General features: G+C 43.5%; 2 protein-coding genes, 1 long non-coding RNA gene and 1 pseudogene across 3 annotated transcripts; 2 read left to right on the top strand and 2 right to left on the bottom strand.

Annotated features, from left to right (window-relative positions):
• Nucleotides 1–28,481: 28,481 nt before the first annotated feature.
• Nucleotides 28,482–45,044, bottom strand: exo1 (exonuclease 1). The gene is made up of 13 exons (XM_063491849.1): nucleotides 44,884–45,044; nucleotides 44,578–44,697; nucleotides 40,876–40,999; nucleotides 37,555–37,692; nucleotides 37,187–37,399; nucleotides 36,569–36,756; nucleotides 36,341–36,443; nucleotides 36,038–36,251; nucleotides 35,214–35,400; nucleotides 33,717–34,236; nucleotides 33,470–33,559; nucleotides 29,450–29,646; nucleotides 28,482–28,631 (listed from the first exon to the last, which is right to left on the bottom strand). The coding sequence occupies exons 1-13, from the start codon at nucleotides 45,042–45,044 to the stop codon at nucleotides 28,556–28,558; spliced, it is 2,331 nt and encodes a 776-aa protein (XP_063347919.1). The 3' UTR covers nucleotides 28,482–28,555.
• Nucleotides 45,045–48,699: 3,655 nt separating this feature from the next.
• On the top strand, nucleotides 48,700–57,096 carry yipf4 (Yip1 domain family, member 4). The gene is made up of 6 exons (XM_063491382.1): nucleotides 48,700–48,914; nucleotides 50,488–50,641; nucleotides 51,250–51,421; nucleotides 54,063–54,140; nucleotides 54,227–54,340; nucleotides 56,754–57,096. Exons 1-6 carry the CDS (start codon nucleotides 48,857–48,859, stop codon nucleotides 56,889–56,891), a joined length of 714 nt encoding a protein of 237 aa, XP_063347452.1. The 5' UTR covers nucleotides 48,700–48,856; the 3' UTR covers nucleotides 56,892–57,096.
• A 7,261-nt stretch (nucleotides 57,097–64,357) lies between these two features.
• LOC134640027 (uncharacterized) lies at nucleotides 64,358–68,587 on the top strand. Its single transcript, XR_010095395.1, has 4 exons — nucleotides 64,358–64,505; nucleotides 65,625–66,358; nucleotides 66,458–66,583; nucleotides 67,118–68,587. It is a non-coding gene; the product is annotated as an uncharacterized LOC134640027 (long non-coding RNA).
• Nucleotides 68,588–69,529: 942 nt separating this feature from the next.
• LOC134640026 (NACHT, LRR and PYD domains-containing protein 12-like) lies at nucleotides 69,530–140,498 on the bottom strand (annotated as a pseudogene).
• Between the last annotated feature and the right edge of the window lie 3,681 nt (nucleotides 140,499–144,179).

The following is a 144,179-nucleotide window of genomic DNA, read 5'->3' as shown; positions in this document are numbered from 1 at the left end:
ACTATCATGCAGGCAAACAGGTTAGGCAGCATCAGGACCGCCTCCTTTGGAGCCCCCTTGCAACAAATCCGCACACACAGACACACCCCCCCCACACACACACACCTTAACTTCAGACTAGGCCTTTAGGCGGCCGAAACCTGACTAGAAAGCACAAGAGAAAGATGTATGAGTGAGAAACACACCACTCCTTATCAACAGGACTAACCAGGTTGACAAAGGTACAAACAAGCAGCAACACTTGCTTACACTTCATTTTGCCTCAGTGTCTGTTTTTTTTTTTTTAACAGCTGTTGTTTGGTAGTTAAAGACTCCTGATTATCTACATTCCTTAAAAACTGCCATATTTAATGCTGCACTCATTTTTATTCATTTTGGTATATTTGTACATATTTAGTACACTAAAATTTAACAAGAATAATAAGTAAACGTGATTATGCTTCAAGCTTGTAATCCAATTTTCATAGCACAATGATCTGACGAGGTGCTAGGACAGCAGGATTAAAAGCCTGTAAAAACTGAAACAGTTATAAATATTCTTGTGTTTAAAAACATTCTTTTTGTACCAACCTCTCAAAGTGCTTTAGTCTTTGACCACATTTGACCTTACCTTCATAAAGAGCTTTATTTTGTGTACTTCCAAGCACTTTGTCTACTCCACATCCATGGTCAATTTAGAATCAAAAACCTAGCATGTATGTGTTTGGCGTGTAGGAAGAAGGCCCAGCGCCCAGAGAAAACCCCCACAGGTACAGGGAAAGCATGCCAGCTCCACAAAGAAACACTTGCTAGTTTCACGGGCTTAAAAGTCACACAACTGGCATTTTGCTTTACAGCTAATGATTGTCAAATGGGCTACAAGTAAACTTCTAACAGCAAGAGTGCACACGCTTCAGTGTCAGTGAACTCAACAGTAAAAACTAAGCAAACCGTGAGTCCAAATATTTCCAGTCTTTGTGCTTATTTAGGAAGCTAACTGATAGCTAACTGATAGCTAGCTTCCTAAATAGTTTGTGAGTGGTCTGTAAGGCTAAAAGCTGCACACTCAGTTTGTAGCATCCAAAGAATTATGTCTGACACAGTTTCTTAAACATGAAATTAGGTTCAGCGCAGGATTTTTCATATTCATAATTTAAACATTCTGAGAGCATGTAGACATCATAAACCTCCAACAAACACAACATTGAAATAATGTTTAGTCTCGACCATCACTACTTTATAATGAGAATGTCATTTTTGCATTACAACATAACACAATGGACAAACATAATATTAATTATTTGCAATCTAATTTAACAAAAGTCTGCAACAACAACCTTCAGCAAAGAGCACCTGGGACCAGTATGACTGCTCCTTTTAATCGCCCTCTTGGAGCTCAGTTACAGATACTTTCTCTGAAACCTAGTGCTGTGCAACACCCCCACACTTCCACTGCTGATTTTACTGCCTCAATAACTTGTCAGCTGACCGACTGAGTCTGCCTTGTGTGTCATGGGTCTGCCATACTAATAAGGTGCCACTTTGTTTAGGTGTTAAAATAATTCTGTCAGACATTTTCAGAGAACAACTTATAACGATGACGAACTGGAGTGGCATTTTCCCATAAAGCATTTTAGCTATTCTGCAGAGAATGTCACCTGAAAAGCCGTACTTGACTGTGCAACAAGTCGCTACCCAACCCATGTGACCAATTAATACAATGTGATGACTGTGTAGAACAGACACTCAGAAGGGTGTTGTCAATGTAAAATGATAGCAACACACAGATCAACAGAAACTTGAATTCCCAAGAAAGAGGAGGAGTCACTTCATGTATTACAATTTTACTGTGTCTATTTCTTTAAGTGAGAGAGATCATTGATCACACAGCTCCCGTCATTCTGATCTGTCCTTTTCTTCAGCTCCATCTGAGAGAAACACCTCTGGAATATTTCTGAAGTTGATAAACCAACCTTACGTTTCTAACAGTGAAATAAAGACAACCAGAAGTGAGGGACAATTCCTGAGTATAAAAAGTATAGATTGCAATTTTCTGCTAAACCTTACAGATTGTTTCTCTATGCTGAGGATCACCCCCAACTTAGACAGGCTTCAGCAGTGTGACAACGTCCACAGAGCATTATTGGAGCATTAAAATCTCTAGTGGCTGCCACTGTAGCTGGTGGATATCTAGATAATGGATGTAAATTTCCTTCAGGGTAAATAAAGAGTCTATGTATACCAAAACTTGCTGTTTCAGGTGCAGTCATCAATATGTTTCTCTTGCTGTCCACAAAGACCGTTTAGAGTCATTCAGACATTACTGATCAGCAAAACTTTTACTACAAATGCACAACGAAACAGGAAGCAAGAAGCATCTGGTACCTAATTCCAGCCTCCTGCTGACAAATTCTAATGCAGAGACCCATTAATACAGATTACAGTTGATTCAGTGCAGACATTCAGAAGATCTGTCCTTTCTCCTGGTTTATAATAATTGCTATAGGGCTCACTGGCCAAACAGCATCTCAAATACTGTGAAACAGTATGCCAAACTGAGGCACTCGCACAAGGGGCAAACTTCAAAACAGCAGTTGTTGTGGTAAATGTGGCTGTGGCACCCTCGCTGAACACATTACTCAAGCAGCAGAATGTGTTACAAAAATCATCCTCCACTTACATCTGTGTGGGCATGTACGTCTGTGAGAGTCCTATTTTCATTTGTATGACCACACCAACCTTAAATGGAAACAAATGTGTAGGTTCAGTTTTCGTCATCACAGCCCTAGAGGCTCCTGACTCTGAGGTGAGATGAATCACTTCATCGCTACTCTGTATTTATGTTTTGAGGAACTAAATCCACACTGTATACAACAGGGGAAGGCAACTCAAGGCCTTGAGTGCTGTGTCCTGAACCGCTGATTTAAATGGCTAAATGACCTGAAGTTCTCTAGAGGCCTGCTAATGAACTAATCATGATTCAGGTGTGCTGACCCAGGGCGAGATCTAAAACCTGCAGGACACCGGCCCTCGAGACCTGGAGTTGGACACCCCTGATATACAGTCACTAATCAAAAATCTCTGGGCTAGTTTCCAGGACTTAAGATATGTTTTATGACTTTCCATTTGTGGTTGTTGATATCTAAAATATCCTGTTACAGAGCATGACGAGTCTGAAATAACTTTAAATGTTTGCCATATGCACAAGAAAGGATACATGGCCAGGACTGTCACCAAAAGGTTTGGGTATGCACCTCATAATGTACATATTATTTTTATATCCATCAGTCATTGTAATGGTCTACCTTTTAATTACACATTTACTCATGTAGACCTTGTTAATACTGGGTTGGAACCCCTTTTTCCTTTAGAAATCTCTACATTCTTTGCTTGCCATTCTCATGGCATAGATCTGACAAAGTACTAGAAATATTCCTTTGAGATTTTGGTTCATACTGCCACCATAGCAGCACAGTTGCAGCTGCACGTCCACTGTCAAGTTCAGTAAGCCAATTTGAGATGATTCGAGTTTTGTGACATGGCGTGTTATGCTTCTGGAAGACTGTGGCCTCACAGGGATAAATGTGGTCAGCAACAATAACCATGTAGGCTGTGACATCTAAACAATGTTCAGTTGGTATTCAGAGGCCACAATGTGCCAAGTAAACATCCCCTACACCGTGACAGCACCAGTCTGAACCACTCCTACAGGACAGGACGGATCCTTTCATGTTGTTTTCGCTAAATTCTGATCCAAAAATCAAAACTCACCAGACCAGGCAACGTTTTCCTAATGTTCCACTGTCCAGCGTTGGTGAGCCAGCGCCAACTGGAGCCTCGGTTTACTGTCGTTAACTGCTGCAACAGTCCATCTACTTCAAGTGTCAATGTTTTGGACATTCAGAGATGCTCTTCTGCATACCTTTGTTGTAACGAGGGGTTATTGAGTTACTGTAGCTCAAAGCAGTCTGCACATTCTCCCAGACATCAACAACATATTATTGCTCGCCACTGCCACAGACTATATATGGTTTTTTGACAATTCCCTGAAAAACCTGGAGATGGCTGTTTTGAGTTGATCCGAGTTCGAAAATTATACAGATCAGCTCATCCGACCTACTTCAGGAAAGGATGGTCATTTGGACTAACAAAACCTGTCTGTTACATCAAAGCATCACTTGTAAAAGACAATCTTAGCATCCTATGTATTTCAAAAGAAAGGTGGCCACTGACTACTGACTCAAAATATGTTTGTTTGGTTTGTTTTTTAAGAGGAGTTCAGAATAAGGCACCAGGCTGTAAGCCATATGTGTTCAAACTTGTATTTTCATCTGTTTTGGCTTTGAATATATAATTAAAATCTTAAAGGAGAAAATTACTGACAGCTAAATCGACACGAGTTTGATAAACAGAGAAAAACCTATTTTGACTTACAATTGCAACCTGCGCTGTGCAGCACAAGAAGGAAACTCCAACACCATCAAACAATGATTTGGAACAGGTGAATTCAGTCAGACTAATGGGCATGGGAAGTAAAAACAAAGGAAACAACACCGGGAATCAAAATGTCAAAATAAAACAGGAAGTACACAAAAAAGGGTCAAAGAAAAAAAGGAAAAAGAGTAAATCATTTACCAGAACAGGAACTGAGGAATGTATAAAAGACAAAATTCAAAACTTCAAATAGCCATTTTTCAATATTGGACCACTCGATTGTAACAAATCAGTAACATTCACACCCATTTCAAGAGACAGCTGTGAGAAAATTCTCCCTTTTTATTTGTTCTGCAGCTATTTCTACATATGTTATCTGCATAATGTCTGATTCATGAATGTAAATGTACTACATTCACCTTATCACAACTGTGCCCGTGTCAAGTCAGCCCTGTGCCAAGATAATGTTATTGCTACTTCCTGTAGCAGGAGTTAGCAATAAGCGGATTAAGGTGACCTCTTACTTATGGCTTTTCTTCATAATAAGGCCAACCTGCTACTAACCTGGCCCTTTCTTGCAAATAGCATATTATTTACAGATCATTTTATGTCTTTTGTATGTTTATTTCATAAATTTGTACTTTAATCAGAATTAATTTATTTTTTCCTTTCTGTTTTTGGCATTAAAACGTCTATATGTAACAGTGTTTATGTGGCATTATTCCACTTGCCACAAATGTTAGTGCAATGGGGAAACAGCGCCCCCTCTCGCTGTGGCTGGTTAGGTGAGGCTGGCTGCAGTAATCGCTGCCAGTCTGCCGTAGCCATGCGAGAGGTGAGTTGTGTTGTTCCGCACACAATGTAGCTAAGTAGTACAGACACATAAAACATGTTTGATCAACTGACGGGCACCGAGTGTAATCAGTGCTTAGTGGACACATGTCCAACACCAGTTTATGTACTTTTCATTTGTTTATTATTGTGTACAACTGTATGCTAAAGTGGAATGCTAATGGGATGTTCTGCCGTAGTGTGCTGTGCGGAGTGGTGTGTGGCGAGCCCTTTGCACTGATAAAACACCGTTGTTTCCATCCAGGAAATAAAGTGGCAACGATCGATCAGAGACTCGTTGCCTTCTTAAAAACACAACACAGAGTCGAGGAGTCTGATTGGGCCAAACTGTTGCAGCGGGGTGATGCACAAACCGGTTACATATATGTTGTGCAAAGCTCAGAGTAGAGCAAAAACTATGGGGGTGTCCAAATTCATGGGCTGCATCCTCCTGAGGCCGCATTTGTAGGCCGATTACGTCACAGCAACACGACGAAGGCTGTCAGAATTCGTAGACTCCTCCGAATGCAGCCGACAAATGCGTCCTCCTTTTCCCTGAATTTGAAGGATGGGTCGGGTGTGTCCTTCGTGGCCCACCATATCCCAGAATTCATAGCGCAGCCCAGCCAATTCCAGTTTTCAACAATGGTGGCAGCTACTAAGTTTTTAATAATACTCTTATTACTCTTTCTGGGTCACAAAATAAACTTTTAACATATTTTCAGGCGAGAAAGTAGCTGTGTAAACTTCAAATATCTGCTCGGTTTATCAAGATATCGCATATTTGCAAAAGTGCTTCGACATTTTCGGAGACGTCTGTTACCCACCAGCTCGATAGCGAGCCGGGAGCTCGAGGGTCACTGAAGCCGCAGAGAACGGCACAACTCCCGGCACATCATTTTCAGATCACCACGGACTTTCGCTACTCAGGTTAAACGTAATATATAAGTCACTTAGACAACCTAAAAGTTTTATTTGGCTTTTTTCAGTGTTATATGTGTTTGCGAGTAAATCAGTTTGGCTGACATTAAAGTTATTAGATTAAATAAAACTTAAATCCATCGGGTGGGTTCCTCCGGGATTTTCACACAGCTGAATAAACGTTAAACAGAAAACTGATTAAACAGAAGTGTGAGACGGTTGAGAATTTACGCCAGCGTCCTGTTATATTTTAGATAGCAAGGAGCAGACGGCAGAGTTTATTAAACTCCACCGAGACAGCGGTGACGCAGATCTGAAGGTTAGACCGTCCCATTTCACAGCCGTTTACTTCCGGCCTACCCGACCTTCTGAGGACCCGGCCCACGTAAACCGCGAAGGCCGGGTCCTCGGGAGGATGCAGCCCATGAATCTGGATACGACTTATGTGTATGTTGCCTAAATTATAAAGGCAGCATATAATTGGTGAAGCATGTAGACAAGGCCATGTAGACAAGGCCATGTAGACAAGGCCATTACATTTTATTGACTCCATTCTACTGATAGAAAACTGTAAGGTTTAAGGAGTCACAGTTTAGCAAAGGTCGGTTATTGGGGTTAAAATAGACAGGTGCTTACAGTAATAACATGGCAGAACACCTGACTTTGTTCCCATCCTTATTATTACCACCAGACGAGTAAAACTGAATTTCTAGGTTGTAATAAGCTTGTTGAGCATGTCTAACCGCACATATGGAGACATTGTTTTCTTACATCAGTTAATACCACTACTTCTACCAACAATAATAATAACAATTATTACTATTATCATCAACATGAGAGCTGAAACCAAGGTAATGAACACAAATGAGAGTGGTGAGAGAGATAGGGTGGGACCATCCCAATATTGAGCAGCTGCAGAGGTATCGTGGCAGAAATACTGGCTCTGGTGACTAGAAGATCCTGTCCTCCTCAGAGGACCAAGAAACCAGAGCAGGCTGCTGGCTACAAAAAATTCACAAATTAGATTTTTTAGATTTTTCAATTAACCTATCCCCACTAACTGCATGTCTTTGGACGGTGGGAGGAAGCCGGAGTACCCGGGGAGAACCCACGCAAACACGGGGAGAACATGCAAACTCCACACAGAAAGACCCCGGCCTGACCCAGAACTGACCCAGGACCTTCTTTCTGTGAGGCAACAGTGCTAACCACCATGCTGCCCCATCATTTTCATTCAAGTTTATTTAATCACAAAGAAAGTTTAAAGATAAGGTTCAGAGAAGAATATAAAGGAATTAAAATGTCATTAAATCATCTTTACTTCAGTCTCTAAAATCTTTTACACAATGTGTCACAATGATTGCTCTCAGTTGGACAGCTCCATATGAAGCACTGATGTACCAGTCCCATATCTGCCACTGCCATTAATATCCGTCCATATGCATGATGGAGGCTTCTGAAGGAGCAGCGGTTTTGTGGTTTTCAGAAATAAAAGAAATACATAGTCAGTACTGGATTTCCCAAAAAACAAGACCATATTTGTTGGGATTTACAGTCAAATGAGCAAAAGGTGACAGTATATAGCAAGTATGCAGGTGTTGAGGGTGCAGGTGCGCAGATGAGGGGGGTGTTGTTTATACATGTCTGTAAGCTGGGGGATGATTTTTCTAGAATCTGGGAAATGGAGGAAGAACACACACTGGTCTTCGATTCATGTTACATTCACTGCCTTTACTTCAGGTTGGAACTTGTGCCGTTTAATGAATACCTGTGGAGCGTTGTTGAGCAGGATGGGCTATGTTTGTGCATGTGCGCGTGTACACACACACACACCTCCTGCACTGTTATGGCAGTACTGGTATTACGTCGGGTGATGTATTGTAGGTTTTGCAGCACAGGATTGCTTTGTGCATGTGGATAGGTACATAGACATTGTCATTCTGGTTACTGCCTAGCTATGTTATCTGCTAAGTTGTAGCCATAGTGAGGAAGGCATGTGGAGTATGTGGAAGAAACTGAGCATTAGACACTGAGGTAGTACTGAAAGGAACACAAACATAGCCTCATTCATTCAAATTGCAAAAATGTGTCAAGGGTTACATATTTCATGTTAAGCAGAGCCCAACCTCATCGAAGCCTACGTAAACTATGCTGTTGTACTTGAATATAGAACAAATCTAGAGGATTGTTCAGGTTTTCTACTTAACTGGGAGTCAAAGTACTAGTCTGGGTTTAGTATTATCCAAAAGATCTCAAGTTAAATCACACAGAAATATACCATTAGAATACGGTATGCTGAAATAACTGTTACAGGAGTCAGACTAAACTGACAGCCACAGGGAAACACCTCTGAAAAACCTGGGCAGTTATTAGTAAAGATATGTGTGCAACCCCCCCCCCCCCCCCCCCCCAAACGCTATGCATCAGAATTCCACTATAGACACTACAAAACTGTAGCTACATGAACGCCTCACAACACGAGGACCTTGGCAAAACTACACACACGCAGGAGGAAAACTGAAGTACATCATTCACAGTTATACGCTCAAACAAACACAGGAGCAGAAAGAAAAGGTGAGGAGTGGTTTTTGGAAATGGCACGACCCCTGTGCATTTCTAATTTATCATACGTCCGATTTGAATGTACACAGTGGAAATATAACACCAGGTGAAATTAAAGTGACTGATAAAGGACCCCCCCCTCCCCCGGCTGTGAGGATGTGGTGACTCGGTGGTGAGAAGACTTCCTTCCAGACTAAGTGTCACTACAAGTTGGAAACAGTGTTGCATCTTTAACTCTTACATTAGAAGCACGCTTTTCAGAATTTCCCAGTCAGTTGTAAGAATGGCAATAAAGCTCTCCACCAAGGCTACATCTGCTCCAGGACCAAGACTCCAGTATGGCATGACCAAAATATGCTAGGTATGTCTAATAGAGGCCTAAACACCAAGAGCTTTATGTGGTTATTACTAGATATACAAGCACATCCATGATACACAGTAGAAGTCATGTATTGGAAAATATGCAGCATCACCAATAAATGGAACATGTGACTGGAAGGCACCTAAAAGAAGCATTAAAGTGGGCTATATAGTAGCCTGTATCATTGTTAGTGTGTGCCATTACCAGTGTGGGATTCACAGATTTGCATGATAGTGATCAAAGTGTAGGTGTGCAGAGAGGAGCTGTGAAATGTTCCATTAGGCTCATATGGTATGATATGAATGCTGTATACTAATAATATAGAGTATATACAAGGTGTAAACGTGGTCAATGTAACTGTCTTTTCTTGTAAATCAATTCTAGCTTTTTGTGACTGTTGGTAATGAGTCCACATTTGATCTGCTCTGTGCTTTTTGCCTGTGTTTGCCAAACAGCTGAAACTTCACAACATGCCCAGGACACGTGTATATAGCATGTAAACAGTAAAGATAATATAATGGTGCATTTATTCTTCTGTGATTGATCAGGAATCGACTTTGTAGTGCTGATAGTTTCTGCACATGTCATGTGTTTGAAGGGGAATGTGGTGACACTGCATTCTCAGCATACTGTTGTTCAGAGCGGACACATTTTACTTCTTACTGTTTCAGATTTACACGTGTGACACACAGGAAACACAAAATGTCTTCAAAAAAGCTACAGTGGATACTTTTATGCAATGCAAGAGCCAGTGACATCAGTTATAATGAATGTTAAAAAGGACAAAAACATTCCATATCCTTTACTCAGCAGGCTTTACTGTCACAACACAACTAGCTAAATGTCTTGAATGCAACAGCATACCCAGAAAAGGTCATGTTAGAGGTTTCCAAATGTTTCAATATGGACATTAATTCAGAAAGATCTCTGGACTGTAAATGTTTCCTCAGGTTTGACCATCAAACATTTCGATGTTGGCAGTAAGCTTCACAGCTTTGCACATTCACGTTAGAACGTGTTCTAGGATCAGAGGTCAAATAATGTTGCATTTCACTGCAGCAGGGGTGGGCAACTCCAGGCCTCGAGGGCCGGTGTCCAGCAGGTTTTAGACATGTCCTTGATCCAACTCAGCTGATTCAAATGGTTAAATGACCTCCTGAACATGTCGTGAAGTTCTCCAGAGGCCTGGGAATGAACTTCATGATTCAGGTGTGTTGACCCAGGGTGAGATTAGGGGTGGGAGGTATAAACGGTATACGGTGGAATATGGAGAAAGCCAAAAACTGTGCTTCCTCCACTTCTGTACCATTGATTCATTAATGCTGTATTCTCTCACAGCTGCTCTATTCCCATGTTGTTGCAGTATATTAATGACTAACCTGGTATTGTGGATGGATTATCTCAGTTGTTCTCCTGACTGAAGTTTGGTCCGTTTACAGCATCCTGCCATGCGATTGCATTTCTCTAACCATCAGGAACCCTCACGTTAACTTTTATCCAGTGGAAAAGTGTTAGCGTTCATCCTCCAGCTTCACCGTGTTTATCCCTCATAATGTCCTCCCGATTTCCATACACCTGTGGTCCTCAGGGGTCAAAAATGTCCCCACTTCATTTGAGTGTTTTTTAACGTATAAAGTATAAATTGTCAATTAATTCAGTGTTACACCTTAGTTTTACTTAAGACCAACACATTAACACAAAATTTACCCAACATTTTACATTTTAGGGCCACCAGACCTTGTTTACATAAAGTACACTGTGTTTTTGAGCAAAAACAAAATGAGACAATAAAATATTTAATTGTTTAGATAATTTTGACTATTTGACTAACTACAGAGTGCTGTATGTTGAACTTTAGTGAGAAAGTTTTTTTGAAGTGTTTATAAATTTTAAATGGCAGCACATAATCACACCTGTGGTCCTCAGGGGTCAAAAATGTCCCCACTTCATTTGAGTGTTTATAAATTTTAAATGGCAGCACATAATGGCAGCACATAATCACACCTGTGGTCCTCAGGGGTCAAAAATGTCCCCACTTCATTTGAGTGTTTTTTAACGTATAAAGTATAAATTGTCAATCAATTCAGTGTTACACCTTAGTTTTACTTAAGACCAACACATTAACACATAATTTACCCAACATTTTACATTTTAGGGCCACCAGACCTTGTTTACATAAAGTACACTCAGTTTTTGAGCGAAAATAAAACAAGAAAATGAAATATTTAAATGTTCAGATAATTTTGACTATCTGACTAACTACAGAGTGCTGTATGTTGAACTTTAGTGAGAAAGGGTTTTTTGAACCATTTACAAATTTTAAATGGCAGCACATAATCACACCTGTGGTCCTCAGGGGTCAAAAATGTCCCCATCTGGTTTGATTGATACTTAATTACTATGAAGTGGATTTTTCCCCCACTTTTAATTAAACCTTAATTCAAACATTTTGACACATTTTTTTAATTCCATTTCAAATTTAAGTCTGATAAATCCTAATAAAAATGAATTTTTTCTTTGTTTTCGGGTAAAAAATAAATCAAATCATCAGTTATTGTGATTATCGTTTCACAACCAGAGTCGGTTGCTTTAACAGATTATCACAGACGGGTTTATGTCAAAGTTAATTTAGAAAGCTGTTTTTAAACTACTTCAAGTTTTTTACTGGCAGCAAATAATCACATCTGTTGTCCTCTGGGCTCAAAAATGACCCCGTCTGCTTTGACTGTTTATAAAGCAATAAGTATAAAATATCATCCATCTCTGTGTTTCAAGGTTTTATTCAACTTTATTCCAACTCATTACCTGACATGTTTCTATATTTTGGCATGGTAGGACACCAGGGCATGGGTCTGAGTGAAGGCAAACTTTCATGAGGACAAAGGTGTGTCCATATTTGACACAAGTGCAGGAGGAAGCTCAGGTTCATTCCTCTGTACTGGTCCCATCATGGACAGCTTTCTTTTCTCCAGTTGCAGGTCAAGGGTCATATACAGTAAACAAGTTGTCACAGGTGATTGTTTTCTTTTGGAAACCTGCAATGTTAGGGACAACTTGCGTGTCCTGACTGCAGGACAGACGGTTTTCCATCGTGGATCTTACATCAACAGCAGGAAAAACACACACTTGTTCCATACACCTCAAATGGGAGCACGTTTGTGTCATGAACGATGATCATCTATTGTGTCTTTATCAAGAAATTATATCCTTTTTGTGCTTCTATGATTAATCTTGTGTCACCTTTAAAACTTCTCTACCAGACTCAGGATGTCATAAACTGGCCGTAGCGACTCTACTGGATGCACGGCAGTAAGAATCAACATACCCACATGTGCCTACAGCTGCATTCAATCCATTTTTCTTCCTCTCTCGTTGTCCCTCCTCGTTTGTCATTGAGTTGGCTGTAGAGCAGGTCATCTGCTAATTGGATGGTTGTTGGTTCAATCTCTGTGTGCTCTAGTCTGGAGTTCTTACCAAGGTGTCCTTGGACAAGTTACTGAACCCCAACTTGGTCTCTGATGCATCCATCGGCATTTGAACGTTAAAAAGCAGAATACAAGCAGAATACACTGTGTATAATGCTTTCAGTACTCGAGTAGAAAAGCCACTGAAGGAGTATGGGACCTGGCATCTGTGCTTGGACCGTGGTAGATTGTCTTTCTCTGTGGCACATGAGAGAGTCATGCATCGTCTGACACTGGGGAGGATAGAAGACCAGATCAATGTTTCCTCACATTGCTGCAGATATTCCTCTGTCTCAGCTGACTCCTCTTTCCTGCTTGATTCTTTGTCTTCATCATAATTGAAATGGAAGATGTGTAGTCCTCTGACACATCTTCTATTTCAGTTTCACATTCTGAAAATTCAAGAAACTTCAAGAAGCCCAGTCACTTTCTTTCCAAGCTCCTCAGACTACCATGTCCTGGATGCCTGAGAACCTACTTGAACATAGTTCAGATTCTTCATCACTTTTCTTCACTTCATAACCTTCTTCCACTTCTGCAGGTGGGTGATGTGCTTTTTCAGAGAAAGGGTAGCATGTGCTCTAAATATTGACAATATTTTCTATATCTTCTAACCCTGGATCTTCCTGAACATTGATTCTCCCTCCTCATTATACTAGAGGACAATATATGCTTTGTCCTACTGGTCATTGCTTTGCACAACATGGTAAAAAAAAAGTATGCTCATCAAAGTATGCAAATCTCTAGTGCAATGGAGGCTTGTGAGCATACTTTCTGTGTATGTATTATTGTAGGGTCTACCTTACAATACGAAGCACTTTGATGTGACTGTTGTTGTGATTTGGCGCAGTATAAATAAAATTTCATTGAATATAGAGCACCTGCCTTCTCATTGTGCTGCCTGTTGTTGTTGTTGTTGTTGTTGTTGTTGTTGTTGTTATGACCAGTGCTTGACCCCACACATCAGTGATCCAAGATCAAAGATGTTTGAAAGCAGTATGTTGTGAAAATATGGCCCTTTGCAACACTTTGTACTTTGGGGTCATTTTTGTCCACGAGGACCACAGGTGTTATAAAATCCAATAAAAACCCCATAAATAAATCAAATTACTTAAAACTTATTCCAATCATGCATAGTATAGTAATGAATAACTTCTGTTATTTTCAGACCATTTGATGAATAAAAAACACATTTTTGATAGCAAAAGATTTCTTTAGAGGACAAAAATGACCCAAGGACAACACAAGGGTTATGCTAACATAGCTGTGTAGCTAGCCATCACGTAGCACATCATTATATACCAGCTAGCCCAACTTCAGTAACCCTACAAACGTCACTGCTGTTTCATTTTCTGTCTTCATTTATGTTGGAAGTGATAGCAGAGCTGTACGTTTGAATTTTTTCAGAAATCTCTCAGTCAGAACATGCTATATCATGTTTAGGTGGAAACTAGCGAGCTAACTTTCTGCTAACTTCTAACTCTGTTAAATGTAATAACAAATGAGCGACTTTGGTCTTTGCGATGCATGGCGCTCCCTTCACCCCAACAGTAAGGAATATACTTTCTTCTCACATGTTCATCACTCCTACTCTCGTCTGGATTATTTTTTGGTGAGCAGCTCACTGCTGAGTGATATTTCAGACACTGAGATTCACCCTATAGCTGTCAGCGATCATGCTCCTGTATCTTTAACACTGATACATAAGAAGAACATTACGCAAAGTAAAAACTGGAGATTTAATACATCGCTGCTTAAACTTTATTAGATATTTAAAAAAAGAATGGACTCGATATTTAAACTTCAGTGACACTCCCGGAACATCAGCTTCTGTTCTATGGGAAGCAGGGAAAGCTGTAATGAGAGGTAAAATAATTTCTTTCTCATCACATAAAAAGAAAGAAGAAAAGAAAAATATTCAGGAATCAAATCCCTAGAAGAAGCCTACGTGTCCCACCAAGATCAGGAAACACTGAACAAAATACGCAAAACAAAACTAGAATTAAATGAGATAATTGATAAAAAAAAAAAAAAAAATTCTTAGTACAAAGACTACGCTTACAAAATTATGAACATGGTGATAAATTTCTTGCAAACCAGCTAAAAATTTCTAGCAAACCAGCTAAAAATAAAGAAAGAAAAAACAACTATATGTGCTGTTCAAGATTCATCTGGGAACACAGTACATGACCCGAAACAAATAAACAACATTTTCAGGGATTTCTATAAAACTTTGTATTCACCACAAATAAACCCATCTAAAAAGGAAATTGATCAGTTTTTAGACAACATAACTCTTCCAAAATTATTAGACACTCAAGCAATGGCACTGGATTCGCCACTGACGCCAGGTGAACTCCAGGAAGCCCTGATAAGTATGCCCAATAATAAGGCTCCAGGTCCAGACGGCTTTCCTGCAGAATTCTACAAAGAATTCTGGACGATTCTAGCACCAGTTTTTTACAGAACGTTGTTGGAAATCAAAGAAAAGACTTCCATCAAATATGAATTCTGCAAACATTAATCTCCTGCTAAAACCAGGCAAAGACCCTGTATATCCCTCAAGCTATCGTCCAATATCCCTTAAATGGTAAATGGCCTGTTACTTAGTCCCTAAGGACCCCAAAGTGCTTTACACTACATTCAGTCATTCAAACACAGGTGATGGCAAGCTACATTGTAGCCACAGTCACCCTGGGGCGCACTGACAGAGGCGAGGCTGCCGGACACTGGCGCCACCAGGCCCTCTGACCACCACCAGTAGGCAATGGGTGAAGTGTCTTGCCCAAGGACACAACGACCGAGACTGTCCGAGCCGGGGCTCGAACTGGCAACCTTTCGATTACAAGACGAACTGCCAACTCTTGAGCCACGATCGCCCCATTAATATAGACCTTAAAATAATCTGCAAAGCTCTCTCAAAGAGATTAGAGAAAATAACCCCCCTCTTAATTCATCCTGACCAAACTGGTTTCATAAAAGGTTGGCACTCATCAACAAATACACATAGATTACTTAATTTGATAGACTACTCATACAGTAAAAACATCGAAACTACAATATTTTCTTTAGATGCAGAAAAAGCGTTTGACAGAGTTAACTGGAAATTTCTATTTGCAACTTTACACAAATTTGGTTTTGGAACCTCTTTTATTAACTGGTTAAAAATATTATATAATTCCCCAACAGCTTGTGTCAAAACAAATGACATCCTCCAGCTTCTGTCTCCTGAGGGGCACCAGACAGGGATGCCCACTCTCCCCTTCACTGTTTGCAATTTTTATTGAACCACTAGCAGCAGCAATTAGACAGAATACAGTAATTAAGGGCATAAAATGCAAGAACGTGGAACATAAAATCAGCCTTTATGCGGATGATGTGTTACTTTTTCTCCAAAACTCACAAACCAGTCTCTCTGGGGTAATTGCATTGATAAACTCTTTTGCAAGAATATCAGATTACTCAATTAACTGGTCAAAATCTACAGTCCTTCCGATTAATTGCTCCTTCCATAATTCTTCTTCTACACCACTGCAATCGGGAAATATAGTGCGCATGCGCCAACCAGCGTGCAGCCTGTTACATTTGCTCCTGCTTTTTCTCTTAGTTTAGCTCTGTTTTCTTACGTATTCTTTTTTTTTCTGACTTGTATTTTCATCCGTTTATTATCCTTCCCCCAATCATGTGGATTGAGAGAGTTTTTGTTCTTTTGGTGGCCGTGGAACTGTTACTTTTATCAAGGAACAGGACTGCGGCACATCTCCTACACGCATGGACTGTTTACTCCGGAGATCAGCTGATCGCCCTGATGCCGGCCGGCTCGCTGGCCAGACCCGCAGAAGTACCAGCTGAAATTTGGAGAAAAACACATCGGGGATGCAGAGGTCAAGGACAGAAGAGAAGGAAGAAGGAAACGGTGAGACAGCGGAGGCTCGAAGCGAGGAGGAGGTATAAACCGTGTCTGCCGTCTATCGTAATGGGAAATGTGCGATCGTTATCGAATAAAATCGACGAGCTCTCAGCACTGGTACGGAGTCAGAGGGAATACCGAGAGTGTAGCCTGATGTGTTTCACCGAATCATGGATGCACCAGGACATTCCCGATGAGAATGCTTCCGTGGAAGGCTTCCACACTGTAGTGTTCTGTTGCAGAGTGTAGCAACTCTGGTTAAACACCAAGCTAAACCTCTGTCAATGAATACAGGAGTCCGAGTAGAGTTGATTTTTTACTCAGAATCTTCATTTGACAAGCGGTGAAAACTGTAGTTGAAAAGAAATACAGAATAGAAAAAATGATCGTGTTTACATAAATATTGCATCACAAAATAACTCAAAATGTGACCTTACATCTTCGTATTAGCTTGAGTAACAGTAATGATCATCAAAACCGCCTTTTTTAACATGTACATATCAACCCTCATGAACGACAAATAAAATATAGTTTTTAACAAATACCGCTATTTATGCCTTAACACCTTCATCATGAAATATATACACTTACGGCGTTGCCTGAACAATGTTCCCAAGTGGATGGCTGTGGATAAGCCTCAGAGCATGACCGCATGTCACTCTCCCTCTTAGAGCAACCAGGAAGAGGAAGTAAACAGGAAATGAACTGTAACCCACCAGGAAGTGAGGTTATTAGCAAGCTCACCTTCAAAATTAAATCTTCTTAACATTTTTAACTCTTTTTACTGTTCTTTTTAACTTAAATACATACAAATGAATATTTTTAAAGCAAACATTAAAGATAAATGGCATAAATGCCTTTGAGGCATCACACACACTGTTCGGGCGGACAGGGACACCATTGCTAGCGGTAAGCGGAAAGGAGGTGGGCTTGCTGTTTTAGTTAACAACAACCGGTGGTGTAACCCTGCCAACATAACAATCAAAGAAAGGATTTGTTGCCCGGACATTGAACTGTGTGCTGTAGGACTCAGGCCGTATTATTTACCCAGGGAATTCTCTCACGTCATCTTGGTGGCTGTTTATGTTCCTCCCTCTGCTAACCCCACAGCTGCATGTGACACTATCCACTCTGCCATAGCCCGGTTACAGACTCAGCACTCAAATCAAATCACTTTTATTGTCACAATAAAGGCACTCAAGTGCCTTTATTGTGATCTCGGGTGACTTCAACCATGTATCACTGGACAATACACTTCCAACATTCAGACAATATGTGGACTGTCCCACCAGGGGAGAGAAAATTTTAGACCTACTGTATGCTAATGTCAAGGATGCATACAGCTCCTCCTCCCTCCCCCCACTTGGTAGGTCAGATCATAACCTGATTCACCTCACCCCACGCTATGTGCCAATTGTGAGGAGGGAACTTGTGACCACGAGGAGCATTAGGAGGTGGTCAGAGGAGGCCTTAGCGGAACTACAGGGCTGTTTTGAGGTGACCAACTGGGAAACACTCTGTGAGCCTCACGCCGAGGACATCAATCGGCTTACTGAGTGTATCACAGACTAGATAACTTTCTGCACCGACTCCATTGTTCCAGCTCAAACTGTTCATTGTTACCCAAATAACAGGCCGTGGGTGACTAAGGACATCAAAGCCCTCCTCAACAACAAGAAGAGGGCTTTCAGAGGGGGCAATAAAGAGGAGGTGAGGAAGGTCCAGGTGTTACTAAAGGACAAGATCAGAGAGGCTAAGGACAATAGAGATTGACAGACCACGTGACTTTCGCGCATTGAATGCCGGTATCCCGTGGCAAAATAATCAAAGTACCGCATCAAATGCAAGCATTTGCAGCACCGCAAAACGTTCATTTGCCGGTTTCAATGCCTTCTTGCTTTTTCTTTGCCCCCAAAAAAAGGAATGTACAAAACGAAGGAGAACAATGCCGGACCGTACAAAGACAGACTCGACGAAAAGGCAAAGAAAATGTACGAGGAAAAAATCAAAGGAGTGAAAGGTTTAGACCCTTACGAGCACACAGAGTGGACAAAAAACGTCAGCGTCCTGCCCACTTTCACCACGATCATAATTATATGGTTCTTGGAGTGAGTGCATACACTCATGAAGTTTAACTTCAGGTCACTGCAACAAGCCCAGGTACAGTTTACTGACAGATGGGTACAGGACCTTGAAATGCACCGTGTAGAACGAAAGACCATCGTACGTATCATAAGTTTACCAGTCTCACAAATCGTCTTCATAAATACACATTCGTTAACCGTTTATTAATAGGACCTTTGAGCTCAACGGTAATTCATTAGTGGAAATAATTTCTGGTAGGCATCACAGAAATGTAGCAGTGACAATAATATGGTACGATGCAATCGTACTGGGCTATTAGTGATACAAAACAACTGTTTTATCCTGTGAATAAATGTATATGTTTTTGTCAATGTACCGTGGTAATAACAGAAGCGAAACGCAATATTCTGTCAGGACAATTCACTATTTATTCAAAGCTGAATATTTACTGTCCAGGCCATCCGTTGCCTCTTCGTGACTTCGGAGACATGGCTTGGACATTTTCTCTTCCACGCCGGAATCTGATAAAAACCATTTGCTTTACCCGTCGTCTTCACGCGGCTGTCGTTCGCCCGGCTTGTGCAGTTAATAATACAACAGCTTCTCGGCATTTTTTGTTTCTTTTTATCGCTGTGTAACTGATTTCAATTGAAAGCCTGCTTGCGCTATTACCTCTTGCCACGGATACCCACAATGCTTTGCGGTTTTACCCCTCAATGACGTCACATTTTCAATCTCTATTACAGGAGGAAGCTGGAGTGGAAACTCCAGCAGAACAGCATGAGAGAGATGTGGAGGGGCATGAAGACCATCACTGGATTCAGGCCAACCAACAGCAGGGGAGCTGAGGGAGGTGAGAATAGAACTAACGAGTTGAATCTGTTTTTCAATAGATTCGACACCACAGTGTCTGCTCACACCCCCACAACCTCACCTGTAGTCAGCCTGGAATCCAGAGCCACACCACTGTGCCAGCCTCTCTCTTCACATGGCGCTGTTGCCTCCTGTGAGATTCCTGACACCCCTCCCCCACCCATCACCTTCACTCAATACCAGGTTGAGATGCAAATGAGGAGACTTCACTCAGGCAAGTCTGCTGGACCAGACGGAGTGAGTCCCCACGTCCTCAAAGCCTGTGCCCCCCAGCTGTGTGGAGTCTTTCATAAACTGTTTATGCTGAGTTTGAGTCTGCAGAGGGTACCAGTGATGTGGAAGACATCATGCCTCGTCCCTGTACCAAAGACGCCACGTCCCAGTGGCCCCCAGGATTACAGGCCCGTGGCACTGACCTCCCACATCATGAAGACCCTGGAAAGACTCATAGGCCAGCTGCGACCCATTGTCAGACCACATCTGGATCCCCTTCAATTTGCCTATCAGCCTCGTCTCGGAACAGAGGACGCCATCATCTACCTGCTCAATCGTGTCTACACCCATCTGGACCAGCCGGCGAGCACTGTGAGGGTCATGTTTTTTGACTTTTCTAGTGCTTTCAACACCATCAGGCCGACCCTCCTGGGTGATAAGTTAACAGCGATGCAGGTGGATGCTTCTCTGGTGTCCTGGATTGTTGATTACCTGACAGGAAGACCACAATATGTACATCTCCCACAGTGTGTGTCTGACAAGGTAATCAGCAACACAGGGGCACCACAGGGGACTGTCCTCTCCCCCTTCCTCTTCACCCTCTACACCACAGACTTCAGCCACTGCACAGAGACCTGCCATCTTCAGAAGTTTTCTGATGACTCTGCAGTGGTTGGATGCATCAGCAGGGATGATGAGACGGAGTACCGGGCTGTGGTCGACTCCTTTGTCACGTGGTGTGAGCAGAATCATCTGCAGCTCAACGTGGCAAAGACCAAGGAACTGATCGTGGACTTCAGGAAGACCAGGAAACACTTGACCCCTGTTTCAATCCAGGGGGTCAGTGTTGACATTGTGGAGGACTATAAATACCTTGGAGTATACATTGACAATAAACTGAACTGGGCTAAAAACACCACAGCACTTTACAGAAAGGGCCAGAGTCGTCTCTATTTTTTGAGGCGACTGAGGTCCTTCAACATCTGCCAGAAAATGCTCAGGATTTTCTATGAGTCTGTTGTGGCCAGTGCGATCCTCTATGCTGTGGCATGCTGGGGGAGCAGGCTGATGGTCGCAGATGCCAACAGACTCAATAAACTGATCCGTAAGGCCAGTAATGTTGTGGGGATGGAGCTGGACTCCCTTAAGGTGGTGTCGGAGAGGCGGATGTTGTCCAAAATAAAGACAATGTTGGATAACACCTCCCACCCACTCCATGACATGCTGGTCAGTCACAGGAGCACGTTCAGTGAGAGACAGAGTACCGAAAAGCACCACTGAACGTCACAGGAAATCTTTCCTGCCTGTGGCCATCTCCCTGTACAACTTATCCACTTAACACACTGTTTACTGCAACAGCTACACATGTTTCTTTTCCAGCTATTTATTAATAAGTGATTTTATGTATATATATATGCCTGTATATATTGTGCTATTCTTAGTTAGTTTACTGTCTGTCTTTGTTAATGTTTGTTTGTAATGGAGCACTGTAACAAAAAAAATAATTTCCCCTAGGGATCAATAAAGTATTCTGATTCTGATTAAAATATTTAGGTATTAATGTCTCTCCTAAGCTTTCAGAATTAACTAAATTAAACCATATCCCACTTTTAAAGAAAGTAGAAGGTGATCTGGCTAGATGGAGATGTCTACCCATATCACTCATGGGAAGGGTTGCCGCTATAAAAATGATGGTCTTACCAAAAATAAATTATTTATTCTCAATGATCCCAACTAAACCGCCACAAGATTGGTTCAGATCTCTAGATTCATACATGTCCAAATTCCTTTGGAAAGATAAACCCCCACATATAAGCTTAAAAACACTACAAAAGACCAAGGATAAATGAGGATTAGAACTACCTAACTTTCAGCACTACTTCTTAGCCAACAGGCTTCAGTTTATCTCAGGATGGCAAAAACATACCTTCTTAGATGAACCTTGGCTAGATGTAGAACAAGCACTTTGCAATAATCTAGAGATTTCAGATCTACCATTTATCAGCTCAAACATTCAACGACATGAATGCTTCAAAAGCATCAGCATCAGCTCCTCTCTGACAGCATGGTGGGAGTTTCTGAAGTTGACAGAGTCTTCATTAATCCCATGCAAACGTACACCTATCTGGAACAACCCTGACATATTACAAAACAATAATATGATAAACTTTTCAGATTGGAGTGGTAAAGGAATCAAATACTTAGAACATATATTAGAAGGAACAGAATTTATTTCATTTGACAGACTAGTTACACAATATGGGATCAACAAGAAAAGATTTTTAGAATATCAACAAATTAAATCCGCAGTAAAAAAGAAATTTAAACCCGGTCAAGCTGAACTACAAACACCACCAAGTGTGGTTCAATTTCTTACTCTTAAAACCCCCAAATTACTATCCAAAATATACAGAATGCTTTCTAAAACAGATGAATCAATATCACTTCCTATTGCAAAATGGGAAGCGGATTTATCAGTTAACTTAGACCAAAACTTCTGGTCTCAGATTTGCTTAAAAACCTTTCATTTAATTAGAAATCCCAGTCTTCAATTAATTCAGTACAAAATACTACATAGAGTGCACTATACAGGTCATCGGATGTTCAAGATGGGCTTTACATCTACCAACAACTGCTCACACTGCCGAACCAATTCACCGGACAATTCTATCCACGCTCTTTGGTTCTGTCCACCAGTTCAGAAGTTTTGGCGTGAGATATGTGAAGACTTATCGAAGTGTCTGAAATGTAACATTCCAACTTCTCCTTTAGTGTGTTTGTTGGGCAGCTTAGATAATGTCACTTCAGAAAAGAATATAGCCCACATGGTTTCCACTGCGTGGATGATGAGTGGATAACGGGGTGGGTGCAGTTTTCTCTGTGGTGGGGTCGGGTGGGCTGTCCCGGGCTCTGTGGGGCTAGGCAGCGCTGCTGAACTGGGCCCCGGTCCGGATGGGCTTGGGCCCCCTTGCCCTGGTGGGTTGCAGAGTATTGGGGTGCCTACTGGGGTCAGCGGGGGAGCTGGCCCCAGGGAGGGGCCACTTGCCCCTCCCCTTCCTTCCCTCCCCATCTCCAGCTGCCTCCCTCTTCCCGCTCCACCACAATCACCCACACATGCAGGGCCTTGGGGTAAAGGTGTGTCACCAGGGTGCAGGGCAGGCATCCCCCCCCTCTGTCCCCTTCTGGCTGCCTGTGCCTCAATTTTATCCCACAACTTAGACATTCACATTACTCACACTCTCATAACACATACATACAGTGGCTTGCAAAAGTATTCGGCCCCCTTGAACTTTCCCACATTTTGTCACATTACAGCCACAAACATGAATCAATTTCATTGGAATTCCACGTGAAAGACCAATACAAAGTGGTGTACACGTGAGAAGTGGAACGAAGATCATACATGATACCAAACATTTTCTACAAATAAATAACTGCAAAGTGGGGTGTGCGTAATTATTCAGCCCCCTGAGTCAATACTTTGTAGAACCACCTTTTGCTGCAATTCCAGCTGCCAGTCTTTTAGGGTATGTCTCTACCAGCTTTGCACATCTAGAGACTGAAATCCTTGCCCATTCTTCTTTGCAAAACAGCTCCAGCTCAGTCAGATTAGATGGACAGCGTTTGTGAACAGCAGTTTTCAGATCTTGCCACAGATTCTGGATTGGATTTAGATCTGGACTTTGACTGGGCCATTCTAACACATGGATATGTTTTGTTTTAAACCATTCCATTGTTGCCCTGGCTTTATGTTTAGGGTCGTTGTCCTGCTGGAAGGTGAACCTCCGCCCCAGTCTCAAGTCTTTTGCAGACTCCAAGAGGTTTTCTTCCAAGATTGCCCTGTATTTGGCTCCATCCATCTTCCCATCAACTCTGACCAGCTTCCCTGTCCCTGCTGAAGAGAAGCACCCCCAGAGCATGATGCTGCCACCACCATATTTGACAGTGGGGATGGTGTGTTCAGAGTGACGTGCAGTGTTAGTTTTCCGCCACACATAGCGTTTTGCATTTTGGTCTCATCTGACCAGAGCACCTTCTTCCACATGTTTGCTGTGTCCCCCACATGGCTTGTGGCAAACTGCAAACGGGACTTCTTATGGTTTTCTGTTAACAATGGCTTTCTTCTTGCCACTCTTCCATAGAGGCCAACTTTGTGCAGTGCACGACTAATAGTTGTCCTATGGACAGCTTCCCCCACCTGAGCTGTAGATCTCTGCAGCTCATCCAGAGTCACCATGGGCCTCTTGGCTGCATTTCTGATCAGCGCTCTCCTTGTTCGGCCTATGACTTTCTCCCTGACCTGTCTGGTGTGTTCTTTGGACTTCATGGTGTTGTTGCTCCCAATATTCTCTTAGACAACCTCTGAGGCCGTCACAGAGCAGCTGTATTTGTACTGACATTAGATTACACACAGGTGCCTTCTATTTAGTCATTAGCACTCATCAGGCAACGTCTATGGGCAACTGACTGCACTCAGACCAAAGGGGGCTGAATAATTACACACACCCCACTTTGCAGTTATTAATTTGTAAAAAATGTTTGGAATCATGTATGATTTTCGTTCCACTTCTCACGTGTACACCACTTTGTATTGGTCTTTCACGTGGAATTCCAATAAAATTGATTTATATTTGTGGCTGTAATGTGACAAAATGTGGGAAAGTTCAAGGGGGCCGAATACTTTTGCAAGCCACTGTATGGGACCTTGGGGGTGGGCACGCTACACGTCATCCAGAAGACCATCAGGGTGTACACCTCACCCCTGGCGTCGTTGCCCACCTCTCAATTTTAAATACACGTAGACATTGAGGGCTATCAGGAGGGGCTATGCGCTTACCTGCTGCTCTCTGGCAGGTAGCTCCATGCCCTCCTGGGTTTTAAATGCACCTTAGAACACACATACATCAACACTACATATGAGCGGGTAGAGGGAGGTTTGGAGTCTTCACACACCCCCGCTCTCTGTTGCCTGTTGGGGCGGGGGGGCTAGGAGGAGGAGTTGGCCGTCCGATTGGGGTCTGGAATGTGGGGCCTCCCTGCTGCTGCGGAGTCGGGGCGGTCTGCTTCTCCCCACCGCAGGGAAAAGGGTAACACCACCTGGGTCTGGGTGTAGTTTCCCCCTCCAGGGGCAAGGGTACCTAGACCCGGTTCTTAGAGTACGCTTGGGGAGTGTGATTGTGTGTACAGCGTCTCTTTATGTCTGTCTCCACGTTGGTTGAGTGTGGAGTAATTGCCTATGAGAGCATGAGGGTGGGAATGGATGTTTGTATTTGAGTGTGCCTGTATGTCTGTGTCTATATGTCAGGTTGGGTATCAGACGCCACCTCTCTGGGGACATCTCAGGCCCTCCAAGGTTTGGAGGCCTATCTCCCCCCACCACTCCCCCTGCCAGTGGCAGACGCCCTCAGACATCGATGCGTTGGTGGTTCTTTGTGTCTGGGGATGGGCGTCCAGGTGCACACCAGCTCACTCCTTGGTGGCTGCTTATCGGGGCCTGGAACCTGGGGCTCGCTCGGGCCCCTTCGGGGGTGGGGTGCCCTCAGCCTCTCGGCCTGGGGCTCGGTCACTCAGGCACAGCTGGCAGCCGACGGAGCTCACGGGCACGTCACTGCAACCCCCCCTGGCTTCTGCTCCGCGGGTGCTGAGTGATCCCTCATCTGGGACTCTCCTCAGCTCTTTCTGGGACAGTGGCGCGGCTGCCCCTCTGTTGGTCTTCCTTGGTCTCTTGTGTTCTGGGGGCCTCTGGATGTCTGGAGTTTTGATCTCCTCCATACCTGCTTCATGCCCTGGAGGACGGGGCAGTGGCCCCCCCACACCCTCTAACAGATCATTACATGAAGGAACCTTTTAAATACAAGCGCGCTCATGCTCACAGGTGTACACACAGGTGATCACACACACAAACTACACCCTTTTTGGCTCCTACCTCAAAGCACACTGTGCGCTGTCAATCTTATGTGCTGCACAATAATATTCAATATTTAGTATTTACTGTTATATTCACATAGATTATCGCAATGATGTTTATTATATTGCTCTCTCTTTTTTTGCTTGTTTTCTCTTTTTTCTTTCTCAACAGGTGATCCAGGTGATCGATAGATGTATTTTTTGTCTGTTTGTTTTGTTGGTTTTTGTTTTTTGCCCTTTATCACCGTTCCTCTTCCCCGCTCTTTTTCTTTCCCTACCTCTCTTTCTTTCTCCCTTTTCTTTCCCCCAGTCATGTCTTTCCCGTGTGTAGCAAGTGAAAATAAACAATAAAAGCATAGGTGAATCAAATAGACCAATACAGCAAGGCCGTATTCGTCTATTTGATTTTGACACCAATCTTTGCCTTTAGACAATAATTCTGATGGGAAAAGAACCAAACGGGACAGGCAAAAAACCCCAAAATGTAATAAATTCTGTTTTCATGGATGCCTGGATGTTAAACTTCATAGTTACAACTGGTAAGGCAGCAACGCTGATCATTTTATTAAAGATCAAAGAATTTAGACAGTTTTTAACTCTCAGTGGTCCCGCATTTTGGACAGATTTCTGAGCACCGTGTACCACATAAAATCGGTACGAGGTCAGTAAGCACAACCAGAATTCATACATAAGGCGCACTGTCGATTTTTGAGAAAATTAAAGGATTTTAAGTGCGCCTTATAGTGCAGAAAATATGTTATACAGAAGAAAAGAATATATTGCGCTATATATCACTACCGCACATGCTTCAAATTATACCGCGATATGGATTTTAGGCCATATCACCCAGCCCTAGTTGAGATCTAAAACCTGCAGGTCACCAGCCCTCGGGGCCTGGAGTTGCCCACCCCTGCACTGCAGCCTTGGGGATATCACAGGCATGTCAGACTCAAGTCTCATAGAGCAGTGTTCTCTGATTTGGTTGGAAGAGGAGAAGTCCTTTTAACTATAGTTTAACTTCATTGGTGATGGCCATAGGGGCCGATGGCGCAATATGGCAGCCTCGCTTCTGTCAGTCTGCCCCAGGGCAGCTGTGGCACAGCTACAACTGTAGCTTGACTCCAAAAGCTCCGTTTTCTGGTTGGCATACATCAGGGGTGTCGAACTCCAGGCCTTGAGGGCCGGTGTCCTGCAAGTTTTAGATATCACTGTTTCAACACACCTGATTCAAATGATTAGTTCATTAGCAGAGCGAGAACTTCAAGACATGTTGAGGAGGTCATTTAGCCATTCAAATCAGCTGTGTTGGATCAAGGACACATCTAAAACCTGCAGGACACCGGCCCTCGAGGCCTGGAGTTGGACACCTGTGCAATAATGTCTTGAACCAATATACCAAGAAAAAATGTTCACTCCTTTTATAGTTGTATCAATCAACTGCAGGTGCAAAGCAAACAATAAAGGAAACAGAATTAAACTGTAACTTTAATCTCCACAATGAGGCAAATGGGCCTTGTGCAATAATGAGTCAGGCTGGTTAAGAGGCCACTGAAGCATGTGTGGTATCTGGATCTGCTCAGGCATTCTGCCCTGCAGCAACACTGTTGGAATGACTAATGTATTAAAATTCACTATGTGCCCATCTATCTTCTTTGTCAAACATGTAGCGTGGTAAACATTGCTGTGATTAGAGATAAAGTTCATGAGGAAGAATGTCAACCTGCTCTGCAGCTTTGTCCTCATCATTAAAAAGCATTCCAAGTGTCAACGCACCACTTTTTTTTTTTTTTTTTTAAACAAATGGTACTGAGTTTTCCGCCTTAGATGATTATGCAAACCCTTGAAATGGCCCCTATTATGTGTCAAATAGGGGCCATTTCAAGGGTTTGCATAAAAATTTTTTTTAAAAAAAAATCTAGTTACTAATAACATTTGTACTGAACAGTAAGCACATTAAAAATCACCTAAATGCATTTCTGGTTGTTTTAAAAGCCACATGTACTGGAGTGTTGCTTTACTGCAGTAAAGACATCATGCAGTATGCAACCGCAACAGTCAGTGCTACAAGCTGTGCAGTCTATGTTAATGGAAGAACACGCCAAAACGCTGTCAACAGCATAATCCAAGGATCTCTACAATAAAACTAAACATTTCAAAGTGCTGTGTGATAAGATGACATGATTACATCTTACATATATATGGATTTAAACTGAAATGTGAGAAGATGGACAAACACAACGATGTCATTATGAGTGCAGTGCTAAGCTTTTTCAGTCCCAAGAGTTGGTGCAAAGCGGCATATATGTATTTATTGTACTGGAAGAAAAAAAAAGTAAATCATACACATACTGCTTTGACATACGCAGACATAAATGAAAACTGCCAGCAAAATCACCAACAATGGGCTAAGGCAGGAACGTACAACTCCAAGCCTCGAGGGCCGGTGCCCTGCAGGTTTTAGATCTCAGCACACCTGAATCACATGATTAGTTCATTAGCAGGCCTCTGGAGAACTTCACGACATGTTGAGGAGGTCATTTAGCCGTTTAAATCAGCTGGACACGTCTAAAACCTGCAGGACACCGGCCCTCGAGGCCTGGAGTTGGACACCCCTGAGCTAAGGACATGGTTCAAGGGTTCCTCTATACAAAAAGACACACTTAAGACAAAGTTTGAGCATTCACAGCTAATGTTACACTGCTAGCCCGTGCAGTGTGAGTGTACCTCAGAAGCCAGCGGTTTTAATGCCACATTCCTCAGCTTGTGTGTTGTGCGTTTCAGCACATACACAACTACGCTTCCTACATTTTTTAAAAGCATGTCACCTTAATATGTGACGTGCTTGTAGTGCTGAAGGCAGATAAGAGTAAAGAAGGGGAGGCATGTTAGAGAACTCCAGACTACACAGAGGGAGACGGTTTCTTTATTTAAAACTCTACAGTAAATACAGGTACATACACGGTATGTTTAAAAGCTTCGCTCCACCGAGCGAAACATGCAGTCGTGTGCTGACGTTCAGCTGGCCAGCACATTGTCTTTAATTGGAGACATGGGCTCTTTTTTCTGACAGCCAGTCATCTTCTGGGCTTCTCTGAAAACACAAGAGTCAAAGTGTTTACAGCTCTTCAATTAAATAATACTTTACTCATCACAGGCACACCATGTCTATGTTGCTGAGAAGCTATGAGCTAAAAATGCTCCCAGTTTCCTTTTGACAGCATCTTTTAACAATGTGAAAAATGTGATCTCAGAAATATTCTCTCAGCAACATGTTTCTGAGTAACAACAGGAGGAAAAGCTGGAATAGTTACTGGTGCTGCTCGACAGCTTAAAAACCTTGGATGGCTTTGAAGCGATTGAATCATTTTTGACAAACTATTCGTTAATTAACTGAGACATTAACTTTTGATTTGACAGAACAAGATAAACCTGGTAACAATGGAGGTAGATAACATGCTCAAAGTGTACTGAAAGCAGTGTTTGGTTAAAAGGAGCCTACAGTTTAAATTTCTTTGAGTAGTCAGTAAGACCAGAAAAGCGTCTGTTTGGATTTCATTTGTAACACTAACCATACTGCAGCAGTGGTTCAACTCCAGTTCACACTTTTACCTGACTTACAACTTGTCACTGTCCACTTTCTGCTGTCCCACGTGTGGGACTAATAAAGGTTTATCTTACATCATGGCTCCTGTGCTGATTTCAGGCTTCTCTGAGTTATTAAGCACCGCTCAGTACAAAAGATAAAATAACAATTTTATATATTGAATCTTTAAAGCTAACGTGGATTTTCTGGAAGGTCAGTACTACCAGCTTGTGTATTACATGCTTATTAAACTCAGAACCATTGATGGCCGTGGTGATGGACTATGATTGTTGTGACTTCGCCACTGGAGTATTTCTCCTAATTACTTTTTAAAGCTGAAGTTCCTCCAGAGGCTGCTGATGGTGGCCTGGACACCAGGGTTGTTTTCGTTATTCACTGAGGGGAATTTCTTGCCCAGATTCAAAGACCTCTTCCTCAGTCCGCTGGCCCTCGCTGGGCCCAGTGTTTGCACTCTTGCCGTTTGACTCTGGCTGCTGGACTTTGGTTTTGGCAGACCTGAAACCTGGAAAGAGACAGATCATGTGCATGAAGAGACACAGAAAACAAAGGTGAAGAGGTAGGGGCTTCTTTTTGGTTTAAAACATGGCGTCCTAATATGTAAGGTTTTCAGTGATTCATGCTGTCCATGTTTTCACAGACAATATGAAAGACCGATGACAACAAGAATAGCGTTGGAGCAAACCAGTCATTGGACTGCAACGCAGTTCAGAGCCATTTCAGCTGACAACACCAGGTGACTGACATAATGAATGAAGAAATGAATCAGTCAATGTCAAGCTCAGAGCGGAGAGGATTATTCTGCACAAGTTTAGGTTTTCATGCACACTCAAATCCCAGTTAGAGTTTTGAGCATTTTTACAGTCATTCATTCATCATGTAAGAGCAAAGACCGTGGTAATGTCTTGGATCAATACAATTAAGAAATAGTACAGAGTAGAATAAAATCTATAAACTCTGTGCGTGTGGACATGGATGCAGCTGTCAGACCGGCAGTCAGTCCAGAAACATTTATTGTACATTACTGTATCGACCACTGTTGAAATCATAACACTCATCAGTATAAAGCTTTAGACACATTGACACTGATCGATGATCAATCCTTTGGGGCGCTCTCACCGACTCCATGAAGCTCTCATTACACTGTCCTTGAGCCAATCTGAAGGCCACATGTTTGGAGGTCTGTAGTGATTGGCTCTGCAGGAAGTTGGCCACCTTTGTGCACTGTGAGCCTCCACAAACCCGCGCTGTGTTTCTACGTGGCCTAGCACTTCATGGCTGAGATGCAGTCGTTCACTTTGTAATAACACCACTAATGTCACAACTGGACTTGTTGAACAGGTGGCATCCCATCATGGTGCCATGCTTGATTTCACCAAAGTCCTAAGAGCGACCCAGTCTTTCACAAATCCAGTATGCACACATAGGTGCTTGATTTTATACACCTGTGGCCATGGAAGTGACTGGAACACCTGGATTCAATGATTTGGATGGATCGGTGAATACTTTTGGTAATATTGTGTATATTCAATATGTAGTCAACTCTGTTCAACTTCTATGAAACTACACCATACTACAACCAGTATTAGAGTAACAGAAAAGTAGTGTTTTTTTCGGACCATAAGGCGCACCAGATTATAAAGCGCATTAAGCAAAAAAAACCCCAAAACAAAGCAGTCAGATAAGTCAAATTTTACTCAACTCATTCTTCTTGCTTCCTCCACTTCTGTACCATTGATTCATTAATGCTGTATTCTATCACAGCTGCTCTATTCCCATGTTGTTGCGTTATATTAATGACTAACCTGGTATTGGGATGGATTATCTCAGTTGTTCTCCTGACTGAAGTTTGGTCCGTTTACAGCATCCTGCCATGTGATTGCATTTGTCTCTAACCATCAGGAACCCTCACGTTAACTTTTATCCAGTGGAAAAGTGTTAGCGTTCATCCTCCAGCTTCACCGTGTTTATGCTATGCTAATATAGCTGTGTAGCTAGCAATCACGTAGCACATTATTATATACCAGCTAGCCCAACTTCAGTAACCCTGAAGTTGGGTTACTGAAACTAGCGAGCTAACTTCCTGCTAACTTCTAACTCTGTTAAATGTAATAAATCCTGTTTTCATGGATGCCTGGATGTTAAACTTCATAGTTACACCTGGTAAAGCAGCAACGCTGATCATTTTATTAAAGATGAAAGAATTTAGACAGTTTTTAACTCTCAGTGATGCTGCAGTGTTCGTTTGACTTTGGGACCTGAAGCGACAGAGTTTAGGACCCAACCTAACTTTTTTCCACTTGATAAAAGTTAATGTGAGGGTTCCCGATGGTTAGGGACAAATTTTGCAGATGCTGACTACGGCAGCCGTAAGGCTCCAACAATCCATCAAGTGGTGCGGTTTCATAGCTTACCAAAGTCATGTTAGTGCGGTTAGCTCATGAACACGTTGACGCCATCCAGCCCCACAAACGGGGCGATCCGCGGTAACTCGTTAACGGAGATTTGCCGCTAACGCCATTTTAACGAGATTACCGCTACCAGCGCTAAAATAGTAATCTCCAAAATGTTTTGTTTTTAACCGAGCAGCTCCTCTTTGATAGCTGCCGTGTCCATCTTGTCGTTGCCTTCAGGTGAAGCGATGGGGGAGGGGGAGTTGTGTTCAGTGAAGGACAGAGGCGAGGCAGAGTAACGCAGCGCAGAGACAAAAGTGGACGAAAGAGAGGCAAACTTCCGGCTCCACAACTATAATTATAACGTAACATAGACTATATCAATATAAACGTCACATTTCATACCTCGTATAAAAATATATCGATATATTTAGAAACTCGATATATCGCCCAGTCCTATTCTGTACCCTGTTTAGCAGACAAACAGCCCCAACCTCTAGGGATGGTGTTCTTTGAACCATACTCAGCATTTTTCTTTCTCCAAACACAACAGATGGAGATGATGTCAATTATGGTTTCATCTGACTGCAGCAGTTTCCTTCAAGCCTTCTCTGAATCATTTAGATATTCACGGTGTGCTAACAACTGTGTTGTGGTCCCAGCTCCCTTCAGGTTAACAAGCTCCTTAATAACATTATAGTCTAGGTTTTGATTGGCCCATCACCGTTCTCATGATCATCTTCAGCCTGTGAGGAAAGACCTTGCATGGACTTCCACACTGAGGGCCACTAATGGTGAAACTGTTTCTGTGGACAGTTGTGCTGTATATGCATACCACAAGCTGAGATCATGTAATGTGTGTGAGCCAGACTTCCTGCTGGGTTGTAATAAAACGCTTATTTCACTCAATGATATGCGACTTATTTCCCCTTCTGTAACTGACTAGTCAAAAGCTCCAGGTGTTACAGAAGAATGCAAACAAAATGGAAGACCAATTCCTTGGTCCAAAAAATAATGTAGGTATTGATACAAAATAAAATCTAGAAGAAAATCGATACCTTATCACTTTTTTGTTGTTGCATGGATTCATTTGAATTCTTGGGGAGCAATCCCACAAGCAGATGAACAAAAAATGAAACATGGTGCTGCCCCTCACCCTCCTAGCAGATGTAAGTATGGTACGAATCCTACGTCACCTCGGTCTCAATGCAGTCACGTTTTCAGAAAACCTCTGATTTTGACCTGAGGTCACGGTCAGCGGGATTCAAACTCGACCTAGGTTTTTCGCAGATGCACCTTTGGTATGAAAGTCTGACATTAGGTTCTTGTCGAGTTGTTGCATTCACAAGATTTTCAGAAAAAATGGATTTGTCTGTGACCTTTAGGCTGCTGCATCTTTGGTATCACTGTGTCTTATTGCTATGGGACAATGCGAAGCACGCACATTGCATGCATTGCAAGAATGGCACAGTTTCAGATTATACAGATTTGTGGTGGTAACTTCCTTTGTGGAAACATGAGGCAGTTCAGTGTGTAGTACTCTAGTGTTTGACTTTAAATAGCCCAAATCTCTCCACAAATCCTTCAGACGTGTGTATTTAACAGTGTCCTTTTCAGCAGTTACCTTTGGGCTGTATTATTTTGTAAGACATTTGTTTTCATCTTCTCTGTATCTGACACACACACTCCTAATGTACTGGTGTGTATGGCTGACTCTCACTGTTATTGGCCTTTTGTGCCATCTGTGAAAACATTCACTGACTTCAATCAACACTTTGTTGTCACCAACAACAATTTAAACATTTTATCGCCCAGTTCTACAACAAACGTGCCAATCGACACATAAGAAAAACCATGTGTTGAACAAACTAAGAGTACATTCAGCTGTGATTAAACCCAAAGCCTGTACAACGCTGGATTCTGGTTCAAACTCACCTTAGTTCTCGGCATGCCAGGTTTCACCTCTGCTTCTGCTGAGTGTGTGGGACCGTGCGCTATCTCTGAATCTTTGCTTGAATTAATTTCCTAAGGAAGCAGACAAAGTCAGACACAAAAAAACAAAGTTGTGAAACCAGAAAACCTTTCTATGCAACTACTCAACAGAAATGAAACTGTGATGACGCTGACCCAACCACAAGGGACAAACAGCATTTGTAAAACGGGGAGATTTACACCAACTTACAGAAGCAGCATCCTCCTGGTAGGAGGAGGAGAAGCTGTAGGTGGGGGCTTCCTCTTTATGGTAGGAAGTGAGGTCGGGCTGTGACTGGGAGAAATAAGCGCTGTCCTGGGAGGGAGGGGAGTCTGAGAGCTCATCCTCTGATTTTCTGTCCTGGGAGAAGGGCTCTGGTAGAACCGAATCTCCAGAGGGTCTGGTGACCTTTGGTGGAGATGAACAGCTTTCCTTTTTATACTGGAACTGCTGCAGCGCAGACAAGCTTGAGGTGGACAATGGCGTGGTAGATTGTTCAGTTGACGGGCCGTCTGACCAGCGAAATAGGCTGAGGCCACGACTGGCTGAACTGGTGGTACTAGGTGATGGAGATGGCTTGGTGGTTTCCAGAGACGAGCCATCTGAACTCTCAGTGTCACAGTTCTGAATGCTGGGTGAGGACTTCTGAGTGGGACTGACGGCTGTGGGGTCCTCCGGGGAGGATTCCTGAATGCTCCGACTCGGTGCTGAACTGGAACTGCTGAAGAATCTACACGTGGAAGATGGTCAGGTTTAAATAACTGCACATTAAAGGTGAGGGCGATGGTAAACAAATATTACTGGAGCATTATTTTGGTTGAGTTACAGTGCTTGGTTTAAAGCAATATTTAGAACCTTTAGGACATACAGGATGCCAATTTCATTGGTCTCAAATTCCAAAAAGACCAAAATGACTCAAACATCATTCAGGATCACCTTCATGATACTGAATGTGTGTCAAGCACATATTTTATTCAGTTTGTAGTTTATTTCTGAGCTTCAGAATAGGTTTTCTTTCCACTAATTTGAGGCATTAATCAGAAGCAACAGCTGCAGCATCATATTAATATTCTACTTCCTTTTTGTTGTCTTGAATAATAACATGTCCTTCATTCATGAATTTTAGTATCTCACAGAAACTTCAGCCTACCCTGATATGAACCAAGTCTTTACCTTATCGATTCTGTCACTGACAAAGAGATGAATTATTTGCCACACATCTGTGTTCACTAAGGGTCCAATGTTGTGCTTTTACCTTCATTTATCTACAAGTGAAATCCATGTCAGCTGAGTCCCTCTACTGGCCTGTGTGATTAAACTCACAGCCTACATCTCACTTGTGCAAAAGTCTAATAATATCCTATTTTGTAACTGAAAAGAAAAACATTGCTGACATAGCATTATCACATTTGGTTATGACTTCATAACCTGCCATCATTAAGATGCTGTTAGGATGATGATCTGCAGAGGCACAAGTGTTATCTGCAGTGCTGCCCTGGTGTTGACCTACCTACCTAGTCAGGTCTAGTAATGCCTCCAGGACCTGAGCAGAGAGCTTGTGGTGTGTGCTGGGCAGCAGGAAGCAGCTGGAAAACTACGTGTATTAAGAATGTCGGACAACACTGCAAATAAACATTGTTCAGTCTTCCAACGCTGTGTGCATCGAGTCCTTTCAGTTACACAGTGTTAGAATCAGGGTAGTGTTACCTGCTGCGTGTGAGCTGACCATCCTCCTCAGCTCCCTGGTTCCTCCTCTGCAGAACAGTGGCAAATATATTGCGTGACCGGGGCAGGCTTGTTACTGTGGGCTTGTCTGCTGGCTGGTCTGACCTGGAGCGCTTTGGGCTGGATGAAGAGTACTCCTGCAGCACATCCTGGTCCGATATACTCGAGTCTACAAGAGAGTAGAGATAACAAAATAAAATAAAAACAAACAAACAAATAAAATCCTGTGAAGCTGCAACCATTAAATGATGACCCATTTATTTATTTTTTTAATTTCCTCTTTTGTATTTTTTTGTTGTCCTTCTCTGAATCTAAATTTCAAGAAGTCACAACTACTCTGAATTCAACATGCACCGGCTGCTAATTTTCCTGATTTGCATTCTTCTTGTTAAGCCATACATCTAGCTTCCCACCTGTCTGAAAGCCATTGTTAATTCTACCTCTATCTAGAAAGGGCAGATAATATTTTATCTAGGTCTTGGTACTCATTTCCTAGTGGATGTTGAAATCTGCCAAATTAAACCAACTTCAGGTTTTGTGTCAACAAAACTGTCCAAACAAATGAATTAGCTGCAAAACAAATGTACAACATTAACATGGATATCAGTAAAGCTGCACGGCTGAATGTAGAACAATAGTGTAATGTTTAGTATTTCTACATGAGAATATCTTCGTGCTAATTGTTTCAGCTAAGCTTCACATACTGAAACACGGTAAATAAACAGAGGCATGAAACGTAGATACAGAACAGATTTGTACTTTGTTACATTCCACTACACAACATAAGCACAGCAGGAAGATCTCACCCTCTCCGGGCCTCTTCACCTGCAGCTCTCTGCAGGGTAGCCTTAGGCCATCCAGGTTGATGACTCTCTTCTTCCCCCTGGTGGAGGGAGGCCTGTCTGGAGAGGTTGGGGGCAGGGCAGGTGCCGCAGTGGCTGGCGTAAAGCCTCTGCTCCATATACTCGGCCCTGTGCAGGCCGGTGAATAGTTCCAGCTGTGACTGCGGCCTTTGCATTGCTGAAATTAGGTTTGGAAAGTTGTTCTATATTAAAAATAACACTTTATTTTAAGAATCATAACACCTTTGACTGACCATGATCCAATACCTGTGGAATAGGTTTGTCTGGGCTGAAGTCATCTATTCTCTCCATGGTGTTGATGTCAAGGTTTCCCAAGGCCATTTGCAAGCCCTTATCATCTCCTAAATGACTGATTCAACATCAAGGACAAAATACTGGACAGGCCAAGGCAGGCAACTTACACAAGTCACCTTGCTAAATCAAACACGAGTCGAGATAAGATCAGATCAGATGTGCTACAGGACATGAGGATACAGTCCAGCATAGCTCAGGGTGGCTGGGTCAATGTGCTCTGGGTATGGGTTGAGGGGCACGACCTTCCTCCTGACAGGATCAAAAACCAGCTGATAGAGAAAGGTGTTATTGGCTCTGACAAATCCCTCGATGTACTGCTCGGGAACAACGAGACTCATCTTCAGGTACTGGCCCATCTTTCTGATTACCTGACAGGAAGATGAGCAGTCTATCAGATGTGATCAAAAATAACTGTCATTGTCACTAATTAAGAGTGTGTATAGAATAACAATAACGACAGGGTTAATTTCATTTTCAATTCAATTTTGTTTATAGATTTTATTTCTAATTCACAAGAGTCAGAACAATTGCCTCGAGGCACTTTATAGTATAAGCTAAAGACGAAAAATGAAACCCCGACAATCACACAACCTCCTTAAAGAGGCAAGCACTTAGAAGTCTTTGCTTCCTGCTAACAGGAAGAAAGCTCCGCTCTCCGGCAGCCATGTGCCACAGCTACTTGGCTGTGAGGGACAAGAAAAGACAGCTGAAGTAGAAGTAGGATTATTGTATACACTGTAAATGACCAAGCAGACAAAATATCTAAACTGATGACTTCATGGTTTCGGCCTGTCCTACCCTCAGTATATCAGGGTCTTTGGCAAGCTGCAGCAGCTTGCAGGCTTTGCCCAGACCGATGCCATGCATAGAGGCAAGATAGTCACAGCCAGAGAGGATGCACATGTAGCGGAACTTTTCCTCAGTGAAAACATTCCCCAAGGATCGGCAGCGGCCGAGGTTGCTTTGGTCTATCTCCAGGCCATTGCCCTGCTTGTCCATCTTGAGAATAACCTGTGAATGAAAAGAAAAGAAAATCACAGTCCTGTTTGCTCCTGCTAATTAGAGAGATTACACTAGGTTTAAAATAAATTCATTCTTCACTGATATATGGTGTTGCATACAGAGTAGAGCATGCAGCTGGAAATGCATCTCCTGAGTTTAGATACCTTTTTGCACCCAAATGCCAGCAAGTCCGAGTCCTCTGTGATGACCGCCTGGGCCAAACCAGATTTACTGAGGTAAGCCAGCTGAGCATCAGCTTCATATGGAGCCACAACACAGTCCACGCCTCTCGCCCTTGCAGCCTGGTCCAAGAACACACAAAAACAAGCCTTTCTTCACCTTTACATGACAACTTTTGCAAATGCATTTTAGTATTTTCTGCACATGCAAACAGTTTTAGACCACTAAAGTTTTTGTGGAGTGTTTATGCATAAACAAGGAAAGATGGAGACTTTTTGTGAGAGGATGACTCATATATACGTTCACTTTGTGATTGGCTGAGAGAGCTAACTTTCTTCACAGAAAGTATAGATTTTATTGCTAATTAAGCAACAAACCATTTGTTTCCCATTTACAGAAGCACGTGCAGTAAATAAGATAAGAACTTTATTTATCCCGAGGGAAATTTTTTTGTCATACACATGCTCAGTGCAGCAAGAGAAACACAGGAATAAAGACATACAACAACATACAATAAGAATTGTAGGATACAGTAGGATAGTGCAAATATAATATCAAAATAACTCAAAGTAACAATGTAACTATATCAGGTAAAAACTAAGTAGTAGGACTGTTTGATATAACGATATATATCAGATGATGACGTGAAAACATCTATCGTTTGTTTCATGGTGTCGCAAAATAAACTGTTTACGGTAAAGTATAGGGTATAGGGCGATCGTGGCTCAACAGTTGGCAGTTCATCTTGTAATCGGAAGGTTGCCAGTTCGAGTACCGGCTCGGACAGTCTCGGTCGTTGTGTCCTTGGGCAAGACACTTCACCTACTGCCTACTGGTGCTGGCCAGAGGGGCCGATGGCGCGATATGGCAGCCTCGCTTCTGTCAGTCTGCCCCAGGGCAGCTGTGGCTACAACAGTAGCTTGCCTCCACCAGTGTGTGAAGAGTGAGATGAGAGTGAATGAATAGTGGCATTGTAAAGCGCTTTGAGGCTCTCGAAAAGCGCTATATAAATGCACTCCCTTATTATTATTATTATTATTGAAGTTTTCATGGTTTTGATGGTCACTGTAGGGGCTATATTCATTTCTTAAAGTTCTGTCTTTCTCTTATATTTAAAATAACCACACTGTGGACAGACAAGCGACTGTTTTTACGCTTTGTCGTTAGCAACTGATGGTAAAACCAATCTGTGGCTTCGCTGTCCGCTTGTTTGTTTTTTTTTCCACATAAACCTTTCACAATAAAACTGAAGATCCTGTTGAGGTTTTTCAAAATAAACTGAAATGATGACAAACAGAAGGACCAGTCAAAACACATCGAGGACCTAAACAAGGGGCTACCTCATGGACGTGGTTTGGTTATGAAAAGTCTGACACGGACCAGAAAACTGCACTATGCAAATTAAGGCACAAACCGGTCCCCACCCCAGACTCAAACACGACAAACCTCTTCTACCACCTACGCAAGAATCACGTGACGGAGGATGGCGAGAGTTTACGGATGAGAAGCAAAAAGAGCAACAGGACGCCCAGCTGAAAACACTGCACACAAATCAAGTTCCCCGAGATTCACAGAATTTTACAGAAAATGTGAATTTGTTGTGATATATATTGTTGTCGGGACGATAAATGTCTTATATCAAGATTTAAAATCTTGGTCATATCGCACAGCCCTAGTAAGTAGAAACACCAGAAATAAATAAGAGGCACAAGAAAGAAAGAGGAAAGTAGCTTAAAATGCAGAGAGCATGGGATCAAATGTTAATCCAGACAAAGACGGCGTCAAGTGAAAATGCAGGGCTCGCAAAATCGCTAGCCCGACGTCCCGGGGCTAGCGATTTTTCCAGTCGGGCTACCAAAATCCATCTCCGCCCTGCCCGTCGGGCTATCATAGGAAGGAAAGATATGTCAATGCTTTTGCATTCTTTCGCAAATGTAGCTGAGTAATTATGTCATCGGCATCGATGAGCCACTGTCAATATGTGACACATTGAAATCGCGTTTGAATTTGCGCTTGTTTTTTGCTTTCACTTTCACTTTGCGATCGCGCGAACTGTGTATAGAGAGCAGCAGCACTGATTGGTAAGTCACAGATTAATTGCGCACCAATTCCTCTGGCATCGTCTTATCAATCGTTAGCTTACTATCAAACATGACAAGTGAAATCTCCTGCAGCAAGCTTAAACATGTGATAGAGGTTGATTGCGCAGAGAATTGCTGATCGTTAGGTAAGTATGTGTGTAAAAGCAGATGGATTTACGCAGGTATTTTAGTTCTGCAGAGCCAAACAAGACAGGTCAGGGTGAAGACGGGACAGCCAAAGAAAAGCCTACCACAAAACGGAAAAGTTATGACAAATCAGACTATGAGGCAAAAGGAAAGCACATCTTTTTTGGTTTCATGGACAAAAGAATTTATGTGGCTGGAATATGACAAGCTAAATAACATAATGTTCTGCCGGGTGTGTTGTGAGTTTCCCTCGATTTCTGAGTCGACAAGCGCCTTTGTTACTGGGACCAGTAATTTTAAGAAAGAACCCATGAGAAATGCAAGAAATGCATTATTGCTCAGTCTGCAGTATCTTTCCCAGAACAAACACCAATTGCAAAAAACATACTAAAAATAAACCAAGCATAACAAGAAGTCCTGAAAAATCTGTTTAGAACAGCGTGCTATGTTGCAAAGAGTGAACTACCACTGGCAAAATTTAGCAGTCTTTGCAAACTTCAAAAAGCAAATGTCCTAGATCTTGGTTCCACTTGCCTCTTACCCGTGATTTCAGTGGAAATTTCAAATTCAGGATCTGACACAGACTGATTCATGTTCTACACAGTTCTTGCAAGTTCATAGAAATTTCAGGTCAATTAGAACCAAATATTTGAGTTGATGATTGTAATTTGTTGTTGTAATTTGTGTTTTAAATATTTTTAGACTGATGTTTTGTTTCCTTTACAATGTATAATATTGTAAAGGAAACAAAACATCAATCAAAAAACTGTCCTCTGTGTTTTTTTTTGTTTTGTTTTTTTATTCGGGCTACTTAAATTTATTTTGGGCTACCAAAAACTGACGAGTGCCTGCCCGAAGGGCTACCAGGGATTTTGAAATTTTGCGAGCCCTGAAATGCATTTGTGTGAATGTGGGTTTAAGATTGAAAGCATGCTTCAAACACCCCCCGCTGTCACAGAATAAGTTAACACAATAGGTGGCAGTGATTACCAGAAGCACAGCAGTAAAGGCGCTTCATACGTCGCGTGTGAGTGCTTATAGGTAGATTGAATAAGAAGGAGAAGAAAGCGTCCCCACCTTAATCAGGTTGTGAGCCATAGCTGGGGTGATGTTAACACAGCGGTTAAAACACTCTCTGGCCTCGGACAGTTTGCCCTCACGTAGCAGCTGTCTCCCTTTTTGTAGGTTGGCTTCTCTGCGTCTGAAAGGTACAGAAGTGAAATCAAACTGAGGACATACAACGTGAGGTGCAAAGAAGTGACAGTCATGATTTGAAACCATATGATACGATGCTGTGGTGTCACTGTTAGCAGTAAAGAAAAAATTAGGACAGTCACAGGTACAGCTCAGCTCCCTTGTCAAGGATGTGGTTTTGGACATCTTTTGCTTCATGACGTCAAAGTATTTGTTTGTGATGGGGATGTGTGCTCATTGCTCGGGAACCTTCACAAAAACTGTTTTGTAAAGCAGCTCTTCATCGGTGCAAAAGGCCATTCGGGTAAAAGAAGAAAAGTCTCAGCAACTCTGAAAGTCTCCGTGTGGTCAACAAACACATTATTCCCATATCATGATCTAAACCAATCACAAACAGTCAAGGGCGGGACTCTCTGATTGGCCGTGATTCCTGTAGTCCTACACGTGGGAGTACGTTTGAAAGTGCAGGCAGATAGAGAGAGGTGAGCAGCCTAGGCCCAGAGGAGGATGTAGCTGTGGGGAAGGAGAAAAGAACAATTGATAACTTTTTCATTAAGGCCTGATCCGTCTGAAATTCATAGCCAGTGCTCTGACACGGAGCCATCGACCTCTCAGCTTATGTCCAACACTGGTCCAGAGACGGCATCCGATAATGAGCCACATACGATGGACTCTGAGCCCACTGAGAGTAAAAAAGGGGGAAGTGTATACATTTGGAAGAGAGCGGCTTGACCAGTTTCCCTGGCTAAGATACAGTAAAGCTGACAACATGATGCACTGCATTTACTGTGGTGAGTGTGGAGAGACCATGGCTGACAATACTGCATTTGTGACTGGTGCTAATAAGTTTCCAATTGAAATGCTGAAAAAGCAGCAGTGTATCCAGAAAACACATTATATGCTGCGATAAATGCGCTGCCCAGTGTCCCCGCTCCCCACGGCCTTTCAGCAGCAGCAAACAGGCCGTCAGAGGAGGCCGACATGATGATTACGGTTAACACTACCTACGATGTTTCCAAAGAAGATGTTCTGTTCACTAAGTTCAAGTCTGAAATAATTCTTCACAAGAAAAATGGCTTGAACGTAAACCCCACGTACAGTAATGATGTCGCGTGCACCAGGTTTATGGTGTCATCGCAGACATACTGGGGGGAAAAAAAGGGCAAAATTACAGGAGTTGGCCATCTGAGGGGCACGTGACTGCAACGGAGGATAGTCCATAGATATCGAGCTGGTCAGATACTGAGATGTTTGAAAACTGTGAGACACTTTGAGGTCCTTTTAATTTAGATTTTCTTTTTATTTCATATATCTTGAGATGTTTTAAGTTTACATTTCAGCTCAGTGAAGCACTTCCAGCACTTTTACAGTAACTCATTATTGTACACATGTGCTCCAAATAAAAAACTTTGTGCTGACAAGATTGTTAGTTAATCATTTACAAATCAATGTCGTCTGTATGGACAGCAATTTAAAAGAAAAGAAAAAAAAAAAAAAGTCAAACTGCGATGTTAAGCAACGCCGTTGAAAGATTTGTATGCACCTAAGAAAAAAAAACACAGGCGCACCAGTGCAACCATGGTACAAAGTTAGTCTAGAGCCCTGTGCCACATTATACACACTCAAATCTGTCTTTGTTTTATTTCAGTCACACATTGTAACATTCAGACATTATTACACTGACACTGTGTCACTAATGGTTGTTTTTACTTTGGTTCTTTACAGATTCAATAGAGAGGAGTCACTCACTGTATGCACACAGCTGAGAAAAAAAAAACCCACAGTTCAGTCAATTTCTGAGTTTTTTGTTTTTCAGAAAATCCCAGGATTACTTTTATTTTCTTTTTTGCCTGTCCTGTTTGGATCTTTAGCCGTCAGAATTGTTCTCTGAAGGCCAAGAAAGATGCCAACCGGCTTTGCTTTACCAAGTGGATCATTATGGCCTTGCCATATTGGTCCATTTGATTGACCTTTACTACTACTACTACTACTACTATTATTATTATTATTATTATTATTATTATTATTATTATTATTATTATTATGGATTTATTTCATTTTATTTTCGGTTATTACAGACGGGACAGACATGACTGGGGGATAGGGCAGGGAGACAAAATGAAAGAAAGAGGGAGAGAAAGATAAACAGAGGGGAGAAGAGATGGTGAGAAAGGAGGGAAGAAAAAAAAAAATCACCTGATCACCTGTCGAGAGAAGAAAAAACAGAAGAGAAAACAAACAAAAAAGAGCAACATAATAAACACAACACCATCACAATAAACCAGCTAACAGTAGATAACAGTAGATACTAAATATTATATGTTATTGTGCAGCACGCAAGATCGACAGCGCACAATGTGCTTTGAGGCAGCAGCCAAGAAAGGTGTAGTTTGTGTCTGTGATCACCTGTGTGCACACCTGTGTGGATCAGCACGCTTTAATTCAAAAGGTTTCTCCATGTAACGATCTGCTAGGGAGTGTGGGGAGCCATAGCCCCGCCCCCCGCAGCCAGAGGCCCCAGAGTACGAGAACCCAAGGGGGACCACCAAGGGGGCAACCGTGGCACCCTCCTGGGAAGAGCTGAGGAGACCCCCAGACGAGAGGTCACCCAGCAGCCACGGAGCAGAGGCCAGAGGGGGTTGCAGAGACGTGCTCGCGGGCTCTGCCAGCAGCCAGCTGTGCCAGAGAGGACCGAGCCCCAGGCCCAGAGGCCAGAGGGCCCCCCACCTCCGGAAGGAGCCCAGCTGGGCCACAGGCGTCAGGCCCCGCCAAGCGGCCACCAGGAGTGAGCCGGTACATACATGAGCGCCCAGCCCCAGACACCAAGAACCACCAACACACCAACGTCTGAGGGCATCAGCCACCGGCAGGGAGTGTGGTGAGGGGAGATAGGCCTCCATACCTCGGAGAGTCTGAGATGTTCCCAGAGAGGCGGAGTCTAAGACCCGACCTGACATATAGACACAGACGTACAGACACAAACGTGCATTCCCACCCCCATATACACATAAACAAATACTGGGCACAATCCACGATCTCAAGATAAGAAGGGCTCTAAACAGCCAACATGACGACTAAATGGTGAGTTTTAGGAAAGAACCACGGATTTGGTGTTGTGCCCACAGCTTTGAGCCACTCACTCAAACTGTCAATCATGCAGTCCTCCATTCTAAATAATCATTCCTAGAAGCAATTATCACAAACGCATCAGGCATGCTTTCTTAGTGCAATTTGCTATAAATACCACACTACAACCCAAAAATCAGGTTTGCATGATATATTTTGAACATATCCTTCCGTAAGAGAAACTCCTAAAGATCAGACGCAAAAATATCTCATGCAGTCACAAAACTGACACTCTTTCGAGTGGCTTAAACATGAAAACATGATTTTGTGTTGCTCTCAGTAAGACTGCTCCTATGTGTACTGTGTTGTTTTTTTCTATCTGGATGCATCGCAAATTTCTCATTCGATTCTACTATAGAAACTATCAGGATCCCAAGAGTTGTGATTGTTCTCACTTCAGGTTAAACTTGTTCAAATGTATACGTTTACAGCGAGAAGCAAATAAAGGTAAATACTCACTCTCTGCGAGCCTTTTCCACCTCTTGTTTTGAAGGCAGATTGCATCCATCAAACACCAGTATGGGCTTAACACTGAAGGTCAAGAGCATGTCCACAAATTTCATGCAGTACCACACATACCTGGATGGGGCAAATTCAACACCACTATAAGTTCTGGACTTTAGGCCATTCCTAATCAGACAACAGCCTCATTCAGAACACCTTTAGTTCACTTCAGTTTTATTTGCATTGTGCCAAATCATTACAACAGGTACAGACCCTACAACAGGGTCGTTTTAATTGATTGAAAATAACACAACTGCTTACTGGTCAGTCGGTTCTCCTTTAGCAAGTTTCTCAGCACACGAGAAAGCTCCTTTATGGAGCCAACAGTAGGTGTCCACAGCTACCGTCTGGCCTTTGTATTTTTTCACGTTGATGGGCTCTGCTGCATCTTTGATGAACTGCAGCAGTCCAGAGATTCCCATTTTCAGCCAGTGATCGGTGCCACGCCGAGTCTGAACATGAGAAATCATCATCAGTAAGGGATAAAGAACACCTTCAGACAGGGTGCATCTAGCTTGGACACCTTAAACTAAAATGGACTTTGTGGACTAAATAAAGGTTTAACAGCACTATGTCACAAATGGAGGTACATAAACGGTAGTAACCAGACCGAAAAGCAGCGCACATTTCGGTGCTTTATTTCGGTGCTTTTTTTTTTCCTGAGCCAGTTCTAGCCAATCATTTTACGTTTCCGAGGATAGTAGGCGGGCCCAGGTACGTACGTTCTTTTAGAGCAGAGCTACAGATTAAAAATGCCCAAGGTGAAGCGGTCAAAAGTCTGACAGTATCACCTTAAAGCACTTGTTGCAGGCTGCTGAGTTTGCATCTTTTGCTGCGAAGTACAGCCAAAGGAGGTAACACCTCGAATCTGATGAAACACCTGGCGACGCATAGCGTTTTTTTTAAAGCCGAGAAATGCACCGTATTTGATAGCTTGCTGCGAGACCTCACACCGAGCACATCTACTGCGGGTGTGGTGCCTGTTATCGGACCTGGAGTTAGCAACATCTCCCAAAAACCCGAAGAGTAGAGTCCTGGCCCCTAGCCCTGCCAGTGTAGCAGAAATGATGACGGATGATGATGGCAGCAGCAGCCGTTCTTGTCTGCGTGAGTAGTTTAATGTTGTTTGTGTGTAATTTACGTTGAGTAGGCTAACCACGTTATTAAATTAATGCATGTAAGGTGAACTAGCAAACACCGTCGTAGTTACATGCGGCTGTCTTCTTGTTTGATGGCAGATACTCCCTTCACCCTGGCCAAAAAGGCTAAAATGACCAAAAGAAAAAGTGGAAAACAGTTAAACATGAGAGGTTTTTGGACCAATTTTGTGTTTTTTCCATTGTTTAAGCACTGCTTCCAGCCAAGAGTGATACCATATATGCCCTATAGCTGCAGAAAAGGCTTACATTGTTATCTTTTTACAAAAAAAACAGCTAAACATGAGAGGTTTTTGGACCAATTTTGTGTTTTTTCCATTGTTTAAGCACCGCTTCCAGCCAAGAGTGATACCATATATGCCCTATAGCTGCAGAAAAGGCTTACATTGTTATCTTTTTACAAAAAACAGCTGAACATGAGAGGTTTTTGGACCAATTTTGTGTTTTTTCCATTGTTTAAGCACTGCTTCCAGCCAAGAGTGATACCATATATGCCCTATAGCTGAAGAAAAGGCTTACATTGTTATCTTTTTACAAAAAAAACAGCTAAACATGAGAGGTTTTTGGACCAATTTTGTGTTTTTTCCATTGTTTAAGCACTGCTTCCAGCCAAGAGTGATACCATATATGCCCTATAGCTGCAGAAAAGGCTAACATTGTTATCTTTTTACAAAAAACCGCTGAATATGAGAGGTTTTTGGACCAATTTTGTGTTCTCCATTCTTTAAGCACCGGTTTGAGCACCGTTTAAGCACCGGCACCGTTTCAAAAGTACCGGTTTGGCACCGGTATCGGATAAAACCTAAACGATACCCATCCCTAAATGGAGGTTTCTTCTGATGCATCAATTCCAAAATCCAGGGCCGATACAGATTTGCTTGTTGATAATTCTGTTTGCTTTCTTTACAGCTCTTCATTTTTCCATGACATTTTGCCAGTGTAAGACTGACGGGACATACAGATTAAAAAAATAAAATAAAATCAGCCATCTGTCAGTGTCAGTCAACAGGCCCATTGGATTCTACCCACACTCAGCAGATATATCAGTGCATCCAAAAATATCCTCCAAACCTACAGTGACTATTTTGCTACCTGCTATTTCACTTAAGAATTGTTTGAAGGCTTCAGATTGACTTTCCCTTTTGCTAATGTTAAAGCCACATGCACAGTAAACCGGATTTTGATTTAAATGCCACAGGTTGTTTTATTTTTAGCTTTAGCTATAAAGTTGTCACACTTGTATCGTGTAAATATAAACGTATGCAGTGGTAAACAGCGTTCAGCGGCGTTAACACATTCCTATATCTACCTATCAGTTCATTCATGAGCACGTGTGAATTTAGTTCATGTTTGTCTGATAATCTGCACGTGAGCTGCTCGATTCCCGCTCAGTAACAATAACAACAATAAGTCAGCGCAGACGTTTCTCCTTTGAATGCGCTCAACAGATTAACAGTGGTGAAAATCACACTGGAAACGCCTTGTTATCTTATGTCGTTTAAAAAGTAGCTGGTCGGGAAAAGGACAAAACTGGACAGTTTCTTGGCCCTACAACTGATGTCAGTGTACATTTCTCCTCAGACGAGAACACGCAAAAGCAGTTTAACGTAATTCGACTAACGGTTAAAAGTTAAACTTACCTTTTTCTCGAAATTAGCGACACCAACAGAGCTCTCGACGACAGAAAACGAGAGGGAGTTTGGTTTTAGCGGCAAAAGAAGTATTTCAGTATGAGACGTTGCTATTGGCTAGATTCACTAAGAGGCAGGGGACGTAATAGAAAAGGGAGTGTGCTTCAAAACATCACCGGCGTGACGCTACGGTGTGTCCAGAGGGCTGCTGTAACGACCCGTATCTTATTGATGTGGGTGCAACTCAAATCTTCCACATTAGTCGCGGCTGTGGGAACACCACCAGAGATTCAACGACATGCCATTGGCTCCATGTTTCTGTCCCGTTACACTGTTTACCCGCCTTTTGCGAAACGAAGTACGCCGGTACAGAGTGCTAACCTCCTGTAATACTGCAGTTCCTCCAAAGGGCCACTAGAGGCTGGATCCAAAAGTCCAACTGTAGAAAACAGTCAAGTCATGTTCAAATGCATCTGTGAATTTTGCTTTCTGTCTTGAACCAAAATGCATGTGTAAATTCATTTGCAATCTTAAGAATGCAATCTCCTGGTTAAATAAAGTTAATAATAATAATAATAATAATAATAATATATCTGGTAGCAAAATATCTCCCATACCAAGCTGAAAAAGAATCACGTAAAAATGTGCACTGCAGGCAAGCGTGAGCAGATCACACTCAGCTGGATGTAGATGAGAGCCTATGATCTATGACCTGGCTGTAGAGACCCTGTAATCAAAGCACACTGAACTCTACTTTGCACAAAATACACTCAGGCTTTGCAGTACTTGGGGCACTGTTCATTTTTTTTCAAATTAACAACATTTTGTTCTGATGGATTTTCGTAGCCTTAATATTGTTAAGCACTTAACGACACAGTACAGTACGAGCAGGATTTAAGGGGTATTAAGGGGGATATTTAACAGTTTGTACCCATCACATGTGTCTGAAGAGGAAAACGTGAGACTGAGAATATGGCGTACATTAACTTCATTAACAAAATACTCAAAAACAAAAAAACAACATTTTATTAAAGACTGTTGTCAAGTTCTGACGTTTAGTTTAAGTTATAATTAATCTATAATTTGTTAAATTGACATAAATACTCCACCAGGCTTTATAGTGTAAAGGCCCACGTGTGGTTCCTGAATTATTTTTGTGGATCCCCTTCCCTCCACCCCTGCATATATACCGCACACTGAACTTAACAAAGATTTTCTGATAGTTTCCGACCATCATGATTAGACCTGAATGCATCACAAGACGTGTCCTCTTTACTAGCATCATCTGCACTTCCTGCTTACGTCCAAGCGCACAACGTCGGAAAGAAAACAAGATGCGGTAGTTGAACTTCACTGAAGAGTTGTGACCAATGACAGCTTTATTAACGTGTCACTAAATGCAATTTCTGTGGAGCCAAGGCGTGTGGCAGTAATAGAAACCGAAACATGCAGTTCTCTCCCACCAACGGAGATTTCACGTTCGTGTCTTCGACAGAGGCTGAAGGTAGGCTATCGCTAGCAGAGCTACGCAGCTAGCAGGCCTGAAAAGAGCCAGCCTCGTACCTGCTCACGTCGTTTATTTTCGTTGTCACGAGTTAGAATAGATACCCAGGTGTAGATCAATCCACACTAAGAAACAGCACTTTGCTGTGGGCTGACTCTGCATTTCTGAGTAATTGGTACACAGTAATTCACAGGTAGACAGTCTGTCATTTAGCTTTGCTAAATAACTTCAGCACTGATACGTGGCTGGTGGAGAACGTAGCTGCCGAGTACCAAGTTTACTGGCTAAACCAGAAATTAAATGTTACTACTTAAATTGTGATGGAGTAAGTGACTCTGTCTCCTGGGTGAGGGTCTGGTTGCTGCTGTTATGATGCGGAGGGTTTTGTTTCCACGTCAAGAGAAAAGTCACTGCTTGTCAATACAGACTTGCTATAAGTGGTCACTTTTATCACTTTTATCTATCTTTTATATTTCACTCTCATCCAAATTCATCCGTCCACAGTGGTTACTGTGAATGGGTCACATGTTATGGCTTTCATAGTCACTATATGTCATCCGGGTTGAACACACATACGTGATTTTGGATCAGTGATTTAGGCCGCATTATCAAAATACCTTTTTGGATAAAAAGTAACGCAGTACGTTACTTTATTATTCAAAGGAGAAAATAATGTTATTTTATGTAACTCTATAAAACAGGTGGAGCACATTGTCTGATAATTGCCGTTGAACAATATAAACCTGAGGCTACAGTATTTCGGTATGAACACAAAGCTGAAAACAGCAAACCAAAATGAAAACCAGTACAAAGACGCTTCAAAGCGACCCCCACAGTGGTTCTGCTGTACAGAAACGTTACAGAAGGTAACAATGGAGGCTGTTTGTTGCCTGTTGAAGTTCAGGGTCTGGCTGCTTGGCTGGGGTCAGAGTTCACTCAGCTTCCACTCTCAGTTCTTGACTAGCTTAGCGTTAGATTAGCATAATGCAGCTGTTTCTGTCCTGGATGCATCTTCCATTTTACCATCACGGCCTCACCCTTTTGTGCAATAAAAATAAAAGTCCATATCCATGCTGTAGACTGTGCTGGTACTTTCCTCCTCTGACATGCAAATTCCAATCAAGTAAGCAAGATCAATAGATAAACAGACTAACATTTCCAAGGAACTGAACTCCTGGGAACCGGTTCTCGATTCCTAGTCCCATCCCCTGTGTGTGTAACTTGTAACTGCACTGATTGGACAGGGGCTTGTTAAACATGCCAGGCGAGTGCGCTCTGGCAGCACGCTGGAATACCTTCCTTATAAAAAAAATAAAAAAAAAAGATTTAACCTTTGCCTGCATCAGTCTCACTCTTTATGTTTAGAGTGGAGCTGCCACAAATGTTTACTTTGACATCCTAATTTTAATTAGGACGATTATTGGTCAGCTTGGTAAGGCTGCATTGAGAGTAAGAACTGGTTATAGTGGTGGACTTAAAGCAGTTTTGTCATACATCTTGCAGTGTGTATTTCTGGAGCCATGCCAGTCTAAAAGCACACATTACACAATGTAAACAAATATGTCATCCTCAGAACTCAGCGGCACCATCAGCACTCCAGATGTTAAACTGAATATAGGCAGTGACAGTGGGAAGGACCCGTATGCCACCACCTTCCTGAGACAACGAGGCTACGGCTGGCTGCTGGAGGTGGAGGAAGAGGACAATGAAGAGAGCAAACCTCTTCTGTAAGTGCATGGTGGTTTTATTTTGTAGGAACAGCCATAGTGCTTTAAGTGTGTTGTATTATGACTCACATCAACTTGGCTAATCTTTACAATAAACTTATATAGTGGGTTATCTTCCCCCCCCCCAGACTTCTTTTAGATAACTGGGAGTACTTGTAGTGAAATGTTTCTACTTTTTTATAATTGTACTGAAATGTTGAAACTGTAGGATTACTTACGGGGAACGTATTCTCTACCCGAACCCAGAGCAGTGTGACAGAGATACCTGTGTCAGAGATATTCCTTCTCTATGGAATAACACAGAGATCAGAGTACACAGGACCAGGATAATGTTGATAATACGTAATACAAGCATGCACCATTGGAACAAGATGTATATCAGAGGAAATGAGGAATAAAACAATAGATCCCCTTTAAGGTGAAGGGCTGGACAGTTGTATTATTCCACTGCTTCTGAACAGTTCAGTTCACTTTGTGCTGCTTGCTCAAAACACATGCACATCTGTAGATCCTGTTTTTGTGATCTTTACCATTGAAACTGACTGGGTTAGACTTGACTTTAACACCAGTGATGATCACATCATCTTGTTGTGCTTTTTTTTGAACAGGGAGGAGCTGGACATTGATATAAAGGACATCTATTACAAGATTCGATGTGTGCTGATGCCAATGCCATCACTGGGTTACAACCGGCAGGTGGTTAGAGACAACCCGGACTTCTGGGGCCCTCTGGCTGTGGTGTTGCTCTTCTCCATGATCTCCATCTATGGACAGTTCAGGGTGAGGAGGACACAAGAAACACAGCTGTGTCGTTTCATTCAAACATGTTCAAACTACAGCAAGACCATCGTCATCTGTCCTGCCTGGATGGCATTTGAAACCAATGTTTGTGGGTTAAACAGGAGTTGAAGTAGTGCTCATTATGTTACTGCTTTTCTTTCATGTAGCTTCATACTGAATCCAGAAAAGAACTAAAGCCCAAAATAGCATTGGCCATATCAAACCGCTGCAGTGCACTGGGCTGCACAGCACTTTGAGATCTGTGTGGATTGGCTGTGGGTTCCAGTCTCTGCCAGAGCCAGACAAAACGAATTTTGCCTCCAGTAACTCAAAACCTTTACTTGTAATTAAGGCTCGGCGATATGGCCCAAAATCCATATTGCTATAACGATATATATCATAATATATTCTTTTCTTCTGTATATATATGTCTGAACTGAACAGTGTAGAATGCCATTTTAAGCATATTTATTGTGCAAAACTTTTTTTAAAAAATGTTTAAATTACAAAACTTTTCAAATAACTTTTAAGATCTTTTTCCAAATATCAATACACAAAATTCTAAATTGTTTAAAATAAAGTGGAAAATGTGTCTTTGGAACAGGCTTGGAAAAGATGAGTGTGCTGGTGTTAGGGCCACCTTTGTTAGGGCCACTTCACTGACTGGGCGTTTGTGGAGGGCGCATTTTTGGGCTTTCCTTTTAAACTTTTGGTATGCAGACTTGGTATTATTAGCATAATTTGCTATGCTTCTGCTCAACATCTGACTGCTTAAACCCAAACCAGGTCCAAATGCGTCGCGGTCTTCTTTATGAGCACTGGTCGACCGTGGTTCAGGGGGTTGGAAAGCTCATCTTGTAACTGGAAGGTTGCCGGTTCGATCGTTGTGTCCTTGGGCAAGACACTTTACCCTACTGCCTACTGGTGTTGGCCAGAGGGGCAGATGGCGCGACACGGCAGCCTCGCTTCTGTCAGTCTGCCCCAGCTGTGGCTACAACTGTAGCTGCCTCCACCAGTGTGTGAATGTGAGAGTGAATGAATAGTGGAATTGTAAAGCGCTTTGAGCATTTGAGCATATAAATGCACTCCATTATTATTATCACCCCCCATCCCCCACGTGTAAGCTCCATGCTTGCAGCCACTCCGATGCTTTCAATCAAAACAGGTGCAGCTTGATGACATCATCAACATGCGGTAGAGCTGTATAGTCAAAATCTCTACCGTTGGCCAAATTTATATCATTTCTACCATATAACGTTTCTGCCGCCCACCCCTACTTGTAATAGCTAGGATTACTTCCTGAACAACAAAAGTAGCTCCAGAAGCCCAATCCTGTGGTGAGCAGTGGAAGCAGTGAGTCTGTGAAAATGAAGACTGATTGCACAGGTCTGCAAAAATTATTTATATATTTTTCAGCTGTGTGGGATATTTTAGGTAAATTTGATGTTTTTAGGGTGCTGAATCCAAACATGATCTCCCTCCATCACATACAGTTTTTTGCAAAACATAAAGAGTTTACATTAAAAAAGCACAACAGCGATGAAATCAATATTTTGTTACAATTAACTATGCATCATTTTTCTTATGATTGAACAAAGAAACAAAAACGATTCCTTCATGATATATTTAACACTACACGTTTACTCTTTTTGTCTGTGAAAGCTTCTCTTTGATGCTCCCAACACGCTTTGCTTTCCTCCCATTTTCTGTTTGTATTTCTCTGGAGTCTCGCTCTTAGAAATATTACATTAATGTAAGAAATCATTATGGTTTTTAACTCAGATTTCAGTTTAAAAATTCTACGCTGAGTTAAACTAAAAACATGAGTTTTGCAAGAAAACGCGACGAGAAGGAATTTTAAAAATATTCTTCCCGGTTTCAGCAAGTACAAATCTATAAGAAACACTCGTATGCAGTTTTGTGGTTGCAGACCTGTGTTACGTTTCATTGTTGAATGAATTTCCCCAGTGGAAGAGGACTGTGATGATCGGCTGCTTTGTTTCTCTATTTGCTGAATTCGGTTATGCCTATTACCTGGTTTTGTTTGGTAAGGTGAAATATGTCAGGCACACACCAACTCAGGTTCATTGTTTGTGCCTCTTTCCACCAGCAGAGTACAGAGTTGCTTGAGTGAGAGAAGATCTTGTAACTTAGTGCAGTTGATTTATTTTATTACAAAGATAAAAGTTTGCATTGAAGACGAGTTGATTTTAGTTTGTATATGCTGTTGGTTATAGTTCTTACAGAGAAAACCAGCATTAAAATAAAATCAGTTTGTTTTCCTGTTATTTAGTCCCATCTGGCTTCTTGACAGTTATCTGATGAAAAACGGCATTCTGTTTGTGCCAAGTGACATTTGGAAACGACGGATTGAAAAGGTGTCCAGTGGAAACTTGAGTACATTGTGCTAATTAATTAGATTAAATACAACCTTTCCTTTGAACCAACCACGTCCTTATGTGTAGACCAACAAATGCAGCTTCACTGGACAGTACTTTGCATCCTCTACATTATATGCATCTGCCTCAGACATATATATAATCTATATATATGTGTTCAAAGTTGGTTACAAGAATGTCATGTCTTAAACTCACTGTGGCATAATTCAGTGTCAACACCAACCTGTTCTTTGCATTCACAGGTTGTGTCTTGGATCATCACCATCTGGATATTTGGATCACTAACCGTCTTCCTGCTGGCTCGAGTTCTTGGTGGGGAGGTAAATCCAGCTGACACCTGCAGCACTTGAAGTTAACTCTAACTTGTCATACAGAGGATAAGAAATGCTTTTGTTCTCCTGAGCAGGTTTCATACGGTCAGGTCCTTGGAGTGATTGGGTATTCCCTTCTTCCTCTCATCGTCATAGCCCCTCTGCTTTTAGTGATTGGAGGCTTCGAGGTGGTTTCTACACTAGTCAAAGTGAGTCACTTTAATAAACAAGTGTCTTATGTTTTCATGTTGTTAAAAAGCTCAGTGTTACAACCTGGCTCATAGGCTACAGTAAAATGAAAGACATAAATAAAGAACATGATTATGACAGCAAATCAGCAGTGCTATGCATGTATGGGTATTTTGTAAAGATTGTAGGAAGCAGAGACGGCTCAAACACGTGCTGAGCTGGTCTAGTCTAGTAAGCTGGTGTTCAAATCGGGGTAGAGAGTAAGTGAGAGGGCCCGCTCCGAAAAGGAGGCTGGACTGCTGTAGTCAAAGGCTACGTCTACACTGATCCGGATAAATTCGAAAACGCTCTGCGTCCACACTATCGTTTTCAATCGTTTCCGAGAGTTCGTCCACACTGAAAACACTTACCTTCCTGTAGTGCGCGTGCGTGAAACGTAGGACGATTCGACCTGCGTCATTTCCTTCTGCCATTTATTTTCCGGCTCTTTGAAGCGTCGCGGCAAAATGTTGAGGAAAAGCGGCGAGTTGTTCAAATGGACTGACAATGAGGTGGAGTTGTTGCTGCGAGTAACACGAGTACAAAGTTGCTCTGAGTAAACATTGCGTCTTCTGGAGCATGTACAAACTGATATTAGAATCAGAATTAATCTTTAGTAGGGCTGTCAAAATTGAGAGCAAACAAAACAACTGCTGTGTAATGCTGTCCACCATCTTAGTTGAATTGGTCACATGACTAAAATGCGTCAGAGATTTCGCAGTCCACACTGGACTTTTCAATTGTATCCGCTTTGGAGAGCGTTTTCCCTGACCAAAGGCGCCGTCTCAGTGTGGACGAAACAGGTCAGAGCTCTTGTTTCGTCCAAAAACATATTGGTGTGAACATGGAGACAAAGCTTCAGAAACGTGACAGACACTGATGCGCCTATGACAGTTTCCTCATTTCCCCTCACGAGAAGCGGATAGAAATGTATGAATTAGAGCTGGGCGATAGAACGATAACGATATGTATTGTGAAATAACTTTTTCTCGATAGAAAAATTAAACTATTGCGATAGACCTCATCTCTCTTGTCCTCTTAAAAAAAAAAAAGAAGAACAGCCAATCCAAATTAAGTAGCGCAAAGCCGAACCAATCACAGCCGCAGCGTCACGTCACGTGACTTGTTACGTGCAGCACAAGTGCCAAGCCGCACATGTGTATTTGTTTTTGCAGCCGGGCTGCCCGGGTAATGGAGGAAATGAGTTTGCTGACTAGAGAAAAATCAACCGAGAGCGTGAGCGAAGGTTACCGAAGAAAAAACCGATGATGGTTCCAATGCCGGAGAGATTGTCGAACGGAAGGGCCATAGAAGTTCCGTAGTGTGAAGGTATTTCGGCTATTTCAAGTCTGACAAAAAACAGAGTAGCGCGCACTGTAAATTGTGCCGAAAGCAAGTCTGGAAATACAATAAACCAGTGCATGCTCAATCTCTGACTGAAAGCGCTAATTCGTCATTCGGCTTTTGTCAGACTAAAGTAACTGTTTGAAAAGCTAAGCTATACAACAAGGAGAGATTGACAATTTCCTTTTAGTTCTCAGTTTATTTGATATTGACAAAAGTTAGTCAATTTTGTCTGTTCTTCTGTAAACAAACTAAGATTTATTTTTAGAATTAATATTTTGTTTCTAAGTAGAATTGACAATTTAGTAGTCTGTTTTGTTTGTTCTATTTTGAAACTTAAACGCTTTAGTGGCTGCCTTTTGTGTAGTTTGCAATATTTGCCTTTATTTATCTGAAAAAGTCTCATGTTCCTTAAGTACATCTACCCTGTTGAACTTATTATGGGAAATAAATATTTAAATCAAAACAAGCTGCTGATTATTTCACATTTTACTTGTGAGCAACGGCACATTTAAATCTTACAAATATAGTTATTTGGCTTATATCGTGATATATATCGTTATCGCCTGAAATGAAAAAAACATATCGTGATATGAAAAAATCTTATATCGCCCAGCTCTAGTATGAATTAAAAAAATAGAGAGCCTTGTTATTTCTGATGGTTTGAATCCTCCATAGTCCCTGGTTCCAAATTCACTCCTTTTCTCTAAAGGAAAATATACGCTGCTTGGTTCAGCATGCATTCATGCAGTATGCAAGCAAAGTCAGGGACACAAACTTGCCTGAGAAGTTTACGTCAACAAGCAGTGACTTGAAAATTCTGTCATGTCAGAGCAGGATGGCATTAGAACCATCAGGTAATTAGAGCATTGCTGTAATTGTGCACTCCAGTCAGTATGTTCTTGACAAGCTTGTCTTCTAATGAGTCTTTCATAACCCACAGCATAATAGAAAATTGTTAATAATTGTAGCTTTTAGATAAGCGATGAAGTTCTTTCACCCTGTGGCTGTTTGCTCTTAATGTTGAATGAATGTCTTCTCATCTTTCAGCTTTTTGGAGTTTTCTGGGCTGCATACAGTGCTGCTTCACTGCTTGTCGGAGATGAATTTAAAACAAAGAAGCCCCTTCTCATATATCCCATTTTCCTACTGTACATCTACTTCCTGTCACTATATACTGGAGTGTGATTGGATGACCTGGAGCTGTGGACCTTTTCATGGACAGTTACCCTGGAGCATGGGTGGGGGGAAAAACAAAAAAACCTACAAAACCAGGATTTTTTTTAAAACTCTGTTATTCTAGATGTTGGGGGAGTTGGGAATATATACTAATGTATATAGTTTTTCCCTTGTGTCTTTGGTCAATAAAGTGCATATGCTTTTGCTGCTTAAACTTTGGTATGCAGACTTATCAATCACCAGTGCAATACAGATTCCAGAGCCCTGCATAAACCTGTAGTTCCTGAGTCTAGAAATAAGTCCAGGCCTGGATACTAATGTCATATTTTTAAAAATCTTAATCACACTGAGGAATATGGTGCCAAATATTTATGTATGTTTGTGCTGATCCTTATTGTTGTGCACTGTAGCTTTCTATCAGAAATGTTCATTTATGCTTTTCCCTTTTTACAGACATGTTAATTTATAGATTTCAGCAGTGGAAGCAGGTGGAATGGGTCAATCAGAAGGATATAAACCATTGTCTACTAAATGTGGTGCCTTGTTCTCTAAACCCTGAGTCTTTTTTATACAGGACTATACTCGTTTGATCAATAATACAGTAAATTTGTGGAGTAATTTGTCTCTAAACCATCTGGTGTCTCATGACTCATCACTGCTTTACAGTAAACCCAACTTTGTCACACTTAACAGTTCTGTAATCTGTACTGCAGCACTAGATTTGCCTACAAATTTTACAATCATTTCTAAATGTAGGGTCAAACACACTAAGACAGTATTCTTATTCAGTGCTACTGTACTTACAGTTGGGTTTCTAATGTTTGTAGACAAGAAGGAAAAAATGACAAAGCCAAGAGTAACAATTATGTTACATCCCCACAAAGGTCTAGGTGGTGAGGAGACTAACAAAACTGGAAAAAGGAATATAAGGAGGCTGTTGAGGTCAGTTTTTAAAAAGGTTTTATTGCCAACATGTTATCAGAAGGAAGCATAGTTCATGGAGAGCCAAGGCCAACACAAGAAAACAGCTCTAACTCACCCTAACTATAACTAGGCTTAACTAGGCCAGTGCCGGTTTAAAAATGATGTACCGTAAGTTTGGCAAATTTAAGTGGCAGAAACAACTGTAAATATGTGCTTATATGACTGGCTGGCAGCCAGATAATGACTGTATTTTATCGGTTTGGGATATGACATTAGAAGAATACTTAGAACAAGAGTGAAGCTGAGGCTCATCATCAGTAGGTTGTCAAATACCAAAGAACTGAGGAATTAATCTCTCTTGGTGACCCGCTACGTAGCTCTTCAAATTACAAATGTCAAGGTGTAACTAGAGTAGTATTCAGGTAATTGTAACTCTTAATATTCTTTCAAATGTAAGTGCAGCAGTTTAGGGTCATTAAGGATTGAGATAGAAATGTACTTTTTTCCCAATTGATGTAATGCCAAATCACAAAAATATTTGCCTCAAAGGGCTTTACATTGTAAGGTCAAGACCCTAAAATAATATTATTGGCTACAGTCTGAAGGAAAAACTCCCTTTTAACAGGAAGAAACCTCCAGCAGAACCAGGCTCAGGGAGGGGCGGGGCCATCTGCTGTGATTGGTTGGGGTGAGGGAAGGGAGACAGGACAAAGACATGCTGTGGAAGAGAGACAGAGATTAATAATAACTAATGATTACATTCAGAGTGGTGTATAAACACATAAGAAGAATACTTCTTACCTAAGAAGTAACTATTATGGTCACCTGATCCAGCTCTAACTTCATCTGGTTCCACAGACATGAGATGAAGTTCAGTCTCCTCTGACAATACACCCTGAACCCACTGCTCCACACCTTTATTATCAACAGTATGGAACGCTGCACTGAGGTCTAGCAGGACAAGCACAGAGATGAGTCCACTGTCAGAGGCCATAAGAAGATCATTTGTAACCTTCACTAAAGCTGTTTCTGTGCTGTGATGAGCTCTGAAACCTGACTGAAACTCTTCAAATAAGCCATTCCTCTGCAGATGATCTGTTAGCTGTTTGACAACTACTCTTTCAAGGATGTTTGATATGAAAGGAAGGTTGGAGATTGGCCTATAATTAGCTAAGACAGCTGGGTCTAGAGATGGCTTTTTGAGTAAAGGTTTAACTACAGCCAGCTTGAAGGCCTGTGGTACATAGCTGATTATTAGAGATAGGTTGATTATATTTAAGATTGAAGCATTAATTAATGGCAGGACTTCTTTGAGCAGTTTTGTAGGAATGGGGTCTAAAAGACACGTTGATGGTTTGGAGCAGTGGTTCCCAAACTTTTTTTGCTGGGCCCCCCTTTGTTTTACAAGAAAAATGTTCGCCCCCCCCCCCCCCCGGTGCGCGCGCGCACGCACAAACACATCCTCCAACCACACACACCCATATTTTGCTCCATTACGGTTTATTTCACACCTCAAACATTTAGTAAAAAATTAAGCAAATACAAGTAATCTGCAATAAATTACAGGTAGTAATAAAATAAACTACTAACTCTTTTACGCTGCGTCCACACCTACACTTTTGGAAACGCAGCTGTTTCGTTCACACGTAAACGGCGTTTCGAATCACCGAAAGCAGAGATTTTTTAAAACTCCTTTTTTGCGTTTACGTGTGGACGAGGAATACAGAGTTCATCACGCAACGTCAAAGGTATGTGCCTTTATTCACGTCACGCTGTGCGCTACGTTATTGTTTACATTAGGTTGAATTGCAGAATGGCAGATAGTCAGATTAACAGTATTTTGTCTCTATCTTCAGGTTTTACACGCTTACATACACACACGCAGTTACTGTCCCTCCATTTAGAAAGGCAGAGGCGTCACGGTGTGATTATTTTAAGTGTAGTTTTTTTTTCCTGTGTAATAATATTCAACATTGCTATCAATACATTTTTCAAAAAATGCCTCTCTGTGCAAAATGGGTTCAAAAACATAAACAACTGTAGGATCCTGTTTGTCCGTGATTTGAAGAGCCCAGCGCTGCTCCCGACGCAGGGAAAACCAATTCTGCAGGGGAGACCTACCTCAGCACTTGTGCAGGTGAAGCCAAAGGGAAGATCTGCTTCACCAGATTTTCTAGTCTTTGGCTTAGAATGAAGTCGGTTTGGAGACATATTCAGCCATGCTTCATCTCCTGCTTTGCGTTTGTGTGGGCGCCCCATGCTAGCAGTGTCCAAGCCTTGTTTTTTTTTTTTTCATTCTTCAAACCAGACCTTTGGGAAGGTCTGGTTTGAAGGAATTAATTATTGAAGTTAACTCAGAAAGATCAATTGGAGAAAAAGAGTCTAACTTAACATCAATGGTACTAAAAGTAGCTGTAGATAATATTACATCTGTGGGATGATTATTGGTAATTTTTTCTCTAATTGTTAAAATGTTATTTCTGAAGAAGTTCATGAAGTCATTACTAGTTAACGTTAAAGGGATTGTTGGCTCAGTAGAGCTCTGACTGTTTGTCAGCCTGGCTACAGTGCTGAAGAGAAACCTGGGGTTGTTCTTATTTTCTTCAATCAGTGATGAATAGTAAGATGTTCTGGCTTTGCGGAGGGCTTTCTTATAAAGCAACAAACTATTTCTCCAGGCTAAATGATGATCCTCTAAATTTGTGACACGCCATTTCCTCTCCAGCTTACGAGTTATCTGCTTTAGGCTACGTGTTTGAGAATTATACCACGGAGTCAGGTACTTCTGATATGAGGCCTTAGTTTTCACTGGAGCTACAGTATCCAGAGTCGTACGTAGTGAGGAGGTAAAATTATTAACAAGATGATCGACCTCTGTTGGAATAGCGTTCAGATAGCTGCTCTGCTCTATGTTGGTACAGGGCATTGAAGATGATAACAGTGGGTGGATTATATTCTTAAACTTAGTTACAGCACTTTCAGAAAGACATCTACTTTGATAAAGTCTACTCTCCACTGCTGTGTAATCAATCATTGTAAATGTAAATGTTATCAGGAAATGATCAGACAGCAGAGGGTTTTCAGGAAACACTGTTAAATGTTCAGTTTCTATGCCATATGTTAAAACAAGATCTAGAGTGTGATTAAAGTGGTGGGTGGGTTCTTTTACATTTTGACAGAAGCCAATTGAGTCTAATAACAGATTAAATGCAATGTTGAGGCTGTCATTTTTAGCATCTACATGGATGTTAAAATCACCCACAATAATTATTTTATCAGAGCTGAGCACTAAATCAGATAAAAAGTCTGAGAAATCAGAGAGAAACTCTGTGTAAGGCCCAGGTGGACGATAGATGATAACAAGTAAGACTGGTTTCTGAGTTTTACAGCTGGGTTGGACGAGGCTAAGCATCGGGCTTTCAAATGAATTAAAAGTCTGTCTTGGTCTTTCGTTAATTAATAGACTGGTGTGAAAAATTGCTGCCACACCGCCCCCTCGGCCTGTGCTTCGAGGTTTTTTGTCTGTTTGGGAGCTGACACCGTCTCTATGGAGATGGGTTTTTGGGGGGGTAGCAGGAGGAGAGAAGCTGCAGAGAGGCGTGTAAGACTGCAACTCTGCTTCCTGGTCCCAACTCTGGATAGTCATATTTTGGGGGGTTTAATAAATTGGTCCATATTTCTAGAAATGAGAGCTGCTCCATCCAAAGTGGGATGGATGCCGTCTCTCCTAACAAGACCAGGTTTCCTCCAGAAGGTTTGCCAATTATCTATGAAGCCCACATCGTTTCTGGGACACCACTCAGACAGCCAGCAATTTAAGGAGAACATGCGGCTAAACATGTCACTCCTGGTCTGATTGGGGAGGGGACCAGAGAAAACTACAGAGTCCGACATTGTTTTGGCAAAGTTACACACCGATTCAATATTGATTTTAGTGACCTCCGATTGGCGTAACCGGGTGTCATTACTGCTGACGTGAATTATGATCTTACTGTATTTACGTTTACCCTTAGCCAGCAGTTTTAAATTTCCTTCAATGTCGCCTGCTCTGGCCCCTGGAAGACAATTGACTATGGTTGCCGGTGTCTCTAGCTTCACATGTCTGAGAACAGAATCACCAATTACCAGAGTTTGACCCCCGGCGGGTGTGTCGCCGAGTGGGGAAAACTGGTTAGACACATGAACAGGTTGGTGGTGTACCTGGGGCTTCTGTTTAAGACTATGCTTCCTCCTCACCGTCACCCAGCCGCCCTCTTTCCCCAGCTGCTTGGGACAGTCTGTCAGGGGACAGCAAGCAGGGACTATGCTTCCTTCTGCTGCACCAACTACAGGGGCCTGGCTAGCTAGCTTCTTTTTTTTGTATGTTTGTAACTAACTCAGCAGTTCATTCTCTTTCTTCTGTAAAATACTTTAAGTCACAAGAACTTCTCATTCTTGTGACTTAAAGTGGATTCAGTCCTTAACACAGCGGGTGCATCAAATGTATGTGAGTGTTTTTCAAACTCACCTGTACTGTGTGTTATAAAGTACTGAAGACACAATGAGATGGAAATAGTCCGATAATAGAATTTGACATCAGACACAGCTCTCTGAAATGATTTCTGTGTCTCCTCAGATGTGATTCGACTCTGCCAACAGGAGCTTAGATGGGATAAAATCACAGACTGAAGCTGAAGCCCACCTAACCCCAAATCTTTAACAAGAAGGTAAAAGTAGAAAAAGTAGAATTGAGATTGATTGTGTATTTTCTGGGAGTGTGACTATCAGCATCAGTGAGCACATGACACAAAGATTGTGCCAACATTACAAAGTGACTTCCTGATAATGTCCTGCACTGCAAACAGGAAACATCACTGATGCTACCTGAGATCACAATATTGCAAACACAGCTGGGAGCCTGGTGCCGGTAACAGTAAGAGAGTCAGTGTGGTGTTTCAGTCTCAGCTCGTGTGTCTGTGGGTCCAGAGTGAAATTGGCCGTGCTCACAGTGCTCGTATTTGTGTAGGTTTTTCTGAAGAAGGAAGAATCTGTGAGGGTTACAGACGTGGTGGGGCTGCTGTCTCTGGGGAGAGCTGAGCTCATGTATGGCTGTTCTTTCAAAGAGAAAAGAACAAAAAGAATCTCATTTTGTCCGTGCTGTGATCCAAAGCTATGGAGAGGGGTCTGGCTGCAGCCACTGTGGAGCTCCACCATAGGCGGAGACACGTGCCCTGCATGGATACAGTGGAAACCGCACAAGTGGATCGTAAAGGTTGGGTTGGTTCATTTTTAAATTTTGTATTTTTTATCGTGCTCCATGGCAGAGACACACAGATGTTTGTTCCCTGGCCCTGGTTTAAGTAAGAGAGCTGAGCTTCTGTGGGCAACATGACAAAAAAAGTCTCTAAACCACATTTTGCATTAGAATATGATTTATTGTCGGCATCAGAGATGGAAAGGAACGAAGTACAAATACTTTGTTAATGTATTTAAGTAGAATTTTCGGGTATCTGTACTTTACTTTGGTATGTTTTTTTCTGCTTCTACTTCTATTTCTTACATTTTACAAGGTTACATTAAACTTTTGGAGCCTGTACTTCTAATTCCACTTGAGTAAAGTCTTTAGTCAATACTTCTACTTTTAGTCAAGTATTTTTAACTCGAGTTATCTATACTTTTACTTGAGTAAACCATGTGTGCACTTTTTACTTCTCTGGTTGGCATATAGTAGTCAGTTTCAAACTTTTGTTTTTTGTCTTATTGAACAAATTCACTTCACTACTTTTTACAGTCTGTAACATCAGTTTACATCATCTTGATGCATGCTCAATCATCCAGGTAAGTAAATCTCCAAAAGTTGATTCTGTTCATCTGGACGTAGCGTTTTTGTGGGAGAAACGTTTCGTCACTCATCCAAGTGACTTCTTCAGTCTCAGCTGACTGCAGGTTTCCCCAATCTTATAAACAGAGGGCTGGTTTCAGTCATTATGCAAATGTCCTGTTTATAAGATTGGGGAAACCTGCAGTCAGCTGAGACTGAAGAAGTCACTTGGATGGGTGACGAAACGTTTCTCCCACAAAAACGCTACGTCCAGATGAACAGAATCAACCTTTGGAGATCAGTTTACATCGTTCCATTTACTGCATAATACACTTTATTCATGCATCTCATTCCACCTGCATCAACATTGGAAAGTTCTTCACAAAGAAAAATACTTCTCTTCTCTATTCTACTCTCCACTGCTTTCTTATTGCCCAGATTTTAGTTAGCCTTTGTGTATATATATTGTATGTCAATAGATATGTATGTCACAAAAAAGTATCTTGTAAAGTATCTTTTTGTAAAGACTTTTCTCCCCAAATCTATTACATGCTAAGTGTAATGTGTTATTTCTGCTAAAACCTGAACTGTTTTCTTTCTTTTTTTTACATCCAAAATATATTTGATCTCACAATCTCACTTAATCTGTTGTCAGCACTTTGAAGAACACAGCATAAAGTAGCATCAAAATAGTTCAAATGTGTGTATGGTGTTTATCTGCTTTTCTCTCTGTTTCAGATGCAAATATCAATCTGTAATTCTGCCTCAAAGCCAGCATTGCAGGAATGCACAACATGTTGCAGAAGACTCTCTTTCACTACCCTCTTTCAGCCCTGCTGTCGGGGAAAAGACGGAGGAACATATAAATGGACACATTAAAAATGCTTTCCCTTTCCAAGGTATTATTATTAATTATTAGGAATATAGTATGAATATTTAATATATAAATGGTAAAATGGTAAATGGCCTGTATTTGTATAGCGCTTTACTTAGTCCCTATGGATCCCAAAGCGCTTTACACTACATTGAGTCATCCACCCACACACACATTCACACACAGGTGATGGCAAGCTACATTGTAGCCACAGCTGCCCTGGGGCGCACTGACAGAGGCTATTAATTAATAGCCTCTTAATTAATACATATGCACTTCTTTTCAGCACTTCTGCAATCTCTTTGTTGACTTCAAACTTACTATTCACACTGTACCTTTCAGTGCATTCATCAGCAAGAAAAAATGTGTGTTTTTATTAAACATATTTTTCTTTCCTGTTCACCACGTTGCTTGATGGCACTTGTGTATGGAGGACCACAAGAGCCACACACATCGAAATAAAGAATTCTGTGCTTAAGTAATGAATTGTAGAATAAATTCTGCATTTGTAAATTAATTTTTGAATTCCAATTTAATAAACTGATTTTTAAAATGTTTTTGAAAATGGCGATTCCACTCCTCATTTCAAAATCCATTTCCCTTTCCTGTTCGCTCAGGAATTAACTTCTGGATTAGCTGCTGGATTAACAACTTCGTTTTATAAAAATCCTGCTGCAGTGCAAATTAGCCACACCGTGGGATGTAAGGAGCTCTCTGATTGGTTGGACAGACACAGGCTGTCTGCCTGGATTTTTCTAGCTCATAGCTTCGCCCTGCTACGAAGTGTGTGTGCTTGTACAAAGGCCTCTGACTGAGTGCCTGTTTACTCAGTCTGTCCACCTGTTAAAGGTAACGTGCTAATATGGCTATCGCTAACATCACCGCACATAGCCCTGTTATTTTAAGGTCATCTTAGCTTGTGAAAGTTTTACGTCGCAGCTGTACGAGCTAGCTACGTGTTTTGTAAGCTGCTGTGCTCTTCACAAATAAAGCTGGAAGCAGCTCAGACTATTAGAACCAGCACTGAGGCCTGTTACGTGGATTGGATGTTTTTGTTAACATGTACACTCTGATTGTTAGATAAATTGATTGCATTCTATATAACCACATTTAAATTACATGTGTTTTTTTTTCTCTCTTGCAGACAAAATTATATGCCAGTGCAGGCTGCCATGTAGGACTACAGGACACGTTCACTTCCCTGTCTGTAACATGACAATCATACGGCGTGGGGATATGGCAAGGCATTTATTGTCATGTCAGCATTCTTCAATGCCAAGTCAGCCACCAGTATCAGGACTGCTCCCCACTGCACTCTCCGAGGAACCCGGCCTCCCTCCTGATGTCCTATATCCAGTGTCTAAACAGTCTTCTGAATCTTTGGTAGAACATTCATGTGCTCTACCCTCTGTGCTGAAGGAAACTGTGGCTTATGGGAAGTCAATGAAAATGAAATGCCCTCATTGTGGTCTTAGTCTTCTAAAAAAAACTTCAAAGCTCATTCAAACAAATCATTAGATGTTTACCTGGCCAGTGTGTTTGTGTAGTTGAGACTATTGCATTGCTAAATGGCATCTCTTTCAGACTCAGAGAGACCTCTTCCAGTCAAATGTGGCACTATCATCAGGCCCTCCATCACTGATGACTCAGGAGGCTTCTTCCTGTGAGGACAATGGTGCTATGGGAAGGAGTATCTGTTATATATTTAAAGAGAAAAAAATTTCTCAATGTCTTCCAGAAGATGTCATGTCACAGAAAATGGAACATCAGAAACGGTTCATTCCTTGTGAAACTTTGTGCCAGAGCACCCTAAACTTGACAAGGCTGTTCTAATTACTAATAAAGCAAGGATTGTCAGCACGATAGGAGTGATTGAGAGTAAGTTGTAATGAATCAGATTAAATCTAAGTGTGGAATTATGACTTATAATTTCTCCTATATTAATGTTTGGAAATTAATGTGGTTTGTCTTTAACAGATGTTTCAATGTACCATAGATTGTGTCCTCAGTGCCACATGGTGTACAGATACCAGGACTGGACGAACGGGCTTCATAACATAACTGTCTCCTGAACTCTGCCTTTTTCCGAGAGAGAATTTGCAGGTGAGAATTGCAAGAATAAACTGTTCTCATCTGACGATTTCTTTAAAAATGTGTTTGTGTGTGTGAATATGGTGTGTTGGTGTATGTATGTGTATGTATGTGGGCAGCATGGTGGCACAGTGGTTAGCACTGTTGCACTGTACCTTGCCTCGCACCCCCCTCCTGATCTCATCACCAGACTGAGGAAGAAAATGAAGAGCAGGCAGACATATGACAAGGTCTTTGAAAGCATATGGGGTGCCTCTGGTAAGCATCACTTAGTGATTATAAGAAGTAGCATTAAAATAACTAGTTACAATCACAGACAACTTGTTTAATCTTTGCTCACAGGTGGATGGTCTGTAATACTATGTCCACGTGGTATTGTATACAGTATTACATTTAATCTTTGTGCTGAAAGTCCCAGGGATTTTGCTGAACTTCTCCTATCCTAGAAGCAAATACCAAATGTCTGCGTTTATTATTTTGCTTGCTGTTTGGCGGCACACACCAACTTTTGGGTTCCTAATAGACTGCCATTTCATCCACATGAAGGTTGACTGGCTGAGCCCACTGAGGAAAATGTCAAGGCTGCACGGGATGGAAGATTACGAGGGAATCTTCCATGGCTACATGAAAGGATGGACAGTGTAACTGAATATCCTCATCCTGTCAGTGGATCATCCGACCATTATGTCCTGTATGGCAGATTTCATGAGGGAAATACAAAAGATTCCAAGGACATATTATGTAGAATTCAACTTGTCCCAGAGCTGAGAGGCTGGCTGAATAGTCAAGTTGTTGAACAGCTCTTTGCATGCCTGATGAAAAATAATTACTTTTTAAGTAATATAAGTCCATCCACACATGTGTTTTTGATGAGAAATATAATTCATCATTACTACACTGTTACCAACAAGAAACTTCTGGAGAGGCCGTTAAGACATGGTTGACTTGGACAGATCAGTATCTCATTGCGTGCACTTGGTCAAGCTGTCATAGGTAAATGACACATGGACTTTCACACGACCAGAAAGCTGTCATTGTTCACAGATTACATTTGTTCCTGATTGTGTGTGTTTATTGCTGTTTTCTTTGTGTCCCTAGGGTTAGGGTTAGGACTCTGCAAAAGTGTGTGTGTGTTACCGCCAACAGTCATAGTTGGTCTCTCTTCTGCACAGAACACTAAATGGCTAAGGTACTACTGAAGTTTCTTTCTGTTCCTCCTGGAGGCTAATAAGGAAACCTGGTTCTGGCCTGGAGGTAATGAGTGTACAGGCAGATTTCTTTTCTGATGTATTAATCACATATTTTTATCATATCACTTTTGTAATAGTAGTATCACTTTGTCACTTGAGTTAGCTTCACAAATTTGTCTTATGCTCTATCACACACAGTGGGGCCATTGTAAGTTCATGGAAGACGTTAAACAGATAGTGAGACTCCTGCTTATCAATGATGTAAATCTGTAGGTGACGCTAAGCAGAAAACAAGGTCATAATTCTCTCTGTGAGGGGGAAGGTTTTAAGGATGGGGCTGAAGGTGTAGCCCCCACCCCGTGACATGGGCCAACATGTAAGAGTTGTGGAATGTCTTAGTCTGTGTGTGTATATAAGATGTGAACTTCCATAGCATAAGGAAGCCTGGTTCTGGTGGCTCATGTTGGGGCCTGGCTGTGGCTCAGGTGGTAGAGCAGGTGGTAGAGCAGATCAGCTACTGATCGGAAGGTTGGTGGTTCGATCCTAGGCTTCCCCAGTCTGTATGTCAAGTGTCCTTGGGCAAGATACTAACCCCAAATTGCCCTCCGATGCATTCATCGGAGTGTGAATGTGTGTGAATGTAGTTATAGTTTGCACTTGCGTTTAGAAGTGCTTGCATGAGTGGGTGTGAATGGGTGAATGAGGCATGTTGTATGCAGCGCTTTGAGTACTCCGGGAGAGTAGAAAAGCGCTATATAAGAATCAGTCCATTTACCATTTACCATTTACCATTTCAGCTGACTAAAGGCTTCTGTTTAATATGTGATTTTTCTGTGAGATATCAGGGAAGCTGAAGGTTGAAAAAATAATGTTACATGTTAAAATTATTTTGAGGAATAAACATGTGTCATGCTGTGTTGTCCCTTTGCATGTGACTTTTTTGCCAATAGATAACAAATACAATCTATATAACAACATATGGCACGGTCTCATGGTTATGTAATTATCCCATGGACAGATTAGTTTATATATATATTATATATGTTTAATGTATTTTTATGTATGTTTTAGACCTGGGGGCAGAATTGTTTATGAACTGTTTTTGATTTAGGAACAGGCAGAGTGTCCTCTCTTTCTCACTGGCTCCATGTATCTCATTGTGTCGCACACTGGTTCACTAGCTCTCGCACAAAATCACCAAAACACAGCACAAATCCTGCCATGATTCACTTCTTAATAAACCAGTGAATCGGTTATTGAAGCAGTGATATACCGAATGATATCAATGGTCACGTGACTCTGTTCAGACTAACCAGTGAAGCAGTGTGTTGGTTTTTTTATTACACATGCGTCGGAGCTTCAGCTTCAAATGGACCATTACTACTTATTGTGTTTCCAGTCAGTGAGGTTTTCTAGTCATAGGTTTTTTATTTACCCTTTTGCATCATCATGGATCACCAGCCTTTATTCAATAAACAGCTTACTATAAGTCTGTGTCATCTTTATTAACACTGTAACACATGCAGACCCACGACGACATGGTTCAGATATGAGAAGAAAATGAAGTCAATCAGATGAACAGGAAGCTCAAACTCTTTAAAAACATGAATTCAAAGTCCACCATAACAAAGCAAGCAGCAAAACTTTATTTATACAGGCAGAACGTGCTGCTTAAAGCAGAAGCTAGCACAGAGGAGAATTTAAACCTTAGTAAAAAGATTGTAAACACTGATCATGTGATTCAATATGTTATTCCAGCATCAAAGGTAAAAACAGCTTCAGTTTTTTGTTGGAAACAGACACCAGTCCCTGATAACCTGAGGTGTTGCTCTTAAACCTGTAGATGTGGTTCAGCATTAATGGAGCTTCACATATTTCCTGGTTTGTGCACTAATAATGAGCAGCCCAGAGACTTACTGAGGTCCCAGACTCCTGCTCAGCAGGTATTCAGAGTCCAGGTTTTAATGAGAGGCACTTTCAGAACTAAAAGTCCATTTTAAAACACACCTCCCATGAAGATCACAATAATGACACTGTCAGTGGTCTTTGAGATTCATCGTCACAGCTCCACAGATTCTTTAGAAATCTGTCTTCCTTCACGTTAACCTCAGGTCTTTGGAAAGGCATCGATCCTCCTCACAGAGAGCAGCAATCAGAAGTGAGCTGGCTTCACTTCCTTTTCGTCACACCGTGTCGATCACGTCTCGTGCTTTATCTGCTCTGCTCTGCTGTGATCTGACTGATTCCATCTCCTGATCGTTGATAACACGCTGCTGCAGGAGTTTATCCAGAAGTTTGTTTAAAACAGATTCAGACACTCTTTCAATAAACCGGGAGCGAATTGTGAACAGTCTCTCATCTGCCGGGACTCGGGCCTCAGCTGCTGGGACTCCGGCCTCTACGGGGACATCCCTCATTAAGGTTTCTGTTCTTGGTGCTGAAGGAAAAAGATAGATAAAAGTCATTTAACTACACTCTGAACTGCAGATGAAAAGAGACTTAAGTATGATTTCAGTTAACTTTTATAAAATAACCTAGTAGCAGAAGTTTGCAGGGTAATTTCTGCTCTGGCATTTGGCAGGAACCTTACCTGGCAGGTAAACAGATGATTTCCAGGTTTCTGTCCCCTCTTGGTCTTTGACTATCAGAGTCAAAATCTCTGGACTGGTACTCAGGAAAACTTGAAATGTTGGATGGTAATTTGGGCCAAACTTTAAGCGAAATTGTGTTTGCTAAAAACAACAGAGAGGTGCCATTTTCATGACGAGTGAATTATCCAGGACTTTAATTTAAGCAGCATTTAGTTTGTTACTGCTGACTCACCTCCGGCTGTATCCTGCTCTCAGGTTCACAGTGGACACTGTACCTTTGACCGAAGCTGAAAAGACAGTCAGCAGGGGTCTCGATGTATTCAGCACCATGTCCTTGTTGGGCAGCCACCTTCAGTGACAGGACAGTTTATTATGCCGGTAATGTTAATAAGTCTATTCACCTGTAGAGCTCATTTAAACGCATCAGGTGTAGAACATCATGTGTCAGTATGAATAAAAAAAAAACAATAATTCTTGAGATAAAACAACTTTGCACAAAGAAGGAAAGCTCTGGGATTTTATTTTTATCAGTAAAGTGTCAGATCTGACATTATGGTTCACAAACATCAAATGTTCACAGCTCAGGGTCATTACTGGGAGTGAATAATGAAGAGTAGTGATTGGTCAGCAGATCTGACAAGTCTGAAGGTGAATGTGATTACAGAAAAGTTAACTGGAGTCTGATCCTGTGTTTCAGGTAATCAGGGAGGAGTGACCAGTAAACCTGTACATAATTTTAGTTAAACATCAGAAAGCTGCTGAGAAATCATTTGGATTCTGAGAGGACCACAGAGTGATGATGTTGAAACTGTTTACCTCTGGCAAAGGGATATTTTCCTGCAGCAGAAACATGTTGATTCTTCGAGATCCTGTCTCCAGAGGTCGGAAGAACAGCAGAACTTGACCATTTATGGGTTCTGCCATGTTCAGGAACCGCTTAAAGACATCCCAGATGAGGCCAAAGGCAGAGAGGTGAGGGACTTTCACAACCACATGGGTGGCAGTGATCTCCAGCGGCTCCAAGATGCTCATCCCATCATCAGAGATGTGGGCAACAGACAGCAGGCCATCAACATGCAGTGCTGTGAAAGCAAAGAGCTTTTAATTCTGAGGGTTCAGATTTACTTCTCACCATACCTGAGAATTACATCTCCTCCAAACTACAAGTTCACTTCCATCCTTTCTTGTTATAAATAAACTGCATTATGGTTATTTGTATGATGCAGAACAGTTCATCTTAACTGAGCACCACACAGTAACACAGATGTTTTCAGAGCATCATCACAGCAGTCAGCATTACAGTGCTCACCCTTCTTTGTTTCACAGTGTGGCAGGTGGAGCTGACGGACTGCATCCTCAGAGCATGTGATATTGAACAGCGGCCCTGCAGCTGTTTTTCCAGCTGGCTGAAGGAGGCTCTCATCCCATTGGTCAGTCTGGTACAGCAGCTCCGCCTCCTGAGCCATAACAAACACCAGTCTGGTCAGAGTACCCTGGAACACACCTGGACCAGGACACCTGAACCTGTAGGACACAGAAGCGCTGAAGCACTCCAACCAGCCTGTATGAGCTGAGGTCTGATCACCTCCAGCTGTATCACACGTGTCATGTCGCATCATTACATACATGTTATCGACCTAATGTGAAACTAGAAGCACCTGTAGGAGATTTGTGTGGATTCAGTTTGTACTTCAGGGGTGAAGCTTGATGGAGGCTGGAATTCAGAGAGGAAACAACACCAGCTGTTTAAAGCAACAATAAACAAGTAAGCAGTGAAGAAACTACATGGAGTACACATCATGATTGATCTGTACATACTTTCAAAACTACGAGTGAAATACTGATCATGTGATTGAAAAAATAATTTCAAAATCAAATGATGCAGAATGGCACATGACACTGAATCTTAAACCTTATTGGCTGTCTGGCCTGACTAATCTGCCTTGTGCTGTAACACACCTGACACAGTTTCTGTGCTGAAGGCCTCTGTTTTTGTTCCATAACACAATAATCAGATCCACGTGCTTTTCTCTCACCTCTGTGTCATTCTGAGACAAATCAAGCTGTGTGTCTAATGAGTCTGGATTGAGTCTGACCTCAGAGTCACCTGATGAGAGACAAACATTGAATAATTCAGGATTCCCTGGAACTCTAACTGGTGCTGTTTACCATCATATTCATTTGTTGGTGGTTTTCTAATAAAATACAAACTGTTTGTGAGGGATTTCTCTTTCTTCTTTAAGGACCCACCATCTTCTTCAGCTGCAACCTTCTCACTCACTAAAAAGATTTTAAAAGTATTAAAATATTTTTGACCAAAACCAGTACCTAAAAAAAATCATCAAAAAACGAACAAACATAATTTATAGATTTTTGCAGAATGAAATAAGCACAAACTAGCTGTCATGTGACATGGTATTGATGAAATATTGATGAAAATGACAAACAGACTAAGTACTCACTGGTTTTGTCTCTGGAAGATTTAATAGTCTTGTTATTGAAACTGCAGACAGCAACGTTAAAACACAACTGATTAAGGGTGCACTAAGCCAAGCCAGAGAAACAGAAGAAAACAGACTTGACCATGAAGATCCTCAGTGTGGATCATAATCATAATATCAGCCCTATGTCTGCAGTTTAGTGTCAGCACAACTTTCACATCATATTCAACACAACTAAAACACGGTGACTGACCTCAGAGTTTCAAGTCCACATCCTGGACTCTCCAGAAAACCACACAGCTGCTTCACTCCTGGATCCTGCAGCTTGTTGTAGCTCAGGTCCAGCTCTCTCAGATGGGAGGGGTTGGACTTCAGCGCTGCTGCCAGATAATCACAGCTGATCTCTGACAAACCACAGCTCCACAATCTGAAAGATGTAAGTTTATTAGACAAAGTGTGAGCTTGAAATCATTCAGTGTTTCATCATCTGCTCAGAGCTGAAGAAGGTTCAGAATGTAGAAGTTTAGAAAATGGAAACTCCAAACAGCTGAAGCCAACAGGAAGCAGCTTCAAACAAACACAACAAGAGAAAAAACTCTCAATTTTTAACATTAAAGTTGTACATTTATGATAAAACCATGAAAAAGACTTGAAAAGTGTTTATGCTACAATTTTATCCGGCATCATCTCCCTTCAGATTTATGATCGTCATGCATTATTGGTGATCAAATCCGCTATGGATAATTTTCAACGAAACAAGGTTGTTTTTCCAAGCCAGCTTGAGCGCAGCACAGCACCCGGTTTACGTCCATTCTTGCTGATCAGCTCATTTTTTGCTTCAGAGGCCTCATCGGAGGAAGAGAGCTGGCTTTCTTGTGCTGCTTCGGAGAGAAGTGGATCTTCGGGGGGCTTTATTCCTGGGTTGCTGCCAGTAAGATAAGCCTGAGACTTGCCAGACCTGGATTAATCCCCTCAACCCCCTGTGTTTACCACCTCACTGTCATCTGAAAGCATGGAAAGCCACAGCTCATCAGGGCAGGAACCCTGATTTGCTGTGCGGCTTACTGCATCATGCAGAGCCGTAGAGTGCCAGGCTGCTCTACACCTGCCTAATCAAACTCGTGGTTTTCGACGCTTCTGTCGGAAAGCAGAGCGTCTGTGGAAATCCACTGGTCTGGTTGTCCATCATGAACACTTCAAAGAACTTTTTCACTTATATAATGCATCACTGAAAGAGGCTAGATCCTCTTATGTCAATAATGTTATAAATCGTCACAATAATGTAATACTTTTCTCAATCACTTTGTAAATAAGGTGATGGACTTGAGATTCAAAATCTCCTCAAGTGCCTCCCTTTATGAAGATGCCCCTTGATGTCCTGGGTCATTTACTTCTTTTTCTCTAATCACATTTAATGATTTAATTACAGTAATAGATCAAATGAAATCCTCATCATGCTCTTTAGATATATTACCTCCCTCTGTCCTGCCTGGGACTCTCACCAGCATCGGTCCCACACTGCTATCCATCATCAACAGTTCACTGAGGCAGGGTTGTGTTCCGTCCTATTTTAAACATGCCGAGGGGTTAGGGTTAGATTCTGTCTTTTAAAAAAACAGAATCTAGATCCTAGCTCTACTAGTGATTATCGGCCTATTTTAAAATGGCCATTTATAAGCAAATTACTAGAAACAAATTGTAGAAAATCAGTTTAGGTCCTTACTATGCAGATTACAGATTTTTGACCCTTTTCAGTCTGGCTTTCAAAAGCAGCACTCCACCGCTCTCTTAATGGTCTATAATGATCTATCAAGGGCTTCTGATGCAAGGGATTGTTCTGTGATCATTTTGCTTGATCTCAGCGCAGCCTTCGATACCACTGACCATAATTGGAGATTAAGTATTGGAATTTAAGGAGCGGGGACAATGCCTCCAAACACTCTCCTTCCGGTTGTCATCTATATAGGTTCCCCCAGTTCTGCAAGCTGTTCATTCTCGTTTACGTGCAAACAGGGTCCGGTCTCAGCGAATACCTTTAACACAGCTTATCACACAGGAGTAACATAATTTTACTCACCCTTCCATTCGCTTACAATCAACCTCTCGTCCGTCAATGCATCAGACAAACAACTACTCAAGTTTTGGGGGGCGATCGTGGCTCAAGAGTTGGCAGTTTGTCTTGTAATCAGAAGGTTGCCGGTTCATTGTGTCCTTGGGCAAGACACTTCACCCGTTGCCTACTGGTGGTGGTCAGAGGGCCCGTGGCGCCAGTGTCCGGCAGCCTTGCCTCTGTCAGTGCGCCCAAGGCAGCTGTGGCTACAATGTAAATGGTAAATGGTAAATGGCCTGCATTTGTATAGCGCTTTACTCAGTCCCTAAGGACCCCAAAGCGCTTTACACTACATTCAGTCATTCACCCATTCACACACACATTCACACACTGGCAATGGCAAGCTACATTGTAACCACAGCTGCCCTGGGGCGCACTGACAGAGGCGAGGCTTGTAGCTTGCCATCACCAGTGTGTGAATGTGTGTGTGAATGGGTGGATGACTGAATGTAGTGTAAAGCGCTTTGGGGTCCATAGGGACTAAGTAAAGCGCTATACAAGTACCGGCCATTTACCATTTACCATTCATCGCATTCATAGCAGCTCTGGCGGCCTGCCATGGGCCCAACGGCAGCGTTGCAGTTCAGGTGGCCTGCCATGGGTCTGGCAGCGGCAGCAAAACGGTTCAGGCGGCCTGCTGCTGATCGGATGGTGGCAATGTAACTCTCTGGCGGCCTGCCACGATTCCGGCAGTGGCACCGTGGCTGCTCAGGTGGCCTGCCGTGGGTCCATTGGCAATGGTGTTGCAGCTCAGGTGGCCTGCCACGGGTCCAGCTCAGGTGGGCGCCGGCATAGGACGGCAACAAATCCGTGACGTGCCGGCCATGCAGAACGTGGATGTAGACATGGGCGTGCAGCTCGCTGACCTCCTGCTCGGGCAGCGCCGGCCCCTCCGGCACGCTGACCTCTTGCTCAGGTAGCATGGGCCCCTCCGGCACGCTGAACTCCTGCTCTGGCTGAGCGGGTCCTGGCGGCGGCATCACAGCTACGAGCGTTTGTTATGGTGGTGGAATGGTGGCCTCGGGTAGTGGAGGCAAAGATGGCATAGCAGCTGCAGATGGTGAAGCCAAGAGTGGTGTGGCAGCTGCAGACAGATGAGATGATGGCAGTGTAGCAGCTGCAGACGGTGAAGCCGGAGACCTTTGGCCAAGGGATTGCCGACTGTGACTGTACAGGGCACACAGCCGGCTCATGCTGCGGCTGGGGCTGTGCAGAGCAGATATTCTGTTCAGCACCAGTAGCGCCCTGCAGTCCTCTGCTGGCAGACTGAGCTTCTCTGAGCATTCAGCAGAGGATAGAAGCGGCAGTGTTGCCGGCTGTGCTACAGGCTGGGCAACTATGGGCTGTGCAACAGGCTGGGCAGCTAACTGTGCTACCGGCTAGGCAGCTGAGTGAGCTTCAAGCTTGGCAGATGACTGGATTTCAAGCTGGGCAGATGACTGAGTTACAGCTACAGGCTGTGCTGATAGACAGCACAGCACAGCAACTGCAACAATCTCCAGGAACCCAGAGCTAGCTGAGGCCTCCAGTTCAGTCCCTGGGGAAGCCCCGGAGTGAGGAAATGTCTTGTGGCTGTCAGGCTTAGCTAAACAATGCTCAGGCACCGGGCTCTCCAACACCAGGCCCTCCAACACATCAGCAGCCACGAACACAGTCTCTGGACTCTCAAGTTCTTTAATATTAGCAACCTCAGGAGTGTTTTCCTCCAGTCTCTTCTCCTCAGCCAGTACTTGCTCTTCCTGCCTTCTCTTTTCCATCTTAACCCTCTCCACCTCTGCAAGCCTCTTCTTCTCTGCCTCTACTCTTATCCTTTCCTCCTCATCTCTTTTCTTCCTTCATTTTAATAGTCACAGGGAGGGAATTTTCAAAATTAGCAGAGCCAATTTTAATCACCACAGCATCCGGGGCTGCTGAAGTGGGTAGCAGGGTGGAGGCTACAATAGGTGGAGCAAATGGCTGAACTTCAAACAGCTTAGCTGGTGGCCAGGCTACCTTAGTGTTTGCTGTCTCACAGTCTTCTGTTAACAAACAAAAAGACGGAGTGGGTAGAGAAAAATTGTCCTTATTACTCACCACAGCCGGCAGTTGGAAAGTCCGGGAATCCAGCTGCGGTGAGTTGCATTGGCGGTGCGAGCGTCGCTTCCTTGACGATGCCGGGGCCAGCGTGTCAGGCTGAGGATCCACCAGCTGGCCAGGCTGTAGAGCAGCCTGAGTTGGAGAGTGGAGGTGAAGGGTGTTAATTAAGAAGTCAGCGACTATTGAAAAGAGAATATCCATTACCCAAGGGAAACAAGCCAGTGTTTCCCACAGCTGCTTTTCCACTGCGCGATGCACTTCTTCCCAAGCGCCGCCAGCCATAGGTTGCATAGTCCATTAATTTTATCCGTCACCTCCCTCCTGAATTTCTCCAATGAGTCCGCTGGGTCGATCTGGCGGGATTGTTCTGTCACGGGCTGTGTGGCAGACCGTGGGGATGTGGGGAATGAGGACCCAAATGCTGGACTCTTTATGCTGAGCAGTGCGTTTATTTACAGTGCAGCAAAATGACAATAAATCCCCGTGCGCTCCCCTGACTGCCGTGTCGTGTCTTCTTCTTAAAAGTCCGTGCTCCGTGTTCTCCACTCCCGTGCTTCCGCACACCCCGTGCTTGCTGCTCTGTTGTTTCCCCTCAGGAGGAGCGTAGAACACCGGAGAGGCAGCTGTCAAGACACTTAATTCCAGTGCCAGGTTCTGTCCTCTATCACTCCTTCCAAAACATACATACTGCGCCGCGCACATAATTCTTCTGGATTCCCTTCACTTCTCATGTGCTTTCACTAGCATAATCTAAACCCTCCATCCTTGACATAGTCATTCAAGACCGCTCTCGAAGGTGACGAGAGGCGATGTCAATTGGCTTTCGCTGTCTTTGCGCTTGTCTTTGCGCTTGTCTTTGCGCTTGTCTTTGTCCTGTTTTCCTCCTCTCACCCCAACCGGTCGTGGCAGATGCCCCCCCGAGCCTGATTCTGCTGTTTTAAGGGAGTTTTTCCTTCCCACTGTCACCAAAGTGCTTGCTCACAGGGGGTCATACAATTGTTGGGGTTTCCTCTAGATATTAGTGTAGGGTCTTGAGGCATCTGTCACTGTGATTTGGTGCTGTATAAATAAGTAGAATTGAAAATTATTTGACCCTTGTAATACACAGTTATTACAGCTTCTAGGGGATGCATTCTTTGGGGATCTGCCAGGTCTGTTCTTGCCTCTTTCTATCCTTCTGCTAAGCCAAACATTTGAAAACTTGGAGTAATATTTGATTCTTCTCTGGGCCTTGACTCACATGTAAAATCTTTTTCTTGTTCCTGTTTCTTTCATTTAAGGAACATTTCTAAACTGCAACATGTGGTATCCTTACCTGTACTGGAAAAAATTGTTCATGCATTTGTGTCATTGCGTTTAGATTATGGTAATGCCCTGTTTACCAGCTTGGACAAATCATCCCTTTGTCGCCTCCAAGCTATACAAAATGCGGCGGCTAGACTACTGACTCATAGCAAGTGAGCTCACATTACTCCAATTTTATATTCTTTACACTGGCTCCCAATAGATTTTAGAGTTCATTTTAAAATTCTTGTTTTAACATACAGAGCACTAAATGGCCCTGCCCCAGATGATTTGTCCAAGCTTCATACAAAATACACTGCTGCTCATTGTCTCCGCTCACAGACTCAGAGGTTTTTGGTTGTTCCCCGTACACGACTGAAGACAAAAGGAGATGGTGTCACGGATCCGGCTCTGGGGACTCGGGGTCTGTGGGCAGTGGGGACTATGACTATTTTTGTTATTAGTATTATTATTATTATTATTATTATTATTATTATTATTATTGTTATTATTTTTGTCATTACTATTATTATTTGGTGTGTTCTCTGCACTGCCCCTGTGCGCATCTGTTTGTAGGCAGGTATGTGTGTGTGTGTTGCCTTTCTTCTGTGGCCAAGTTACAGGCACCTTCAGCCCTGGGGGCGTGGCCTGACTTGAGGGCTGGCCACACCCTAGGTCCTTGCCGCACACCTGCTCCTCATCTGGGCTCGTCGGGGAAGCTATTAAGATGAGCGATGGAGCTTCCACCGACGCTGGATTATTGCGGTTGACTACACGTCAGTCTTCAAGCACAGTCAAGTGTGAGTGTATGCCTGCTGGAATAAGTGTGTAATGGCTGTCTCTATTGTTGTCCCCTCAGGAGGAGTGTGGGATGAGAAGGAGCAGTGAGCACGAGGAGTGCAGGGACACTGGGGCAGAGAGCACTACACGGAGACTTTTGGGAAGAAGACACTACACGGGAGTCTGGGAAACTGGGGATTTACTGTTGTTTACTTCACCACCTTGTAAATAAACACTGCTGCACTGTAGAGTCCGGCGTTTGGGTCCTATTTCCCCATCTCCCCACGGTCTGCCTACACAGACCCTGACAGAATAATCCAGCCACCATGGACCCAGCGGACTCAATGGAGAGTTTTAGGAGAAAGGTGACAGACAAAGTTAATCGTCTGTGTGACCTGTGGCTGGAAGCGCACGAGGAGAGTTTACGTCGCGCTTTGGAGAAGCGGCTGAAAGAGACGTTGTCTTGCTTCCCTTGGGTATGGGATACGCTCTACCCGATCGTCGCGGACTTCCTACTTAACACGCTCCACCTCCACTCTCCTACTCAGGCTGCTTTTCAGCCCGACCAGCTGGTGGACCCGCAGCCTGACACGCCGGCCCCGGCATCGTTAAAGAAACGACGCTCGCGCCGCCGGCACTCCTCACCGCAGCCGGATTCCCGGACTTCACAACAGCCGGCTGTGGTGAGTTATAAGGACAATTTTTCACTTTCCACTCCATCTGTTTGTTTTCTTAGGCACTGTGAGACCGCCAAGCCTGTCACTCAGGCAGCCGCCCAGTCTATAGCTAAGCGGTCTGCGGTTCAATCATCTACCCCACCTACAGCAGCCTCCACTCCACCACCAGCACAGCTAGCTGCCCAGCCTGTAGCCGTAGCACAGCCAGCTGCCCAGCCTGTAGCCGTAGCACAGCCAGCTGCCCAGCCTGTAGCCGTAGCACAGCTAGCTGCCCAGCCTGTAGCCGTAGCACAGCCAGCTGCCCAGCCTGTAGCCGTAGCACAGCCAGCTGCCCAGCCTGTAGCCGTAGCACAGCCAGCTGCCCAGCCTGTAGCCGTAGCACAGCCAGCTGCCCAGCCTGTAGCCGTAGCACAGCCAGCTGATCAGCAGCCACCTTTAGCCCAGTCACCTACTCCACAACCGCTTTCATCTCAAGTTCAGTCAGCCACTCATTTTCACCCTCAGCCAGGGATCCCAATTGCCTCTGGCCCTGCATCTGCTCTAGCTGGAGGGCCCGAGTCGCCCGTCCAGTCTCAAGTTTTGTCAGCTGGAGGGTCTGAGGAGCCCATCCAGCCTTTGGCCACGTCTGCTGAAGGCTCCGAGCAGCCCACCCAGCACCAGGCCTTGTTAGCTGAGGGTCCTGGAGGACCCAGCCAGCACATCCTCACATCTGCAGCATTCGCATCATCGCCTGCAGCATCATTACCTGCGGCATGCGCATCATCGCCTGCAGCACCGCTGCCGTCTGATTCCGCAGCTGTCCCGCTGCCGTCTGGTCAAGCCTCTGTGTCTTCATCCGCGCCGCAGCCGAAGGAGCACCTCAGCGAGCGGGAGGAGCCCGCGTCGCCAAATATGGAGCTCAGCGAGCCGGAGGAGCCAGCACCGCTGCCGGTGAGGCTCAGTGAGCCGGAGGAGCTCAGCGAGCTCGAGCTGGAGCTCAGCGGGCGGAAGGAGCCCGCACTGCCTGAGGAGGAGCCCTGTGAGCTCGGCGAGCGGGAGGAGCTCGGCGAGCCGCAGCAGGAGAGAGCGCCGCCTGATCAGGAGCTCGGCGAGCCGCAGCAGGAGAGAGCGCCGCCTGATCAGGAGCTCGGCGAGCCGCAGCAGGAGAGAGCGCCGCCTGATCAGGAGTTCGGCGAGCCGCAGCAGGAGAGAGCGCCGCCTGATCAGGAGCTCTACGAGCAGGAGCGCGGCGAGCGGGAGGAGCGCGGCAAGCCGGAGGAGCCCGCATCGCCATCGGAGGACGATCTTGGTGAGCCGGAGGGACTGCCACGTCCGCGACGTCCAGCAGCCCGGCGTCCACGTCCAGCAGCCCGGCGTCCACGTCCAGCAGCCCGGCGTCCACGTCCAGCAGCCCGGCGTCCACGTCCAGCAGCCCGGCGTCCACGTCCACGTCCAGCACAGTCAGCACATCGGGAATCGTGGGTTGTGCTGGAGCCGGAGCGGCCACGCCTCCACCACCGGAACCGGGGCAGGCCGCCGGAGCAGCAGCGCCGCCGCCGCCGGACCCGTGGCCGGCCGCCGGAGCAGCAGCGCCGCCGCCGCCGGACCCGTGGCCGGCCACCAGATGAGCAGCAGCGCCGCCGCCGCCGGACCCGTGGCCGGCCACCAGAGGAGCAGCAGCGCCGCCGCCGCCGGACCCGTGGCCGGCCACCAGAGGAGCAGCAGCGCCGCCGCCACTGGATCAGTGGCAGGCCCCCTGAACCGTTTTGTCGCTGCTGCGGGACCCATGGCCCTCCACCAGAGATCCAGCGTTCCCTCCGATGGACTAGAGGTAGGCCTCCTGAACTGTTTTCTGCCTCTGCCTACCCACAGCAGGTTTCGCCTGCATTGCCAACCGTCGGGTCGGCCGCCTGAACTGTTTTGCTCCCGCGACGGTAACTTGGGGGGTTGTTGAACTGTTTTGTGCCTCCGCTGGAGTCGCGGTTGAGCCTCTGGGACTTCATGAGAGTGACTGTTTGGTCATTTGGGGGTTGGTTCCAGCCCTCCGTCCTGTTACCCCCCGCCGCCCACCCTGGGGTGGTTGTGTTGTGGTTTTTGTTTTGTTTTGGGTCGTCGGGAGCCGACCCTTAGAGGGGGGGTACTGTCACGGATCCGGCTCTGGGGACTGGGGGTCCGTGGGCAGTGGGGACTATGACTATTTTTGTTATTAGTAGTATTATTATTATTATTATTATTATTATTATTATTATTTTTGTCATTACTATTATTATTTGGTGTGTTCTCTGCACTGCCCCTGTGCGCATCTGTTTGTAGGCAGGTATGTGTGTGTGTGTGTTGCCTTTCTTCTGTGGCCAAGTTACAGGCACCTTCAGCCCTGGGGGCGTGGCCTGACTTGAGGGCTGGCCACACCCGAGGTCCTTGCCGCACACCTGCTCCTCATCTGGGCTCGTCGGGGAAGCTATTAAGATGAGCGATGGAGCTTCCACCGACGCTGGATTATTGCGGTTGACTACACGTCAGTCTTCAAGCACAGTCAAGTGTGAGTGTATGCCTGCTGGAATAAGTGTGTAATGGCTGTCTCTATTGTTGTCCCCTCAGGAGGAGTGTGGGATGAGAAGGAGCAGTGAGCACGAGGAGTGCAGGGACACTGGGGCAGAGAGCACTACACGGAGACTTTTGGGAAGAAGACACTACACGGGAGTCTGGGAAACTGGGGATTTACTGTTGTTTACTTCACCACCTTGTAAATAAACACTGCTGCACTGTAGAGTCCGGCGTTTGGGTCCTATTTCCCCATCTCCCCACGGTCTGCCTACACAGACCCTGACAGATGGAGCCTTTCAGTCTGTGGCACCAAGGCTATGGAACAGTCTACCACCACAACTACGTTTGGTTGACTCTGGGGATTCTTTAAAAAACAGTTGTGAACATTCTGTTTAAACAAGTCTTCTCTTAATCAATTTTGCCACTGCTCAGTGATGAAAATACTTATGAGACCCTGAAACGAGACCCAGGAAGTGGTTACAGGAAGAGGGTGATAGACTGTCTGAAGCAGTTAGAACCTGATATCACAGGCTGTACCCAGGGGAATCTACATCAAGTGGGTATGGTTTACTGAAGATACATAAGCAGGGTGCACCTTTAAAATGGATTGTCTGCATGATCAATTCGGTCACCTATATAATAACAACATAAAGCACCTTGAGGCAACTGTTGTTGTGATTTCGTGCTATATAAATTAAATTGGATCCAGAACACCTTGGATTTTGGTGAGAAGGTGAGAGATGTCATGGAGGCAGATGAAACCATGGTTTCGTATGATGTTACATCTCTCTTCAATTGCATCCCAGTCACAAAAGCGTTGGAGGTAGTTCGTAAGAAATTACAGAATGACCCCAGCCTCAGCAACAAGACCACTCTCAGCATTGACCAAGTGTGTTTGCTTTTGGAAATGTGCCTTCATTCCACCTATTTCACATAGAAGGACCAATACTACAGGCAGAAACATGGGTGTGTCATGGGTTCCACTCATCTTGGCCAATTTGTACATGGAAGAAGTGGAAAAGAGGGCTTTGCTATCCTGCCCTGGAACACCACCAAGTCATTGGTTCAGGTATGTGGATGACACCTGGGTGAAAATCGGATCTCCCACAATTCACGGATCACATTAACTCGGTGGACCGACACATCAAATTCACCAGGGAGGATATGAAAAGTGGCAGGTTAGCCTTCTTAGACTGTGAGATTTCCATCAGTAATGGGGGACATCTAAAAGCTGACGTGTACCGTAAACCTACACATACGGATCAGTATTTAATGTTTTAACTCTCATCATCAACTGGAGCACAAACTGGGTGTCATCAGGACGCTACAACACAGAGCGAACACCATCCCCACTGACACAGCGGCCAGGGAGGCAGAAGAACATCACATCAAGAAGGCCCTGAGTAAATGTGGTTATCCCAGCTGGACTTTTGTCAAAGCGGGAAAGGCACCTAAAGAAAGCTCCAGCCAATCCAGGAGAGAAGGACAACCGCTGCCCAAGCGAAAACCTGTAGTGATCCTGTATGTGTCAGGAGTATTGGAACAGTTGAGACACATTTTTTCTAAACACCGGGTCTCTGTGGCTTTTAAATCCCAAAACACGCTGTGCCAAAAATGGGTCCACCCCAAGGATCGGGTCCCCCGACACAAACAGAGTAACATAGTGTACGCTGTTAAGTGCCAGGAGGATTGCCAGGATTTATACATCGGGGAAACCAAACAACCTCTGGCGAAGAGGATGGCACAACACAGAAGAGCTACCTCGTCAGGCCAGGACTCTGCAGTCTATTTAAACCTACAGGCCAGTGGACACTCTTTCAATGATGAGGATGTACACATCCTAGACAGGGAGGAATGCTGGTTTGAGGGCGGAGTCAAGGAGGCCATTTACATGAAAAGGGAAAGACCATCTCTGAATCGAGGAGGGGGCCTAAGGGTACATCTGTCACCATCTTACAATGCTGTGATTGCAGCCATTCCCCAACTCTCTGTGAATGGGACTCATGGCCATTGATCAATGAGCTTTGATCAGTGGTTGTTGATCATTGGTCATGAGAATTAGCATATTAATGATCATCGAACTGACCTCCCAGCCCATTGTTCCTTCAGTGGTGCTAGTTTCAGCCATTATGCAAATGTACTGTTTATGAGATTGGGGAAACCTGCAGTCAGCTGAGACTGAAGAAGTAACTTGGATGAGTGACGAAACGTTTCTACTGAAAACGTTACGTTCAGATGAACAGAATCAACTTTGGGGGATGATGAAATGTTGTGTATTAGCAGGAAGTTATTGAATCATTTTCATCAGAAACCAAAAAAATGATTGAAAAACATGTTTTTACAAACTCAGTGTTGGACTTTGATAAGCAGGATAACCCTGATGTTTAAATTCAGCCATATTTGGATATTTCCCACAATAATCAAACCAAGTAGGTATGAAGAAACTCCATCATATTATTGTTCAACATGTCCCATGGTTCCTCTGGTATCATTTGAACTTGTAGAACTGCAGCATTTTCTAATGATTAGAGTCCAAAACCAGAATATGATTATATGATCACAACCATATTTAAACATGATTGTGATCAAACTGCATCAGATTATTGTTGATCATCAGAAATCCTCAGGCTCAGCTCCACAGTGATTTCCAGTTTCTTTACTGTAGAGAAACATTAGCAGCATGACAGCTTCTTCTTCTTCTCATTCTTCATCATTAATCACACTTTTTTTTTTCATTTATGGCCTTAATCACATTTACTTTTTAAGATAAGAGAAGATAAGATAAGATAAGATAAGATAAGATAAAACTTTATTAATCCCTCGGGTGGGTTCCTCTGGGAAATTCAGTTTCCAAAAGCACAGCACCGACAGAAGTTACAGAGGATGAGCAGGATATTATATATATACACATATAAATACAGAGACATATATAAATAAAATATACGAAGGGGATAAATAGAATAAATAGGAATAAGAATACAAGTGAATTGCACATTTCAAGTATTGAAGTCTATTGCACCTCCTCCCCCTCTATCTGAACCGGCAGTGGACCTTCTCTGGACCTCCCGAAGTCCACAACCAGTTCCTTAGTCTTTGAGGTGTTGAGTTGCAGGTGGTTTGTGTGACTCCATGTGACAAAGTTCCTCACCAGACTTCTGTACTCCTCTTCCTGATCATCCCAGATACACCCCACACGATTACAGTTCAGTCACAGATTCACTAAAACACATGATCACGATTCATGCAGATGTGAGGAGCACACATCTGTTAGCTGTTCTTGCTTCCATGGTTAAGCTTGTACACTGATCCACAGTTTACACTGATCAGAACCACTGAAGCTTTCAAATGTCTGGGGAAGAGGGTTGTTGGTCTACAGTCTGATGGTTTTCCTCCTCCTGAGGTCAGCAACAGTATTTTTAAAGACAGCGTCACTGATGATCATCTTCTGCTCAGTAAAACTTTCGTTTTCCACATGTGAGTGTTAATGATGCGCATCACTAACCAGAGCAGACGTCTCTGACTGTCTAACAGTCTCCTTTAAAAGAACGCACGTCACAGATGTTACACTGGATTCAACGTTCCAGCATTTCCTGTCTTGTTGGAGTTGTTCAGTCATTGGACGTGTTTTTAACGTAGCGTGTGATGAACACCGGCCCTGTCTGATCCAGAGATCCAGAACTTTCATTTCATCTTTAACCTGGATATTAATATCAGCTTTACTGAGATCAGAGCCGATCCACACTCCCTCTGAGCTGCTTTCATTTGGACCTGATGGAATATGTCTGTTAGTGATCTCCCTGTGCACAGTCTGTCTCACATCTGGAGACCCCTCATTGCACGCACATGTTGGTCCATAATTCAGTCTAGTAGAATTTAATCATTTAAATCAAAGTTATCTCCTTTTTTATATCCTAAGCACACAAGTCCACGGTGAAAAGAGTGGCACAGAACACCGCCCTTGAAACCTCAATTACAAACTGAGGTTAAAGGTCGATGATGTCATCCAGATACAATTTCTAACAGTTAGCTGGCAGCCGTCAGGGCCTGGAGATTCATCCCTGTTTAGCTGATGATGCTGTGATGACCTCATCTCTCCTGTTTGGAGCTCAAAGGGATCAATGATTTGTAAAAGGAGCTGATGGCATCACCATCTCAGGGAAGAATGCTGAACAGGAGTGAGCAGCTCTCTGATGGAACCTTTAATGCACCACACTAAATTACTGGCACACCTCCTCTGATTGGTGGAGCCAACATTCCCACTGACATCACTTCCTGTGAGTTTAATTCAATAATCTTTTATTTCCTCTTTGAGGTGCCTGGAGCCACACAGGACAGAGGCTTTCAGCAGCATGTAATCAGAGTAATCAGTGGTTTCCATGGTTACTGCATTCCAATGAAAATGACTTCCTCTTCACTGTGATCGTGTCTTTATGTCCCAATTCATAGGCTGCATCCTTCAGAGGAGGCATTTGAAGGCCATTTACGTTTCAGCAATTCGACGAAGGCTGTCCCAATTCGAAGGCTGCTCCAAATGCGGCCGACAAATGCATCCTTCATTTCCCTGAATTTGAAGGATGGGTCTGGTGGATCCTTCGTGGCCCAACCTATCCCAGAATTCATAGCACGGCCCAGCCAGTTCTAGTTTCCCGCAATGACGGCAGCTACTTAGGTTCAATATTACCCTTATTACTCTTTATGGGTGTTACGTGTCAAGAGATGTGGCTTTGCTTTTGTGTTTATTTTTATCTTTCAGGTGTCAAGCCTTCACCTATTGGCCAGTTCAAAGTTGATTGGCATGTGTCTATTGGCTGGTCTGGGCACAGTTGGCCAATCACTCTCCGGGGATCACTACAAATGAGCAGCTCCCTGGCCAGCTGGTGGCTGCTGGCTTCTGCCTTATGACAAACATTTGTGTGAAGGCTTCTGTGTATTTTGAGAGTGTGTGGTGGGAGGCTGGACAGGTAAGCTGGGGTACCCTATACACTGGCTGCAGAGTTTAAACTGTTAGACACACTAGGTTATGCGGTTGATGCCACTTTTGTATGCTTTCACTGACCTTTTGTCGAGTAGCAAGGTAGGCCTTTTGTTTTGCAGTTTTGTTTTAGTTAGGCCCTGGAAGCTATGGACCTCTTTTTGTTTTATTAATTTCTTTGATTTGGCTCAACCGCCCAGTCCTCCTCCCCCACCTTTTTCTTTTGTTAAGTTTGACTATCAAAGCAAGCAACCAATAAATCCTGCCTGATTCTTAACTGTCCTGTTGTCCTCCTCCTTCATTGATTGTGGTTGTCCAGTGTTGCTGTCTCCTTTCTGCCTTTGCCTCCACCATGGTGGGGGGGACGTAACACAAGTGGGGGCTCGTCTGGGATCTTTTTATGCTGTGGACAACCTAAATTAATGAACTTGTGTTGTGAGTTTAGGGTGGCTACGTTTCATGGTTGCGGTTGAAGATGAGTTTTGACCTGCTTGATTTTGTGAATCAACCTAGCGTTGAAAAGATTGACCTGTGTCGCAAAGACGACTTCTTAAGTATTGCTGCCCAGTATAAACTTTCCATACCAAAATATGGAGTGAAGAAGGATATTAAGCAGGCTTTGTTGGGGGGGTTAATAGAGTTGGGTATCTTAATTAGCCCTGCTATGACTGAGGTACCTTCTCAGGACCCCTTAGCTCCCCCTGGAGCTTCTGCTAATCCAGTTTCTCCAGAGAGAACTGAAGAGCAAGCTCTACTTGCTACACCTCCGGGTGCCCAATTTAAGTCAGATGCGGCTCCCCAAACTCTGCCTTGCTTTAAGCCTTTCTCTCCATAATCCCAGACATCTAGCAGTGATGCAAAGCTTAAGGTTCGCTTACTACGTTTACAGTTGGAGGCACAGGAGAAGGATAAGGTGCGTAAAGCAGAATGTGATCTCCGGCTGGAGATCCGTAGGCTTGAGATAGAAGCTGAAAAAGAAATCAGGTTAAAGCAGCTTGAAGTAGAAGCACTGAAGATGTCCTCAGGGCAGAAAACACATGCCACTAAAGAAATCCCAAAAGTCTCCCCGGAAAGTTTTGATGTTAGCAAATATATTGCTCTAGTACCTACCTTTCGTGAGACTGAGGCAGATTCATATTTCAACGCAAAAGGTGGCTACTGCTCTGAACTGGCCAAGAGACATGTGGCCTATTTTACTTCATTGTAAATTAGTGGGCAAAGTTCAGGAGGTAGTAGCTTCACTTTCGCTAGAGCAGAGCATGAAATATGAAGTGTTGAAGGAAACAATTGTACGTGCCTATGAACTGGTACCTGAGGCCTACAGGCAGAAATTTAGGAACCACAAGAAGTCCAGCAGTCAAACATATGTTGAGTTTGCACATGAAAAAGGGGCTCTTTCTGATAAGTGGTGTGCTGCTAACAGAGTTGGTGATGATTATGAGTCTCTGCGCGAGTTAATGCTACTGGAGGATTTTAAAAATTCGTTACCTGACAGAGTCATAATGTTCTTAAATGAACAGAAGGTGACGTCAATGTCAAAAGCAGCTGTGTTGGCCGATGAGTTTGTGTTAACACATAAGAATGTTTTTACCCCTATTTCTCATCCAGATAGACCCACAGCCTTGCATTCTGCACGGCTTGAGTCTTGTCGCTCTGCTGCGAGGTCAGTGAGACTACCTTCACCTCCCCATGGTGAGCGTGAATGCTTTTATTGCCATAAAAAGGGTCATCTCATTGCAGATTGTCAGGCATTAAAGCATAAACAGCAACTATCCTCACAACAAAAAGGGGTGGGACTGATTAAAGCTACAGAGAATGGGAGGGCATTTCAACCGAACAATAAGCACCCTGATCCCTGTTTCAAACCATTTATTCTAGAGGGAGTGGTTTCACTGACTGGGAATCCAAAAGATCAGCAGCCAGTAAAAATACTGAGAGATACAGGGGCCTCTCAGTCCATCATTAGAGAAGACGTCTTACCGTTTTCAGAGGAGTCATTTTGCCAGTCTAGTGTTATTGTCCAGGGAGTAGAACTCGGATTTGTATCTGCCCCTTTGCACACTGTTCACATTCAGTCTTCCTTAGTCAGCGGGATTGTTAAAGTGGCTATTCGTTCTGCATTGCCTATCCCAGGTATTGACTTCATCCTAGGTAATGACCTCACTGGAGGCAAGGTCATGCCCGTTCCTGAAGTGTTAGACAGATCCGAGCTGAGTCTGGACTCTGCCTTAGCCCAAGACCAGCCTGCCATTTTTCCAGCTTGTGTAGTTATGAGGGCCCAGACAAAAAAGTATGGTCCTGACTTGGCTGATTCCTTTATGAGGTCAGATCCCTTTGGTGACGCGGTCACATTTACCTCTGGATCTAAGGGTCAGGCCAAAGTTCCACCTGCTGACAAAACACAACCAATCCTGAATTTGCCAGTCTCCCGAGAGGAGATTATTACTGCACAGAAAAATTATGTAACCCTGTCCAAGTGTCATTCTTCTATCCTCAGTCAACAGGATGCCAAGAAGAAAAAGCTGGCTTACTTCTCAGATGAAGGTCTACTGATGCGCAGATGGATGAGTGAGGTCTCAGAAGACGCAGACTGGGCTGCTGTTTATCAGGTGGTTGTACCTACTGCCTATCGTACCCAGGTATTGTCCTTAGCACATGACCGCCCATGGTCAGGACATTTGGGGGTTAACAAGACATACAGCAGAATTCTGAAACATTTCTTCTGGCCAGAACTGAAGTCTGATGTTGTTCAATACTGTCGTACATGCCATGTATGCCAAATGACCGGCAAGCCAAACCAAATAATTCCCCCAGCTCCCCTCTGTCCTATCCCAGTAGTAGAGGAGCCATTTCAAAAAGTGATTGTTGTGTGGGGCCTTTACCTAAATCTAAAACTGGAAACCAGTTTCTGTTGACGGTTATGTGCGTTTCAACTAGGTTTCCTGAGGCAATCCCACTACGGAGGATTACAGCTCAGATTGTTGTCAAAGCACTGTTGAGATTCTTTTCAACATTTGGTCTGCCTAAGGTTGTGCAAACAGACCAAGTCACTAACTTTAAGTTGAGAGTATTTGACCAAGCCCTTAAAACATTAGGCATTGAACACAAAACCTCTAGTTCTTACCATCCTGAGAGTCAGGGGGTGCTAGAGAGGTTAAAGAGGGCTTATTCCCTAACAAGGAATGCACTAGCCACTTCACAATCGAAAATGAAGAGACACTTTGACCAGCGGGCAGTCGACCGTTCATTCCAGCCAGGTGACAGAGTGCTCCTTCTCCTTCCCGTGCCCGGCTCCTCTCTTTCCGTTAAATTCTCTGGTCCTTATTGTTGTAGAGAAAAAACTCAGCAAGACCAACTACATTATTCAGACCCTGGATCGCAGACGTCCTACTCGGGTGTGTCACGTCAACATAATGAAGCTGTACAACTCTCGTGAACCTTCAACTGTGCCGTCTGTGGCCCAAGAACAAGTGGCTACATCCCCGATGGCTTCTGTTTCCAAGGTGGAGATTACTTCAGATGAAGATGAGTTGGTGTTACGGGGTGCTGAGCCTCAAAGTAATTCTGTGATATTGTCAACACTACCACAATACCTGTCCCACCTTCCTGCTGAACAGCAATGATACCATCACACTCATATTGGGATTCCCATCTCTCTTCAATGACATCCCATCTCAAACCACTGTCATAAAACATGATGTGTTGCTAACTAACCCTACACCAATCAAACAGTGCGCTTATCGGGTTAGTCCAGCAAAGAGGGAAATCATTAAACAGGAAGTTGAGTATCTTCTTCAGAATGGATTCGCAGTGCCAAGCTCCAGCTCTTGGAGTTCACCATGTCTCCTTTTGTCTCACAAAATAAACTTTTAAGATATTTTCAGGCGAGAATGTAGCTGTGTAAACTTCAAATATCTGCTCGATTTATCAAGACATCACATGTTTACAAATGTGCTCCCATGTTTTTGGAGACATCTGTTACCCACCAGCTCGATAGCCGACAGGGAGGTCGATGCTCACTAGAGCCGACAAGAACACTGGACTCCCAGCACATTGTTTTCAGACGCCTGTGGTCTTTCGCTACTCAGGTTAAACATGATATATAAATCACTTAGATAACTTAAAAATGTTATTGTTTGGCTTTTTTCATTGTTTTATTTGTTCCTGAGTAAATCAGTTTGGCTTATATTAAAGTTACAGTTTTCACACAGCTGAATAAACGTGTAAAAGAAAACTGATTAACCCTTTGAGATCTGCCATAGAACCAAGTCCGTCAGAGATTATCTTTATATTTTTAGTTGCTGTAGTGCCATTTTTGGGAGTATTTCAAGTTGCTATACATCAATACAACCGTTATATCCCATCTTTAACTAATATGCATGCATTATGTCCACAGTAACTACATAAACTACAAAAAAATTGAAAATCACTTTTGTTTTGTTTTTACATATATTTCTAGTTAATAGAAATTTCAGAGGTATATCCCTCAAAACTGTAAATGCAAAAAAGTTGCACAAAATAGTTTCCAACCACAGGGAATTTATTTTGAGTGTCTTCATAGTTTTATTTTTGAGATACACCAATTTTTATATACTGTAGGAAAAACAAAAATAAATATTATAATGCAAATTTGCAAAAAAGCTATTTCCAACACTGTAATTTGAGTTCTAAGCATCCAGGAAACTATACAGAAAGGCATAAACTCAAACATGAATTTTAAAAACACCAGCATATCTTTGTAAATGCTCTATAGGAAAAAAATACATTTTCCGTGAAAATGACATCACTTCCGGTTTTGGGCAGGTAATGGCGGACACCAGATAGACGTGCTGACGTTTATTCCAACATAGAAAGTGTTATGAAGAGCTGACAAGATTGGCAAAGCGTGTTTCTGGAATATTATGTTTTTGTTGCTGCAAGTGCTTTTTACTCAATGTTTGCATAACCTTATGTGTAAGGAAACCGTGACCTAGGAAAAACTGAATGCATAATATGTAAGTACAACTCCTCCAGTTTCATATGCAAAAAAAAAAAAAGGCTCATGTTGTTGCAATTCTACCGGGTTATAAAAATAGTTACACAAAACGGAGCGTGCCCACTCTGATCGGCCATAAAGGGTTAAACAGAAGTGTGAGCGTGGTAGGAAGTGTGGTACAGAATTTACTCCAGTGTCCTGTTATATATTAGCGAACAAGAAGCAGATGGCTGAGTTTATTAAACTCCACCGAGAAAGCGTTGATGCAAATCTGAAGGATAGACCGTCCCATTTCACAGCCTCGCACTTCTGCCCTTCTCGGTCTTCGAAGGACCTGGCCCAAGTAGAATGTGAAGGCCGAGTTCTCCGGAGGATGCGGCCTATGAATTGGGTGATAGCTTTTGTCAATCGGTACCAACCCTGGGTGAAGATACAGAATTCTTCTGCTCTGCTCAGTGTTTTACTTCCTATTTGATACAATGCTGCACACTGAAAACTGCTTCATGAACACACACACAGTTACTCACACAGCTTCAGATTTTAGATTCCAGCTGAGCCAAAAATTAAGCTTAGATGTAAATTCAATAACAAACATCTGTATTCACACATCTCTCGGCTTCCTGGGTATTTGGTGGCTAATCTAAGCTGACATCACTTCCTCTTTGTCATATTGCTGACTTCACTGGTCTAGTCCAACCATCTTTCTGCTGGCCTTCTTCAGGCAAATCAGCCTCCACTCCACATACTTTAAATCTCATGGCTCATCTGTCATTTTCCTTGCACACTCCTTCCAACCCACCTCCTTCCCATCTTCACCTCTCCCACATTACTCAGGCTCCATCCAAGCCTCCATCTTAATCTCCACCACCAGCGTCTAGACTTCGGTGGTCCTGCCTAATCCCTATCACTGCTGGGAATCCATTCAGCCATCATTGGCCATTGGATCCCAATCACCAAAAAGCTCGAGTGAATTCTGTTCATCCATGAATCATGTTCAGTTCTTTATAATCATCTCTCCCCATTTGTTAGGCTGGATATCTCTGGGGTGGTTTGAGAGCTCCTTCAAGAACAGGGACTCTGGTCAGAGAGTAGGCACAAAGAGTTAGTTCCAGATCCACTTTAATAAGTCTTAATCAAGTGAACCAGAGGTAAGTATCATGGCAAATAACATACCAGGTGAAGGCAGTCAACAGTCATCAAACAATTACGTGGAGACACGGTGAATCTGCTGAAGTTTGATTTGCTGATGTAGAACAAACTGGGTTTTAATGATAACTTCATTTATTTCACTGTGGAGTTGAAACTTAGTAGAGAAAATGTCTTTTAAAATTTTTATTGTCTTTCTTTCTTCCTATTATATTAATGAATGCATTTGCACTTGTTTACTTAGAATAATATTTTTTTTAGAAAAGAGGATGTGCTATCCTCTCTACCTTTATTTTGCCATTTCACAGATAGCGATGTGTGATAATATTCTCATTTATTGTCTCCCAGAGTTTAATCTGGGTTTTCATCTTCAATGCCCTGTACCAACATAGAGCAGAGCAGCTACCTGAACGCTACTCCAACAGAGGTCGATCATCTTGTTAATAATTTTACCTCCTCACTACGTACGACTCTGGATACTGTAGCTCCTGTGAAAACTAAGGCCTCAAATCCGAAGTACCTGACTCCGTGGTATAATTCTCAAACACGTAGCCTAAAGCAGATAACTCGTAAGCTGGAGAGGAAATGGCGTGTCACAAATTTAGAGGATCATCATTTAGCCTGGAGAAATAGTTTGCTGCTTTATAAGAAAGCCCTCCGCAAAGCCAGAACATCTTACTATTCGTCACTGATTGAAGAAAATAAGAACAACCCCAGGTTTCTCTTCAGCACTGTAGCCAGGCTGACAAACAGTCAGAGCTCTGTTGAGCCAACCATCCCTTTAACGTTAACTAGTAATGACTTCATGAACTTCTTCACAAATAAAAAGAAGCTTAGCCATTTTTTTAACCATTAGAGAAAAAATTACTCACAATCATCCCACAGATGTAATATTATCTACAGCTACTTTCAGTACCATTAATATTCATTTAGAGTCTTTTTCTCCAATTGATCTTTCTGAGTTAACTTCAATAATTACTTCCTCCAAACCATCAACGTGTCTTTTAGACCCTATTCCTACAAAACTGCTCAAAGAAGTCCTGCCATTAATTAATGCTTCAATCTTAAATATGATCAACCTATCTCTAATAATCAGCTATGTACCACAGGCCTTCAAGCTGGCTGTAGTTAAACCTTTACTTAAAAAGCCATCTCTAGACCCAGCTGTCTTAGCTAATTATAGGCCAATCTCCAACCTTCCTTTCATATCAAACATCCTTGAAAGAGTAGTTGTCAAACAGCTAACAGATTATCTGCAGAGGAATGGCTTATTTGAAGAGTTTCAGTCAGGTTTCAGAGCTCATCACAGCACAGAAACAGCTTTAATGAAGGTTACAATTTGCACACTCTTTTTGGCCTCTAGCTTTCTGCTTCTTAATTCAGATCAAACTGAGGTTATTGTACTCGACCCTGAAAATCTTAGAAATATGGTCTCTAACCAGATTCTTACTCTGGATGGCATTACCTTGGCCTCCAGTAACACTGTGAGGAACCTTGGAGTCATTTTTGACCAGGACATGTCCTTCAATGCACATATTAAACAAATATGTAAGACTGCTTTCTTCCATTTGTGCAACATCTCTAAAGTTAGAAATATCCTGTCTCAGAGTGACACTGAAAAACTAGTTCATGCATTTATTACTTCCAGGCTGGACTACTGTAATTCATTATTATCAGGAAGTCCTAAAAACTCCCTGAAAAGCCTTCAGTTAATCCAAAGTGCTGCAGCAAGAGTCCTGACAGGGACTAGAAAGAGAGAGCAGATTTCTCTCTTTTTTGGGGGGCGATCGTGGCTCAAAGAGTTGGCAGTTCATCTTGTAACTGGAAGGTTGCCGGTTTGAGCCCCGGCTTGGACAGTCTCGGTCGTTGTGTCCTTGGGCAAGACACTTCACCTGCCGCCTACTGGTGATGGCCAGAGGGGCTGATGGCGCAATATGGCAGCCTCGCTTCTGTCAGTCTGCCCCAGGGCAGCTGTGACTACAACTGTAGCTGCCTCCACCAGTGTGTGAATGTGAGAGTGAATGAATAGTGGAATTGTAAAGCGCTTTGAGGGCTCCGAAAAGCGCTATATAAATGCAATCCATTATTATTATTATTCTCCTATATTGGCTTTCCTTCACGGGCTCCCTGTTAAATCCAGAATTCAAAATCCTGCTCCTCACATACAAGGTCTTAAATAATCAGGCCCTATCTTATCTTAATGACCTTGTAGTACCATATCACCCTATTAGAGCACTTCTACTTAAAAGTAGAATGGGAGGCAGAGCCTTCAGTTTTCAAGCCCCTCTTCTGTGGAACCGGATTTCAGTTTGGATTCGGCAGACAGACACTATCTCTACTTTTAAGATTAGGCTTCAAAATTTTCCTTTTTGCTAATGTTGCAGAGTATAGCATGGTGGAAAAGAATGGAGAGAATCCTCCACTAAACTTTTGGGCTGGCATTACTTGCTTTGGTGTTTTTTGTGTCTTGTGTGATGTGTGGGCCACACCTATGTGGGAGTGGAGATTCTACTCTAGTCCAGCTGCCAGCTGATTGGGAAGGATTGGAGCCTTCTCTATAAAGGGGAGAGGAAATGGGAAGGGGTGGTTGTTGTTTTTTTAGTAGGACACTGTTGCAGCAGGGAAGCCTCGGAGACTCCAGGATGAAGAGTGCACATTTTAAAGAAAAGGATTTTTAACCTGGCCTGGTTTTGCTTTTAAAATAATCTGATGATGTTGGAGGGAGGACTCATTTTAATTAGGATTCGTGTGGTCTAAGGAGCTTGGAAAGAAAAGCGTCTGCTTGAAGACGTTTCACCTCTCATCCGAGAAGCTTCTTCAGTTCAGAACTGAAGAGCTTCATTTTGGGCCGTACATAACACTAAAGCATATAGTTAGGGCTGGATCAGGTGACCCTGAATCCTACCTTAGTTATGCTACAATAGGTGTAGGCTGTTGGGGGATTCCCATGATGCATTGAGTGTTTCTTCTTCAGTCACCTTTCTCACTCAAAATTTGTTAATAGACCTCTCTGCACTGAATCATACTTGTTGTTAATCTCTGGCTCTCTCCCACAGCATGTCTTTATCCTGTCTTCATTCTCTCACCACAAGCAGTTGTGGCAGATGCCCGCCCCTCCCTAAGTCTGGTTCAGCCAGGGGGTTTCTTCCTGTTAAAAGGGAGTTTTTCCTTCTCACTGTTGCCAAAGTGCTTGCTCATAGGGGGTCATATGATTGTTAGGTTTTTCTCTATATGTATTATTGTAGGGTCTACCTTACAATATAAAGCCTTGAGGTGACTGTTGTTGTGATTTGGGCTGTATACATAAAATAGAATCTAGCTGGGGTGGGTATCTTGGTATCCCCTTGGCTTGCTGCCTGTATGTTTGGGTTTTGTCCCAGTGGATGAAAGGGTTTGTTCACTGCGCCTTAGAGTTGGGGAACAGGTCTTGACTGTCATCTGCGCTTATGCACGAGTGGCAGTTCAGAATACCCAGCTTTCTTAGAGTCTCTGGGTGAGGTGCTGGAGGATGCTCCTCCTGGGGACTCTGTTGTCCTACCGAGAGACTTCAATGCTCATGTGGGCAATGACAGAGAGACCTGGAGGGGCGTGATTGGGAAGAACGGCCTCCTTGATCTGAACCCGAGCTGTGTTTTCTTGTTGGTCTTCTGTGCAAACCACAGTTTGGCCATAACAAACACCATGTTCAAACATAAGAGTGTCCATAAGTGCACGTGACACCAAGACACTCCATCCCGCAGGTCAATGATAGATTTTGTAATCATATCACCAGACCTGCGGCCATATGTTCTGGAGACTCGGGTAAAGAATAGAATAGAATAGAATAGAATATTCTTTATTGTCATTGTCATAAGTACAATGAAATTGAGAGATGTCTCTGGTCAATGCAACATTCACGAAAATAAATACTTAAAAACTATGTTGTAAATATTAAAAACTATGTTGTCAAATACTGTAGAAAATAAAATAAAGTGCAATCTTCTCATACAGTAAATGCACCCAAGTAATCCAGGCCTAATGCCACATACAGTCATTCAACATACGTCCTAGTTGATATATCACTCAACAATCAAACACTCAGTCAATTTAGCGTATCCAACAAGACATGTCTAAAACATTCCAACAGCAGGGCATAAATAACAGCAGGGGCAGTGAACGTCATCTACTTTTAGTAGCATTGAGACAGGATATTGCAATTGGGTAGAAACTGTGTTTGAGTCTGTTAGTCCTTGTGTATATTGTTCTATACCGTTTACCTGAAGGCAACAGTTCGAACATGGAGTGTCCAGGGTGTGAGATGTCTTTTATAATGTTATGGGCTCTTTTGAGGCAGCGAGAACTGTGTAGGTCTTCCAATTTGAGGAGAGGGCAGCCGATTGTCCTCTGAGCAGCGTTGATTACTCCCTGTAGTGCTTTCTTCTGAGCCACTGTGCAGCTAGCGTACCAGATGCTTATGCAGTACGTTAGTATGCTTTCGATGGAGGCTCTGTAAAAAGACACCAGCAGTCTCTGTGTGATGTTGTTCTTTCTGAGTACTCTCAAAAAGTACAGTCTCTGTTGTGTCTTTTTCAGTAGCTCAGAGGTGTTCACACTCCATGATAAGTTTCCCTCTATGCTGACTCCCAAGAAGCGGAAGTCTGCCACCCTCTCCACACAGTCGTCGTTGATGATTAGTGGGGTTGAACTGTCCACTGATCAACACCTGGTGGTGAGTTGGATCAGGTGGCGGGGAAGGATGCTGGACAGACCTGGCGCACCTAAACTTATAGTGAGGGTGCACTGGGAATACCTGGCAGAGGCCCCAGTCCGAGGAGGGAGAAGAGACCATGGAAAAAGACTTTTGGACTGCCTCGAAGAGATTTTGGCAAGCCGTCAGGTGACTCAGGAGGTGAAAGCGGTGCTCTACCTGCATAGTGGAGTGCTTCTGACTTCGACTGAGAAAATTGTCGGACAGTGGAAGGAATAGTTTGAGGACCTCCTTAATCCACTGGCATGTCTTCCGTGGAGGAAGCAGAGTCTGTGGACGAGGGGGGCTACCCGCCAATCTCCAGGGGTGAGGTCACTGAGGCAGTTAAACAACTCCTTGGTGGCAGAGCCCCTGGGGTGGAGACTCTGGATGTTGGCTCTGGATGTTGTAGGGCTGTCTTGGTTGACACGCCTCTACAATATTGCGTGGAGATCAGGGGCAGTACCTCTGGATTCGCAGACCGGGGTGGTAGTTCCCATTTTTAAGAAGGGGGACCAAAGGGTGTGTTCCACCTATAGGGGGATCACACTCCTCAGCCTCCCTGGGAAGGTCTATGCCAGGGTGCTGGAAAGGAGAGTCCATCTGTTAGTCGAACCTCAGATACAGGAGGGACAATGTGGTTTTTGTCCTGGTCGCGGAACACTGGACCAGCTCTTTATCCTCTCAAGGATACTTGAGGGTTCATGGGAGTTGTGTGTGTCCCTCGGAGTGTCCGGTTGGGGGTCCTCTGGGAGTATGGGGTGTCTGGCCCATTGCTACAGGCCATTTTATCCTTATACAATAGTTGCAAGACCTTGGTCCACATAGCCGGCAATAAGTTGGAGTCAATCCTGCTGGGTGATCTGCTCTGCCTGCACTGCCCTTTGTCACGATTCTATTCATGATTTTCATTGACAGAATTTCTATGTGCGGAAGGCTTTCACTTGGGTGATCTCAGAATCTCATCTCTGCTTTTTGCGAATAATGTGGTTCTGTTGGCTTCATCTGGTGATGGCCTCCAGTTTGCACTGGAATGGTTTGCAGCTGAGTGTGAAGTGGCAGGAATGAGAATTGGCACCTCCAAATCTTGGGCCATGGTCCTCAGTCGGAAAAAGGTGGAGTGCCCACTCCAGGTCGGGGACAACCCGGATTGGAGGAGTTTAAGTATCTTGGGGTCTTGTTCACGAGTGACGGGAGAAGGGAGCGGGAGATTGACAGACGGATTGGTGCTGCGGCTGCAGTGATGCGGACGCTGTACCAGTCTGTTGTGGTGAAGAGAGAGATGAGTGTAAAAGCAAAGCTCTCAATTTATCGGTCGATCGACCTTCCTACCCTCACCTATGGTCATGAGCTGTGGGTAGTGACAGAAAGAATGAGATTTCGGATACAAGTGCCGGAAATGGGCTTCCTCCGAAGAGTGGCTGGCCTCTCCCTTAGAGATAGGGTGAGAAGTTGAGCCATCCAGGAGGGGCTCAGAGTAGAGTCGCTGCTCCTCCTCCACAACCAAAGGAGCCAGTTGAGGTGGTTCGGGCATTGACAAGGATTCCTCTGGGCACCTCCTGGGTGAGGTGTTCCAGGCATGTCCCACCGGGAGGCGGCCCCAGGGCAGACCCAGCACACCCTGGAGAGACCATACCTCTTGGCTGGCCTGGGATCGCCTTGGTGTTTCCCCGGACAAGCTGGAGGAGGTGGCTGCGGAGAGCCAAATCAGGCTGGGCAAATCAGGCTGGGCAAATCAGGCTGCAGCTCCCGCGGCCCGGTCCCGGATAAACAGAAACAAAATGGATGGATGAATTAATTTTGTGTCGAAGCAATATTAGTTCCACCTTCCAAGCATAGGACCACCATAAAGCATTAGCTAAGTCTTTTGAAGTATTGGTCATCTTGGTGAGTTTAATGCAGAAAAGTGTATAAATCTGTGTTTGCACTATCCGAAAGCTAACTTGGAAATGTTAATGTCTTAAGTCGATGGGAGCACGAGCTAGAGAGGCCGTTTGGCTGTGTCCCTTGCCGTGTTCACGCAGATACCTCAACTTGGTCTGTTGAGACCATGTACTTGCTATAGAAACATGCTAGCGCTTTGTTAAAATTGGCATTTTGCTAACCCTATTTCGAAAGTGGGTTTTTTTCTCAGCTTATAAGCAATGAAAACGCAATTTTCATTGTGATGTGTCATGTCGTTTCATGTTGTGTTGTATGTAGTGCCGTTGTGGGACAGTTTTCCAGTTTCATTGTACTATTATACTATGTATGACTGTGCAATGACAATAAAGAGTTATCTTATCTTAATTCGTATTTGGAATGTGGCTTTACCAAACTTTTATTTTGGTTCACAATGATGTAATGAAGCATTTTCATTCTTTATGCACTATTTGTGGTGAAATGTAACGCTTGTGTTGATGTAAAATGTATATTTTGGTAGTTTACTGTGAAAAAGTTTGCAGTAAAGAAGCTGTGAGAAGAAAAAGGAGACTTTCTTATCTGGCTGTATGCAATAGTATCATTATTGTTGTGCAGGCTAGGGTTTATTTTGTTTGTGTTGATAAAGCCACTGGAACGCCTGGATTCTCTCCGGATGAAGATGGCGAGGTTATGCCCTGACCAAATTAAACCTTTGTCAAAGTCATTGTTCTCTAACGAGAAACACAAAAGCGATAACAACTCCAACCACGGAACCAAAACAAAAAAAACTAACAAGGACTCTTGACTTGACTAATGATCAAAACAGACGAACTGAAATTTTGAGCTCAATAGGACCATTTTTGGAGGGTTGTTTTGTATGTCGGCTTATTATTATTTTTATTGTGGAAGCTATAATTTGTCATCTTGGACTTTTCTACAAATTAATAATTACTATTGTCACTCATTTCATGCCTCCAGCCATTTTGTTTTGCATTCACATCCATTCCTATTGTAATCCTGTCGAACCTAACAACTGTTCTAGGACAAACCTTTGGCTTGTCCTAGACTACTTAATGTGAGTTAATGGTTACAGACTGGTGGCTGATTGCTGTGTGCTGTGACCTTTGACCTGCTAAAGAGAGTCGGCTGTGGATTATTCATTCTTGTGTCTGATACTTAGAACTGTGAGGAAGGACGATACACAGTTAATCAGGGTCCCCTCTCTCTGAATTAGGAAAGGTCAGCAAGCCAGCCAGCACCTGCGTGTGGGCTGCAGCCTGTACGTCAAGTATCACTATTTGAAATGTGAACATTGTTCTCCTACAGTCAATGGACTAAACCAGAGAAGAAGAAAACAGGCTTTACAATGAAGATCTTCAGTGTGGATCAGTATAATATCAGTATCATGTCTGCTGTTTAGAGTTAGTGCAACTTTCACATCATATTCGTCTCAGCACAACTAAAACATGGTGACTGACCTCAGAGTTTCAAGTCCACATCCCAGACTCTCCAGAAAACCACATAGCTGCTTCACTCCTGAATCCTTCAGGTTGTTTCCACTCAAGTCCAGCGCTTTCAAATGTGAGGATTTGTACTTCAGTGCTGCTGCCAGATAATCACAGCAGATCTCTGATAAACCACAGTTCCTCAATCTGTATAAAGAAGGTTCAGAATGTAGAAATTTAGAAAATGGAAACTCCAAACATCTGAAGCCAACAGGAAGCAGCTTCAAACAAACACAACAAGAAAAAAACAATTGTGAACTTTTCACATTAAAGTCATACATTTCTAACAGGAGTATTTGAAAGACAGCATCAGTGATGATCAACTTCTGTTCAGTAAAACAAAAAGCGAAGCTCTAAAGGGCTCAGCCTACATCTCCAAGAAACAAAGCTGATCGTGGAGACCCACCAGGTAAGCTGATCTGTGGACAGGACGAGCATCTTTAACTAAGTTTGAAAGGTGAGCAGTCTTTGGAAGCTTTCACTGTCTGATAGTAATGTTTAAACAATGACTCAGAGCAGGATTTGTATCATCATTTTGCTTTTCTTCGGTTATTATGTTTAGCTTCTGCTTCAGAGATATTCTCTGAAATGTTTCCCACTGTTGGACAAACTTCTCAGAGTTTCTTCATAAAGGAGATCTCCTGTGGTGTCCATCTGTGCACACAAAGTACTACCAAACTCATTTTATTTATTTATTTAGGACAGTGCATGTTAATGAACATAAACGTAAAAAAAAAATTACATGAATGTAAACATGCCAAATTATAGCCAAAGGCTAATTTCCATCTGTTGTCCTTAAACATAAAAAATAGACATAATAATTCATAAAAATTCATCATTCATTCATAATAAAAACTCTATCACCAAACTTACACATACACACCATTCTGTTCCCAAATAAAACATTAAAACTATACAACTCATACATGATCACACACTTGATTTGTCCATAACCAGTTTTTAACCTTTGCCTTAAACAAATTGAATGTCGAGCATTCTCTGATGGATTGAGGAAGACTGTTCCACAGATGTTCTGCCCAAATGCTGTCCGTCTGTGGGGTATAAACAAGTCTCCTCGGGTTGTAGCTCGAGTGGTCCTGTCTGAGCTTTCTTTATGCCTAATGAACTGCTTTAGTGGTGGCGGAGCAAGGGAGTGTAAGACTTTATATATTAAACAGACTCTTTTAAGTTTCACTAAGTTATTGAAGTTCAGCAATTTATGTTTTTTTAACACATGACAGTGGTGGTGGGAAGTCGGTTTTTTGTCAAGTAGTTTTAAACTTCTTTTATAAATGTTTTCAATAGTTTTAAGTGTTGTTGGACAAGCAAGTGACCAGGACGTCAAACAATAGTCCATATGAGAGATGATCATTGAGTAAAAATAAGTTTTTGCAACATTCATATTTAAATTATTACGTATATGATTAAAATTTCGATTATTAAATTTAAGCACCTGGGACACTTTATTTATGTGACTCTTGAAGGATAATGTTGGGTCTAGAATGACCCCAAGATATTTAAATTCTGGAGCTAATTCAAGCTCTACTCCATCCAGGAATATGTTTGACTGCTTCAAGTTTAAGGGGCGTTTTGAAAAATACATACAGACAGTTTTTGAGGTGTTCAACATTAGGCATGAGTCCTCCAGCCAGCTATGCATTAATGCTAAAGCAGCTGTAAGATCTTTTGCCACCTGCTGGACACTATTTGCTTGCGTATATATAACTGCATCATCCGCATACATTTGAGCAAATATATTTGGACAGACTTCAGGTAAGTTATTGATAAAAAGAGAGAACAATAAGGGCCCAAGAACAGATCCTTGAGGAACCCCTGTATCACAATCTAAATAGGGAGATTTAACCCCGTCCAACACCACACACTGTTTCCTGTGTGAGAGATATGAGGCAAACCACTGAAGAGCCTGACTGGAGATATTAAACTGAGTCAATCTGGACAACAATATCTGATGGTTTACAGAGTTGAAAGCCTTCTTCAGATCTAAAAATACAGCTCCAACACAGGGACTCTTGTCCAGCAAGCTCTTCAAGTTCTCCACTAACATACACAGGGCAGTATCTGTGGAGTGATGTGCCCGAAAGCCAAACTGCAATGGATGTAATGAGGGTTGGGTGTTTTCTAGGTGAGCAGTGAGGAGTTTAACCACCCACTTCTCAGCTATTTTAGATACGACCGGGAGTATGCTTATGGGGCGATAATTAGCCATGTCAGTCTTCACACCTGCTTTGAAAATTGGTGTAACTGCAGCAATTTTCCAATCTGTTGGAAAATTCTAGATCATCTCATACTGAACACACACACTTTGTAGGACTCATCAGTACTTTGACTGTTTCTCAGGTTAGCTTCAGGTTAGCCATTTAGCATTTCTCCAGTCTTTGCCCCCAAGTCACAGAGCGTCACCTGACGTCACAGAAGCTGATTGGTCAGCTACAGTGACAGTGGTGAGCAGCATTAATGATGATGCTGTAGAACAACAGGAACACGGGGATATCAGACTGTTAGTGGGTTTAATCATTCCTGCTGCACTTTTTTGTCCTTATTGAAGTGACCTGCTGAGAGCTCACACTGTTCTCTGTAGAAATGATGTCAGTCTGACTCATCACATGTTTGGAGGCATATTTGATGTTTGCTCTTCTGGAAAACATGGAATATGCAAAGGAACGGAGACACGCTTCAGTCTTTATGGACCTGTTTCTGTACCTGCCACCACCATTCTAGATGTTTGTACATCAGCTTATGAAATCCTGCCTGCTGTTGAAGTCTTTATTTATTATTCTCCACCTGCTTCCCTGTCACGTTGTGGGCGGAGCTGCCTGAGCCCCACCCACACAGAAGCTTCCAAACAGCAGACACAGCTCCTCTCTGGAGCTAAACTTCTGCTTCATCTCCACCTCTTTTCTTCATCCTCCATTTCTCTTTTCTCTTCTTCAGTGTTCTGCAGCCATGGAGCCTCTCACAGCCATTAACACCCATACCTGACCAACTAGCATTGCCCAGCAAGCCGTGCAGCAGTGTCAGTTTGTAAATGTGCAATAATTCCTGCTCCAAACTGTTTCTGTTTCATAGATTGCTGTGTCCTGTAACCCTTGACCTGCTAAAGCAAGTCAGCTGTGGATTATTCGTTGTTGTGTCTCTGAATTAGGAAAGGTCGGCAGGCTGCTTACTGCCCTGTGGAGGGCTGCAGCCTATAGCTTGAATGTCACTGTTTGAAATGTGAACATTGTTCTGCTACAGTCAATGGACTAAACCAGAGAAGAAGAAAACAGGCTTTACAATGAAGATCCTCAGTGTGGATCAGTATAATATCAGCCTTATGTCTGCAGTTTCGTGTCAGCACAACTTTAAAATCATTTTCATCTCAGCACAATTAAAACATGGTGACTGACCTCAGAGTTTCAAGTCTACATCCCGGACTCTCCAGAAAACCACATAGCTGCTTTACTCCTGAATCCTGCAGATTGTTGCTACTCAGGTCCAGTTCTCTCAGATAGGAGGGGTTGGACTTCAGTGCTGCTGCCAGATAATCACAGCTGATCTCTGATAAACCACAGTTCCTCAATCTGTATAAAGAAGGATCAGAATGTAGAAATTTAGTAAATGGAAACTCCAAACAGCTGAAGCCAACAGGAAGCAGCTTCAAACAAACACAACAAGAAAAATAATTGTGAATTTTTCGCATTAAAGTCATACTGTCACAGTTTGCCGAGGCAAACTGCTTGGAGTGTGAGGAGTGGACCCAGGTGCAGACATTCTAAAACTCAAAACTTAACTGATGATGAGCTGTTTATTCAGGCAGACAGGAAAGTACAAAATAAAAGGGCAAAAACAATGCAAACTAAGCAATAACCTAAACTGGGTAAACTAGAAAGGAAGCACAAACTATGAAAACCCTGGCAAACAGAAACACAAACAAAACTCTAAACATGGCAATGATGCGGAGGATATATGAAAACCTGAACGCAGGACATGGCATGGGAATAACACAGATGATCCGACAAAGACTGAATGAGAAGGCACAGACTAAATACACACAGGAGGCTAATGAGAGAAGTGGGAACACATGGTGGAACAGCTGACACACATGAACATAACGACCTCCGTGGAAGAGTAAAACTAAACACGATGAACACAGGAACACAAGATCTCTTCAAAATAAAACAAGAAACATGAGACGCAGACATGACAACCAGAACTTGGCAACATAAGACACAGACATGAAACACATGAAGGGCAGGGGAGACTTAACAGGGGTTGGAAGACACAAGGGAAAACTAATAAGCAAATGAACATAGGAAACCTAAAGCTTAAACATACACTATAAAGATCAAAAGAACTAAAACTCAAAACACTGGGTCATAAGACCCAGGATCGTGACAGAGCCCCCCCTTCAAGGGCGGATTCCAGACGCCCTAAACCAGGAATACAAAACCAAACCAAAAGCAACCCACCCAGGGCGGGCCGCGGGGGTCCAGGATGGAGGGCCTGAAACAAAGCCACAAAAACAAAATGTCCATCGAAAGCACAGAAGCGCAGTTCATAACTCCTCAGGGGGCCGACCCGGTGGGTGACGGTCCAGTATTCCATAGTTCATTAGATCAGGGGGCCGGCCCGGAGGCCGACGGCACAGGAGGTCATGGTCAAACAGTTCCGGGGGCCGACCGTGCGGACGGCAACGGCGGCGACGTGGACACAGTTCTGGGGCCCGACCGCGCGGCGGGCTACGGCGGCGATGCAGATGACACAGTTCAGGGGGCCGACCGTGGAGCCAGCGGTGGCGACGAAGGAGGTCAGGAGGCTGGCCGCGCCGGCGAAGGAGTCCAGTCAGCGGCCTGGAAGGTGGCCGCTGACGCCAAATCAGACGTGGACGAGGCGGTGGCTTGGCAACCGCGGGACGTGGACGAGGCGGTGGCTTGGCAACCGCGGGACGTGGACGAGGCGGTGGCTTGGCAACCGCGGGGCCAGGCGAGGTGGGACCAGGCGAGGCAGGACCAGGCGATGGCGTAGGCGCTGCAGGCACTGCAGCTGAAGCTGGACCAGACGAGGAAGGTTGCTGGACGGGCTGCTCGGGCCCTCCAACTGACGAGGAAGGTTGCTGGACGGGCTCCTCGGGCCCTCCAGCTAACGTGGCATGAGGCTGGACGGGCTGAGGCTGGACAGGCTCCTCGGGCCCTCCAGCTGACGTGGCATGAGGCTGGACGGGCTCCTCGGGCCCTCCAGCTGACGTGGCATGAGGCTGGACGGGCTCCTCGGGCCCTCCAGCTGACGTGGCATGAGGCTGGACGGGCTCCTCGGGCCCTCCAGCTGACGAGGCATGAGGCTGGACGGGCTCCTCGGGCCCTCCAGCTGACGTAGTGGCAGGACCAGTAGGGGCAAAGACCACTGGCTGAACAGAAGGCTGAGCGGGTGGTGGAACAAATGACTGAGCTGAACACTGGGGAGATGGCTGAGCTAATGGCAACACAGGGAATTAAACTATGGACTGGGCTGCTAACAGAGCTAATGACTGAGCTATGGACTGAAATGCATGCAGTAGTGATGGTGGTGATGATGGTTGTGGACTTAACTCTCCTGAGCCTCTGGAACACAGGGAGGACTGCTGGGCGGGCTTGCCGGAGCCTTCAGCAGAAACAAGAACGGGTGCAGGCACCTGCCGGACACTAGCCGCTCCCACCCGAGGAGTAGGTACGAGTGCGGAGACGGGCTGTAGCCTGGCTGACCTCACCCTGGGGACCGGCATGGGTGCAGGGGTGAACTGGTTCACAGCCCCCCTCACCCTAGAAGCCGTGACAGGTACCGGCAACGGCTGGGCAGCTGCCGTTCTCACCCGAGGAGCTGGTACGGGTGCAGAAACTGACAGAGCCTCAGCCGGCCTGGAAACCAGAGCAGGGACCAACTGGGCCCCAGCCTCCCTCACCTGAGGAACTGGTACGGGTGCAGGGGTACGCTGGGCCCGAGCTGCCCTGGGAGCAAGAACACGAGGCAAAGGAGCAGGCTCAGGAAAAACAGTCTTAAAATGGGCAGGCTCAGGGTTAATATATACTGGGTCAACAAAAACAGACCTATCAAAAATGAATTTTGCATTTTTTTTTTTGTTTTAGTGGTGTTTGAAGTCCTTGGGTTAACAGTCTTAGAGTGAACTGACTTGGGGATGACTAAACCAGACTTGACAAAAACTGAACTGACAGAACCTGAACTCAGTGTTTTAGACCTGGTAACATTGCTCACAGTCTTTCCTTTAACAGTATTTACAGCCTTTGGCGAGTGCTTATTGTCTTTGATTTCTCCCTGTTCAGAGGGAAGACCCAGGATCGTGACACATACATTTCTAACAGGAGTATTTGAAAGACAGCATCAGTGATGATCAACTTCTGTTCAGTAAAACAAAAAGCGAAGCTCTAAAGGGCTCAGCCTACATCTCCAAGAAACAAAGCTGATCGTGGAGACCCACCAGGTAAGCTGATCTGTGGACAGGACGAGCATCTTTAACTAAGTTTGAAAGGTGAGCAGTCTTTGGAAGCTTTCACTGTCTGATAGTAATGTTTAAACAATGACTCAGAGCAGGATTTGTATCATCATTTTGCTTTTCTTCGGTTATTATGTTTAGCTTCTGCTTCAGAGATATTCTCTGAGATATTCTCTGAAATGTTTCCCACTGTTGGACAAACTTCTCAGAGTTTCTTCATAAAGGAGATCTCCTGTGGTGTCCATCTGTGCACACAAAGTACTACCAAACTCATTTTATTTATTTATTTAGGACAGTGCATGTTAATGAACATAAACGTAAAAAAAAAATTACATGAATGTAAACATGCCAGATTATAGCCAAAGGCTAATTTCCATCTGTTGTCCTTAAACATAAAAAATAGACATAATAATTCATAAAAATTCATCATTCATTCATAATAAAAACTCTATCACCAAACTTACACATACACACCATTCTGTTCCCAAATAAAACATTAAAACTATACAACTCTCTGAGATATTCTCTGAAATGTTTCCCACTGTTGGACAAACTTCTCAGAGTTTCTTCATAAAGGAGATCTCCTGTGGTGTCCATCTGTGCACACAAAGTATTACCAAACTCATCTCATACTGAACACACACACTTTGTAGGACTCATCAGTACTTTGACTGTTTCTCAGGTTAGCTTCAGGTTAGCCATTTAGCATTTCTCCAGTCTTTGCCCCCAAGTCACAGAGCGTCACCTGACGTCACAGAAGCTGATTGGTCAGCTACAGTGACAGTGGTGGAGCAGCATTAATGATGATGCTGTAGAACAACAGGAACACGGGGATATCAGACTGTTAGTGGGTTTAATCATTCCTGCTGCACTGTTTGTCCTTATTGAAGTGACCTGCTGAGAGCTCACACTGTTCTCTGTAGAAATGATGTCAGTCTGACTCATCACATGTTTGGAGGCATATTTGATGTTTGCTCTTCTGGAAAATATGGAATATGCAAAGGAACGGAGACACGCTTCAGTCTTTATGGACCTGTTTCTGTACCTGCCACCACCATTCTAGATGTTTGTACATCAGCTTATGAAATCCTGCCTGCTGTTGAAGTCTTTATTTATTATTCTTCACCTGCTTCCCTGTCACGTTGTGGGCGGAGCTGCCTGAGCCCCACCCACACAGAAGCTTCCAAACAGCAGACACAGCTCCTCTCTGGAGCTAAACTTCTGCTTCATCTCCACCTCTTTTCTTCATCCTCCATTTCTCTTTTCTCTTCTTCAGTGTTCTGCAGCCATGGAGCCTCTCACAGCCGTTAACACCCATACCTGACCAACTAGCATTACCCAGCAAGCCGTGCAGCAGTGTCAGTTTGTAAATGTGCAATAATTCCTGCTCCAAACTGTTTCTGTTTCACAGATTGCTGTGTCCTGTAACCCTTGACCTGCTAAAGCAAGTCAGCTGTGGATTATTCGTTGTTGTGTCTCTGAATTAGGAAAGGTCGGCAGGCTGCTCACTGCCCTGTGGAGGGCTGCAGCCTATAGCTTGAGTATCACTGTTTGAAATGTGAACATTGTTCTGCTACAGTCAATGGACTAAACCAGAGAAGAAGAAAACAGGCTTTACAATGAAGATCCTCAGTGTGGATCAGTATAATATCAGCCTTATGTCTGCAGTTTCGTGTCAGCACAACTTTAAAATCATTTTCATCTCAGCACAATTAAAACATGGTGACTGACCTCAGAGTTTCAAGTCTACATCCCGGACTCTCCAGAAAACCACATAGCTGCTTCACTCCTGAATCCTGCAGATTGTTGCTACTCAGGTCCAGTTCTCTCAGATAGGAGGGGTTGGACTTCAGTGCTGCTGCCAGATAATCACAGCTGATCTTTGACAACCCACACCACCTCAATCTGTATAAAGATGGAAAGAAGTAAGTTTTAGTAGACAAAGTGTGTTCTTGAAACTATTTATTGTTTCATTATTTCATATGTTCAGAGCTGAAGAACGTTCAGAATGTAGAAGTTTAGAAAATGGAAACTCCAAACAGCTGAAGCCAACAGAAAACAGCTTCAAAAGGACACAACAAGAGAAAAAACTCCACATGTAATGGTTTTAATGATGCACAAAAGACTGAGTGCAAAGAGCGAGTGAGGAGGATGACAGTGAGATGGTACAAGAGGATCAAGAACCCGGCGAGGAAATGAGCAGGAGCCTGTTGAACTGAAGCTTTCACAGAGACGTCTTTTACTGGTCATAACCAGGACACAGACTCTTAATCCTGAAATTTGGATGACCTTTCTCTCTTTATGTTCACAAATGATGCAATAACTCTGTGACTGTCCTGGAACTTTCAGTAATATCGTTACATCCTTTTTACCTAAGTTTCCACAGCTTTTATGACAGCAGTGTACATTCACCTGCAGGTTTATGATGCACAAACTGCAGGAACCAAACTCATTCTGGCTCATTTGAATTATGTCTGCATACAAAGACACTTTGAAACTCTCATCAGTATGTTTCCTGGCCTACTAGGAGGGATCAAACTCTGGATCTTTTTTCTGGATCAGTTAAGGATGCTTTTCCATCCGAAGAAAGACCAGCACCATACTTGTTGTGCATAAAAGGTGGGAACATCAGCGCTGCCACATGGGCACAACACTGCATGAACAAGGACAGCACTTCCAATAAAGGACTAGGACAAAGAACAGGTGAATGAGAAAACCCTGTTGGTGTGGACAGACCATCGGGGCTCCAAGACTAAGGAACAGAGATGTCCATGTACCAGCTGAGGATGCTGCAGTGATCCTGGAAGCTTGGTCCAATCTGAGGCCGTACCGTGTAAACTATGTGAACCACAGTTTCTTCACAGACTTTAGCCAAGTGAACATCTGGAGATCCAACAGTGCACGAGCTGCAAGTGATCAGCTGTTTTATCGTATACACAGATTCTCTCATCAGCTGCTGTAATGTGAGTGCACTTCTCAAATCTGCTTGAGCAGCAGTATATCCTTGATGTTGTTCCTTTCTAACCAAAGATATGGGACTGAGCTCCACTGAGCTCATTCTACTTTCATTCAGATATAAACTGCTACAGTCTGCTGCTCATTTCTTTGCTACCATCACAGGAGTTCTTTATTCTGTTCTTCACTCTTATTGGTTCTTTGTGTGCTTGTTTTTAGAATAGTAGTAAGTCTTATTGTTCAAAGAAGGCAGTCAGTTGTAACTAAATGTAGCTGCTACAAGTATTTTATTTTTTTTACTTTATATTTATTGGGTATTTTTTCCTGGAAAGTGGCCACCGACGCCGAATCAGATGTGGATGAGGCGGTGTTGTGGGAATCGTCGAATCAGACGAGGCAGGACAAGACAACGGTATGGGAGCGGCCGGTGGCAGAGCAGAGGCTGCACACTGGGGAGAAGTCTGAGCAGCAACCTGAGCAAGTATGTGAACTGCAAACAACGGAGCATGTAACTGAGCTAAGAATGGTGACAGTGCTGCAGCCTGAGATAATAAACTGGGGGCTTGAGATGGAAACAGATCTGCTAATTTGCTGAGGGATTGAGCTAGGGCCTGAAAAGCCGGATGAGGAGGTGGATGAAGTGGTAGACTGACAGGTGGAAGGGCTGGCTCTTCCGAGCCTCCAGAGTGTGAGGACAATGGCTGGAGAGCCTCAGCTGAGCCTCTAGGGAGGTCAGGTTGGATCCTGGCCGCCCTCACCCTGGGTGCTGGGACAGGCACAGGAGCAAACTGGACACCGGTCACCCCCCACCCGAGGAACAGGAATGGGTGCAGGAGTAGACTGGGTCACAGCTGCCCTCGCCCTGAGAGCTGGCACAGGAATGGGTGATGGCTGTGCGTCAGCAGCACCGTCCAGAGGAATTGGTACCGGTGCGGGGACGTGCTGAGCCCTAGCTGCTCGAGGAGCTGGTGCAGGGACAGGCTGAGCCTTTGCTGCCTTCACCTGAGAAGGTGAAACAGGTGAAGGGGAAGGCAGAATCTGAGCCGCCCTGCTAGCAGGAAAAGTCTGAGCAATGGGTGTGGAAATAATGACTGGATGAGTGATACTGACAGGTTTAGAGGTGTGAATATTTTTAATAATGGCCTGGGATGATGAAACAGTTTCTTCGGCGGCAGGATGGTGAGTATTAATTGGATAGTCCAGAGTGTAATCACAAAACACAGTCTTTTGATTAGGTAGATGGTGAACAGTCTCTGGCTTGCAGTGAGGAGGAAGAAAGGGAAAGCACTGCCTCCTGCCACTCGAAAATGTCTGAGTCCACTGGGTCACAGACGTGTCTTCGTGGCACGGGTCTTGTCATTCTCTCAGGGATGTGTGTGGATGAGAAGAAGAGATAAACCAAATGCAGGACTCATGGTGAGAGTTGGAGTTTATTATAATAACGGGACGAGCAGAACGTAAGATGGCTGAACTGACTGAAAGACTGGCTGGCTGAACTGAGTACACACATGCAGAGTAGACAACATCAATGACAAAACGCTGGACCAAGAGAAACTGAGGGTTTAAATACAGGCTGGATGGTGAGTGATTAGAAACTGGTGAGTGAACGGCTGAACTTAATCTGAGTAAAGACACATGGAAGTAACTGGAACAGCAAAACAGGAAATGAGAACAAGTGACAAAATAAACTGAACATGAACAAACTGAAAACACTGGGTGAGCCACCCAGGAACCCTGACAGTTGTTCCATAGTATGAATTTCGTGTATTATTTCTGTCCAGTCAGAAACAGTTGGTGGTTCCTCATTCAGCCATTTATGTGTTATAGCTTTCTTGCTGGCTCCCTGTAGTATCTGTAGCAGTTATCTATCCCATTTCTTCAATCTGGTTGGTATATTGCCTAAACAAAAAGACACTGAAACTCCCTTCAAGCTGTGACCCAATTATCTGCTTAGTGTGTTCAATCACAACTGACCAGTAGGGGGAGATTTTAGGACACTCCCAAAAGACATGGAAATGGCCTGCCAAAGTATATCCACATCTCCTCCAACATTTCCCTTGGTCAACATTTTTGCTTTGGAGTTCTTTAATCTTAGGTGTGATAAAAAATTAAAAAAAAAAAAACCTCAGTGTTTTCCCAAGTGAATTCTCTCCATAGTTCTAAACTTAATATAGGTGGTAGACAACACTTTCCTTTCTTTTTGTAGTGCTGAGTAGATCATGGAAATGTTTTTTAGCGGTTTCCCTTTGCATATATGTATAAAAATTTGGACTAGAGATCTTCCCTCCTTAGGCACAATCTCCATATTAAAATGTGATTTTAATCAAAGATATCAAAAAAAACAAAAATCACCTCTCCTCAAGATGTAATTAACTGACATTTGTTGGAAGGTATCTAAACCTTTTTCAGATGATATTTTCCAGTATGCAGTGATACCTAGGTTGCACCAGTTTTTAAACCTACTGTCAATATTTGCAGGGGTGAATGCTGTGTCATATGCTGGCCACCGTAGTATTCTCGCGTCTCTTTCAAACATTTTATCTTTAAGTTCCCCAAACCAGATACTGTGGTACTTTTATGCAGTAGGATACTAGCCGGAAGAGGGACATGAACTTCCACCTAGTCTATTTTTTTCCATCTGGTGTCACATGTTGGGTTGCACCATGCAATCAGGACTCTGAGCTGTGTAGCCTTATAAGTTTTCTAGACATGCCTCCTTTATTTCTAGGTAACTCCAGTGTCTCATACTTTATTCTAGGCCTGTGTTCCCCCCCCCCCCAAAAAAAAATAAATAAATTTTGAAACATTGTTTTCCATTCAATAAACTGTGTGGAGGATACCTGATGGGCAATGCCAGGAATAAATAAAGCAGTTTAGGTAGTACCGTCATTTTTATTAATTCAATCCTGTTATGCATATTCATTGGCAGTAGCAACCATCTGTCGAAATCTGCTTTAATATTTGCTGTTAGAGGGGTATAATTAAATTTGCAAATAATGGTTGATTCTTTGGGCAGTTCAACCCCTAAATATTTAATTTAGTTCGTATTCCAACTACCCTTTAGGAGTTTAAGAATATATTTGTTTGGTTTAGATTTAGAGATAAGAAATTGAGTTTTGTGAAGGTTTAATTTGTAACCAGAATATGAGCCAAACATATTGAGCAAAGATAGTAATATTGGTAGGCTAATATCGCGTTTAGTAAGAGTCATCAGGACATCATCTGCATATAAACAAACCTTGTACTCTTTGCTGTTGATGATAACACCTGTAACTTCCTCGCATTCTCAATCGCCTGTGCCAATGGATCTATAAACAGTGCAAATAGAGTAGGGCTAAGAGGACAGCCCTGTTAAGGTTCAAACAGGGGACTCAAACGCGGAGACTCCTGAATCAGCTGAACACAAGGATTTATTTACAGAGTTCACCAGGTGTATATACAGAGAGTGCGGGGTAGTGCTATATACAACAATGTGAGGGACAGGCTCCAGGGAAATCCAAGGGGGGAAATCACTCGCTCTCCAACTCTCCACATACACGACGGCAGTCCCTTTCTTCACACTTGACACACACAGGTTCACACGCGAAAGGTAATCCAGGGGGTCTGTAGACAAGGAGACAGGAATGAGTTCGATATTCACAAAGACACTTGACTTATCTGAGCTGTAGCTTGACTTTCACTGACGCGTGGCAGACAACGATCCAACGAAGACCAGCAGTCACCTCCTGGCTTAAATGCCATTCATCTTGATGGGCATCAGGTGTGTTCTTTTCCGTGGGCGTGGGCCGAGGGCGTGAACCCACAATGAGTTCCGCCCCGGCGACAGAGAGGAGGAGAGAGAGAGCGCGAGAGAGAGAAAAGATAGAAAAGACCGATCAGCATCTCGCCGATCCCCCAGGCCGTGACAGTACCCCCCCCCCCCAACGGGAGCCTCCCGGCGAACCCCAGGCTTGTCCGGATGGGCCTCATGGAATGCCCGCACCATGCCACAGTCCAGCAGGGCAGCCCGCGGGATCCAGGACCGCTCCTCCATCCCGTAGCCCTCCCAGTCCACCAAATACTGCAGGCCACGCCCCCGGCGCCTGACGTCCACGATCCGAGAGACAGTGAAAGCCGGGTGGCCATCGATGACCCGGGCGGGTAGCGGGGGCCTGGAAGGAGGGCACAAAGGACTGGACAGGCAGGGTTTCACTTGAGACACATGAAACACGTTATGGATCCGCATATTTCGGGGCAATTTGAGACGGACAGAAACCGGGTTAACCAGAGAGTCTATAACAAACGAACCAATGAAGGTGGGAGACAGTTTCTTTGACTCAGCCCGGAGCGGAACAAATCTGGTAGACAGCCAAAGCTTTTGTCCCGGGGTGTAGGCAGGTGCGGGGGTCCGGTGACGGTCCGCCGGGCGCTTATTGCGATCAGCTGTGTGAAGAAGGGCAGCCAAGGTGGCTCTCCAGGCACGTCGGCACCTCCGTAGATGCTGCTGGACTGAGGGGACAAAGTGCTCACCTTCGATGGCCGGAAAGAGAGGTGGTTGGTAGCCCAGAGATGCTTTGAAAGGGGACACCCTGGTGGCTGAGGAGGTAAGACTATTGTGGGCATACTCAGCCCATGGGAGTTGCTCACTCCAAGTTGTCTGATTGGTGGATGCCAAGCACTGGAGGGCCGCCTCGAGTTCCTGATTGGCTTGTTCTGTCTGGCCGTTAGTCTGAGGGTGGAAACCAGAGGAGAGACTGACCTGCGCTCCGAGGGCATTGCAGAATTCTTTCTAGACCCGTGATGTGAACTGTGGCCCCCTATCAGAGACGATGTCCATGGGGATTCCGTGAAGGCGAAACACATGGTTAGTTAGGAGTCAAGCAGTTTCTAAAGCAGTGGGGAGCTTGGGAAGGGCGACAAAGTGAGCAGCTTTCGAAAAACGATTAATGATAGTAAGGATGACTGAGTTACCTGATGAGGAAGGGAGGCCCGTGATGAAATCCATTGCAATGTGTGACCACAGGCGGCCAGGGGTCGGTAGAGGTTGGAGAAGGCCGGAAGATGGCTGATTGACGCTCTTGTTTTGAGCGCATGTAGGACAGGCAGCAATGTATTCGAGGACATCCTTAGCTAAAGACGGCCACCAGGCGAAGCGTTGGAGGAAGGTAATGGTGCGGTGGACCCCAGGGTGGCAGGTGAACTTGGGTGTGTGAGCCCAATGCAAAACACGTGACCTGACAGTTGAGGGAACAAAGAGTAGGCCCGGGGGGCCCATACCAGGGTCCGGTTCCGTTCGTTGGGCCTCTCGAATAGCTGACTCAATCTCCCAGGTTAGGACCCCGACAACACACGTGGAAGGAAGAATGCGGGCGTCCTGGGCAGCGTCTTCGGAGGTGGCGAATTGGCGTGAGAGGGCATCGGGTTTGACATTACGAGAGCCGGGTCTGTAGGTGATTGTGAACTGGAATCTGGTGAGAAACAGAGCCCACCTGGCTTGCCTGGCGTTGAGTCGTTTCGCGGACCGGATGTATTCCAAGTTTTTGTGGTCCGTCCAAACCACGAACGGTTGGGCAGCTCCCTCCAACCAGTGACGCCACTCTTCTAGGGCCAGCTTGATGGCCAGTAGCTCTCAGTTCCCCACATCGTAATTCTTTTCTGCAGGAGAGAGACGACGAGAGAAATAAGCACAAGGATGAAGCTTACCGCCTTGTCGCTGGGAGAGCACCGCCCCCACTCCTGCGTCCGAGGCGTCACAAGGGTTGACTGAGATCGGGTTGGATGAGGATGGGTGCAGAGGCAAAGCGCTCCTTCAGGCAGAAGAAAGCCTGGCGAGCCGGTTCATCCCAGCGGAAGGGGACCTTAGGTGAGGTGAGACGAGTCAGGGGTAGAGCGAGCTGGCTATAGTTGTGGATGAAACAGCGATAAAAGTTAGCGAAACCCAAGAAACTCTGAAGCTGCTTGCGATGGGGATGGAGTGGGCCAGTTTAACACAGCCTGAACTTTGGCGGGGTCCGCTCTCAGGTTACCTTGTTCAATGACATAGCCCAGGAAAGAGACAGTGGAAACATGAAACTCACATTTCTCCCCCTTCACGAAGAGACGGTTTTCCAGGAGGCGTTGGAGGACCAGCCTGACATGGCGTTCGTGTTCAGAGACAGAATGAGAGAAAATGAGGATGTCATCCAGATAAACGAAGACAAAGTGGTTAATGAAGTCCCGGAGTACGTCGTTTACCAGGGCCTGAAAAACAGCTGGGGCATTGGTGAGACCAAACGGCATGACAAGATATTCAAAATGACCAAGGTGAGTGTTGAAGGCAGTTTTCCATTCATCCCCCTCCCTTATTCTTACCAGATGGTAGGCGTTGCGCAGGTCCAGTTTAGTGAAGATGGTGGCCCCCTGAAGGAGCTCGAAGGCAGAATTTAACAAAGGGAGTGGGTATTTATTCTTCACTGTGATGTTGTTAAGGCCCCGATAGTCTATACAAGGTCGTAAGCTCTTGTCTTTCTTGGAAATGAAGAAGAAGCCGGCGGCCACAGGAGATGACAAGGGGCGAATGAGTCCTGCGGTGAGTGAGTCGGTGATGTATTTTTCCATACTTTCACGTTCGGGCTGAGACAGACTGTATAGGTGGCTGGTAGGGAGAGGTGCGCCTGGAAGAAGATCAATACCGCAGTCATACGGCCGATGCAGAGGAAGCGAATGTGCTCTATCCTTGCAAAACACTTGTTTGAAATGAGGGCGTGAACCCACAATGAGTTCCGCCCCGGCGACAGAGAGGAGGAGAGAGAGAGCGCGAGAGAGAGAAAAGATAGAAAAGACCGATCAGCATCTCGCCGATCCCCCGGGCCGTGACAAGCCCTGTCTATATCCTCTTTTAAGAACTAAGTCTGAGAGGTCCCCATTAACGTTTATCCTTTTATAAAGAGAATTATACAAGGAGCTCAAACAAATAATCATCTGGTTATTAAAACCAAAGTGTTTTAGAACCCAATATGAAAACTCCCATCTGACGGAGTCAAAGGCTTTTTCAGCGTGAAGGCTAAGAACTATTATCTCTATGTTTTTTATATAATTTATTTGATGAAGTGCCCGTCATATGTTATTGTGTGTTTGTCTATTCTTTACAAATCCTGTCTGACCAGTATCAAAAGTTCAGGGAGTATAGGTTCAAGTCGCTTGGCCAATATTGTTGCAAATATTCTATAGTTTATATTTAATACTGATATAAGTCTGTAGGAGCTACATTCGGTTTTGTCTTTTCCAGACTTTGGTATTACAGAGATGAGAGCTTGTCTCCATGATACTGTTATTTTGCTGCCCCCCCCAAAGATATAATTAAAACAGGATTTCAGTAACGGTGTAATAGTATGTTTACAAATTTTGTACCATTCTGAAGGGAAACCATCCAGGCCTGGCATTTTATCCCCTTCAACTCTGATATAGTTTTATTAATTTCTTCCTCTGTTATTTCTTGTTTAAATACCTTATTTTGTTCTGTTCCGATAGAAGGTAAATCTAGAGAGGCCAGGAAGTTATCTACAATTGTCAAATCTGTTGCTGGGGTCTGGTTATATAAATTTGAGTAATACGTAACAAAGGATTTTTGTATGTCTTCCAGGTTATATTGTATCTTATTGGTCTGTGGGTTCTTTATTTTGTGTATATACCTGTCGCCTTGCTGTTTACGTGTCTTCCAGGCAAGAAATTTCTTAGCTTTGGGGCCATTTTCATATTAGGTCTGCTTAATAAATCTGCCTTAGCAGCATCCCATAACACACTGGGTGAAATGTCTCCATTGTCATTATCATTCATATAGTTTTTAAATTCATTTTCTACAGATTTACAGAACTGAGTTTCATTGAGAAGGCTGGAGTTAAATCTCCAAAGGGTCGCTTTACGCTTAAAGTCCAAGTGTAATGTCAAATAAACTTCAGCATGATCTGAAATGTCTCTTACTCCTATATCACAATCAATAACCCTATGTCTGTCGAGTTGAGCATGAAAATGTAGTCCAGTCTAGAAAACATCCAATGAGATTGTGCTGTGTGTTTTGTCTTGTACTCCGGTTTAGTGGCTCAGTTCCTGTGTTTCAGTTCCTATGTTTTGTTCTGTGAGTTATATTTATGAGGCGTTTTTCCAGCAATAAAAGCTGCGTTTTAAGTTAAGTCCCATATTTGAGAGTCCTGCGTTTGGGTCCTTTCCTGCCTGCTGCACACAGCCTTTTTTTTTTTTTGTCTTTTCTTATCCATACGTTTAGTCTTAAACTCAAGGAAACATAACAACAGAAACAACAGATCTCGGGTTCAATTCCTGCGGAGGCTTAGGGCCCAACGAGCGGTGACATCTTTGTATCCCTAGCGGGGTGTCTGGAAGTCCCAGCTCGGTCTTAATAAAATTGTCAATAAATTCCAGTATAATATTTCCTTTCACTCCCTCCGGTATACCATGAATACGTACATTATTTCTTAATGAGCGTGCCTCCAAGTCTATTAGTCGTGCCCGAAGGTGCTCTTGTAGTTCAAGTGTATAGGAGAGCATGTCTTTCACATCCATACCAAATTCTTCCATTTCAGATACTCTCCGTCCAGTCTCCTCAATCCTTTGAGCCATTTCTTTCAAGTCAGTGTTGATAACACTGAGCTTCTCATTCATCTCCTCTCTCAACTTTGATAATTCACGGGGGATATCAGACTGTGAGTGGGTTTAGTCATTCCTGCTGCAGTGTTTGTCCTGATTGAAGTGACCTGCTGAGAGCTCACACTGTTCTCTGTAGAAATGATATCAGTCTGACTCGTCACAGGTTTGGAGGCGTGTTTGATGTTTGCTCTTCTGGAAACTCTCAGTATAAAATATGGAATATGCAAAGGAATGGAGACACGCTTCAGTCTTTATGGACCTGTTTCTGTACCTGCCACCATCATTCTAGATGTTTGTACATCAGCTTATGAAATCCTGCCAGCTGTTGAAGTTTCTTATTCTCCACCTGCTTCACTGTCACGTTGTGGGCAGAGCTGCCTGAGCCCCGCCCACACAAAAGCTTCCAAACAGCAGACACATACCTGACCAGTTAGCATTACCTAGCATGCCGTGCAGCAGTGTCAGTTTGTAAATGCGCAATAACTCCTGCTCCAAACTGTTTCTGTTTCACAGATTGCTATGTGCCGTGACCTTTGACCTGTTAAAGAGAGTCAGCTGTGGATTATTCACAACTGTGTCTGATACTTAGAAATTTGAGGAAGAACGGTACACAGTTAATTAGAGTCCCCTCTCTCTGAATTTGGAAAGGTCGGCAGGCCGCTCAGCACCCTGTGGTCCATGGGCCATACTTTGAATATGACTATTGGAAATGTGAACATTGTTCTCCTACAGTCAATTAACTAAACCAGAGAAGAAGAAAACAGACTTTACCATGAAGATCCATGAGAGAGTGGCTCTTTTACTCAGTGTGATTGTTTTTAATGTACTCTTGGTTTGATCTGCTGTTGTATATTTTGCACATGTTGTTATCGGATATTGTATTTGTTTTGAACGTTGTATATTTATGTGGTATGCGTATTTTGACTTTTTGACTCTTGAAAATGAGATTTTTAATCTCAATGAGATTTTTTACCTGGATAAATAAAGGACAAATAAATAAATAAAAAAGATCCTCAGTGTGGATCAGTATAATGTCAGTCTTATGTCTGCAGTTTAGTGTCAGTGCAACTTTAACATCATATTCATCTCAGCACAACTAAAACACGGTGACTGACCCCAGAGTTTCAAGTCCACATCCTGGACTCTCCAGAAAACCACACAGCTGCTTCACTCCTGAATCCTGCAGGTTGTTCAGGCTCAGGTCCAGCTCTCTCAGATGGGAGGGGTTGGACTTAAGCGCTGCTGCCAGATAATAACAGCTGATCTTTGACAAACCACAGAGCTTCAATCTGTATAAAGAATGAAAGATGTAAGTTTATTAGACAAAGTGTGTGCTTGAAATCATTCAGCGTTTCATAATCTGTTCAGAGCTGAAGAAGGTTCAGAATGTAGAAGTTTAGAAAATGGAAACTCCAAACAGCTGAAGCCAACAGGAAGCAGCTCCAAACAAACACAGCAAGAGAAAAAAAACACTGAATTTTTCACATTAAAGTTGTACATTTATCATAAAACCATGAAAAAGACTTGAAAAAGCTGTGTTTTCCATTCAAGGACCCGCATGGCTTCACTTTTAAAGGTGAAGTGTGAAAGAAATGGACATATTTGAAGTCCATCAACACCTTTTTTCTAGTAGCTAGTAAACAAACTACTAGCTCATTTTCATTCCAACAATTCCTCTTCTGACCTGGACTAACAACACAGGTCTCTATGTGGAGCTGGCTGTGAGACCAGTGCTCAGGGACCATGCACAAAGTGCAACACTAAAAGAACATCAGACACAAATTTGCTTCCAGTACTTTCACACAAACATCTACTGTCATAATTTTTACCAAACTCTGTGGATCCTTTATTGGAAATTCAAATGTGACTCAAATGGTCAGACAAAAGAGGGTTATAAATAAATATGATGAAATTTTGTATATTAAAAGGAAGTTGCTGAATCATTTTTCTCATAAACCAAACATGATTCACAAACGTGTTTTTACAAACACTTTGATCTGCAGGATAACCCAGATGTTTAAAGGCATTTTACTCATGCTGTGTGAGAGTCAAGTTATTACTCAATATTTATGGATAATGTTTTTAAATTGGGCAGAACTGTAACTACACTAAGCTCAAATATCTGACAGACATTTAATCCCATTTCAGTTGGGCCTCATCCTGGGCCAGATTATCCAACTCACACTCTGACCACAGCTGGGGTCCATCCAAGAGACAGGAAACAAAACCAACAAAATAATAAAGAGCACCATTTGATTTTCTTACATTTTAGCTCTTCAAGCCAAGCATACTAAAAACATGAGCATATGTTTTCTGATAAAATGATGTCACAGGTAGAGTAAATTGGTGGTGTTACAGCCGGCCTTTCTCCCCTCTGCTGCCGAGGCTGTTAGTCTCTCCCAAACTCAGCTACAGGACTTCCAAATCAATGAAAGCAGCAGAAGTGGCTTTACAAATGAAAGAGGAAGAAGTTTGTCAGGTGTGGCCCACACATGGGCCAGCACAAGGCCAGTTGCAGACACACTGGTGGTCCTGTGCTGGCTCATGTATGGATTACCTCTGGCAAACCTGATCTGGGCCACCAAAGGGCCGTCATTTTTTGCGGTATGTGGGCCATGTGTAAGTTGTGTGCAGCCATGGGCCAGTTGCAGACACACTTTTGGCCCAGAACCGTTTCAGCTCTGGCCCCAGATGTCAGCCTAATGTGTACCTTAATCAAGCCATGTAATAACAACATGTGCCGGAACATAATAGTGCAAAAGTAACATGACGAAACTCTGTTCAGACAGTGAATGGACTAATTCTTATGTAGCGCTTTTCTGGTGGTCTCCCGGATTACTCAAAGTGCTCTATACAACATGCAACATTCACCCAGTCACACATTTTCTCTAAACTGAGTGATTCCTAACTATATTCATACACATACACACTCTTGACATGCAGACTGGAGAAGTCAGGGATTGAACAACTAACTTTCCGATCAGTCGGTGACCTGCTCTACCTCCTGAGCTACAGCCTCCCACTGGCAAAGATGAGTAAACTGTCACTAGGTTTTGGATAAAGTGTACACTCACAAATCTGTCAAACTTGCATTTGAAACATTGGCTACCATAGCAGTATAGTATTGCAACATGGCATTTGGGTCTTCTAACTAAAATAAGAAAATAGGAACATAAATAGTGCCATCATTGCCAGACCTGGCCCACATCTGGTTGACATACACCCTGCCATGACACCGGTCAGTCAGAAGTGCCAGCTTGATGCCGGATCCAGGGACGACCTGTTTTCTGTGGGCCTGGGCCACATACACCAAATCACAATCGGCCCAGATATGGCATGCCATTGCATAAACAGTGGCGTCATTGCCAGACCTGGCCCACATCTGGTTGACATACACTCTGCCATGACACCGGTCAGTCAGAAGTGCCAGCTTGATGCCAGATCCGGGCCAGACCTGTTTTCTATGGGCCTGGGCCACATAAACTGAACCACATATGGCATGTTATCACATAGACAGTACCATCTATGCCAGGCCTGGTCCATATTTGGATGACATACGTCTTATGCCAGAAGTCAGCAGTGCCGGCTTGATACGGCTTGCTATATGGGTCACAATCACAGTGGATTTCCACTCATGAAAAAGCTCTGGCTGCTTCATTTCTGATTTCATATCAGAGACTTTAAAGCTTCAGTTAAGCTGTACTGTGATGCTTCCTTTCCATATTCCAGTGAGGCCTTCATAATGATTTCACCTGTTCTGTACACACACTGTGTGCCCTGTATGTCTAATTATTGAAGAAGGAAAGGAAGCCGAGCGTTCAAATCCAGCGGATGAGGGTCCATCACACATTTGTGACCAGGGCTCTGTAAGCTGAACATCCAGCCGTGGCCACATGGAGCCATCATGGATGGATTTAGTGTGAACAATAAAATAGGCAGTGATGTTTCTAAATCTGATCAATAAAACAATGACATTAAAATGATGTGATTACATGGAACTGGCAGATCCTGGTTCAGGCTCCAGTCTGCAGTGATGTCAGCTATCATGTCCCACCTTCACTGGAGGCCATCTTTGGCTTTATTGTCAAACTCTACTCTGATTGGCTGGCCTGGAATCCCTGCTACCCATAATGCAACAGGCATCAGACACAGGCAAAGGTGAGAGGTAAGTGACGGACTGATGAGAGGTAAGTGACAAATGGATGAGAAGTAAGTGACAGACGGGTGAGAGCTAAGTGACAGAAGTGACGGTAAAAGGTAAGTGACTTATGCTGTAGGTCACGTCAGACACCAGAGATTCGGCGGAAAGAAAGTAAATGGTAGCTTAGAATTTAACAAACATTTTCTTCTTTTCAAGCTTCCATTATACCAAATATACCAATCAATTGACATAAAATTAACAATATCTGCTTAATCATGTCCAACACCCTGGAGGACAGCGGGGAGAGCTTAGATGCTCTCCAAGATTACATCGATCAGTGCTTCAAGGATATAGTCATGAAGAAGGCCCAGAGTGCATCTTCCCCGGCAAAAAATGACACCCCGTCATCAAAAAGGAGTCGCCCGGCAGACTCCCCCAGCGCAACATTGCCCACCGGCAAAGACATTGTAGACATCCTGGAGTCGATCGACACGTCCAGTTGCGATGTGAGGTTGTCCCTGGTGGAGATTTTACATAGAAAATTTAAATCCCTGAGAGAATCCCTGGAGTTCAGCCAGCAGCAGGTGGAAATGCTCAATGCCGAAAACGCCACACTACGGGAGTCGGTCAAGACTGTTATCAATCTACAAGCCCGTAGCATGAGAGATAACCTTGTGTTTTCTGGTATCACAGAATCTGCCAGCGAGGACGCAGAAGAAACGGTGGGAGGCTTTATTAAAACATGGCTGAAGCTGCCAGAAGACACTGTGAAGAACATCAGTTTCAATCAAGTCCATCACATCGGGCCTAAGTGGACTGGGAGACCACGTCCTATTGTGGCCAAATTTGGCCACTTCAAACAGAAGGAGCAGGTGAAAAGTGGCGGGAGGGAGCTGAAAGGAACGGACTTCAGCGTGAACGACCAGTTCCCCAGAGAGATCCTGGAATGATGCAAGGTCCTGTTCCCAATCAGACACGACTTCATCAAGAAGGGCTCCCGTGCTGTCATCACCATGGACCGGCTCTACGTGGACGGACAGCTCTACCGCGACCCCAGCATCACTCCTTGGCTATACTGACTTCACTCCAAATAAGAATCTGCTTCACTTTCCTTTTTCTTTTTCTCTCGCTCCCTCTCACACTCTCTTACATTAACACTGGCAATTGATTAACTGTCATGATCCAGAGTCTGCCACTCCGTGTTTATGTTATTATTATTCTGTGGTTTTGGTTATTTTGGGGTTCTTGTACATTCCCTGTTCACGTTTCATGTTCCTATGTTCTGTGTTCCCCAATCTGTGTGAAGTCTGTGTGTTGTGTCATTGCGTGTATGTGTTTCCTGTTTTATTGTGAAGGTCTGCGTCTTATGTGAGTGTTTTCAGTTGCCTCCCTTGTCTCGTCACGTTAATCACTCCCAGCTGTGTCCCCCACCTGTGTGTAATCTCCCTGTGTTCTCTGACTGTATTTTAGTTGTGTCTTCTGTCTTAGTAGTTGCTGGTTTGTCTGTGTTATTCCCCTCCATTTTCCTGTGTATGCTGGCCGCATTACTCTCCCTGCATCTCCGTCTCATGTCTCAAGGTTTCAAGGTTTCAGGTTTGTTTTTGCTTAGCTTTTCCCAGTTTAGTTTACTCTTAGGTTTTGGTTTTTGTCCACCTCATCTCCGTTTGTGTCACCCTTTGGTTAATAAAGCTCGCTCACCACTTAAGCAGTCTGCATCTTGGGTCCATTTATATTCACACACGGCCTGCCTCTGCACCCCGTGACATTAACAATAGATTATATCAACTCGCTAATTCAGTGTGATGCCACAACAGCTAAAACACCATCACTCTCCGCTAGTACGTTAACTACAATGTTTCTGGTTTATTTTTTGTCTGAGTACAGTCAGTTGCCCATAGACATTGCCTGATGAGGGCTAATGACTAAATAGAGTGCACCTGTGTGTAACCTAATGTCAGTACAAATACAGCTGCTCTGTGACGGCCTCAGAGGTTGTCTAAGAGAATATTGGGAGCAACAACACCATGAAGTCCAAAGAACACACCAGACAGGTCAGGGATAAAGTTATTGAGAAATTTAAAGCAGGCTTAGGCTACAAAAAGATTTCCCAAGCCTCGAACATCCCACGGAGCACTGTTCAAGCCATCATTCAGAAATGGAAGGAGTATGGCACAACTGTAAATCTACCAAGACAAGGCCGTCCACCTAAACTCACAGGCCGAGCAAGGAGAGCGCTGATCAGAAATGCAGCCAAGAGGCCCATGGTGACTGTGGACGAGCTGCAGAGATCTACAGCTCAGGTGTGGGAATCTGTCCATAGGACAACTATTAGTCGTGCACTGCACAAAGTTGGCCTTAATGGAAGAGTGGCAAGAAGAAAGCCATTGTTAACAGAAAACCATAAGAAGTCCCATTTGCAGTTTGCCACAAGCTATGTGGGGGACACAGCAAACATGTGGAAGAAGGTGCTCTGGTCAAATGAGACCAAAATGGAACTTTTTGGCCAAAATGCAAAACACTATGTGTAGCGGAAAACTAACACTGCACATCACTCTGAACACACCATCCCCACTGTCAAATATGGTGGTGGCAGCATCATGCTCTGGGGGTGCTTCTCTTCAGCAGGGACAGGGAAGCTGGTCAGAGTTGATGGGAAGATGGATGGAGCCAAATACAGGGCAATCTTGGAAGAAAACCTCTTGGAGTCTGCAAAAGACTTGAGACTGGGGCGGAGGTTCAATGGAATGGTTTAAAACAAAACATATCCATGTGTTAGAATGGATAGAAGTCCAGATCTAAATCCAATCTAGAATCTGTGGCAAAATCTGAAAACTGCTGTTCACAAACGCTGTCCATCTAATCTGACTGAGCTGGAGCTGTTTTGCAAAGAAGAATGGGCAAGGATTTCAGTCTCTAGATGTGCAAAGCTTTTAGAGACATACCCTAAAAGACTGGCAGCTGTAATTGCAGCAAAAGGTGGTTCTACAAAGTATTGACTCAGGGGGCTGAATAATTACGCACACCCCACTTTTCAGTTATTTATTTGTAAAAAAAAATGTTTGGAATCATGTATGATTTTCGTTCCACTTCTCACGTGTACATCACTTTGTATTGGTTTTTCACGTGGAATTCCAATAAAATTGATTCATGTTTGTGACTGTAATGTGACAAAATGTGGAAAGGTTCAAGTGGGCCGAATACTTTTGCAAGCCACTGTATACAGCAAATAATAATAAACAACTCAACACACTGGGTTACAGACCCAGGACCGTGACAAAAACGGCCATTTCTTGTTCTACAACTTCAACACCTGTACATGAATTATACTTCATACACAGATCCACAGTCTCTGATTGCTCTGAAATCTCACTGACAGCCAATAGAAATAAAGAAAAGTCCAGACATACACTCACACTCTAAAGCCTCATCTGTACTGACTTCATCTTCACTGACTGATGGAGCACAACATTGAACCTGTTGAGGCTGAAAAACTGTCCTGTCAAACATCTCCCCATCACCACTCCACTTCTGTCAGCCTTTAAATGAAGCCTGCTCAAGTCTGTCACTTCTATTTGGAGCCAAAAGGAAAAACTGTTGTTCAGTCCTTTGGAGAGACGCAACATTTCTGAAACCACTCAAACTTCTTCACATTTGTCTTCAGACACATCCTGAACATTTTTGAACAAAAGTTTCAAACATCAATCAAATTTCTTAAACACAGAAAAACAACAACACACCTCAGTCAGTGAACTCACCTCAGAGTCTCCAGTCGACAGTTTCGACTCTCCAATCCAGCACACAGAAGCTTCACTGCTGAATTATGCAGGTTATTTTCACTCATGTCCAGCTCTGTTAGATGGCAGGGGTTGAACTTCAGAGCCGAGGCCACAACTTCACAGTGAGTCTCTGAGAGTTCACACTGAGTCATTCTGTAATTATAAAAAATATAAAATGTGTTATTATAAAAGCAGGTTTGAAGATGGCGCCCAGTGTATGTGGATGCTCATCTGTTGCCGTCAGTTTTGTTTGTTTTTATATTGCTCCTGTCATGTGTCACTCAGGAACCAGCATTACTGATGTACAACCGCAAATTGCTTCTGAATCTCCGAAGTACTTGTCAAAATACAGTTCCGTTTGCTAACAGAGGAAAGAAATCCTGGTGCCCGCTGTTGTCACAAATACCGACTTACCTATGTCATGCTACCTCCCCAGCGAAGGAGTCAGGGTAGGGGCAGTGGTTGGCTGGTTATACTCAAGCTTGCCTTGTTGCATTGTCCCACTCCCATCCAAGGAATTCATTGATTATTTCATGGAGTTTTTGTGCATCGGCGATTCCTGGACCCTTTGGATTCCTGCCTAATCCCTGTGGTCGGCTTGCATGATGCTCCGCTCCTTCGTGACCCCTGTCCTCTTCTCAATGGCTCAATGTGCACCAGGGTGAACCTCTGCAATCTGAGGCCGCTATGTCAGGCTCACTATGCTGCTGATGCTCATAGCTCTGCCTCAGCTCCTGTTAGGGTTGGCCTGGTAAACGCCAGATTGCTGGTAAACAAATCTCTTATTCTGAGGGAGTTATTCACCTCCTGGAACATGGACTTCATGTATGTCCCCGAGACTTGGCTAAACACTGGTGAGTCTAGTATTTTATCTGAACTTTCAACAGTGAGTTGTTCCTATTTTAACAAATACAGTGGTCCCTCGCTATGACGTGGTTCACCTTTTGCGGCCTCGCTGTTTCGCTGATTTTTTGGTGTGCAATTTTGCTTTTTTTTTTTTTGCTTTTTTTTTATAGCATATTGTCTTCAATCAATCTTGTGTCCTGTACAGTACAGAATGTGTTCAGCTTGTCAAATTTACATAAATCTTCGATTAGTAGCAGTTAGTGCTGGAGTGCTGTACTGTATGTTTGTAAGTTTTCTCCCCAACAAACACAACATTGTCTACGAAACGTTTTGCACCGTCAAAGGTTTTTGGTTTCATTCTATAATACTGGACTTATTTTTCTACAAAGGTTTGAACTTAGAGTGTTTAAACAAGAGAGAAAAGTGTGAAAATGTTCATGCCTGTCTGAGAAAAAGTGTATAAAGTCTGTATTGAGGGATTTTACAGCCTTAAAACATCTATAATTGTAAAAAAAATAAATTAATTAATTAAAAAAATAATAAAGTTGGCTACTTTGCGGATTTCACCTATCGCGGGTTATTTTTAGAACATAACTCCCGCAATAAACGAGGGACCACTGTACTGGACATCAGGGAGAGGAGGAGGTATGGTGGTTGTTTTTAACCCTGGAGAACCCATGGGGTCAAATTTGACCCCATGGTTTCCCTAGAAAACCAATGGGGTCGGATCTGACCCCATGGGTTCTCCAGGGTTAAAAAGGATTTTAAATATAAACAGCCTTCATCTTCCAGCTTTGAGCTGACGTGTTTTGAAGTCAATCGCGCTCTGTTCTCTTTGCTATCATTTATCATCCCCCTAATTACAATAAGAACTTCATAAGTGACTTTTCAGAATTTCTAGCTGGGATGATGCCCAACTATGATCACGTTTGTATTGTGGGAGATTTTAATATCCATGTCTGCTGTCCTGACAAACCTTTGGTGAAGGATTTTGTAAGCCTCACTGACTCCATTAATCAGTCCGTACCTATTCCCACACATGAACACAGTGTGGTGGAAGATTTTTTTTGTTGTATTGATCACGTGTTTTACCCATATCACTTTAGTAATTGTAGAATCACATTTTCAACAGTTGCATGCATGAGCACCACAAATGGGCCTTATGCTCTATCACACACAGTGTGGCCATTGTAAGTTCATAGGAGATGCTAAACAGATAGCGAGACTCCTTCTGCTTATCAGGGATGTAAATCTCTAGTTGACGGCTAGGCAGAAAATACGGTTATAATCTTTACCTCTCTCTATCTCTCTTTGAAGGAAAGGTATAGGTGCAGTGTTGGGAAGGTTACTTTTAAAATGTATTCCATTACAGATTACAGAATACATGCCCCAAAATGTATTTTGTAACGTATTCCGTTATGTTACTCAATGAGAGTAACGTATTCTGAATACTTTGGATTACTTAATATATTATCATGCTGTTTACAACTACATGAATGTACTATTGCTGTGATTTATTACTGTTACTGAAGGTCCGCGGCTCCAAACCGTAGTAAAGGGACCTCTGACTAATACAGGTTCCATGTCGAGCTCGTAGCCGAAAAATAGCTTTACTTTGTTGTCTGGGTCAACTTTGCTTGCAAGAGAGAGAGAGGCGTTGAAAGGCTGCTCCAACGGAACTTATTGTTTCGGAGGAAAACACGAACACGGTGTACAGTCGAGTCTTAATAGCTTACTTACAGCTGGGCTCGTCAGGCACTCTTCTTGGCTGCAGTGGTTATTATTATATTTACATGCTTCCAGCTCCCGTTTTTGCTCGATGACAACTCGTACTTTTCCACTCGCCTTTTTCTCCCTCCTTGCGCTCACAGACACATAACGAATATGGCAGTCCATTCTCCCTGCAGCACGGACTACACTGCCCATGATGCTACATTCTTTAGAGCTATACCTGTAGCATTCTGCCTATTAGCTTAGCACGACAACAACAACAAAAAGGCGCTCTCTCACCCAGGAAACATGCAGAGAGAGAGCGTCACTCTGCAACCATGGCAACTGTAACGCTGCCGCCTGGAACAACAGAGCGTAGCTGTCAAACAAACCCAAACAGTCCTGACCCGCGACAATATGAAACAGGAAAGTACCGCCGTGTAATCCATTTATTTCAACAAAGTAACTGTATTCTGAATACCACCTTTTTAATCAGTAACTGTAACGGAATACAGTTACTCATATTTTGTATTCTAAATACGTAACGGCGGTACATGTATTCCGTTACTCCCCAACACTGTATAGGTGACATGTAAGATTTGTGGAATGTCTTTGCCTGTGTGGGTAGATAAGATTAAAATCTCTGACACTGCCTTTTCCAACCAAATGGCTGTATTATTTAATCTTTTGTTTTCGCACACTGCACTTCAAACCAGTGCTTCCGTTTGCCACTGCTGGATCATTAACCCTTCCACTGCCACCCAGTTCTCCTCTGCCTTGAGCCAGCTGTTTGTCCCCACTGGTCTACCTCCTGTGGACACAGAGGAACTCTGCTCCTGGTTTGGATCTTCCTGCCAAACTATCTTGGACTGGCACCATTAAAAACCAGGCAACCCAAGGCTGAAACCGTGCTTTGGTTTAATAGCACCACATGGGCTGTGAGGAGGGAGTGTAGTAGAGCTGAATGCAGATGGAAGAGGGACAAACTGCAGGTGTCTCTTCAAATCTTAAAGGACTGCTGGCGCCTCTATCAGGATAGAGTCAAAGAGGCTAAAAGAAAATATTTCTCTAAGATCATTTCCTCCAACAGTCACAATCCACGTGTGTTATTTAAATCTATTGACTTAGTCTTAAATGCTCCACAAAGTGGCTGTTTGGAGGCCTCTCATAAACTGTCTAATGATTTTATGTGTTTTTTCATTGAGAAGGTTGCAACTAAGTGGGCTCTCATTTCTTCCCCTGAGTCTGACCCCTCTGTCTTGATCCCTTGCTATGCTGTTTTTAACCAGTTTGACTCTTTCTAATTTAGAGGATTTTGTCAGCCACCTGAGGCCCTCTGGTTCTCCAAATGATCCTGTCCCACCATGATTTTTTAAGGAGATCTTTCCCAGCATAGGCCAGGCTGTTCTTACTGTTATAAACAGCAGTTTAATATCTGGTGTAGTCCCTGCTAATTTTAAGCATGGACTACACCAGGTTTCTTAAGCAAGGGACTTACAACCCTTGCTTAAGAAACCTGCCCTGGACCACACTGTGTTGGCTAACTATAGGCCTATCTCCAAGTTGTCTTTTATGTCTAAAATCTTAGAGAAAATTGTACACTGCCAATTGATGGATTTTTTTTAAAAAATGAGAACGGTATCTTAGAGGTCTTCCAAACAGGTTTTAAAAACTTTCATAGCACTGAGTCAGCACTCTTAAAGGTTTTTAATGATATCTACCTGTGATTCTGGTAATCATGTTGTTCTTGTCCTGATTTTAATTATCATCTTATTTTTTTTATATATTTTTTTTCTACTAGTAATGACTTCATGAACTTCTTCACAAATAAAATTTTAACCATTAGAGAAAAAATTACCAATAATCATCCCACAGATGTAATATTATCTACAGCTACTCTTAGTACCATTGATATTCATTTAGAGTCTTTTTCTCCAATTGATCTTTCTGAGTTAATTTCAATAATTAATTCCTCCAAACCATCAACGTGTCTTTTAGACCCCATTCCTACAAAACTGCTCAAAGAAGTCCTGCCATTAATTAATGCTTCAATCTTAAATATGATCAACCTATCTCTAATAATCAGCTATGTACCACAGGCCTTCAAGCTGGCTGTAGTTAAACCTTTACTCAAAAAGCATCTCTAGACCCAGCTGTCTTAGCTAATTATAGGCCAATCTCCAACCTTCCTTTCATATCAAACATCCTTGAAAGAGTAGTTGTCAAACAGCTAACAGATCATCTGCAGAGGAATGGCTTATTTGAAGAGTTTCAGTCAGGTTTCAGAGCTCATCACAGCACAGAAACAGCTTTAGTGAAGGTTACAAATGATCTTCTTATGGCCTCTGACAGTGGACTCATCTCTGTGCTTGTCCTGCTAGACCTCAGTGCAGCGTTCGATACTGTTGACCATAATATCCTATTAGAGCGATTAGAGCACGCTGTAGGTATTACAGGTACTGCGCTGCAGTGGTTTGTACCATATCTATCTAATAGACTCCAATTTGTACATGTAAATGGAGAGTCCTCTTCACACACTGAGGTTAATTATGGTGTTCCACAGGGTTCAGTGCTAGGACCAATTCTGTTTACATTATACATGCTTCCCTTAGGCAGTATCATTAGAAGACATAGCATAAATTTTCACTGCTATGCAGATGACACCCAGCTCTATCTATCCATGAAGCCAGATAACACACACCAATTAGTTAAACTGCAGGAATGTCTTAAAGACAAAGACCTGGATGGCCGCTAACTTTCTGCTTCTTAATTCAAATCAAACTGAGGTTATTGTACTCGACCCTGAAAATCTTAGAAATAGGGTATCTAACCAGATTCTTACTCTGGATGGCATTACCTTGGCCTCCAGTAATGCTGTGAGGAACCTTGGAGTCATTTTTGACCAGGACATGTCCTTCAGTGCACATATTAAACAAATATGTAAGACTGCTTTCTTCCATTTGTGCAACATCTCTAAAGTTAGAAATATCCTGTCTCAGAGTGACGCTGAAAAACTAGTTCATGCATTTATTACTTCCAGGCTGGACTACTGTAATTCATTATTATCAGGATGTCCTAAAAACTCCCTGAAAAGCCTTCAGTTAATCCAAAATGCTGCAGCAAGAGTCCTGACAGGGACTAGAAAGAGAGAGCATATTTCTCCTGTATTGGCTTCCCTTCATTGGCTTCCTGTTAAATCCAGAATTCAAAATCCTGCTCCTCACATACAAGGTCTTAAATAATCAGGCCCCATCTTATCTTAATGACCTTGTAGTACCATATCACCCTATTAGAGCACTTCGCTCTCGCACTGCAGGCTTACTTGTTGTTCCTAGAGTATTTAAAAGTAGAATGGGAGGCAGAGCCTTCAGTTTTCAGGCCCCTCTTCTGTGGAACCAGCTTCCAGTTTGGATTCAGGAGACAGACACTATCTCTACTTTTAAGATTAGGCTTCAAACTTTCCTTTTTGCTAAAGCATATAGTTAGGGCTGGACCAGGTGACCCTGAATCCTCCCTTAGTTATGCTGCAGTAGACGTAGGCTGCCAGGGATTCCCATGATGCACTGAGTTTTTCCTTTCCAGTCACCTTTCTCACTCACTATGTGTTAATAGACCTCTCTACATCGAATCATATCTGTTATTAATCTCTGTCTCTCTTCCACAGCATGTCTTTATCCTGTCTTCCTTCTCTCACCCCAACCAATCACAGCAGATGGCCCCGCCCCTGCCGGAGGTTTCTTCCTGTTAAAAGGGAGTTTTTCATTCCCACTGTTGCCAAAGTGCTTGCTCATAGGGGGTCATATGATTGTTGGGTTTTTCTCTGTATCTACTGAACAATATAAAGCGCCTTGAGGCGACTGCTGTTGTTATTTGGCGCTATATAAATAAAATTGAATTGAATCGAATCCTTTAGTACTGTGTATATCTGAAGAACTGAACTACTAATCTACACTAATCAATGATGTTAATGATCACATCTGGACTCACCGAGCCTTTCTGCAGTTCCTCACAGCTGGAATCAGTCTCTGTCGTCCCCGTTGTGATGTGTTGTACTTCTGCAGGTCCAATTCATCCAGAACCTCCTCTGACATCTGCAGCATGAAGGCCAGAGCTGAGCACTGGATTTCAGAGAGTTTCTTCTCTGATCTGTTCTCTGACTTCAGGAACTCTTGGATCTCCTGATGTACTGAGAGGTCGTTCATCTCCATCAGACAGCGAAAGATGTTGATGCTTCTGTCAGGAGAGATTTTATAACTATTCATCTTCTTCAGGTTGTTGATGACTCTCTGGATTGTTTCTGGACTGATCTCTGTCTGACCCAGCAGACCTCCTAAGAGTCTCTGGTTGGACTCCAGAGAGAGGCCATGAAGGAAGCGAACAAACAGGTCCAGGTGGCCATTCTTATTCTGGAGGGATTTATACATGGCTCTCTTTAGAAACTCACCCACAGAGGATTCACCCAGAGAAGGTTTAATGTGGGGAATCTGATCTAGGAGTAAACTAGAATCATTATCATACTCAAAATCAGAGCCAGAATCAGAGTATATACAAAAATCTCCCAGGAAGTCCTCCAGCACCTCTGTCTTCCTGTTGGTGAAACAGTGGAACATGTAGACTGCAGCCAGAAACTCCTGAATGCTCAGATGAACAAAGCAGTAGACTGGTTCCTGGAAGATCACACACTCTCTTTTGAAGATCTCTGTACAAACTCCTGAGTACACCGAGGCCTCTGTGACATCCAGACCACACTGCTCCAGGTCTTCTTGGTAGAACATGATGTTTCCTTTCTCCAGATGTTCAAATGCCAGCCTCCCCAGCTTCAGAAGAACTTCCCTGTCAGCCTCCGTCAGCTCCTGTGGACTCGTCTCATGTCCCTCATGGTACTTGTTCTTCTTCCTCTTTGTCTGAACCAGCAGGAAGTGTGAGTACATGTCAGTCAGGGTCTTGGGCAGCTCTCCTCTCTGCTCTGTAGTCAACATGTGCTCCAGAACTGTAGCAGTGATCCAGCAGAAGACTGGGATACTACACATGATGTGGAGGCTCCTGGATGTCTTCATGTGGGAGATGATTCTGCTGGATAGCTCTTCATCACTGAATCTTCTCCTGAAGTACTCCTCCTTCTGGGCGTCAGTGAAGCCTCGTACTTCTGTTAGCCTGTCAACACATGTAGGAGGGATCTGATTGGCTGCTGCAGGTCGGGAAGTTATCCAGACGAGAGCCGAGGGAAGCAGATTCCCCTGGATGAGGTTTGTCAGCAGCTGGCTGACTGATGACTTCTGTGTGACATCAGACAGCAGCTTCCTGTTGGTGAAATCCAATGAAAGTCTGCTTTCATCCAGGCCGTCAAAGATGAACAAAAGCTGAGAGACAGCCAGCTTCTCTGCTGTGACCTTCTGTAATGTTGGATGGAAAACATGGAGCAGCTCCAGAAGACTGTACTGCTCATCTCTGATCAGGTTCAGCTCCCTGAATGAAAGCAGAACCACCACACTGACATGTTGGTTCTCCAAGCCCTCTGCCCAGTCCAGAGTGAACTTCTGCACTGAGAAGGTTTTTCCAACACCAGCAACGCCGTTGGTCAGAACCACTCTGATGGGTCTCTGTTGGTCAGGTAAGGCTTTAAAGATGTCCTGGCACCTGATTGGAGCGTCATGGAGGGCGTCCATCTTGGAAGCTGTCTCCAGCTGCCTCACCTCATGTTGGGTATGAACCTCTTCACTCTGTCCCTCTGTGATGTAGAGCTCAGTGTAGATCCTGTTGAGGAGGGTTCTACTTCCTGTTTCATCACTTCCTTCAGTCACACGTTCACATCTCCTCCTCAGACTGATCTTATGTTCATCTAAAACCTCCTGCAGACAAACATCTGCTGAAAGAAAGAAAAACAATGAGACTAAAGAGAAAGAAAACTCTTCAATGTCTGAACAACACAAGAAGTCCAGTTTTCAGAAATGAGTCCATCAGCAGACAGATGTTCAGTCTTACTTTGTACACAGCTGCTCTGACTGGCTGTCTGCAGTCCAGCTCTGGTTCTGGATCTTTCTCCACACTGGGGACAGGACAAGTCTCCTGATGAAGCAGACTGGTCCCAGTATGAGGAGATGCACTGTCTGCAGAACCAGTGTCCACAGCTGGTAGAGACTGGATCCTTCAGGACGTCCTGACATAAAGTACAGCAGGACAGCTGCTCCTCCTCCCAAACACCACTCCTCTTCCTCCCTCTGTGAACACATTTCTTTATCACTAAAATCATTTACTGACTGTTGATACAAATATCCAAATTTAAAAGATTGTGCAGAAGTTCTGATGGTCACAGAGAAAAGTAAAAGTGGAGATACTTTTCTGTTTGAAGGCAGCTTTCAGTCTGGAAACATAGTGATGCCTCATTTGATTTCATCAACACTAATGAGCTGCTTTTCCTGTCTGCCTGTCTTATTAAACACTCAGTGATCTGCCTGCAGTTTGCTATGAATACACACTTCCTGCAAAGACTTCACAGTAAAAGTCTTGATCAGAGGGAGCTGCCTATATCCTTCATGTTTTCCAGTCAGTGTGCAGATTAGCTTCGTTTAGTTCATTTAGATTATTTTACAGAAGTAACTGATGAGTTACAGAAACATATCCAAGGTGAGCAGGTTCCCCTCCAGCATAAACTCTGAGCAGCTAACATGAATACGTTTAAAAGGTGTCACAGCGAGAGGAGAAGATCAGTGTTCCCACTCTCAGTTATTACAATCAACCCACCGCTGACTTGGTAAGAGTCAGGGGGTCATGCAGCGGGCCAACCCTCTCCCACTCAGTCTGAGGGGAACCCATACTGCACACTGGTCCTAATGTCAAATCAAACAACAATTACAATGAAGCAGGAGAGGTAAGAAAGACTAAGGAAAGGAAACAATCATAGGGAACGCTAACAAATCACCTTCTGTACCATCTCTGGGTTCTCCTGGTGACTAACCTCTACACTAGCTTCGGTAGCACCTCTTTATATATTTATGTGTGCGATGTTTTTTGTCCAAATTTATTTTTATTTATCACTTTTAGCCATTTATATAATTTTTCTTTTAATGAGTCAGTTACATGAGTCACATATTTTGATATATGAAATATTTCAGATTTAGCTGTACGCAGTATTTTTGGAATGCAGTACTTTATCCTTGCAATGCTGCCATGACAGCACACTGTTGTTCAGTGTTATCCTGATGGAGGTCTCATTAACACCACCCAGTATGATCCAGGCTTTAGCTGCTTAGACGTTACCCTGGGTCTCTTTGTGGCACGATCTGATATCCTCGTGTCGGTGTTGTTCCCACATCATCATAATAAATGTTGTTCCAGGCTCAACATTGCAAGTGACTAATCACATTGTTGTGACGTCATACTTTTGTGACTTCGGAAAAAAACGCCTTAAGAAAAAAAATCTACTTGAGAAACCGCCTCTGTCCGCCAATCCAATTTGAATTCTTTGCATTTCAGGATACTGTTCTTTAATAAACGGTAAGCATTATACATATTGTCCTTGCAACATTGTAATGTCATAAATGAATGAATCGCTTGGCTTGCAAAAGTATGACGTCGCAACAATGTGATTGGTCACTTGCAATGTTGAACCTAGAACAACATTTATTATGATGATGTAGGAACAACACTGACACGAGGATGTCAGATCATCCCTCTTTGTGAACTCTCAGACTGTTTAACAGATCAGACACAAAGACATGAGAATCGGAGACAGAGCAGCTCTATTCTATTTCCTGTGCCTTACAGTTTAGTACTCGGAACAAAACAAAACAGGAGCACCAAGGGTTCAAAACGAAAAGTCCACAAGAAACACAGGAGCTTGGGTCGTTCGTAAACAGTTCAGGAGACTGACCCGGAGGACAGTAACACAGGGGTCTAAAGCAGTTCAGTTCAGGCAGTTCACCCGGAGGTCGCCAGCACAAAAGTTCAAAACAGGACAGTTCAGGGGGCCGGACCGGCGGGTGGCGGCACAACAGTTCGTGAAAAGTTAGCTTGAAAAGTGGTAGTGGTGCAGGTGACAGAGCTGGTCTGGAGGCCGACCGTGCAGAATGCAGCGGTGGCGACGCAGGCGAAGGAGATCCAGAGGCCGGCCACGCAGAAGGCAGCGACGGCAATGACAGAGGTGATCTGGAGGCCGGCCGCGCGGAAGGCAGCAGCGGCGACAATATAGAGCTGGTTCGGAGGCCGACCGCAAAGCTGATGACGTCCAGCCAGCGGCCTGGAACATGGCCGGTGATGTTGAGGAGATGACCGTGGAAAAGCCGGCCATGCTCGGCGTGGACCAGGCGAGGATGATGCTGGACCAGGCAAGGCGGAGCCAGACGGTGGCCGCGTGGCAGCCAGAGGCGGAGGCGCTGCAGGCGACAACTGGACGGGCCCCTCCGACCCTCCAGCGGAGACGGACGAAGGCTGGACAGGTATCTCGGACCCTCCAGCAGAGGCTAACACAAAGCCAGCTGGCATGGAGCATGGCAGACACAAAGGCAACTGAAGCTGCGCAGGGAACAGACTCTGCCCAGGCAGCATTAACATGGTGCAGTTCTCAGTAGGCTCCTTAGCCTCTAGGGGTCCAGAATCAGTTACGGCCCTAAACCCTGCCTCTGGTGTTCCAGCCACAGGTTGAGAAGAATCTCAACTGTGTAAATGATGTGATCTTGGAGCTCATCGGATGGATTGAATGCCGCAGGGTCCATGCGGGCTGGTTCCTGCTGTCATGGCTTGTGGGGCGAGCCGTGTAGAATTTCACAAAGGACCCAAGATGCAGATATGCAGTGAAGTGAGAGGGCTTTATTGAGATTGAACACGAGTGATTAACAAACAAAAGGTGAGTGTGGCGTAAAACAGAACTTAGAAATAAACTATACTGGGAAAACTAAAATTTAAACAACAAACCTGAACACGAGAGAAGGCAACTTGCAGGGAAAGAACACAGGATGACGGAGGGAGATACGCAGACGAACCAGCAACGCACACGAGAAAACACAGGGCAATCAGGGAATGGGAAACAGGAGGGAGACACGGCTGGGATTAATTGGACATAACGAGACAAGGGGAAGCAAAACTAGAAACATTGACAAGAGACACAGACCTACAAAATAAAACAGGAGCTCACACATGCAAAGACACAGACTAAGAAACACAGACTTTACACAGAGGAATACACAGGCAGAAATTACTAAACACTAAACTGAGGAAGAACAGAACCAAAAACCAAAGAGCTAGAAAACCAGAACCAAAATACATCACAATGATAGAAAACACAAAACGCTGGGCCAAAGACCCAGGATCATGACACCCTCGTCTAGTGTTCAGTTTTGCTTCCTCCCTGTCTCGTGTGTGTGATTACTCCCATCCTTGTTCCCCTCCTGTGTCTCATCCCCTTGTTATCCTTTGTGTATTTAAGCCCTGTGTTTTCCTCTAGCTGTTGTCACGTTGCTCCCCCCATGTGCTGTGGAGTTTATATGATGAATATAATTTGTGTTAATGATTCAATTTAATACAGCACAGCTTTTTACAGGAGAACAAATGTCCCTCAATGCAACAGTGAGAAACAGTCTCCCTCTGTGGCTGTGATAGCTGCCATTAGGGGAGATCATGTGTCTGCAGTTAGACGAGGAAACGTTACCATCATGGAAATGTTAACAAATCCTGCAGCATCAAGTTCATTAATAAAGGCGGGATGGAGACGTGACCGTGATGGTTCTCCTTCATCCAGCCGTTACACACACATCTGGGCTCACGCGACGAGCTTGTCTAATACAGCAGCTGCTCTCTGAACACTTTTCTGAAGAGGAGCTGCACAAACCTTTGTTTGCTTTCTAGAGCAGCGTATCATCCTCACAGAGCACAGTTGGCACGCTTGTTTCTGTTAGCTTAGCCACCAGGCTAAAGTCAAACTACCCACTGCAAGTAGATGTTTCTGTGATACTTTAGGACTCGGACGTCTGATGTCTAAATTTCCACCTGTGATTAAAATAAACAGTTAAAAACAGCCAATTCTGCCCACATGTGTCTTAAAACCAGATAAACTGACAGTTACACCTGAGCCTGTGTGTCCTTTGAGACACTGCTCTCCTACAGAGATGCATATTAGAAACCAGGAAAAACATAAAAATAATTTAAATCAGACACTAATCTGACAGCAGTTCATGTTACTAACAGCTCACCTCTCTGCAGCAGATGCCTGCTGGATTTTAAAATCAATGTGGCCATCTTTAGACACCTCACTCTGTAAGGACACACACCTGGGTGGAGGTCGAGGTTGGTTCCTGTGAGTAATGATGGAGCAGTGATGTGAGTGCTGAGCTGTGACATGTCATGGAGTCATGGACAGTTAGAGACGGTCATCTCACCTCTGAGCTTTGGTCTGGCTCTCATGTTCCCCACACAGAGAGGTTTTAGAGGGAGGGACTCCCTCCTCTCTGTCCTCACACTGATCCATGCTGCTGAATTCACATCAGCTCACACACACTTTCTACCTTCACCTGCAGAGAAAACACGAAGCATTCATGAGCACATCAACTGAGAGCTGCAGAGGTCGTGTCTGATAGGTTGGACTAACACTCCACTCCATCTGAGACACAGCTTTCATCAGTTCACTACAATAAGCATCACAGAGAGCCGAGCTCGGTGTTCAGGTTAACTGGTTCAATCTGCATCTCCAGATTCGTCAGTTGCTCTGAATAGACTATGTCACATGATTAGACCAGATTAAACCCTCACAAAAAAGTAGCTCTCTGCAGTTCATGCAAACATACATGTGCTAAAGTGTTGATATTGTCTTCAGATAATCATGTAAATGGTGATTAAACATATTTGTAATAAGTTAAAATAGTAAAGCAGGCCTCTGGCCAGGCTCAAGCTGGTGAGTCTGTCTGAGATAAATCCTAAGTTGACTTTTTCATCTGACACTCACGTTTACCTGCAAACATGGTAACTGTGTCAGCTGTTTAACACCTGCTGCTGATTCAGAAAACACGCCCAAGTTACCTCTTGATGGTCTGAGACTGTGGACAATCACATCATTCAATAATCAGTGCCAGGTGTTATGGAGAACAAACAAAGTCTGTCAGTGTTGTCTAAGTTTATCTCTTTAACTCAATAAATGAGTTCAGTAAAAATTTCATCCAGAGAATAAAAATGTTTCAGTGATTCAGAAACAAACTGGTGACTCCACCACAGCCACCTCACAAATAAACACATTCTTTGTTTCTGTGTTTGAGACGATGAAATTAATTGCGACATCTGGAACATGGACACTGGAATATGTAAACATAAAAACCATTTATCCTCCAGGACCAAGCTGACTGCCTACAGAGTTTAACTGCTCGCTGCTCTGCTAGCTAAGCTAACTAATGTCAAAGGTCAGAGTAAAGAAATGATGCGATGCTGCTGGGAGTTACATCACAGACTAGCAGCATTTAGTTATTCAGCATTATATTTAAACCTTATTATCTGCTCCTCTCACCTCTGTTTACCTCTGATTTAAGAACATTTGGCCAACAGTTTATTAACTTTGGACAAATTATGAACAGGCATCAGCGCGGTCACCTATACTGTCCTTTAGTGCTGGAGCAGCTGGAACACCAGTTAATCGGAAATCTCTTTTTCTCTCTAAAACAAAGTGACAGCAGACTGAGTCAAAGACAGAAACGATATTTAAACACCAAATATTCACCGGCTTTACTTCCTGATCCAGGATTCAAAGATGATCAGCAGAGTTATTCCATTATGTGAACTATGGAGCAGCAGATTTGTGCTGAATGCGATCATCACTGAGATCAGGAAAGTAAAGTGAAACTTTAATAAGGAACCAAACACACAGAGAGTTGTTTATGAGGAAGTTTGGATGTTTGCATCCAAACAAAAGCAGAAATGGAGTCTGGAAACGTAGAAATGTTTGTTGGAGGCTTTCTGTCCTGTTACTGAGCGCAGCATTAAATGATGCTTCTATTGCAGTTTCTATTGTAGTGACACTTTAAACTGGTTTGAATGCAGATCAAAGAAACACTCACACTGTGTTAGTGGAAGTTGTTTTTAGCTGAGCTGTGTCCTTAATCCAATCTGAACTGAAGAGTTTACTAATTTTACAGATTCATTTAGATATAATCAGTTTAAACTTGTTTCCATGAAATTCATCATTATTCATCATTAATGTTCCACTGACTGCAGCAACAAATAAAAAAACAAAGACTACACAGGAGGGATATAACACCTCTATGTCAAACTAGTGGTTTATGGCTCCTCTGTCAAATGATTCATGACTTTGGAAGTAATAAAAGTTAATGGCAGTCATAAAAAATCATAAAATTGTGATACTTCATAATTTGTTCATCAATAATCCAAAAAAAATATGATCATGAAAATAGGGCGATGGAATAGGATGTTTGTGATAGTTTGAGGGTTTTTTTGTCATTTTTTAAGCCAAAAAGTTTACTTTCTTGACCAAAAATGATAACTTTTTAGATGACTTTCTGGGGGATCTGTGTGTGTGTGTGTGTGTGTGTGTGTGTGTGTGTGTGTGTGTGTGTGTGTGTGTGTGTGTGTGTGTGTGTGTGTGTGTGTGTGTGTGTAAATGTGTTAAACCATAGTAAAGTTCTTAGTTAAACTGGTGCTTTTGTAACAGTGAGGATGGGGAGAGTTGGAGGCTGCATGCCCCAATGGAAAACTTTATTATATTTTATTTGCGTTTGTTTAATCCAAACAAGGAAAATCAGAATCAAAGTCCGATTGATAAACTCGCCAACTCATAGGGATACGGTCTTACAGAACGCAGGATCCCCTAGAAAAAAATATAAATACGTCTTGCCAGTGTGGGTAAAATGACAGTCTCTCTGACCCACGGTGTCAGCCCCGACCCAGTAATAAACCAATTTAAAATAGATGTGGCCCTATATTTTACCAATAAGAAAAATCACTGATCAATACAGCAATTTCAGAAAGGCAGGCTCTAGCTTTGACGAATCAGAGTGTGGAGGAGGCGGGGTTTAACCTGATCCCCGTGAAACAGAAATCAGGGGTTTTGACCCCCGTCGACCCCAAGTTACCGGAAGCTCCCGCCGGCCTGACTTTCACCTGCTGGAAATAGTCCCCTGACTGTAACCCCCGGCAGCGATTTCGAACTCTTCCCAGACCCGTCAATAAAGTAATTTCAGGGAGGCAGGCTCTCGCTTCGGCCACTAAAACACAGAGGGATGGCTTTGATCTGACCAATGAGACCAATTTACAGCCTTCTGACGAGCACAGAGTTTTTGAAATCGACCAAGACAGCTTCAGATGACTAAAATAAATGTTTGATGGTAAAAGGAAACAAAGTGTTGCAAAGAGAGGGCTCTGAGTCACCAACGTTTAAATAGGAAAATGCTGAGAGGAGACTAGCAGCCCTGAGTCTGTATGTAAAACATGAAACCTCCATAGCAGTGATACTTGTTCTTACATAGGTGCGCGTATTCTTTGTTACGGTACTTTACTGTTCCAATGAAACATCCATCCATCCATTCGCTTCCACTTATCCTTTTTCAGGGTCGCGGGGGGCGCTGGAGCCTATCCCAGTTGTCATAGGGCGAGAGGCGGGGTAAACCCTGGACAGGTCGCCAGTCTGTCGCAGTCCAATGAAACAAGATCTCATTTTTGGCCATCCTGTGATCTCATTTGCCATATTCTCTTAATGTGTTAGAGCTACAGGTATCTCCACGGTTAAGAATGTTGATGTTAGATTGTGTTTTAAATCAGGTTGTGATCTTAAAGTTACTCTCACAGCACTGATTTTAGAGTAATGTACAACAAATGTCATGTCATTGACTTTTCCGAACTGTCTTTTCTCCAGTCAGGGTTATGGTGACATTTAAGTTGTTGTTTTGTGTGATTGTGTAGCACTTGGTAAAGTGTAAAGCTAAAATATGTCTAAAACATTGCATAAATCTGTTGGTATTTGTGCTATTCAGCTATATGTTTGGGTTTTTGGCTGCTACATGTTTTCCACCAGTAGAGGGCAGTCACGGCAAAAAGAAAAGAAAACAATGTTCTGAAAAAGAAAAAGAGAAGAGAGTATTCTTGGGGTCTGTATGTATGTAAAAGCCACGGTTCTGGAGTACCCAAATAAACTCGGTTTGCTGTCTACACCAAGTTGTCCTGGAGTGGTGTAACATTTTGGAGGTTCCAC

Source organism: Pelmatolapia mariae, linkage group LG13, assembly GCF_036321145.2.
Source record: "Pelmatolapia mariae isolate MD_Pm_ZW linkage group LG13, Pm_UMD_F_2, whole genome shotgun sequence".
NCBI lineage: Eukaryota > Metazoa > Chordata > Actinopteri > Cichliformes > Cichlidae > Pelmatolapia > Pelmatolapia mariae.
Note: the sequence above shows the minus strand (reverse complement) of the source record. Positions and strands in the feature narration are given on the sequence as shown.

Bases quoted from the DNA above. Each gene is read 5' to 3' on its own strand.
- yipf4 (XM_063491382.1), top strand. From the start codon at position 48,857: ATGCAGTTCTCTCCCACCAACGGAGATTTCACGTTCGTGTCTTCGACA. The intron at 48,915-50,487 runs GTAGGCTATCGC...TGTCATCCTCAG, and splicing joins GTCTTCGACAGAGGCTGAAG to AACTCAGCGGCACCATCAGC. The intron at 54,141-54,226 runs GTAAATCCAGCT...TCTCCTGAGCAG, and splicing joins CTCGAGTTCTTGGTGGGGAG to GTTTCATACGGTCAGGTCCT.
- exo1 (XM_063491849.1), bottom strand. From the start codon at position 45,044: ATGGGAATCTCTGGACTGCTGCAGTTCATCAAAGATGCAGCAGAGCCC. The intron at 36,444-36,568 runs GTATCCTCATGT...ATGTTGAATCAG, and splicing joins ACCCTGAGCTATGCTGGACT to TCATTTAGGAGATGATAAGG. The intron at 36,252-36,340 runs GTATTGGATCAT...ACCTAATTTCAG, and splicing joins CAGACAAACCTATTCCACAG to CAATGCAAAGGCCGCAGTCA.